The 144,179-nt window shown below is 43.1% G+C and overlaps 1 protein-coding gene across 1 annotated transcript; it reads left to right on the top strand.

The window, feature by feature from the left end:
* Window positions 1-51,130: 51,130 nt before the first annotated feature.
* SMUG1 (single-strand-selective monofunctional uracil-DNA glycosylase 1) lies at window positions 51,131-109,251 on the top strand. Its single transcript, XM_033935359.1, has 3 exons — window positions 51,131-51,478; window positions 104,247-104,557; window positions 107,003-109,251. The coding sequence occupies exons 2-3, from the start codon at window positions 104,258-104,260 to the stop codon at window positions 107,528-107,530; spliced, it is 828 nt and encodes a 275-aa protein (XP_033791250.1). The 5' UTR covers window positions 51,131-51,478; window positions 104,247-104,257; the 3' UTR covers window positions 107,531-109,251.
* Window positions 109,252-144,179: the final 34,928 nt, after the last annotated feature.

Genomic DNA, 144,179 nt, shown 5'->3' with positions numbered 1-144,179 from the left:
TTGTATCTAGTATTTGTAGTAGGATGTCATGATCTACCAGGTCAAAAGCTGTGGTGAGAACTAGTTGTATAATCAGCATTTTTCTGCCTGTGCTGAGGTGTTGTCTAGCTGTGTCCAGGAGGGATCCCAGTAGTGTCTCTGTGCTGTAACCCAGACTGTGTAGTGTGGAGTAAGTTGTGGTTTTCTAGGTAGTTGGTGAGGAGTTTAACTATGAGGCCTTCCATTAGCTTGACATAAAGTGGTATTGAGGCTATGGGTCTGTCATTGGATGGTTGATCTGTTGCTCCTTTGGAGTCTTTTAGGATCGGGGTGACAATGATTTCGCTGAGGTCTTGCAGGAAAAGCCATCTGTGAGCAAGGTTTGTATCCATTATAAGAGGAGGGCGCAGAATAAAGTACTGGAGGTTTTTAACAGGTATGGTGGGCAGTGGTTGAGGTCACAGGCTGCGTGGCTGTATTTTTTATACAGTTTGTTAAGGTCTGACCATTGTATAGTGGAGAAGTGGGACCAGGTTCTGTCTGCTTCAACTGATTCTTTTTCTGTGGGGGGCAATGTGATCTCTTCTAGGTGAGTAGGGGTTCTAGTGAAGGTAGTCCTGGCAGTTGTGATTTTGTTTTTGAAGTAATCAGCTAAAAGGGTAGCTGAGGGTGGAGGGGTGTCATTATTGGCCAGGTAGGGTTTGGTGTCTGTGAGTTCTTTTAGTAATTGGAATAGTTTTTTAGTGTCTTGGGAATCTCTGCCTATTTGGTTAGAGTAGTGTGTCTTTCTTTTTTTCTTTCAGTTTTAGTTTGTATTGTTGGTTTAGTTTTCTCCATACTGTTTTTGTGGGCTCTTGATTACTTTTTCTCCATTTTCTTTCTAGTCGTCTGCATTGTCTTTTGAATAGTAGTTCGTTGTCGAACCACTTGTCTGATCGTCTGCTGATTCTGGTTTTTGTTTGTATTGGGGCTAGCTCATCTAGGATAGCTGTACTTAGACTGCACCATTGTGAGATGAAGTCCTTGGGGTTACAATCTTGGATTATTGTGTCTGTTTTTATTCCAGAATTTTGAGGGGTCGATGTATTTATGTGAGTTGTAGGTTGTTCTTTGAGCTTTTGGTTTGTTTTTGCTTTTGACCCAGTTGATATTGAAGGAGTATGTGGTTGAATGGGCTGTTGAGTCATGAAGGCTGCGATGTCAAGTTGGTGACCTTTCTCAATTGTGGGTCTAAGATCTTATATGTTAAGGCTTCGAGGTATGATAGTAAGTTTTCTACTTGTTTGGAGGATTGGTCTTCGAGATGGAGGTTTAGGTCTCCTAGGATTAGGTTGTATGTTGCCGTTAGTAGGTTTTGGTAAATAAAATCTTCAAATTCTAGTCTTGCTTTGTTCCAGTTGCCTGGTGTTATGTAGCAGCATATCAGAAACTTTGTTCATTAAAACATGTTATAGTCATTTAAAGATACCATCGTGTTTCTCAAAATTCCTACGTGATACAGTCAGTGGGAAATTACATTTGTTTTTATTTTGAAGGGGGTTTGTTTTAAGGAAGCAAAACCTTTGGAAAAATGTGTTGCCTAGTGAAATTAGCAGGTAAGAACAAATTTTATTATTTTAGTTGTTAGCATTTTATTTCATCATGTGATATTCTGAAATTTACTGTGCATTTCATGTCTCCATTTGTTTAACTATTTCAGACAATTCATGTGGAAAATATGTGTCACCCCACACAATAATAAGATCCTCAAAAGGTCGACCAGGTTACTCAGACGCCTACGTGAAGGAAATGATCTCAGAACACCACACTAATTTCGAGGCAGTTACTACATCGATATATGCTTATATCTGTTGTTAAAAATATAGCCATATTAAATGTGAAGGATTTTGATCCATGAAAGATACCTACCACCACCATATAATCCAAAGGAGAACAATATATATTCCTTAGTGCGGTGTTCTGAGATCTTTTCCTTTACTTAGGCCTCTGAATAACCTGGTCGACCTTTTGAGGATCTATTTCAGACATCATGTGGAATTTGAAAGATATAATGATCACATCATTTCGTTTCTTCTTGATTTTTGAAGAGAAAAGACAAATCATGTCAACCCCCCCCCCCCCCACACAAATAAGCATGCCCAGGAGAGACAGGAAAAAATATTCTTTCATTTATAAACTTTGGGGTTAATGTGTATTAATAATGATATTGTGAACTATCTATGGCACATATATAAATTCAGGAAACTGGGCAGCAAATCCAGTTTGCAGTTTTATTTATTTCTATCCCGCTTTATACAAAGCGGATCACAACAAATACATAATAATAAAAATGACAATACACACACACACACCCTCTTTTACTAATGCTGCTGTTGTATATAAAACGGGATCTCATTCCATTCTCGAGGATGATACAAACAGTTGAGCAACAATCACTGGGCATTCACAATATATATATTTTTTCTATTCACTCAGTTTTGAAAGCCTGTCCATTGTCTTAGATCAGTGGTCTCAAACTTGCGGCCCGCCAGGTTATATTTTGAGGCCCTTGGTATGTTTATCATAATCACAAAAGTAAAATAAAACAGTTTCTTGATCATATATCTCTTTAGCTATAAATTGCAATATTATTATTAAGACTTCGCCAAAAGGAAAGATTTATCAACTATAAAGAGTTTTACCTCATGCAAAATTGTCATTTCTTGAATAAGACATTAACTATTTTTTTCTGAGGCTCTCCAAGAACCTACAAATCCAAAATGTGGCCCTGCAAAGGGTTTGAGTTTGAGACCACTGTCTTAGATGATTCTTCTGTATTTTTCCTGCATGTGCATGAGCCTTCAGGCTGTTAGTTATAACCTCCAGTTCCCTTTTTTTTTTCTATTTTCTTTCCTCTCGCTCTCTTTATTCTAGTTTTTTTGCTCTCAGGCTTCCCATGTGTTTTGATACCAATGGTCCAAATTTATTTTGAATTGTCTATTAGCCCTAACATAGACAGTAATGGCAAAACATGCCCACAACTAATAGGACTACGTTTGTTGAATTCCTACATCCAGCTCTATTTCTTGTTTTTACTATGCGATCTATGTGTGTGTAATAAAGTCATTTGATAGCTTGCATTTGTTCTGTCTTTCTCTGCTCAATTGCTCTACACCTGTGCAAATTGTCAAACTCATAAAGTTTTCCGAAGCAGTATCTGAAAGAGCAAATGAGAGAGACCAATGTATGGCTGTCTTTTTTTTTCTTATTTTTTTTTAAGCTTTAGGAGTTGGCAGTTTCTTTCGGTTTCTTTGATGATCCACTTGGTTGGAAACACACCTGGTATCCGGCATCATGAACCTTCATTCACAACTACTTGGGGATGTTTCCTGTTTTACATCACCTTCCAAATCACTTTAATTCAGTCATTGCAGTGACAGTACTTAGCCAGGGGGCCATGCACCAGGGCTCCTTCAAAAGTCCTGCAATCCTTGGCTGTTATCAAACTCTGGTCCCTCTGTATGGCATTGTTGAGTCTGTGCATGTATGGGGGAGGGGGGAAGATGGGGGACGTTGGGTTTCCATTAAAAATTACTTCACACAAAGATGGAGTAAGGTGGTAGAAGCAAGCCACATGGAAAGATGAATGTCACATCTGTAATACAGGAAGACAGATTACAGAGATTCAACTAGAATTGCATTAGTCAATTCAAAAATGTATGGTCCTTGTTCTGAGGCTTATCCCAGAGGATCTCAGAAGATAAACTCATTAAATCTGTAGTCTATAATATTACCAGGCTGGACTCTGTGATTCCTTAAACAAGTTTTCTTCAATATAAAACTTAAAATCAAAGAAATAAATAAACTTATAGTTCTGTTGATCTTAAGGATTTCTTCTCTCACAGAATCCACACTGTTGCTAGCATGTCCCAAAGATAGGGGAAAGCTAGAAGTGTTTATCACAAACACTCTGTGCAGGGTAATACTGTGCTCCAATGTCTCTCGTTAAGTTATATATAGATTAGCAGATTCAAAGGTAAAATATCAGAGGGATACAGTGCCTCCGCTGTAGCCATGTGCTATCTAACATGGAGTCTGCTAACAGATTACACAAGAAAGAAAGGAAGGTTCAGCCCACTGATTTGGAGCAGTGCAGCCTGGGAGCAGGAAGGCACCAGTCCACAGGCTACAGCAGTGCACTGGGAGCAGGGGGCACCAGTCCACAGGCTACAGCAGTGCACCCTCGAACCTTAAGTCAAATAACACACTCTGTCTACATATCTAAATACAGTCAATATGCTCCCATGAATGTGGGGGCAGAAAAGGCCTAATATTCAGCCTTTGTGCTGTCTAACTTTATGCACTTACCATAATTAACCAGTTAACAGACTGAATACCACTGCAAGTTAAAATGATGTTACAACCAAGCTCTGTCCATGGGCCACCCTGGCACTACTGGACAGTGGCACAAACAATATTCAGCAGTACTACCTGCTGAATATTGCTGGATGGCCAGCTCAGTGAAGTTTAATTGGGTAGAAGTCTATTTTGCCCAGTTAAACCCTTTTAAATATTGAGCCCTATATTATGTATTTATGTGGGGGAGGGGTTTAGTAGATTCACTTTCCAGGGGAATCACAGGACATTTACTTTCCAATGGACCTCTCTCCTCTTTATTCAGGGTGACCATGTGAATATGGGCGTTAAGTTTTTTTCCTGTCATGTAGGGTTTTGTTCCTACTTCTTTTAGTCTGTAAAATCATAGGCATTGGAAAGGTGTGGCTATGACCTCCCCCAAAACTGGAAGTCAGAAGAGTCAGTTATGGCTCTCCTGACTCCCCCACTTACCTCCTCCCTGGCTGCTGTAATTTTAAAATCTTTGGGCAGCCAGCGGCAGCAACAAGGTGAGCCTGCTGCTATCAGTCTGCCCTGGAAGCCTTCATTCTGCAGCATCCTGCCTACACGGGAAGAGGAAGTCATGCAGAATGAAGATTTCCGGGTCGGGCTGACGGCAGCAAGCTCACTTCATTGCTGCTGCTGGCTGCCTGAAGATTTAAAATTACAGCAGCGGGAAGGAGGTAGGTAGGGGAGTTGGGAGCTGGAGAGAGAGGTTGAGAGAGAGGTTGTGCCACAAGATTCTGCTGAGGGGGGGTGCTGGGATTAGGAATGGAGGGAAGAACATATGCTGCATGGGCGGGAGGAGGGAGGGTTGGGAAAGCAGGGAAGGACAGATGCTGCACAGGCTAGGGGGTTGGGAAGAGAGGAAAGGACAGATACTGCATGGCCTCGGTGGGGTGGGGGTTGGGAAAGCAGGGAAGGATAGATGCTGCACGGCCTGGGAGGGGGTTGGGTTGGGAAGGACAGATGCTGCATAGAGTAGGGAGTTAGGAATAAAGAGAAAGTGAGATGCTGCATGGGTGGAGTGGTGGGAACGGAGGGAAAGAGATGCTGCTAGTGAAGGAGGGAAGAGAAAAAGAGAATGTTGGACATAGGTGCATAGAGTGGAAGGGAAAGAGAGATGGTATTCATGAGGAAAGGCAGAAAGAGGGAGAAATGTTGGACATGATAGTGGTGGAGAGGAGGGAGGGATAAATGTTAAACTGGGAGGAAGGAGAGATGACTCAAAGAATGGAGAGATGTCAGATTCTGAAAAAGGGTGATGGAAGGATGGAGAGAGAGATATCAGATCACTGGAAGGGGAAGGATAGAGATATGCCAAACCAGGGAATGGAAGGGAAGGAGGGGAGAGAGATATGCTAGACTGCGGAAAGGAGAGGATAAAGATGCCAAAGTGCAGGAAGGAGAGAAGAGGGGGATGAGAAGGAGAGAGAGGTTAGACCACAGGAAGAAGGAGGGATGGAGAGAGATATGCAAGGCTGTGGGAAGGAGAGGAGAAAGATGACAGACCATAGAAGGGGGGACGGTTGAAGACAGAGATGTTAGGCCATGGGAGAGGGAGGAGATGATATACGGGGATGGAGGGGAAGGGGAGAGAGAGGAAATGGTGTACACCAGTGTTTTTCAACCTTTTTACACCTATGGACCGGCAGAAATAAAAGAATTATTCTGTGGACCGGCATCGGTCCGTGGACCAGCGGTTGAAGAACACGGGGCTAAGTCGTGGGCCAGACCCCGCCCATCTCTGCCCAATCTCCACCCGACCTAGCCCCCATAATAGTACTAATTGCACCTTGCACGTCCTGTGCTTCATCTGGAAGCCTTCCCTCTGATGTTGCAACGTCAGAGAGATGGCTTCCGGTTCAGGCGCAGGATGCCCGTAGGAGCCACTGCCCTTGGCTTTGTGCACTGAATCAGTTAGGAAGAGGGAGCTGGCTCGAAGATAACGCCGCATCGATCGCACCAAGTACCGGCGGTTGAAAAACACTGTTTTGGGCCTGATCCATGTGCTGGCCCTGTGGACCGGCAGGAAATTTATGTGGACTGGCACTGGTCCATGGACCGGTGGTTGAAGAACACTGGTGTACACTACAGCATAGAGTGTGGCAGGGAAGAGAGATAGAAGAAATGCTTCTTATAGATAGTTGAGAATAGGGAGAAGTGGGTACACATGGTTATATGGAAAGAGAAGGCAAGACATGGAAAAATAGATTTTGAGAAGAAAGAAGAAAATTGGAAGAACGTTGAATGTTAATGCCAAAGATAAACATAGAACAAAACAACAAAAGACCCCCCTCTCATCAATACTGGGCAAGTCTCTCAAATTAATGTCATCATATAACATTTAAAGACTTAAATATTTGAATGTGCTCATAAGCTCTTCAGCAAAGGCGCCACAGCAGCAGTACAACGTCGCTGGAAAGGTGCTTGGATTTTAATCATAACACATTGCATGGAGCAAGGAATCGTGCTTCTGCTTGAGTGGCAAATGTTATGGCTCTACAAAAGCTATTTAACAATAGACCACTTATCTGAAAAGGGCAGTTCACGGCTCCAACACAGTCTGTGTTTCGCTACATCAGGAAGCCGGAAGGATAAGCTTTTTATATTGATTTTATTTGCAGTGTGCAGTGTCTGAGTCCTTTGACCTACACACTTGATATTGAAAAAAGATATAGGGCAGTAAGTGAAGGAGAGAAAAACATCAAATGGTTAAGAAGGCCCTGGAAATACAGTTAGAAGCACAGACAGAAGGAAGTGCAACCAGAGACTGGGAAAAGTTTCAAGTTTTCAAGTTTTCTTTAAAATTTGATATACCGCTTAAAAAAAATGGCTGAACGGTGTACAATATAACTATTAAAAACAAGGGGATGACATTAAGACCAAAATCACCAGATAACAAAGGTAGGGAATATGATTTTATTTTTAATTTAGTGACTGAAATGTGTAAGTTTTGAGAATTTATATCTGCTGTCTATATTTTGCACTGTTCAGAAAGAAATTAATTTCTTTCTATTTCTATGGTGTTATACTACATATAGAATCTGGCATCTTAGGGTTTCGTTTGTGTATATTACATAGGCGTTAGAACAGGGGAGCCACAGGATCCATGGCTCCCCCAAAACTGCTGATAGTACTGTAACAGGGCCGATGGGGATCCTGCAGGAATAGAAACCCCTCTTGCGAGGCTGCGGTGGTATACCTAGGCATGCAACACTCTCACTGGAGCGGCATCTTGCTACAGTCATCATACCTGCTGGTCGGCTCTCTCTGCTGCTCCCTTCTCTGACATCTATTCCCCCTCTGCTTTGTGTCTACCTTAATTTTCTTGTAAATGCACGGTGCCAAACTGCCACCGGCTTCGCCGGCTTCTTTCCACTGCAGTCCGCCCTCTCTGACAACGTCCTGTTTCCGCTGGGGCTGGCCACAATGGAGAGAAGATACCGGGACCTGTGGCAGGGCAGTACTGTGCTTTTACAAGAAATTTAAGGTAGACACATGGTTGGGGGGAGGGAAGGAGTAGATGTCAGAGAAGGCATACGGCAGAGAGTCGACCAGCAGGTACATTGACTGGTAGCAAGATGCCACTTCCACCGGAGTGCCACCAAGAAATAAGACATTTCAGATTCTGGGGAGGGGTAGAAGGTAGAAAGGAAGCCATATAGGACTTGGGGAAGGGAGTTGGGGAAGGGAGAAATGTTGGACTCAAATGAGGGACGGAGGGAGAGATGCAAGACTCAGGAATGGGGTAAGGGAGGGAGGGAAAGATGTCAGATTTATGAGGGACGGTGAGTGATTGACTTGGGGACGGCAGAGGGGGTAGAGGAGGGGGCAGAGGGGGGTAGAAGGGGACAGTGAGAGATAGATTTGGAAGAGGACAGAGGGAGCAAGAGAGGAAGAAATGTAGAAGGGGTGAAAGAGAGAGGGGGAAAGGAAAAAATGGATGTGGAAGGGCAAAATGGGGAGAGGAAGAGAGGAGGGGGCATGAACTTGGGACACAGAAGGGAGGGAGGGAGAGAGGCACATTAGGTCACAGAAGGGAGGGAGGGGGAGCGACTCATTGAGACACAGAAGAAAGGGAGTGTGAACTTGAGGCAAAGGAAGGAAGGGGGGCACGAACTTGGGATACAGAATGGAGAGAAGGAATGTGTTGGGACACAGAAGGGAAAGAGGGGGCACAAACTTGGGACAAAGGCTGGAAGGAAGGAGGGAGGGGGTACAAATCTGAGACACAGAATGGAGGGAGGGAGCATGAACTTGGGACATAGGTTGGAGGGAAGGATGGAAAGAGATGCTGAGGTGGAAGAGGGAATAGAAAGGGAGAATTGTTGAGCCTGGGTGTGAGTGAGAGGGAAAGTGATTGTGTACATGTGGGAAAGGATGAAAGAGGAGAATTGTTGGGCATAGGGAGGGATAGAATTGTTGGACATGGTGGTGGGAGAGAGGAGTGAGGTAGAGAGATGAGAAGGAGAGATGTTGGATGTGGTGGAGAGGGAACCGTGGGAAAGATGGAAAGGGATGCAAGAGGAAGGAATGTTGGACATGGTGGTGGAGGGAAGAGACGATGAGATGTGGCATGGCGCTGGAGAGGGGTGATAGAAGGAAAAATGTTGGGCATGGGGCTGATGGGCAGAAGTGAAAGATGCTGCACACAGTCCGAGGGATAAGAGGGAGAAATGTTGGATGTGGCAGTAGAGGGAGTTGGAGAGATGCACCCTGGATTCTTCTCTCTCTTTCCTCACTCCCTTCGCAGCAAGAGAGGGAATGAACGAGAGAGAGTTACACATGGGGATAGAGGAGATGGGAAGAAATGCTGTGCATGGGTGGGGTGGGGTGGGGAGGGGAAAAAGTGTGCTTTGTGTTTACATTATGTATTAATAAGATTGTATTGTGTGTACAGTATATGAAAAATGAATGGAAAAATGGCTTTTACAATTAGTACTACTACGGGGCGGGGCCTGGGGCTGAGCTTGGGCAGGGTATGAGGCGGAGCTTGTGCAGGTCTGGGGCAGGGTCTAGGGCAGAGCTTCCCCCCCCAACCTCCAAAAAAAAAAAAAAAAGCATTCTGCTGCCTATGTATTAGTATGTTTAGTTTGTGATCTTGTATTTGCGTAGGAGTTATCTGTGTTCTGCTCTGTATGTGTAACCAAGGCCAGGTGTTCGGTAGGAATGAATGTTGAGAAGCATACAGTGTACTTTGTGTAATTTAATTTTGTGGTTAACCATTATGCGTTGTTAATAAAATTATATTTTGTGTCTATATGAAAAATGAATGGAAAAAAAAAATGGTGGGATGGGGTCCGGAATGGAGCTTGGACGTGGTCTGGGGCGGAGCTTTTTTTGCTCCCCCAAACAAAAAAGCGTTCCGCTGTCCAAACTGCAAAAACTACTTCGATTTGTGGCCAGATAAGGCAGTATTAGTACAATTTTCAATAAACAGTCATGGTGGACTGGATCCTAGCTCCCTAATTTCTAGGAACCACAACAAGAACTTCGATTGCAGACATTTTATCTTTCGTTGTGTGTCTAAGGCTTTGACGTCTTGCTTGGGATGCTGGATTCGTTAAGAATGTAAGGGTTCAGAAGGTGTTGGGAATCCTGGGATGTAAGAAGTGCAGGGAATGCGCCCAGGAATGTTACCTGCACGTGCTGAAACCTTACAGTGAACAAGAGGTAGCGATAAATAAAACAGCATACAGAAACATGCAAATGTCATCCAGTACATGTCAGCATACCTTCCTCCTCATTCTGTCTCTTAAATCTGATATGCGACTGGCAGTCAGCAGAGCTCGCACAATCTTGGGAGTCTTAAACTCTCTTGTTTCTACTTCTTAAACAATAGATGGCGCCCCCTACACAAGTCAGCCTCCAGTTTTCTGAGCAATGAAGAAATCTCGACTGCAAAAGATTAACCCTTCCCGTGCATGAGTTCTACCTTAGAGACAGACTCACATGTTACATTAACTGTTCTCAGTGTAATTCGCAGGGAGGAGCTGGAACCATATTCAGGTCCACATTAACTCTTTCTATACCAGAGTTAGTGTATTTATTATTAACACTTATATCTTGTCTTATACCCGAAAAGACTGCCACAAGTGGCTTGAAACACATAAAAACATGATTTAGTTTCATTGTGCCATAACATTGGCTATTGGCTAATGAAAATCGGTTATGCTCATATTAACCCTTCCCAGAGCAGAGTAGTACTTCAGGGACAAACTGAAATAACCCTTCCCAGGCCCCAGGAACAGATTGCTCACATTAACCCTTCCCCAGGCCAGATGTACAATACAGTGACAAGTTGCCAGGATAATGTTTGCCTTTTGCCAGTCTCAGAATGTTTGTATGGTTTTCTGTTTTTCTGTGTTGCTGTCTGCATTGGGTTCATGATCAGTGTGCATATGCACATGCACACAGCTTAGAACAGTGCCTCCCAAACCTGGTCCTGGAAACAATCTAGCCAGTCAAGTTTTCAGGATATCCACAATGATATGTTTTATGCATATTCATTGTGGATATACTGAAATCTTGGCTGGGTGTGTCCCAAGGACTGGGTTGAGAACCAAAGATATATACATTTGAAATTCATATTGACAGAGACCCCTATTCATTGGGAACATAGGAATCCACTTTTCAAAATAATTGGGGGGTGCCTAAGCTCCACCCCAGAACCCGCCCATCTCCTCTCTCTCTCTTTTCCCTTATTCCCAACTTTTCTTAAACAGCATTTCTTGTATCTCTCTTCCCATCCCTGTGCATCTCTTCCCTCTCTCTCCCCCTCTGGTGGTGAGACTTCTATTTCCTCTCTTTCACATAGTCTGACATCTCTCTTCCCTCATCCACCTTTGTGGTCTCGCATCTCCCCATCCTTCTCTTCCCCTTCTCACCTACCTCTCTCTCCCCTCTTTCCCTACCAGGTCTGGCATCTCTCTCCTTCCCTCTTTCTCCTCCTCCCTACCATGGTCTGGCATCTCTGTCCTCCCCTTCTCTTTCCTCCCCCTGAGGCCTGGCATCTCTTTATTGTTCTTCTCCATCCCTGTGGTCCAGCATTTCTCTAATGACTACTCCCTCTGAGATCCCCCAGCATCCCCACTGTGTTCCTCCCCTTCATGGGATACAATAAGGCAGCTACTCTTACATTCTTCAGGCCTCTGGCAGCGTGAGTGAAGTAAACACTCTGACTTCAGTGGCCTGGAAGTTTTCCCTCTGCTACTACTTCGCGCCTAAGCAGGGACAGGAAGCAATAGCAGAGGGAAAGCTTCCGGGCTGTGGAAGGCAGCTTTTTTACTTCAGTCATGTTGCTGGCGGCCCAAAGAGTGAAAGAGCAGCTGCAGCAATAGATCCTACCATTCCCAGATCCACAGTCTCTCCTTATCACAACTACCCTTTCAACCAGCATCTCTCCCTCCTTCCCCAGGGTCCCCAATCTCTCCTTTTCTCTTCCCAACTACCCTCCCATCCAGTATCTTTATACCCTCTTCCTCCACACCACCCCTTGGGTCCAACTTCTCTCCCTTTTTTCCCTCCCTCTATCCCATTGTCAACCATCTCTATCCCTCTTCTCTGTTTCCAGGCCCATTATTTCTTCCCCTTCACCTCCCCCCCCCCCCTCAGTCTGGCATATCCCTCTTTCTTTGAACCCCCTCCACTTGTGTACTTCAAGAAGGGCCTTTAGGGCAAACAGGGAGTTACCATTGGCCCCACAGTTATAGGGAGTCTGCCCTGAAAGCCAGTATGCTTCCCCCTTGTGTCCATCTTCATCCGGCATCCCCTGGACTTCTCGGCCTAAATTTAGAAGTTAATTACCATCTGCAGAGGATTGCCAGCACTGAAGCATTTCTAACAGGCAGCCCACAGCCTCTGCTGCGGTCCCACCCCTCTTCTGACATAATGCCCTGTTTTGGACTGGGACATACCGCAGCAGAGGGAAAGTACAGCAGAGGCTGCAGGCTGACTGTTAGAAATGCTTCAGCACTGGCAGTCCTCTGCAGAAGGTAATTAACTTCTAAAGTTAGACTGGGAAGGCCAGGAGGACACTGGACGAGGGTGGCAACAAGGGAGAAGCATGCCAGCTTTCAGAGGTCCATCTAAAACCATGGGGCCAAGGGCAGCTGCCCTGTTTGCCCCCTAATGCCAGCTCTGAGGTCCCGTGATGTCCCCAAAATATTGGAGGTGCTTGGGCACAAAGAGCACCTACAGAGCTGGCGTTTATGATTGGGGATGTGCATTTGTGCCTCTTTTCTCATTCATTAGAGCAGTGGTGGGCAATCATGGTTGTCGAGGGCCACAACCCAGTCAGGTTTTCAAGATTTCCACAGTGATTTTGCATGAGATTGATTTGCATACAGCAGAAGCAGTCCATACAAATTAACCTCATGCATACTCATTGTGGAAATCTTGAAAACTCGACAGGGTTGCGGCCCTTGACCATGATTGCCCACCCCTGGATAGAGGCTCCCTGTCATGTACTTTGTCAGGAGTAGCCTAATGTGTGATCCTGAGGAGCTGAGTTCGAATCCCACTACCACTCCTGTGATCTTGTGTAAGTCACTTCTCTCTCCATTGCCTTTCAGATACAACCCTCCCCCCCCTTCCCAATCTTAAATTGTTAGCCCAGAAGAAACAGAGCTAGGGCTTCCATATGGCTCCAAAAAAAGGAGGACAGATTGAAACATCCAGGTTTTACTTCCATTGCTTTCAATGGAAGTAAAACCCAAATGTCTCAATCCGTCCTCCTTTTGCTGGAGCCATATGGTAACCCTACCGAGAACGTACCTGCATATAATGTGTACAGCACTGTGTACATCTAGTAGCACTATAGAAATAATAAAAAATAGAAATCCTAATCACTGCTTTTACAAGGGGCAAGTCTAAGGAGAAAAGCCAGGTGGCCCCCTACGAGGAGGAAGAAAGCTGAGTATAATTTCCTCCCTTTTCCCTGCATCTACAAGTCCATATGCTCTGAAACATGTACATGTACCTTTTGGCCCTTGAGCAGTGGGAAACATTCAGCACATAGATTTTATCCAAATAACTGCTTAGTTACCTGGGCAGATTGCTTTGAAAATGTCCCTCCCCCCAGCTTCCATCCTCTCTGTGTCCTTTTAGACGTAACCAAAGAAATCAAAACAAATTTTTAATTCTTTCTTTCATTTAATGCAATATAACACATAAACATTTCTAGATGTAGGTCCTGGATGCACCACCTGAACAATCTCTCTCCTGATGCTTTGCCCTTGGCATCTCCACTCCTGCATGCTTTCCCACTCCTGAGAGAACAATGGCCATTGCTAGTCAGAATACAGGCTTCCCTCCTTACCATTCTAGGCTGCTCAGGGTGTGGAATACTAATTAAGCACAGCTAAGACTAGATTTTGTCGGGTAGCAATTGAGAAGGAAAAAAACAACAACCCAAAAGACCTTCCAGGATGTTCGGCTCACTCACAATAAGCTAAAGAAACATCTGGCATTCTTCTTTACCCTTCATCAACCTTCAGGGAAGAAATAAACCATGAAAAACAGCTCAAGGACCAGAAAATTTGGTTTGCACAGTGTATTTGCTTTGCAAATCACTGGTTAGCGATTATGTCCCCTCTTGAGGCATGCTTGTTCTCACCCCTTGTACTCTGCAAGCAGTGATGCAGGTGAGCTGGGACATGTTGCTTATTACCAATGGTTATTTATAGAGGCGACTGCTGCACAGAGTATTGCGTACAAGGAGAAAAAGGATGTCAAGGTCCCTACACCAAAGGGCTTACCATGAAGAATTCTATTTCTCCATTTTTATTGTCTCAAAATTACTGCGAGAAAGTGTATGAAATAACATGATTAGCTTCTAGTGCCTATGATGATACCATCAAGGCTGGAATAACATTTGGATGCTTGGATACATGGACATGATTTTTTGTGTGGCCAATGGGGAATATGAGTACTTGTAATGCAGGGATCTCAAAGTCCCTCCTTGAGGGCCGCAATCCAGTCGGGTTTTCAGGATTTCCCCAGTGAATATGCATTGAAAGCAGTGCATGCACATAGATCTCATGCATATTCATGGGGGAAATCCTGAAAACCCGACTGGATTGTGGCCCTCAAAGAGGGACTTTGAGACCCCTGATGTAATGGTAATTTTGGGATGACATTGTGCTCTGTAGCTTGAAAAACTGAGATGTGCCAGTTTTCACTAAAATCTGATCTTCATCTGATTAGTATGCCTTTGGGTGGTCTGTGTGTTTAATACCTCCCTCACCCCCATCATAGCTAGTCTATAGACCGGGGTAGGGAACTCCGGTCCTCGAGAGCTGTATTCCAGTCGGGTTTTCAGGATTTCCCCCAATGAATATGCATGCACTGCTTTCAATGCATATTCATTGGGGAAATCCTGAAAACCCGACTGGAATATGGCTCTCGAGGACCGGAGTTCCCAACCCTGTCCTGGAGGAACACCAGACCAATTGGGTTTTCAGGCTAGCCCTAATGAATATGCATGAAGCAAATTTGCATGTCTATCACTTCCATCATATGCAAATCTCTCTCATGCATATTCATTAGGGCTAGCCTGAAAACCCGAGTGGCCTGGTGTTCCTCCAGGACAGGGTTGGGAATCACTGCTATAGACTATAGCCTAGTCACCTCTACAGCAGGGCTAAGCTGAGCTGAGGCCCGTACCAGGGCTACATCAATAACCCTGCAACTGTAGACCCTGAACTTGGCCACCAGGTGTCACCCTTAAGTAATTCCTTCTACTTAGAACCGAAGACTGTGAACACTGCCTTGACAGCCGAGCCAGGGATTGGTTAGTTTGATTTGAGGATCAAACTGGAGTTCTTCCATACAGCAGTGTGCAGCACTTGCCATCTGAGCCACCGGACCACTGAACTTAAAAAAAAAATCTTTTTCATTTATATTTTATTTTCATTTTTGCCGAACAACAATCACAAGCTTCCGAGAAATTTGTCCAGTCTCACCACAGGTAGGGAGGCAGCCATATAGCAATTTATCACTATGTCAAAAGAAAGCAAGCTTGAGAAAGAGATGCAGATATAGGAAGCAGTTAGATTTGCCCACAGCCCCACACAGTACTTAAGAGCCCCAGTCAGTTTTTAACAATTGTCACCAGTTTACATGTTTCTCTGATGCATCACATTTCTTCACCAAATGTTGCCCAGGTGACTTTTAGATAGGAGAAATGGTGATAGGAGATATGGTCCATGAATCCCAAGTCCTAGGGCAGAATTCAAAACTACTTTTCGCCACTGACTTTCTGTAACCCTAGGAGGAATCATTTCAGTTCCCCGTGTGTCTGTCCTAGTGCCCGTTGTGCAAGGACTCTCTATGCAACCTCAAGCAAATCACTTAGGACAAGCAGGGCGACCATTCATCCAACAGCATCAGTGTGGAGCATCCCACAGAGCCATCTGAAAAGCTTTTCTGAGCACTCATGGAATTTTGCACAGTTCCAAATTTCCCTCCCATGTAGAATTCTGCAGTCGACTTGTAGACGTCAGTACAAGGTCCAAAATCAGCAGTACTGGCTTAGAAAGAGGCAGCAGAAGTAGGGGAAATGGTAGTACAATATGATGCCCCCTTATTTAAAAAAGAATATTTTTCTTTGCCCTCATTATATAAAATATACACTGTTTATATATTTACTTTTGATGATGATGACACTCCTGATGAAAGGAGGTCGGGGGCTGAGAAGCAGTAGTTGCTGACTCCAACAGCAGTAGTGAATGAGATAGCTTGGGACACTGGGACAGGGTCGGCAGAGAAAGAGTCAAGAACATCCTGCTGCTATATTGCGGCAATATTGGATGTAATGTGTGGGTTGGGACAGGAGCAGCAGGAAATATGATTGATTTATGTATTAGGTAGATATGACACTATGAATGCTTTTATACTGAAATTGCATTGGCTTCCAAAAACCGCCAGGATTCAATTTAAGGGGTAATAGCTTTCAAAATGTTTATGGCGAAGCACCCTCTTATATGATGGAATTGGTTTGCTTACTATTAGGCAAGAGGTCTGATTGACTGAGGGAACAAGTATTGAAAAAGGTCACCTTTACTATATTCTGGTCTTCCTCATTCTCTTACCAGGCTGCTTTCTTTTGGAACTCTTTGCCATTAGAAATGAGAAGAAATGGGAATTGTGGAGAGTTTAGAAAGATGCTTAGGATTTTTAATACAATACAATTCTTATATTCCGCATAATACCTCTGCAGCTCAGTGTAGATAACAAAAAGAGACTGGAATAACTAATATACAGCAAGTACAAATTATAAAATACCAACACTTCAGAGGACAAAGTCCTTCGCTCAATAATTTACTCTATGTTCTATCAGAATATTAATTTCCTCTCAGTAAATATGCTGTAAAAAGAGTAAACTTGACCTTGTTTCTAAAATTGAAATAATTAGACGGCTACTTCACATACTGTATAGTGGGAGATTATTCCAGGCAGTAACTGCATGATATGAAAAAGAGGATGGTAGCAATTTTTTACTCTTAATCACCTTAACAGAACTGAAGGATCATTTAACTGCATATGATTTCTTAGATCATAATTTGAAACTTTAATACATGGTAAAAGTATTTCTATTAGGTAGTGAGGAGCAATACCGTGATAGATTTTAAACACCATTATACAAAGTTTAACATGAATCCTGGCTTCCACAGACAACCAGTGCAGAAAGATCAACATAGGTCATATCTATTTGAAGAGAAAATGAATCTAGTGGCTATATTCTGGATAAGCTGAAACTTTTTCACTATGATTCAGGGGCAAAGCCCGTCCACCCAGCAGTGGTTCCTATTAGTGCTGCCCGATTCGCCAATTTGAATCTATTCACCAATTCACTTCGGTGAATTGATTCATTCTCTGAAAAAATTGGACTCATCGATTCAGTGACCCCCCCCCCCCCCACCCCGGTGAGACCTGACATACCTCCGAGGTCTCCTAAAGCAGTGGTGGTGGTGCTCTGCAAAAGCCGGGGCCTTCCCTCTGCCACGTCAATGATGATGTCATCAGTGATGTAGCAGAGAGAAGCCCTAGTGGGGTGGGGCAGGCCGTGAAGCAGCCCGGTCAGAGCACCGCTGCTTTAGGAGGTCTCGGAGATATGTCAGGTCTCACGGTGGGCTACTGCTGCACAGGTTGATGGGAGGGAGGGATGGAAAACTACTGCACAGATGGATGGGAATGATGGAAAGCTGCTACACAGGGGAATGGGAAGGAAGGGGGGAAAGCTGCTGCTCAGGGAGGGGAGGAAAGATGCTGCACATGGGGGGAGAAAGGACAGAGGAAGAATTGTTGGGATGGAGGAGAGGAAGGGCGAGATGAAACAAAGAGGTAAAAAGGGGTGAGAAGGAGAAATCCTGCATATGGTGGAGGAGATGGAGACATGCATGGAGAAGAAAGAGGGAGAAATGTTGGCAATAGGGTGGAGGGCAGAGAGAGAAGGTGCATGAAGAGAGAAAAGAAATGTTGCACATGATAATGAAGGGGAAGAAAGGAGAGATGCTGCATGGAGGGGAATAGAAAGTTTGACCCAGGGCACAAGGCAAAGAGAGAGAGACAGTGAGAAAGAAATGTTGGATATGGCAGTGGAAGGAAAGGTCCAGAGATAGAAGATGGATGGTGAGCACAGAGAAAGAAGAAAACGTCAAATGGGCAGGAGACAAACAGAAGACAAACAGAAACCAGAGCCTGGGACCAACATGATTTGAATAATAAAATGACCAGACAACAAAAGGTAGAAAAAAATAATTGTATTTTTTACTTTGTGATTACAATATGTCAGATTTGAAATGTGTATCCTGCCAGAGCTGGTGTTAGACAGCCAGCGTGAGCTAGGACCTAATAGAGAAAGGAAAAGTCTTTTTTGTTTACACCACAGCGCCGGCATTGGGTTGGAGAGGGCAAAGGGAGATAGGGTGCGTGAAGAGGCTACAAAATAAACCTGCCAGGATGTTTGCAAAAAAACACCCAATTGGGCAGGAAAAGCAAATTGAATCTAAAAATCAATTCAATTGGCTGAATCACAGCGAATCAAAAATTTTTCCCCTGAATCGGGCAGCACTAGTTCCTACATGTTGCCAGCGGCTGATCTGGATCCTTCCCTCTGACATATTTGCATTTTGTGTCAGAGGAAAGGCTTCTGGGACAGCTGCTGTGAGCCTGTAGGAACTGCTGCTTGCACCCTGAAAAGAAGCAAATGCTGCATTGGCTGGGGATGGGAGGAGGGATAGAGAAAATCTGCTGGTGGGGGTGAAGAGAGAAGACCGCCTACTTTGGGCTCAGACCCACCCATAATTGGCTGTCTGGCTACGCCACTGCCATGATTTTACGACATCCCATATAAACAGAATTACAGTAATCAAGCTTGGATAGTATTAATGCTTATAAAATCAATGCAAACTTATGAGTATCCAAGAACATACTGATTTGTCTCAATTTTAAAAAAAATACTAGGAATGAGTGTTTTATAATACTGCTAACTCACGCTTCCATCATAAGTTGACTATTAAACTGAATCCCTAGGATCTTTGCATTCAATTGAAACTGATGAAGATTATTAGCTATGTAACATTTTCAATCTAACCAGGAATGTCCTGAAGAGGCCAATAAAAGTAATTTTGTCTTTTCTCTGTTGATTTTCAGTTTATGTGATGTTATCCAGTGATCTATAAGTCTACATAATTGGTTATCTGCTTCAAAATCTGATCCTATTGCGTAAATTTGTATTAGCTGAGGGAAATTGATTTTAAGTTTAATAGCTATTAATTTAATCTTGCAAGCTCTTGAATTAATGGTTCAATTAATTTTTGATATTGTAACCCACAATGAACTTTTTTTAAAATTTTTTATTTGTGGGCTACAAGCTCTGTATAATGTAATGTAATGGTCAGCTTCTGCCGTAGCAGCCAGTTTTAGGGGAGTGAGGCTGGAATACCATAGGGGTATCCTTGGTGATAGAAATGAGAGACAGCTGCAGTTCCACAGGCAGCTCTGACATGGTAACCGTGAACCTAGATGCTAAAATCATGATACTGCAGAGCCCTTTACATTCGATTCATGAAAGAGGAGGACATGTCCATAGCATTGTTGGCTGTGGGAGCCAGAGAGACACGGTAGTGGCAGTGTGGACACATAGCAAAACAAAGCGGCAGCAATGGGGGAGTTTCCTGAGAGAAAAAAAGGGGCAGGGAGGAGAGAAAATGATAGAAAGCACGAAGGGGCTTTTTTTTTTTTTTTGGGAGGGGGGGATATAAAAATACAGGAATAAGCGCCTGGTAAGGTGATGGAAACTCAACAGAAAAAGAGGAGTGTTCCTTTTCCCAGCACAGCAAGAAGCAAAACAAAAGAAAGGCAAAGCCGATGTCACAATACAACACAAGGGATTTTATTAAAATTTCCTATGGGAAGTCCCAACTAGGATCTTGGTTTCGGCAGAACACTGCCTTCCTCAGGGGACATACCAAACTGATAACAGAATATTACAGTAGTTTCTCTATTTCAGGTAGTCTTGAAAAAGACCTTTAGGAACGTACTGAAAGAAGTACTGACAGCCAAACTTCTAAAGAAACTTTTCAAAGAACTGATGGTGTGTAGTAAAAAAAGGAACTTTCAATAAAATCCCTTGTGTTGTATTGTGACATCGCCTTTGCCTTTCTAAGGTGATGGATAAGCCTGGGGAAGGCAGAGAAAAAGCAGGGAGGTCGAGTTTTAGGTAGGAGAGCTGACAGGGTGGAAAGTGAAGAGGAACTCACGCCTAGATTGAGAGGTAAAAATGGGGGAGGGGGAGAGGTAAGAGAGAGCTCAGGAGGAGAGGAAAGATGGTGGTGGATGGGGATATTTTCAGAAAGTTTTGACAAAGTTCTTCATGAGAGACTCCTGAGAAAATTAAAAAGTCATGGGATTGGAGGCAATGTTCTATTGTGGATTAGGTAACATAGAAACACTAGTCTTATAGCCCGTTACATTAACGGGTGCTAGAATATAAGTGTGTGTCTGTCTTTATTTCTTTCTCCTTAGCTGCTTTCTGTATTTCTGTCTTTCTTTTTCCTTGGCTGTCCACCTATTCTCCCATTCCTTTTACCTTCCCTGTGTCCACCACCACCCCTTCACTGCTCCCCTTATCTAGCAGCAGCCCTTCTCCCTTTTTCTAATCTCCAGCAGCACCTCTTTCCTGTCCCCCTGTCCAGCAGTAGGCCTCCCTTCCTTTTTCTCCCCCCCGTCTCTTCCCCTGTCCATCAGCACCTCTTTCCTGCTCCCCCATCCAGCAGTAGGCCTCCCTTCCTTTTTCTCTCCCCCCGTCTCTTCCCCTGTCCAGCAGCACCCTTTACCTCACGTTTGCCCTCCGCTGACTGCGGCCTGCAGACGGCAAGAGCCACTGCGGCCGACAGCCTCCACGCAATCTGAAGCCGACAAAACCCTAAGCCGCGCACTTCTATCTGCGGGGACCTACAGTGCATGGAAAACGGGAGCACGCAGGTAAGAGTGCGCATGCGTGGCTTATGGTTTTATTATATTAGATACACACCATAACTGAGAGAAAGAAAAGAATATGTGTGGGCTCCCATTAAGTATTATTTCTTAAAAGAAAATAAGGGCACTTCGATAGAAAACAATTAAAAGATATACTTCTCCCTCGTTATTCGTGGGGGATACGGGCAGAGCCGGACCGCGAATGGCGAAAAACCGCGATTATCCGGCTCTGACCCACCCCCACCTCCCTGCTGCCTTCCCGGCCTTACCTGGTGGTCTAGAGGGCTTTTGGGGCAGGAGCAATCTTCCTACGCTCCTGCCCCATGCAGATCTCCATGAGGAAATGGCTGCTGTGAGATCCCGTAGTCTCTCGAGACTATGACGGGAACTCCCTACAGCCATTTTCTCATGGAGATCTGCACGGGGCAGGAGCGTAGGAAGATCGCTCCTGCCCCGAAAGCCCGCTAGACCACCAGGTAAGGCCGGGAAGGTGGCAGGGAGGTATAAAATATGTTTTTTTTTATTTTTCCCCTCCCCAGAAAAAAATCGCGATTATATGAAATCGCGAGTGCAGAAACCGCGAATGGGGAGGAGGAAGTGTACAAAAAATAAAAAGCAAACAGCTTTCCCACCTGCACAACAGCAGCTCTGAAGCTACAGTATAGGAATTGCTGAACATGGCTCCTGCTTTCAGGTCAATCGTCTCTTCCCCTGTCCAGCAGCACCCCTTACCTCACGTCTGCCCTCCACCAACTGCATAAGAACATAAGCAGTGCCTCCACTGGGTCAGACCAGAGGTCCATCGTGCCCAGCAGTCCGCACACGCGGTGGCCCAACAGGTCCAGGACCTGGACTGTAATCCTCTATCTATACCCCTCTATCCCCTTTTCCAGCAGGAAATTGTCCAATCCTTTCTTGAACCCCAGTACCGTACTCTGCCCTATTATGTCCTCTGGAAGCGCATTCCAGGTGTCCACCACACGCTGGGTAAAGAAGAACTTCCTAGCATTCGTTCTGAATCTGTCCCCTTTCAACTTTTCCGAGTGGCCTCTTGTTCTTTTATTATTCGAAAGTTTGAAGAATCTGTCCCTCTCTACTCTCTCTATGCCTTTCATGATCTTGTAAGTCTCTATCATATCCCCTCTAAGTCTCCTCTTCTCCAGGGAAAAGAGTCCCAGTTTTTCTAATCTCTCAGCGTATGAAAGGTTTTCTATCCCTTTTATCAGACGTGTCGCTCTTCTCTGAACCCTCTCAAGTAACGCCATATCTTTCTTAAGGTACGGCGACCAATATTGGACGCAGTACTCCAGATGAGGACGCACCATCGCCCGATACAACGACAGGATAACTTCTTTCGTTCTGATTGTAATACCCTTCTTGATTATGCCTAGCATTCTATTTGCCTTCTTAGCGGCCGCTGCGCACTGTGCCGTCAGCTTCATTGTCATGTCCACCATTACCCCCAAGTCCCTTTCTTGGGTACTCTTCTTCAGTAATATCCCTCCCATCGTATAGCTGCACCTCGGGTTTCTGCTTCCCACATGTAGTACTTTACATTTCTCAACGTTGAACTTCATCTGCCATCTCGTCGCCCATTCCCCTAGTTTGTTCAAGTCTCTTTGCAATTCTTCGCAGTCCTCTTTAGTCCGAGCTCCACTAAATAGTTTGGTGTCGTCCGCAAATTTTATTATCTCACACTTCATCCCTGTTTCTAGATCATTTATGAATATATTAAATAGCAACGGCCCATGCACCGAGCCCTGCGGGACACCACTCGTGACCCTCCTATAGTCCGAGTAGTGGCCCTTCACTCCCACCCTCTGTTTCCTATCCGCCAACCAGTTTCTGATCCATCTATGTACATCTCCCTCCACCCCATGGTTCTTCAGTTTCCAAAGTAGGCGTTCGTGGGGTACTTTGTCAAAGGCTTTTTGGAAGTCTAGATATATGATGTCTATGGGGTCACCTCTGTCCATCCGTTTGTTAATTCCTTCGAAGAAGTGCAATAAGTTAGTTAGGCACGATCTCCCCTTGCTGAAACCATGTTGACTGGTTGTCAGAAGTTTGTTTCTTTCAAAATGTTCGTCAATGTTGTCCTTTATAAGTGCTTCCACCATTTTCCCTGGAACCGAGGTCAGCCTGCAGACGCAAAGAGCCGCCGCGGCCGTCAGTCTCTGCGCCGCCTGAAGCTGACAAAACCCTAAGCCGCGCATGCACACTCCTACCTGCGGGGACCTACAGCGCATGGAAAATGGGAGCATGCAGGTAAGAGTGCGCATGCGCAGCTTAGGATTTTATTATATTAGATAGAGTATGACGGCAGAAAAGGGCTGGCAGCCCAACAAGTCTTCCCACTCAAGAACCCTCCCTCCCTTGAGAATCCATCTTTTAAGCATAACTCTGTAGCAACCCTATCTGTTTGTCCCATCGTCCCTTGAAGTTGAGCGTGGTACTGGCCTCAACTACCTGACGTGGAAGACCATTCCATCGATCAATCACCCTTTCGGTGAAGAAGTATTTCCTGGTGTCACCATGAAATCTTCCCCCCTTAAGTTTTAGCGGATGCCCTCTTATCACCGTGGGACCCTTAAGAAAAAAGATTTCTTCCTCCACTTCAATGCGGCCCATGATGTATTTGAATGTTTCTATCATTTCCCCCTATCTCTGCGCTCCTCGAGAGAATATAAGCGCAGTCTGCTCAGACGTTCTTCATATGGGAGATCTTTAAGTCCTGAGACAATCCTAGTGGCTATTCTCTGGATCGACTCCATTCTCTTCACATCCTTTTGATAATGTGGCCTCCAAAACTGGACACAGTACTCCAGGTGAGGTCTCACCATGGATCTGTATAACGGCAGTATGACTTCAGGCTTTTGGCTGATAAAGCTCCTTCTGATGCAACCCAGCATTTGTCTAGCCTTTGCTGAAGCTTTCTCCACCTGATTGGCAACTTTCATATCTTCCAGGATGATTACTCCCAAATCCCTTTCTGCAACAGTTCTTGTTAAGTTTTCACCGTTCAAGGTGTATGTTCTGCATGGATTTCCGCTTCCAAGATGCATTACCTTACATTTTTTGGCATTGAAGTTTAGTTGCCAAGTACTAGACCATTGTTCCAGTAAAAGCAGGTTCTGTTCCATAGTGTTGGGCCTGGTTGCGCTGTCAGGTTCTGTTGCCCTGCCCACAACGTTGCACATTTTTGCGTCATCGGCAAATAATGTAATTTTGCCTCGAAGTCCCTGAGTCAGATCCCTTACAAAGATATTAAATAGCATCAGGCCCAAGATCGAGCCCTGTGGCACTCCACTGGTCACTTTCGACGTTTTTGAGGGAATATCATTTACCATCACCCTTTGAAGTCTGCCGCTAAGTCAGTCTTCTACCCATGCTGTCACTGTTTCTCCTAATCCTAACATGTTCATCTTGTTCAATAACCTACGGTGTGGGACACTTTCAAAAGCTTTACTGAAGTCCAAATACACGATGTTCAGGGACTCTCCCCCATCCAGTTTTTTTGTTACCCAGTCAAAGAAGCTTATCGTAAAGCCATGCTAGTGGAGATCCCTTAATCTTTCGTCATCCAGAATTGTGTCCAATCTGTTTTATAATCAATGTTTCCATGAGTTTACTCACTATTGATGTGAGACTCACCGGTCTATAATTTTCAGCCTCTGACCTGCATCCCTTTTTGTGGAGCGGGATAATGTTGGCAGTTTTCCAGTCCAAGGGAACTTTTCCCTTGTTTAGGGAAAGATTGAAGATTGAAGAGCTTGGCTAATGGTTCTGCCAGGACACCTCTCAATTCTCAAAGTACTCTAGGGTGTAGATTATCTGGGCCCATAGCTTTGTTTACGTTTAGTTTTGATAGCTCGTGGTAGACGTTGCTCGCGGTAAATTCCATATCCCAAAATGGGTCCTCCGAGGTCCGGATCCTGGCGCTTCTCAGGTTATTGGATAGAAAACAGAGGGTATGGTCAAATTTAATCAAAAGCTTTCAACATAATTTATGAGTATTGTTAGACTCACAGCTAATGTTTAGGATCTCAAATACAAGCAGTGATTAACAATTTTTATTTTAAACTATGCCTGTTAAGTAAAGTTGAAGCCATTTTTATCCATGTCAGACTTTAGATCCCACATGCCTATCCCAAGCTCTCCTGAATTCACACACAGTCTTCATCTCCACCACATCTTCCAGGAGACCATTCCACGCATCTACCACTCTTTCTGTAAAAAAATATTTCCTTAAATTACTCCTGAGCCTATCACCTCTTAACTTCATCCTAAGTCCCTCTCATTTCAGAGCTTCCTTTCAAATGAAAGAGACTCGACTCATGCACATTTACGCCACATAGGTATTTAAACATCTCTGTCACACAAGAAAAAAGAAAAAATGTATAATAACAAAATTTAACCACAAAATATGAAGAAATGTTATTAGCCAAGTGTTGGTGACACCCACTGAAAAAACATTTACTTAAAGTGGAGAAAAAGCCTCAACCTCATTTAATATTTAGATGGCAGCCCACTGGGTTTCCAGCCGTTCAACGTATATATCATAGGCAAAAAAAAAAAATCCAGAAATATCAAAATGCAATTTTCAAAATGGGATATACTCCCACCACTGTGCACAGGAAAATAGAGAAAAAGAACAAGAAACAATGTTGAACTTATCTTCACATCATGATGTCACTCTCCCAAAACGTTGTGCTCCAACCCAGCATGCTGATCTTTTTGCTATAGCGTCCTCATCAGATTCACAGCGTTGTGGTGAAGAAAAGCTGTTCTACTTTCCAACAAGGCTCTTGTTTCACCAACGAGTGGCTGCGTCAGGGAAAATTTCCAAAAAGCTCTCACTCTCTCCAACTCCGTGCATCTCTAACATATCTCCCCTCTACCACTCCTCCATCCCTATTCGCGTTTGTCTTCTGCAGCTGTGAGCACAGAACAGAAATATTTGTTAAGCAATTCAGCCTCTTCTATATCAGCTTCTACATATTTCTCCTCTTCACCTTTGAGTCTCACAATGACACTTTTGCACTTCTTCCCATTACTGATATATCTAAAAAAATGTTGTCTCCTGTTTTAGCATGTCAGCTATTTTTTCTTCCATTTGCATCTTTGCTTTCCTGACTACTCAACCAGCCTCTTCACTTTTCAAGATATTTTTCCCTGTCTGACTCTTTCTAAGATCTTATGTAACTTTGAAAGCTAACTTCTTATTCCTTACCTTCTCAAGTTTCAAGTTTATTGTTTATTTGATTAATCGCTTACTCAAATTTCTAAGCGATGAACATATCATTAAAAATACATAAAATTAAGGGGACAACAAAACAGTAAAAACTAAACATGCATAACATGTTAAAGACTAACATTACAAACATGTATAAATGAGGAAAGGATGGGTAGAGATATACAAATTGCTAATAGAAAAGAAGACAATTATGGTAAAAACAATAGAGAGGGGATAAACAATGAACCTTAAAGAGGTTATGGAAATGAAATGAAACTCCTAGTCAAGCTTTTTAAGTATCAAATGCATCATTAAAAAGAAAGCTTTTTAGTTTGCTACTACTTTTGAGAACCAAAGCGGCCTTTTTTCCCTCTTACTTTTAACTTGCCTCACAAAAAGGCACTGCATTTCTACTCCTTCCAGATGTTCCCATCCAGACAATTCCTTCACATAATCCCCCATCTGAACAAAGTTAGTTTTTTTAAAAGTCTAGAACATTTACATTTGAATGAGCCTTGTCTATACCCTCTAATATTAAACTGTACTATGCAGTGATCATTGGATGCCAGATGATCATCCACTAATTACCCACTGTTACATCAGAAACACATTTCCCATTTGTAAGCACTAAGTCTAGTAGGACCCCATTCTGGGTGGGTTCCATTACCAAATGCTGGAACAGTTCTCCTTGTAGAGAATCCAGGATATCCCTACTTCTGGAAGACCCCACAATAGGGATACTCCAATCAACATCCAGAATGTTAAAATCACCTATTAGTAAAACTTCACCTTTTTTAGCTATGTTCTGAATGTTTACTATTAAATCTCTGTCCACTTCTTCCATCTGTGAAGGAGGCCTGTATATCACACCAATGTAAATATATGCTATTCACCATTCCCTCTTTCCAAATTGATCCACAGTGCCTCTTCCTTGCCCTACAGTTCCGGCAATTGTGTGGCTTTAATATGATCTTTAACATATATCAATACTCCCCCTCCTTTTCTTCCTACCCTGTCTTTCCTGAACAGATTAGCCTGTATAATTATATCCCAGTCATGGGTCTCTGTGAACCACATCTCCGTGATCGCCACTATATCCAACTCATCTTTTTCCATCACAGCTTCTAGATCCAGAATCTTGTCCCATCCATTTAAAGGTATTCAGTGATTTACTTACCTGAGGGCTTATACTCACCTGGGGGCTTTGATCATCCTGCCCCATCACTTCTAATTTAAAGCCCTCTTCAGTAGATTAGTCAGCCTGCTGCCGAAGACATGTCCTCTCTTCTTTGATAGATGCATACCATCCCTGCTCAGCAGCCCTTGGAAAATCATCCCATAGTCCAGGAAACCAAAATGCTCTCGATGACACCATCCACGTAGCCACACATTCATCTCCAGGATGTGAGCTTCACTGCCCTGGCCTTTACCTTTGACAGGGAGGATGGACGAGAATACCACCTGCGCAACTGACTGCTTCACCTTCTCTCCCAGAGCGACAGTCACTTTTGATACATTTGCAGGGGTACCTGGCAGTATCATTAGTGCCAGCTTAGATGAGCAGCATTGGAAAATAGTCATCAGGCTTGATGAGTCTCGGCAAGCTCTCCATAACATCTTGGATTTTGGCACCAGGCAGACATCATACCTCCCAGGACATCTTGTCTGGTCTGCAGATGGATGCTTCTGTACCCCTCAGAAAGGAATCGCCAACCACCACTACCTTACATCACCCAGTGTTCATGGATCCAGTAATTTTTGGAATTTCAAGCTTTGGTCCTTCCTCTCCCTGGGATGCTCTCATCTCCTCCACTTCCAGGGCTGCATACCGGTTCTTCAATTCAAGGGCAGGTGGAGTCACACTACCAATCTTGCAGGGTTTCGTAATCTGAGTCCAGCTGTCTTCCCTCAGCACAGACTATTCTTCCCCACTGCTAGAAATCTTTGACATCTCTCATTCTCATGGATGCTTCTCAGTCTTGCTACCTCCACTCTCAGTTCCTTTACTTCCTTTATGAGGGATTCAAGCTGAAGACAGCTTGCACATGAAACCACTCCCTCTGCTTAGGTAACATTTTCTGTCTGTACAGAGACAGAATCTGTAACCTGAGCAGCAGCTTTGGTGACACGATATTTCTCAGCCATACTGTGGTTGCAAAAGTACTTACATCTGGAAGAAAAAAGAGCAGAAAAATCCTACCAAAACATTGTCCTATTCCTGGTTGGCTGAAGAGCCTATAAATCAAAAAGCTCTACTTATTGGGCAGGAGGGGTGTGTGTGTGTGTGGGGGGGAGGGGTATATGAGAGAAGGGAAAAGCTGGGCATGGAGACATTTAGGGACATAGCCAGATGATGATGGGCTGGAGTGAGCACAAGGACAGAGACATAAAAAAGCAATGCTGGATGGGGAGAATAGAAGAACACACAAAGAAAATGCTGGACATGGAGTGGGAGTGGGTGGGTGGGAGGTATAGAAACTAGTGGCGTACCTAGCATATGTGACACCCGGGGCCCATCATTTTTTGGCACCCCCCCATCTGTACGAAAAACATGATTTTTAGTAACAAGCCACACGTCACACATGAGTACCTCTCTTCTGCAATCCCTTTCTTCCCTCATTTTCCTTTATAATTCGTTCTTACTACCCTCTCATCAATTTCCTTTTTTACTGTCTACCTACAGCTCACCACCTCTTTCCCTCACCCCTCCAGTATTTCCCTAACTCAATCCTTTTCCCCCCATCATTTGCCCTCCTTTTATTTATCCCCTCCTTCCATCCTCTGCCCTCTTCTCTCTCTCCCTTCTCTCCACTTCCATCATCTGCCCCTTCTCTCTTTCCCCCACTTCCATCATCTGCCCTCTTCTCTCTCCCCACTTCCATCATCTGCCCCTTCTCTCTCTTTCCCCCCCCACTTCCATCATCTGCCCTCTTCTCTCTCCCCTTCTCTCCACTTCCATCATCTGCCCCTTCTCTCTCTTTCCCCCCTCCTTTCATCATTGGCCCTCTTCTCTCCTCCCACTTCCATCACCTGCCCTTCTCCCCACTTCCATCATCTGCCCCTTCTCTCTCTTTCCCCCACTTCCATCATCTGTCCCCTTCTCTCAATCTCTCCATCCATCACAGGCCCACCTTTCTCCCTCACCTTTCCGATTTTGGCAACAAGATTGGCAAGGCCCCCCCCCGCAACGGCACTCAGCGGCATTGGCGCCCCCTCCCCCTCTGCGACGGCACTCAGCAGCATCGGCGTTCCCTCTGCCCCGCGACAGCACTCAAGTTCTGCCTCCTTCTCCCGGCATCAGCAGAACTTCAGATCGGCAACAGGTGCTCAGTCAAAAGCTTCCCCTGACTGAACTGCCTGGGCGGAAACAGGAAGCTGAGTCAGGGGAAGCTTTTGACTGAGCACCTGTTGCCGATTGAAGTTCTGCTGATGCCGGGAGAAGGAGGCCAAACTTGAGTGCTGTCGCAAATTACAGCTATACTCGCTCGAGGAGCGCAGAGAGAGGGGGGACATGATCGAGACGTTCAAGTATCTTACGGGCCGCATTGAGGCGGAGGAAGATATCTTCTTTTTCAAGGGTCCCACGACAAGAGGGCATCCGTTGAAAATCAGGGGCGGGAAACTACGAGGTGACACCAGGAAATTCTTTTTCACTGAAAGAGTGGTTGATCGCTGGAATAGTCTTCCACTACAGGTGATTGAGGCCAGCAGCGTGCCTGATTTTAAGGCCAAATGGGATCGGCACATGGGATCTCTTCACAGGGCAAAGGTAGCGGAGGGACATTAAGGTGGGCAGACTAGATGGGCCGTGGGTCCTTATCTGCCGTCTATTTCTATGTTTCTATGACAGGGGGGGCGCCGATGCCGCTGAGTGCCGTCGCAGCCCAGGAATTTTACGGACCTGTCCGGCTGTGCACCCCCCCTAAGGCTGCACCCGGGGTGGACCTCCCCCCCTCCCCCGCACCCACCTTGGTACGCCACTGATAGAAACACAGGGACAATGTTGGAAAATGAGGAATAGGGATAAAGAAGGACAATCCTGAAAATGGAGGTGATAAAGACACGGAGAGGTGATGTTGGACACAGGGGTGGATAGGGTCACAGAGAAGCAATAGGGACACAAAGGGGCAGTATTGAATGGAGGGAGGAATAATGACATGAGAGGAGTGAGCTTGACACAGAGGGAGGGATAAGGACATAGAGGGGTAATGTGGACATAGGGATAAGTTCACCTTGGCTTGATACTGGATAGGGAAATAGAGGGACATGGAAAGAAAATGAAGGACATAGGGTGATGGATAGGGAAAGATGCTGAACACTGGGGAGGGGTGGATGGGGACAGGAAAGATGCTGGAAAGGGTGACTAGGGATGCAGAGGAAAGATGGATGGTGGACATAGAGAAAGAAGAAATGTTAAATGGACTGGAGACCATGCAAAAACAGAAAGAAAAGCAGAAAAGAAACACTGAAACCAAAGTAAATGGAAAAGTAAAATGCTTAGGAAACGTAGAAAAAAATTATTTTATTTTGAATTTTTTAAAATTGGATATATCAGCTTTGGAAAATGCACATATCTGATATCTTGCATTCAGTTTCTATAATATACTGTAGCTTTACATGCAGAGTCTGACTTCTTGAGGTTTCCAAATCATTTTTTAATATCTCTATCATTATCAGTCTTTTATCCAGATCAGATCTTTGTCATTGATCTGTGGCCCCTTGATTCATATTTGATAGGGTATGTGTTCTCCATGTGTGACCAAGGCATGTAGTTTCTGTGTAAAGATTTGTAGCAATCCTGTTCTGTTTTCTCAATAGGTGGTATCTTGGTGGTTTGAGTTCGGTGTAATATTTACAGTGTTTGGTCAGTGGCATGTTTGTTCCTCTGAGTCCTAGGACTTAGTGCTATTATAGTATGGTAAGGTTCTGATTGTGTATGTGTAACAGGGAAAAATATATAATATATTCTGTGTGTATTTTTCTCCTGTTTCTAAAGCTATTCAGTTCTTTATCCATTGAGTAGCTGGCAGCTTTCCTTAGCTGACAGCTTGCAAGAGTACATCATTACTGCTGTGGTTTTCTTTCAGCTATCTGCAGCTCTAGTAATTATAGGCTGCACTTTTGACCCTTTGTTTTTTTCCTGTTTGAGTTTTCTGCACCTGCTTAGTGCAGGGGGGTTTCAAAGGGAATTCACAGGGATCTGCATACATTCTGGCACGAGTAGCTGTCATGCCAAGGCTTCTGGTAAGCTTTGGAATTAGATCCAATTAGAAGCCAATGTGGTTCTTGGGTTTTCTGATGAAGTGTTCCTGGTGGCAGAAGGTACACCCCCAAAGAGGATTTAAGTTCTGCTTTTGTTGCCAAGTTTGTAATTGGAGCCTCTCCTGCCACTGACCAAACATGCTGAGCAAGAGCCTCTTCTTTGCCTATGCTTGAAGCTGACACCTGAGAGAAATAAAGATTCAGCCTATCTATGCCAATTAGGTTAGACATTATAGGCACTTGCAAAGGAAGGAATCGGAGGCTAGGGCAAGTACCAAGCCCAAAACCTAGATCTAGCTTGCTATAGTGAAAAGGTGTGGGGACCCTTCTTACCCTATGGTGTCTAACTGAAAGGCAAGGAGGAATATCAGGCTAGGCAGTACTACCACCTAGGCAGCCCATATTCTGTCCCTATGGGAACCTACATCAATAGCAGAGGGGAGTAATTATTAAGAACTTTGCATGGAGATCAAGGTCAAGGTCGCTTCCACAGCGAAGGGGGTTTTTTTTTGGTAAAGAATTACATCTGTATGAATATTTTGACAACTGATATGAACTGTGCTATTTTTCTATCTGAATACCATCAGCCTACCCTGTGTAGTGAATTCTAAGTTTTATCCAAATTACCCCTCTCTTCAAGTAACTACATTGGCTCCCTATCTATTTTTGCATACAAACTCCTCTTAACGACCTACAAGTGTATTCGCTCCACAGCTCCTCAATATCTCTCTGCTCTTATCTCTCCCCACACTCCTCTCTGGGCACTCCACTCATTGAGTATGTCTCTCTTATCTGTACCCTTCTCCTCTACGGCCAATACCAGACTCCATCCTTTCAACTTTGCTGTACCATACGCCTAGAACAAGCTGCCTGACTTGGTACGTCAAGCTCCGTCTCTAGCAGCATTCAAAGCTCACTTCTGTGAAGCTGCTTTCAATTCCAAACTCCAACCCACCTGCTAAGTACCAATATGTGTCTTCTCATTCCCTCTATAACTCCTCCACCTGAGCATAAGTTATCTGTCTTGACTGGATTGTAAGCTCTTTTGAGCAGGGTCTGTCTTGTATGCTTTCGATGTACAGCACTGTATATATCTAATAGCACTATACAAAATGATAAGTAGTTGAAGTAAAACCTTTTGGAAGGAGAGGAGAAAAGAATATCCTGTGTATCTAAGTTGAAACAGTTTAAGAGAACTGCTTCTTTCATCAACTGATAGATAGTCAAGTTTAAACCTGGATTTTGTGTATCATTGTGGTGTGGTCAACATTATTGGAGTGAACAAGTGGACAGTCTGATGCAAGCTTGCAAGCTTCATAGTTGGTCCTAACCCTGGTCCTGACAAATTCTTTATTTGCCCCTTCTGCCGTCAGCCGGACAGGGTCTAGACAATTGCCTAGCCCACTATGTAAGGGGGTTTTACACGTATTTGTACAAATCTGTGCAAGGCATTTTGCAGTAGAGGGATTGTGTGCTGGCCTTACTTTTGGTGACATCAAAACTTTTACAAACTTTTACCTAGTTATAACATCAAATATGATTTTAGAACATTTAAAAGGATCTGATGTACGAGGTCTGACAATTAAGTTCGCAAACTCATCCTAGAAAAAGTGCTACATACCTCATTGCTGAATATCACTATGACCATTTCCCCTTGGGAAGCTATGCACCAACGCCAGCGCCTAGCCACCCTTCAGAACAATTTTGGACCTCTTTTTCTGGAATGCCCATCAGAGCTGTCATCGTATTACCCTTGATGTCCTGAATGTTATCAAAATGTCTTTTCAATATTTCTTTTATCTTCGGGATCAGGTGAATAGGGTGTTCCAATACAGTTATTTGTTTTCTGGCTAAAAACTCCCTCACTGATAGTACCATGTGAGCTGGTGCAGTGTCGTGATGCAAGAGCCATGAGTTGTTGGCAAAAAGTTCAGGTTATTTTCATCTAACTTTTTTATGAAGCCTTTTCAGCACTTCCAAATAGTAAACTTGGTTAACTGTTTATTCAATTGGTACAAATTCATAATGAACAATCACTCTGATATCACAAAAGGTTAGCAACAGAGTTTTGACTCTTGATTTAAACTGGTGGAACTTTTTTGGTTGTGGAGAACTGGCTGACTTCCATTGTGCACTTTGACGCTTTGTTTCAGGGTCATATTGGTACACCCATGTTTCATCACGAGTGATACTACTACTACTATCTATTCAGTCATGTCCGACCCTTGGATACTCTTTAGCCCAGTCCTTGCCATGCTTCCCTGTTTTCCACAGCTTCTTTCAATTACTTGATGTTCATTCCCATGTCATTCTTGATGGTATCCAGACAACGGGCCTTTGGTCTTACCTGCTTCCTTTTACCACTGACCATTCTGAGTAGCACCTCCTTTTCTAGTAAACTCGCCCTCATCAAATGTCCAAAATAGGTCAGTTTCTGTCTAGTAATCTTCCTTCCAGGGATAACTCTGGGTTTATATGATCAAGAACATCTTTGTAGGTGATCCTAGCTGTCCATGGGATTCGTAAAAGTCTTCTCCAGCACCACAGCTCAAAGGCATTGACGTTTCTTCTATCTGCTTTCATGAGTATCCATTGAAGGGACATGTATCAGAACCTTGGTAATTTTCCTTAGGCATATGTTGTTTAAAGCTGTAAAGCCAGGCCCTGTTTGTCTTTCCTTCTTTGAAGATAGTACAAGGACATTTATGTTTGAAAATATATGTTCTTAACTTGTTGTGAAGTGAATTCAATGTTTTTATAAGCCGTATTTGCAAACAGTTTTAGATTAGGGCTCTGCTGGTCAAGGCTTTTTCTGACCTTTTGGACTCCAGCCAGAGATAGAGGAAAATGCTGATGTGTTTAAAGTTTCATGTGACCTGTGTCCATATATGGTTTGTGTTTACGTCACATGCTGACACATGCTGACAACACTGATTCATTTAGAATGATATAAAAGATGTGAAGCTCATAATAAAATTTGGACATGTTTTGGAGATCATTTCTTGCCTCTACAATATGTCCCCGGGTGCACCTGACTTCCAAATGGCAGAGAAAGTATGGGGCAGGAATTGGGACCTAAGCCTTTTCAGTTGGGGGCTCGTCCGGGATGGGCAGATGATATCACCAATATTTTGTGAGTATTTCTGAATTTTTTCTGTTCTTTAATACTCACTGGGTAGTGGTGACCTGAACCCACCCCTTATTTTAAGTTCAAGCTTTGGGTTCTATTATGGAGTTTTTTTGGGAAAAATCTCGGGGTACTTTCGGTAAGCGCCCCTCGTGAATATAAGCAGCTGCCATTCTTTCGGGAAGAATGAAATTATTTATAGAACCCCCCTGCCCACTCTGTCATTTGTAAGGTTAAAACTTTTATAGAGTATAAGATTTTATTGTCTCTTATTACTGTTCCTCGCTTATAAGGTAAGATAAGCGAATATTTTTGCATTGTTATATTGTTTTTGTAATGAGTCATAAAGGCACTTAGGATTCTCCTAGACAAATAAGACTTGTACGGCTGTGTGTGTATGACATTCTTCCTTCAGCTCACATCTTTCTGTGTCACCAATCTTTAACACTGAGGTAGGACGTGCTGTTATGTGGAATGAATTGAAAGCGCTGTTTGAATCAGTCTAAGATCTTTCCTTCGCAGCTTGTATACAAGCAGCTTTCATTATCAGGGTCCGTGCATGAATGCTTTTGCCCCTTCCCCCAGACTTCTCAGTTTGGGCTTACACTGACCCCCTATAGTGCTTCTTTGAAGTTACTCATTCTTGTTTTTATCAAGGAGTACGGTGAGAATCATGATTCCACTGCTTGTTACTGTTGTCAAAGCTGATGGCATTCCCCGTTTCGTCCTAGATTTTAGGGCTGTTCTCTTATGTTTCTTCCTCTCCTCCATTCCACCGGCAGCCAATGTTTTTTTTTTTTCTGTCATTGTCCTAAAGAATGTTTTATTTTAGTCCCTGTTGGTGAGGCTTTTCAGCTCTTTTTTGCCTTCACCTTTACGCAACAGTATACCTGGTGTGGAATGCCCCAGGGCTATGTTGACTTCATTGTCCTTTGGGCTATTCTACAGTCATGCACTGCCCCTCATGGTCCTGTCCTTATTTTGTGCATCTTTTTGTGTTCCATAATTCAGGAGACCTGTCAGGCTGATAGTTTACACCTTTTACAATGGTTGTCTGTGTGTGGTGACAAGGTGTCATGACATAAACTGCACTGGTGTAAATCTGAAGTGAAATACCTGGGTTTTGTCCTGTCTCATGGTCAGAGGAAAATCTGCACTTTCTGCATTGCTGCTGTTCTGGGTCTGCCTCGCCCAGCTACCAAGAAAGACATGCTTACTTTTCTTGCTATGATTGGTCACTGCCGCCAATGGATCTCTGCTTGTTCCTTCTATGACCAGATTTTGAGACAGACCCTGGTTTCTGAAAATGACTGCTCTTAATCAGATGGACTCATGAAATGCGCTTTGGTTTCTAGCTCAGGTTTGGGTTCTCCTGCTTATGCCCACATGTTTTATTTCTTTGTTTGGGACTATTGTAACACCATGAAGGGAGAACATGGCGGTAAGTTACGCTCTGTTGCCTTTTTTTCTATAGTCACTCCTGTTCAAGAACGCCCTGGCTGCTTGTGCTATGGTGGTAGAGATGGTTACTCCTCTGACCCTTGGTCACCCCATTACCCTTCACACTTTTCACGATGTACAAGCCCTTCTTTTAATGGCTCCTGGTCTCACGGGTGAACAGGATTCTCTTCCCTTCTAGTCCTTTGTTACCCCCCCCCCCTCTAAATTTGATGCCTGGCGTTTGGCAGGTGCTCAAATGCCGCCCCTTTTGGACGGACTTTGGTGCAAAGAGGGGAAACTCTGGATACCAGCTGCTAGTTCTCCCTTATTCATTGCCCAATATCATGGTATTGGTTATCGTAGTGCTCGCTCGACATTTTAACTTCTTGCTAGTGATATTTTCATTCTTTGACCTTATTTGCTCCTTGTACAGATATATATAGCTCAATAATTACAGCTGGCACATTTGTGAATTGAAAACAAATTGGAAAATACAATTCCTTTCTATTGTTTTTAGCTGAAATTAGGATGTTGCTAATTTAAAATGTTTTTTTCCGGATGTATGCATAGCCATGCCCAGATCAGTTGTTGGCACAGAATTATTTCTAAATGTTTTCCAAGGGTCCTCTTTATCACTGCAGAGATAGAGACGCTCCAAAGAGACATTAGCTTTATGCCTTTTTCCAAATATGAGATGGTTATGAATTATACATTATTTGTAGTTTTGGTTTTTAGTATCAATGTGTTTATTTGCAGAGTTAAATTCAGCCCTGCACACTTGACAGATGGAGTATAGCTCCACGCTTAAAACTTTATGTTTTGTCTGTGTCATGTCTACTTGTTTTAGTTTAGTGGGTACCCCAGGATACATAACATTGGCCATTTCTAGAGTTCTTTTTCCACTTCTTACTAGTCTAACTCGCAATGTTCTTTTACTTATAGCTTTTATATTCTGAATATAGTTTAGTTAAGGGTTATATGTTTAAAGAAAAAGTTTTACTTTATACAGCGTTTATTTCGTGGTGTTTCCCTACATATGATCCATTCAGTATACATTTCTGAATACATTCAGTACAATCAGTATGGTCTCTCTGAGGTGCATAATAGTTATATGCAGCACGCAAAAACATATCTTTTTGGATTGTTCAATTAAGAACCTTAAGTAACTGAGTATTGTCTCTCTTTTGCCATAGCTATATCAAGTAAATGAATTGGTATTGTTACATGTTGCCACATTCAGTACAGGCAACATGGTTTCTCTTGTTTTCTATCTCTTATTTGGATCACATTGGAGTACAGCTGCTGAATGATATTTGAAATGCTTTTCAAGCATCTCTTTTCAAGTATCTCTTTCTGTATGCACAGACATCTGGCTGCTCTCCCTTTGAGATTCTCAAGGGATGACCTTTCCCCGCCCCATGGGTAGATTTTCCTTTGATACAGGAGGAATACGTCCAAAAGCTAATTGAAATATTAGGGCTTGTTCAAAGAAACGTGTCTTGCACTTCTCCTTTCTCTCCACAGATTCCTACCCATTTTTTCCAGCCTGGTGATTGTCCAGAAGCTTTCCAAGGATCGGAAGCAGACGGATTTCCCCTTTGGCCTTCCCACTACTGTGATCGCTGTGACCAGGCCCGCTGCACTCACTGAGGAGTTTCCTGTTTGGATCCACGCAAGTCGCTTGAAGAGGGTTAACCCTAAAACCCCAGAAGCAAGTCTTCCCTGCGCAGATTTCACCTCCTCCAGTGGAACAACATGATGATCTCATTGCAGCATTCTACCAACTTTATCATTCTCTTACTGGCAACGCTGCTGCTAGTTTTTCTCCCTGTATGGATCATTTCTAACTGGGTCTACAGGGATGATGTGTTTTGGGTCCACTACACTTTCTGCCCATACCCATCTGTAAATGACATTCCTGCTGTAAACAGCACCCCCGGCATCTCTTTGCGAACACACGTCAAGCTGGACTACTCCCTCGTAAAGGCTGTCCTTCAATTGGAATCCAGAAAGACAGATAGTATGCTACCCTTTGGTATAATTCCAGCAGTGTGCAAGTTGCCACCTTCTCCTTTGAGTATTGTGATATTGTGGACTGTTCATCAGTTGATATCCCAAGGCTGTGCCATTGGTCCTCAGAGATTCCTAAAACTAAAGACATATGTATATATATATATATATGTTACTGACTCACGTTGGGGGGATAAGTGTGCATTCTGGGGAGCGGTAGGGTGGAATATTGATACTGACTGGGCTTATAAACTAGAAAATACTCTGAAAAAAACAGTGGACCAAAATGGTAAATCACTGCTTACTTGTATGACCTTTCATAAGGTTGGAAACTGTTATAAGAAAAGTGTTCCTGCACAAATTATTAAGCTTTCTCTTACATTGACAACCCTAGACCTATTGATGAAGGTATGTACATTATGGACATGTGGTTTAAGGGTGGGTCTAGCTATCCGACCCAACAGTTTTCTTATGGGATCTATCTACCTTTTGTTGCCAGGACAGCAAAAGCTTGATATTGCCATTACCACCTATAAGGGCAATTACACATGTCATGTTTCTAATCACAGGGTAGTTTTGTAGGTAATTTACCCCCAGGTTATTGTTCTGTCTTGGCTCATAGGTATGCCCCATTGTTGCTACATCAGAATTTCAACCTAGGTGATATTTACTGGCTTTATGGAGACTTTTGGCTCCCTGTTAAGCTACCCAGCCAGTGGATAGGCCAGTGCACTTTAGCTAAGGTTACCATGCTCCTGCATATTTTTCTGAAAGGCATCCTTCCTATTCACACGGTTTTTCCTTTTATTTGTCTCGATATAAATCTGATCGCATGTATACATAGATGCTATAGGGGTCCCAAGAGGGGTCCCAGATGAATTTAAGGCCCAAGCTCAGGTTAAGGCTGGGTTTGAGTTCCTTATTCCCTTTATTACTATTAATAAGAATGTTGATCGGATTAATTAAATTTATTATAATCAGCAAATCTTTGTGAACTATTCTAGGGACGCCTTGCAAGAAGTATTACTGATCAATTAGGCTCCACTTCTCAGATGGTTAAATCGTATGGCCCTAGCTATGATTCTAGCTGAAAAATTCTTCCCAGTACTTTAAGCTGTTGTATTTTTATTCCTGACAATATAGGTCCTCCTATGGCCATTCAGAAATTAGCAGACCTCTTTGCTGAGCTCAAATGTAACTCTGATTTATTTATTGTTATAATCTCTATTATTATCTGCACTCTTGTCTTTGACTGCTCATGTACTGTTATTCGTATTACAGCTCCTAAAAAAAACCCTCCTCGAGAGACATATCTAGAGTATCACTCCCTTCCAGCTCATGCTGTGTATTTATGACGTCATTTTCATGACGTAAGAGGGGATTGAAGGGACACGTATCAAAACCTTGGTAATTTTCCTTAGGCATATGTTGTTTAAAGCTGTAAAGCCAGGCCCTGTTTGTCTTTCCTTCTTTGAAGATAGTACAAGGACATTTATGTTTGAAAAGATATGTTCTTAACTTGTTGTGAAGTGAATTCAATGTTTTTATAAGCCGTATTTGCAAACAGTTTTAGATTAGGGGCTCTGCTGGTCAAGGCTTTTTCTGACCTTTTGGACTCCAGCCAGAGATAGAGGAAAATGCTGATGTGTTTAAAGTTTCATGTGACCTGTGTCCATATATGGTTTGTGTTTACGTCACATGCTGACACATGCTGACAACACTGATTCATTTAGAATAATATAAAAGATGTGAAGCTCATAATAAAATTTGGACATGTTTTGGAGATCATTTCTTGCCTCTACAATATGTCCCCGGGTGCACCTGACTTCCAAATGGCAGAGAAAGTATGGGGCAGGAATTGGGACCTAAGCCTTTTCATCCATGTTTCGCAGTCATATGTAGCAATTGGGAACACAATGGCAATAATCAGTTTTTGATTGTGACTGAGATGCCCTTGCACTTCCATATTTGGACCATGCTCACTGTGGCTACATTGATGCTTGATCTCTGCTGTTGAACCACCACTGTGACAATGAGGGACCCAAGGAAAATGAAGCTGTCAACCACTTCTATTTCTTCATTGTTGATCTTCATGTGGACTTTCTTGTTGGCAGTAGTCATGATTTTGGTTTTCTTGATGTTCAGGTAAAGTCCCATCTTCTCGCTTTCTTCTTTCAGCTTCAGGATCAACTTCTTGAGGTCCTTACTCTCAGCCAGCAGGGTAGTATCATCTGCGTATCTCAGATTGCTGATGGTTCTTCCACCTATTTTCACCCCAGCACTCGAATCATCTAAGTCCAGCTTCCTCATGATAAATTTTGAAAAGGAGAGAGGATGGATCTTTGTCTTGTACCTGTTTTGATCTTGAACCATTCTGTATCTCCATATGTGGTTTGTACTGTAGTTTCTTGATCGTAGTAGACAGATCTGATTAACCTGATCAGGTGCACTGGCACTCCTACCTCACTCAGTGCTTCCCAAAGCTTGTCATTCTCAACACAGTCGAAAGCCTTGGTATAATCAATGAAGCACAGGTAGAGCTTCTCCTGGTACTCCCTTGCCTTTTCTATGATCCACCAAGTTTGCGATGTGATCACATGTCCCTCTGCCCTTATGGAATTCAGCTTGGGCATCAGGAAGTTCTCAATGAAGGATGATCTTTAGAAGCACCTTGCTGGTGTTGGGGATCAGGGCAATTGTTCTATAGTTGGTACAGTCCCTGACATTGCCGTTCTTCAGCAATGGGATAAAAACTGAAATTTTTAGCCATTTGGCCATATGCAGGTCCTCCAGATCTTCTGGCATAGTGCTGTCAGTGTGGCTCTTGGGACTTATTTGAACAGCTCTGCAGGGATTCCATCAATGCCATGTGCTTTGTTGTTTGGCAGCTGCCTCAACACCCAATCCACTTCTTTCCAATAGGTCTGGTTCTGCTTCCTCTTTACCCCCAAGCTCTTCAGGGTAATAAGTACTGATGCTGATATATAATTCCTCTGTGTATTCTTTCCATGTCTGCTTGATGTCCTGCTGGTAGCTAATTTCTTTTCCATCACAGTCTTTGATGGTTGATTGGCGTGCTGAGAAAGGCTTTTTCACTTGTTTCACCATGGCAAATAATTCCCTGGTGTGGCTTTTCTTATAGGCTTCTTTGAGGTTCATGCATTGAGCATTCAGGAAGTTGTTTTTGCAGAGGAAGTTTGATGTCAGTGTTAGTATGCAATCGAAGTGAGTAACAGGTTCAATCTTCTCAGGCAGGAAGGAATTGGCCCAGACGAATTGTACGCAGAGATTAAAGGCATCATCACTGAAACCGCTCAAAAGCATGTTCCATTCAAGAAGCCAGTATGTGGCAGGAACTGCATCATTGATCACCTTGACGAACACGATCTGATGAGGACCAGCCAGCATGGCTTCAGCAAAGGAAGATCTTGCTTGACAAACTTGCTGCACTTCTTCAAGGGAGTAAACAGGCAGATAGACAAGGGTGATCCAGTCGACATTGTATATCTGGATTTTCAGAAGGTATTCGACAAGGTTCCACATGAACGACTACTTTGGAAAATTGCGAGCCATGGAATCGAGGTGAAATACTCATGTGGATTAAAAACTGGCTGGCGGATAGGAAACAGAGAGTGGGGGTACATGGACAATACTCAGACTGGAGGAGTGTCACCAGTGGGGTACCGCAGGGCTCAGTGCTTGGACCCATGCTCTTCAACATATTTATAAATGATCTGGAAATTGGTACAATGAGTGAGGTGATTAAATTTGCAGACGATATGAAGTTATTCAGAGTAGTGAAGACACAGGGGGATTGCAAAGATCTGCAACATGACATAATCACGCTCCAGAAATGGGCAGTGACATGGCAAATGAGGTTCAACGTGGATAATTGTAAGGTGATGCATGTCGGTAACAAAAATCTCATACACAAATACAGGATGTCCGGGGCAGTACTTGGAGAGACCCCCCAGGAAAGAGACTTGGGAGTATTGGTCAACAAGTCGATGAAGCTGTTCCGCGTAATGTGTGGCGGTGGCAAAAAGGGCGAACAGAATACTAGGAATGATTAAGAAGGGGATCACGAACAGATCAGAGGTTATCATGCTGCTGTACCGGGCCATGGTGCGCCCTCACCTGGAGTACTGCATAGTAACATAGTAGATGACGGCAGATAAAGACCCGAATGGTCCATCCAGTCTGCCCAACCTGATTCAATTTAAATTTTTTTTTTTTTTTCCAATTTTTTTCTTCTTAGCTATTTCTGGGCAAGAATCCAAAGCTTTACCCGGTACTGTGCTTGGGTTCCAACTGCCGAAATCTCTGTTAAGACTTACTCCAGCCCATCTACACCCTCCCAGCCATTGAAGCCCTCCCCAGCCCATCCTCCACCAAACGGCCATTCACAGACACAGACCGTGCAAGTCTGCCCAGTACTGGCCTTAGTTCAATATTTAATATTATTTTCTGATTCTAGATCCTTTGTGTTCATCCCACGCTTCTGTGAACTCAGTCACAGTTTTACTCTCCACCACCTCTCTCCTTTCTCTGGAAAAGATTTTGTTCTACGTTAATACCCTTCAAGTATTTGAACGTCTGAATCATATCTCCCCTGTCTCTCCTTTCCTCTAGGGTATACATATTCAGGGCTTCCAGTCTCTCCTCATACATCTTCTGGCGCAAGTCTCCTATCATTTTCGTCGCCCTCTTCTGGACCGCCTCAAGTCTTCTTACATCTTTCGTCAGATACGGTCTCCAAAACTGAACACAATACTCCAAGTGGGGCCTTACCAATGATCTGTACAGGGGCATCAACACCTTCTTCCTTCTACTGACTACGCCTCTCTTTATACAGCCCAGCATTCTTCTGGCAGCAGCCACTGCCTTGTCACACTGATTTTTCGCCTTTAGATCTTCGGACACTATAACCCCAAGTTCCCTCTCCCCGTCCGTACATATCAGCTTCTCTCCTCCAAGCATATACGGTTCCTTCCTATTATTAATCCCCAAATGCATTACTTTGCATTTCTTTGCATTGAATTTTAGTTGACAGGCATTAGACCATTCCTCTAACTTTTGCAGATCCTTTTTCATATTTTCCACTCCCTCTTCGGTGTCTACTCTGTTACAAATCTTGGTATCATCTGCAAAAAGGCACACTTTTCCTTCTAACCCTTCAGCAATGTCACTCACAAACATATTGAACAGGATTGGCCCCAGCACCGAACCCTGAGGGACTCCACTAGTCACCTTTCCTTCCTTCGAGCGACTTCCATTAACCACCACCTTCTGGCGTCTATCCGACAGCCAGTTTCTGACCCAGTTCACCACTTTGGGTCCTAACTTCAGCCCTTCAAGTTTGTTCAACAGCCTCCTATGAGGAACTGTATCAAAGGCTTTGCTGAAATCCAAGTAAATTACATCTAGCATATGTCCTCGATCCAGCTCTCTGGTCACCCAATCAAAAAATTCAATCAGGTTCGTTTGGCATGATTTACCTTTTGTAAAGCCATGTTGCCTCAGATCCTGTAACCCATTAGATTCAAGGAAGTACACTATCCTTTCTTTCAGCAACACTTCCATTATTTTTCCAACAACTGAAGTGAGGCTCACCGGCCTGTAGTTTCCTGCTTCATCCCTGTAACCACTTTTATGAATAGGGACCACATCCGCTCTCCTCCAATCCCCAGGAATCACTCCCGTCTCCAGAGATTTGTTGAACAAGTCTTTAATAGGACTCGCCAGAACCTCTCTGAGCTCCCTTAGTATCCTTGGATGGATCCCATCTGGTCCCATCGCTTTGTCCACCTTCAGTTTTTCAAGTTGCTCATAAACACCCTCCTCCGTGAACGGTGCAGAATCTACTCCATTTTCTCGTGTAACTTTGCCAGACAATCTCGGTCCTTCTCCAGGATTTTCTTCTGTTAACACAGAACAGAAGTATTTGTTTAGCACATTTGCTTTCTCCTCATCACTCTCCACATATTGGTTCCCAGCATCTTTTAGCCTAGCAATTCCATTTTTTATCTTCCTCCTTTCACTAATATATCTGAAAAAATTTTTATCTCCCTTTTTTACATTTTTAGCCATTTGTTCTTCTGCCTGTGCCTTCGCCAAACGTATCTCTCTCTTGGCTTCTTTCAGTTTCACCCTGTAGTCCTTTCTGCTCTCCTCTTCTTGGTTTTTTTTATATTTCATGAACGCCAACTCTTTCGCCTTTATTTTCTCAGCCACTAGGTTGGAGAACCATATCGGCTTCCTTTTTCTCTTGTTTTTATTGATTTTCTTTACATAAAGGTCCGTAGCCATTTTTATCGCTCCTTTCAGCTTAGACCACTGTCTTTCCACTTCTCTTATGTCCTCCCATCCTAACAGCTCTTTCTTCAGGTACTTTCCCATTGCATTAAAGTCCGTACGTTTGAAATCTAGGATTTTAAGTATCGTGCGGCCGCTTTCCACTTTAGCCGTTATATCAAACCAAACTGTTTGATGATCGCTACTTCCCAGGTGAGCACCCACTCGAACATTAGAGATACTCTCTCCATTTGTGAGGACCAGATCCAATATCGTTTTTTCCCTTGTAGGTTCCGTCACCATTTGTCTGAGCAAAGCCTCTTGAAAGGCATCCACTATCTCCCTACTTCTTTCCGATTCCGCAGACGCAACATTCTAGTCCGCATCCGGCAGGTTGAAATCTCCCAACAGCAGAACCTCCTATGTAAATACGATGCAGTTACTATGTAAATACGATGCAGTTTTGAGACAATATATGCTATTACTAACAGTATTCAACATGCTAATTAACAGCACTGGTCGCCGTACATGAAGAAAGACACGATACTACTCGAAAGGGTCCAGAGAAGAGCGACTAAAATGGTTAAGGTGCTGGAGGAGTTGCTGTACAGTGAGAGATTAGAGAAACTAGACCTCTTCTTCCTTGAAAAGAGGGGACATGATCGAAACTTTCAAGATACTGAAGGGAATAGACTTAGTAGATAAAGACAGGTTGTTCACCCTCTCCTAGGTAAGGAGAACAAGAGGGCACTTTCTTAAGTTAAAAGGGGATTGATTCTGTACAAACATAAGGAAGTTCTTCTTCACCCACAGAGTGGTGGAAAACTGGAATGCTCTTCCGGAGTCTGTTGTAGGGGAAAACACCCTCCAGGGATTCAAGACAAAGTTAGACAAGTTCCTGCTGAACCAGAACGTACACAGGTGTGACGCTGGTCTCAGTTAGGGCACTGGTCTTTGATCTAGGGGCCGCTGCGTGAGCGGATTGCTAGGCACGATGGACCACTGGTCTAACCCAGCAGCGGCAATTCTTGTTCTTAACTGCAACCACCCTCCAAATCGCTAATAATAGGAGAAAGGCAAAGGCTAAGGGCAAGTTGAATGAGGCGAGTTGACTCAATGCTGATTTCCAAAGAGCAGCCAGGAAAGACAAGAACAACTTCCTGAATCACCAGTGATAACACGGCACAAAACATATCTTGCCTTTACAAAAGGTCTTGGCAAACTTCAACTCTCCTTTGCTTTTGTTCATCAGCGAGCTCCTTCAGGACCATTTTTGCACACACCTTTCTCATGCCAAGATTAACAGTAAAGATTTTCCTGTTTCTCTATCAATGTTTACTTGGTTACTATTCTTCTTACAGTCAGCCAATGATTATGATGCACAATTTGCCAAATTTTTACAATGTTTTTGTCAATTCTGCTCATTACTGGCCGACCTGCCCTTTCTTCATCAGAAAAATATTTAATCCATTTGTACACTGCCATTTTCTTCATGGCATTATCCCCATAAACTTGGACTAACATGTTCCCAATTTCACTTCCACTCTTGCCAAGTTTAACAAGGAATGTAATAATGTTTGTTCGTTGCTCTAATTCATGTTCCAACATCCTTGCGATGCCACACAAAAACACGCAACAATAATGAACACCACTCAAGACACTGTCACACGTCAACATGAACACAGCTGTGAGACACTGATATACCAAGGTTATGAATCCTTACAGAGTTGTTTGTACAGTGCTGTCAACGTAAGCGCAAGGAGGCAAGTTCACAAACTTAATTGTCAAACCTCGTATGTTGAGGTGGTTGTGTTTAGAACACAAGAGTTGACATACCGGGACAGACCAAAGGGAAAGACCATCAAGCCCAGTATCCTGTTTTCCACAGCGGCCAACACAGGTCACAAGTACCTGGCAAGATCCCAAGGAGTAAAATAAACATTGAATTTCCCCACATCCATCTTTTTTTTTTTTTGTTTAAATCTTTATTGATTTTCAAACTTTAATAGTGCAATACAATTGGTAAATCATAAATATTGCATAGAACGCACTAATAACTATACAATTATTACATTAAACAGTCCATCTTAATAACAGCTTATGAACTTCTCTTTTAGGAAATTATCCAAACTTTTTATCCTGTCCTCCACAGAGAGCTCAGAACGAGTTACAAGGTAACATACATAATAATTAAATGGACAAGTTACAGAAAACAAAGGTTCCTCTACCATGATATTTGTCTTATACAATGAATTCCACAGTTTAATTACTCCTTCATTAAAGAAACATTTTCTTAGGTTTGTTTTAAATCTACTTAGTAGTTTCATCACATGCCCCCTTATCCAAGTATTTTGGAAATAGTAAACAAGCAATTCACATATATTCATTCCACTCCACTCAGTATTTTATACACCTCTATAAAATCTCTCCTAAGCAGTCTCTTCTGAAGAGCCCTAGTTGCTTTAGCCTTTCCTCATAGGAAAGTCATCCCATCCCATGCCGTTCTCTTTTCTAATTCTGCTATATCTTTTTTGAGATGTGATAACCAGAACTGCACACAGTATTCGAGTTGCAGCTGCACCATGGAGCAATACAAGGGCATTATAACATTCTCATATTTGTTTTCCATTCCTTTCCTGATAATTCCAAACATTCTATTTGCTTTCTTAGCCACCGCCACGCACTGAGCTGAGAGTTTCAACATATCCTCAACAATGACCCATAGATCCTTTTCATGGGCAGTGATTCCTAAAATGCAACCCTGCATCATGTAGCTATAGTTTGGGTTCCTCTTTCCCAGATGCATCACTTTACACTTGGTTACATTAAACGTAATCTTCCATTTTGATGCCCATAAAAACATAAGATTGCCATACTGAGACAGACGGAAGGTCTATCAAGCCCAGTATCCTGTTTCCAATAGTGGCCAACCCAAGTCCCAAGTAGTAAAACAGATTTTATACTGCTTATCTTAGGAATAAGCAGTGGATTTCCCCAAGCCATCTCAATAATGGCCTATAAACTGCTCTTTTAGGAAAGTAGCCAAAGCTAAGCTGATTTCACCAGTCTCTCAAGGCCCTCCTATAATTTTTCACAATCTTCTTGTGATTTAACAACTTTGAACAACATTGTGACATCAACAAATTTAATTATCTCACTAGTTATTCCTATCTTCAGACCATTGATAAATGTTAAAAAGCAGTGGTCCCAGCCCAGAACCCTGGGAACCCATTGAGAATATTGACCATTTAACCCTACTCTCTGTTTTCTATCTTTCAACCAGTTTTTAATCCATAATAGGACATTACCTCTTGTCCTATGACTTTCAAATTTCCTCATAAGTCTTTCATGAAGTACTTTGTCAATTGCTTTTAAAAATCCAGATACACAATATTGACCGCCTCTCCTTTATCCACATGTTCATCCACCCCCTCAAAGAAATGCAGTAGATTGTTAAGGTACAATTTCCTTTGTGTCTGATAAAGTTTATAGTATGAGACTTGGCCTCTTGAGGGGTCTTTAAATACTGTTGAATGTTTTCATTGATCTTTATGTGGTTTAATGTTGGTAAATGCTTGAAATTATTGAATTTAAAACATGTAAAATTTCATCCATGATGCAGAAATACATTTTTAGGTGCATATGAAAGCATTACTTGTCGATAAGAGTAGTCCGCATCCCTTCCTCAGGACTCGGTCCCTCCACATGTCAAATTTATACCCCAAATACACTGTGAGAAAAATTTTAACTCATTTGCCTTCAGTCTCACTCACTGAGGTAGTAAATCTCACTCATTGGAATGGACTACCTTTAGCATCTTTGCACTCTAGTCAACTATCTTCCTTCTCTCTCCTCCCTCGTAAACCAATTCACTCCACTAGCCCCTCTGTTTCCCATAAATCCCGGAGCTCCTCTTTTGAGGCTGCTTTTAACTCCTACCCTCCACTAACTTATAAAGTACCCAAATCTGTTTTATCATTCCCTCTGTGAGAAATTCCCTAACTCATTTGTCTGTTTTAATTAGACTGTAAACTCTCTTGAGCAGGGACTGTCTCTTACATATTTAATGTAGTGTTGCATATGTCTAGCAAAGAAGGTTTGGATAATTTCCTAAAAGAGAAGTCCATAGGCCATTATTGAGATGACTTGGGGAAATCTACTGCTTATACTTAGGATAAGCAGCATAGAATCTGTTTTGCTATTTGGAATCTAGCTAGGTGTTTGGGACCTGGGTTGGCCACTGTTGGAAACAGGATATTGGGCTTGATGACGAGTGGAGAGCTCCATCTTCCCCAAGGCCATAAAAATTTTGACGAGCTCAATCAAAAGTCAAACAAATGATGATTTTTGCTTATGATCATAAAGGGATCATTATTACAGACAAAGCTCCATGTGGAAGTGTCACAGCAGTGTATTATCGTGATTTTTTTGCAAAAAATGCGCAGAAAAATGCACAAAACCTGACCTTAGTTGCTCTTGGCTGGGCCACTCATTCTTCATGACAACTCTTGCCCTTACATAGGGAATGTCGTCAATGGAAAAACTACACAAATACAGCTGGGAGGTGTTACCTCATGCTCTCTACAGTCCAGACATGAGTGCACTAGACTTAAACCTCTTTCCAAAGTTGAAACAATCTATGTGTGGACATCGTTTTGCATCTCTGGAAGAACTTTTTTCCGCCAGTACCCGAGCCATTCGACAACTGAACAAAAACTGTGCTTGGATGGAATAATGAAGCTTCCTGGAAGTTGGGACTCGGCCATTGCAAAGCAGGGAGACTATATTGAAGGATTGTAAACAAATGCTTGAAAAAATAAAACAAAACATGTAAATTAATGCATTATTTATGAAATGACCCTCGTATCTGACAGATAACAGTAACTTCCATAGTCCAAGTTTCTCTCCCCTCCACCTTCCTGACCACTGGACCTTATCATCATAGTAGTTCCCCCTCTCCCTGTGTATCCAGATCTACTGGCATGATATTTACTGTTGATAGCAAAGATAAAAAAGAGACAATAGTAGAAAACAAAGTAATAACAATAAAATAATGTATTCCAGGGTTCTGGTCCTCCTCAGGTCACACTTCTTGCTTGGTGGAAGGATACAACAAATTTTGCTGCTATTTATCCTCTTTCTCCAAGGATTATACCAAGTTTTCCATTCTCATGTTTTTGGGGACATCTTGGGTTAAGTTAGTTTTGGAAAATGTGTATCTTTGATAGCTTTGTAGTTTGCATAGTTCATAGGATGTTCATTTCTGTTTCTACAGTATTGCATTCAGTCTGGCTTCTTGGGGTTTCCAGTTCAGTTTCTGTCTGTCTCTTTTTTTTTTTTTTTGTTAGTTTGTGGTTACTTATTCTGTATTTTGTATATATGACTAAAGTCAGATATCCTGTTATAGTTTCTGCGCCAAATTCTTATAGTCCAGTTTGTTTTTAGATCAGCACCATCTAATGAGAGGCACTCTAAGGCTCATTGCAGTGTTTGGGTTGCTTGTTTTTCACACTCAGGATTCTCAGTTTTGTAGGGCAGGTTTGTTATATATAAATAAGTCTAATAGATGTTGGCAATGTCATCTCGAAGCAGGGACTTTAGAGCATTTATTGTTCTGTTGTCCATTTATTATGACCTTTTGGAAATCAATTTGGACCAAATTAATTGTTTATTAGACAATCCAGTGGCATTGTCATATGATACTGTGTTGTTTGGTATGGCAATGAGAGCAAAGAGTCAAATTTCTTCAAATAATAACAAATTATTACTTATAATGACCGAGGTTGCCATTCAACATATTACATACAATTGGAAAAACTGGAGTAGACTAAACTATAATTTTGGGTGGAATTCCCTATGTCATATATATAAAATGGAAAGATATATTGCAATACAGCGAGGGTGTTTTAGAAAATTTCAAGATGTGTGGGAGCCATTAACAAAATATTGCAATGATTAAATTAAATGATTCTCTTCCCTTGATTTACAGGTTCAGTTACGAGGGGGAAGGGGGGATAATTTTATTATTTTATTAATGTATATTGTACATTGTATTTGATTATATAATAGGAAGGGTTGGGGAGGGTGGGGGTTAATAGCATTTTATGTGTACTCTTGATGACTAAGTGATATATTTATGATCTATTTGTTATATTATATTGATGCACTTATTGTACATTTAAAAATGAATAAAGAATTTTTTTTAAAAAAAAGGATTCTCAGTTTTGTAGGGCAGGTTTGTTATATATAAATATGTTTTTTCAAGGATTTTGTGTTACTCCATTGAGTGTCCGGGTAGTACAGAAAGTTTTTGTCACTTAGATGATACCAAAAATTGTACACTGTATTCTGCTTTGTATTTTCAGTAGTAAGCATCTTTAATACTGCTGTGCATTAGAGAACTGTATATGTGGAGAATCTGTTTTCAGAACTGGACTTGCAGATCTATTGGCAAAAAAGATGTCAGGCAAGTTATAGGACGGGGGAGGAAAGAAAGAAAAGAGGATTTAATCACCAGTCCTTAGAGATGGACTTCAGTGGGAGGAGAAAACCATGCTTTTACAAAGCTGTGCTGCCAAAACGCCCATAGGAATAAATGGGCAGCTCGGCAGGGCACTTTTGCAAAAGGATCCGATAGAAAAGTGCTACGAAAACAAAATCCCCACTAAGAAAAAGAAGGAAAATACAAATTTGCAAAATATTGATCTCTGTTCTTTATAGGCGACAGGAAAAAAAAAGGGAACGTTAGTTTGGGTCACCGTTGTAACACAAAGAGAAAGAACCCCCCCCCCCCAAAAAAAAAAAAAAAACAACAACTTAAAAACAAACCCAGGTAGAAACGGAGGGGAGGGGAACACTTCTTGTTATCTGGGTGGAAAGCAGACTATATAAGAGCAGAACTCTAACTGGGAGAAACATACCAGAAAAATCCCTAAACGTCTGAATTGTAGGAGAAGCCCCCAGGCATAGGAAGTCTAATATTCTTACATTGAACTCGAAAGCAGGTTCCAATCTAAAACAGCAGAAGCTATTTTCTTTTCAACGCTGCTTCCGCACAGTGATCCCTCCCAGGAAGTTGCAGTTCCTCTCGCTTGACCTCTGGAAATTGTAGTTCTCTGTCGCAGGATGTCTACTATAGGCCCGAGGGCTAGTTCTCAGTAAGACTACATCTCCCAGAATCCCAATCAAGTATTGAGCCGGAGACGAGAGAGAAACTACAGTTCCCGGCACACCACAGCAGTGACCCAGAAGCGTGCTGATAAAAGACAAACAAGGTAAGAAAAGCTGTGTGGTTATATTTCGGTTTAGTTTTAGGTTTTGGAGGGTATAATTGTGAGGCTGTATGTAGTAGGGTAATAAAAGGCTTGGATGTGGACATGAAATGAAATAAAACAGAGAGCGAGAGTTTCACTAAATATGCAAAAAAACCCCAAACAAACCCCAACAACCCTGCTTGTAAAGAAAGCTAATACTGTAGTACTAATTATGCACCGGGTGCCAACTGCAGTTCACAGGTAGTGCTGGAATAATTTTTAAAGCAGTTGTACACAAAAATGATTGTTGACCTGTGTCTAATGAAAGCCTTCACCCTAAGGGGGTGCTGCAGCACTACTACTACTAATAATTATTTCTAGAGCATTACCAGATATAAGCTGCGCTGTATAGAGTCACAAGGGAGGTAGTCCCTGCTCGAATGAGCTTATAATCTAAATACCTCTGTTTCCTTACTAATAGTTCTCTCTTTAAATGATGCCACTTTATTTGAATTCTAGAAACCACTGGTCTTATCTTTAGATTAATAATTGGTCCCACTACTGTTGCCTGATGCCAGACTGTGGGAAGGAGAGGATAAAGATCCCAGACCATAGGAGGGGGAAAGGAGGAAGACAGATGTCAGACCATAAGAGAGGGAGTAGATGGTATAGGGATGGAGGGAGAGAGGACATGGTGCACAGGGATGGGATGAGAAAAGAGATGAATGAAATCCTGTTTGTTTGTTAATTTATTTGGTTTTATATCCGGTCCTCCCAGGAGAGCTCAGAATGGGTTGCAAGTTTACATACATATTAAAGTGTATTTATACGAGATGATGGCAAGACATTGTCTGACAGAGATGGCAAAACAGTTAATAAAAGCATGGTAAAACATAACATCATAGGCAAATACAGTATCTTTTTTGGATGATTTGATTCAAGTGGATCAGATTGGATTTTCTACAACTGTCTATGTGAAATCCATGGATTGTAACACTCTTGAAATATTTGAGAATGCATCCTCATCATTTGATCAATAATATTCCAACAGCCCAGTTTTTTTTAGATAGTATTGCATTTGTTCCTCTAATGATGATTGCAAGAAAAAAGCAGTAGATTTAATGAATAAATTCTTGGATAGAGATTATCCCAGACCTTTGTGAAGAAAGCGGCACTGTTTGCACCCTGAATCCTTTCCCTACTTTCTCTCTCTCTCTCTCTCTCTCTCTCTCTCTCTCTCTCTTTCCCTCCCTTCCCATCCCCACCCCCCATTTTGGTCTGGATCACTTTCTCTTACCCCTTCTCCCCCCACCCACTTGTGGGTCCAGCATCCATGTCCCTCCCTCCTTTCCTACCCCTGTGGGTCTAGCATCCATGTCCCCTCCTCTCCCCACTTGTGGGCCATGTCCACCCTCCCTGCAGCTTTGCCCCCTCTTACTCTCTGACCAAAGGACCCCCCTAATGTGGATCCGGCCTCCTTTCAGCCCCCTCCCTGTTTGGATTCGGTATCCCTTACCCACAGGCCCTCCCAAATCAGCAGCGCTAGCCAGCCGGCAAAGGCAGTGCTACAAACAGGGCCTTTCTTCTGCCATTTCAGAAATGATAAATACCATAAATAGATTGTAACCTACCCTCTCTAACTGAATTCCATATGTATTTTTCATATAGTTCTTCACTGTCAGTTTAATTTCCATCCTATAAATTCACATAGAATTTTTCTTTTTTCAACCATCTTTATTTTCTCTTCTTTATTAATTTCCAGGTACTTTAGTTAGATTGTGAGCCTTCGGGACAGTAAGGGAATTTTTTAAGTACCTTCTTACTTCTCATTTATAATCTTAATGTATATTTTCTTCAAACCGCTTAGAACCTAACGGATGTAGCGGTATATAAGAAATAAATTACATTACATTACATTACATTTAATCCTAGGGAACAGTTACTGGAGTATCAACCAAATTAACCTGTGGAAAAGATTGCATGTGCTCTCCAATATGACCATTATACTGGATCACTTATAAATAATATTAAAAAGCATTTGTATGTGCTGTGGGTGCATCAGTATTTTCAAAATATGGATTTTATTTTTTTCATACAAGTGAGCTCATAACTTGAGTGACAAATTGTGTCACTCTGAGACAATCTAAGGTTTGCGGAAGTAGAAATGGGTGGCCATATGAAATGCGGGTCCTGCTCAGTTTGCCATTTGATGTGGGAATCTGATACATTTGTGGACCTTTAATGTTATGGGTCGTGACTCTCCTAAAGGTCAGACAAATTGCTTGTCCAGTAATGTACTTTATCTTTTGTCATGCCATGTAGGATGTACTATGTGGGTCAGACATCTCAAATGTTAAAAACCAGCTGATTGCACATTGCCACTGTGTTCAAGCTCATAAACTGATGGAACCTCTGGGTGTCTCACGATATGTAATTTTAATCATGATTTTGAGAAGTTTCATTGTGTTGTGTTAGAACAGCTTCATACATCTGCTCATTGAGGTGACATAAGGCTTCGCCAACATGAACAGAGATGGATTTTTAAACTGAATACTGTGGCACCCCATGGCCATCGAATGGAAGGCATTTTTATGACAGTGTTTGAATGTTGGAGATCTTGGGGAGGCTAAGACATGGATGATAAATGTGAGATATGTGTTTGTAGTGATTGGTTTTTTTTTTTTTTTTTAGTATAGTGTGAGTGTACATCCAATCTCCTCTTGGTATAAAGTGGAGGTATTTTAGCTTGTAGCAGGTTTCCGGGTCTCACTGCGTAATGTCAGGTAGAAACTGACGTTTCAGCCACCATACTGTGGTTTTCTTCAGGGTAAACTGTGAGGTCTGCAGTTTGTCTTTGTAAATAGTGGGTTCACTGACCTGATTGGGAACAGGGCGGTCCACCAATTTGAATTTTTGCAGGAAAGTCAGTTGCTTGTAGTAGTTTTCTGGGAATTGCTGTGCTGGAGGAATTTACTTAGCCAAGATCACAAGGAATGTTCGTGGCAGAAGGAGAATTTGAACCCTTACTTCCCTAGTTCTTAGCCTACTCTAACCACGAAGTTACTCCCTCTTCCTTTTCAGTCTACTTTTCTGACATTGATGCTTCAGTTTATCACCTTAAACTCCTTCTCTTTTCCTATTTTCAAATCACCATAAATAATACCACTAACTTTCCTGTCCTCTCAAGTCTTAAACTTGATGTTCTTTTGCACCACATTCTTTCCTTCTCTGCACAAACCCACATTATAGGGATGTACATTTGTTAGCCTGACTTCAGTTTTTTTGGGTTCTTAAAAATGTTCGTGCATGTAAATCCATTGTATGTATGTTTGTATGTATGCCTACAAATTAACACATATACAATCAATTTGCACATGTTAAAAAGTTATAGCTCTGACACTCATAGAATTCCTAAGAGCATCATAGCTTTTACCACAGTGACTCATGATAAAAATCCCTAATGCAGCTTCATAAAAGGGGGCCAAAATGTTCACATTAACGATGGGAAAATTCTAAAAATATAAAAACAAACTGAAATTATTTTGGCCATACCCATCATTGCTTGTTAAGAAGTGTAGCTCCGATCTCAACAATATCTCAAATATGTACCTCTTTCTCTGTGAACATATTGTTGGAACACTTTGGACTATGAGAAACTGCTCCTCACCAATCTACCACTAATAATTTCTCTTTATTACAGTCTGTTCAAAATTCTTTGGCACATCTTACACTTACAGATATGCATCGTCATGTTATCTATACTTTCCAGGGTGTCTACCCTGTGGCAGATTTTGGTGTCGCCCACAAAGTGACACACTTTTCCTAACATCATTTCTTTAAGAACTGGCCCAAGGACCAACCCCTGTGATACATCACTAGTAGGGCCTGATTTTGGAAATGGTGTCCCGATTGTAGGCGGTGGTAGACGTCTCCTTTTAATGGACCAATTGGGACACATGTTTTAAAAAAAAAAATAAAAAATCTGTTTGGCGAAGGATGCCTACAATGTAGGCGTCTAGGCATGACTTATGTCAGAGGTGTCCATAGGCGTGCCTAGGTGCTTCTGTAGGCGTGAATCAGAAGTTTTGCAGGTGCATATGGTTGTAGGTGTCGTTTCCAAAATCAGACCCGTAATGACCTTATACTCAGTAAACATTGTTTACCTCTTCCCTTGTTGGTATTCCTCTCAATTAGTTTCTAGCACAGTCAGGTACTTTAGGGCCAAACCAAGTATAATTACTTTGTTTATGAGTCACATATGTGGAATTATGTCAAAGGACTTGCTGAAATCTAAGACACCAAATCTAATACTCTCTCTTGATCCAACTGATCCACCCAGTCAAAATAAACTAATCAGTTATATCGATAAGACCTACCTCCAGTGAAACCACAATTTCATTAATTTACTCACCACTGAGGTCAGACTTATTGGCTCCCAGCCTCTTCCTCATTTCTGCTGTTTTGGAGAAGAACTACATCCATCCATCTTCATTCCTACATGACCACTTCTAATGAAGCAAAGCCACCAGAATGTCCCTACATTTCTTCAGTGCCATCAGATTTATCCCATTGCTTTGTCTGTCTTTAGCTAGATTCTCCCAAGTACAGTCTTCTGAAATTTGTTGAAAATCTACCTCACTTTCATCCCTATTTGTGTTTGCCTTCTGCAGTCCTACTCCTGATAATTCATCTGTGAATGTGGAATGGAAATTATTTTTAAGCAATTCCATTTTATTCTTATCAGCATCTATCTATTCCTTCCCTTCACCCTGGAGCCTCACGACACCACGTTTGCACTTCCTCCTATCATTAACATATCTAAAAAGAGTTTCTTCCTACTGTTTTACTATATCAGCTATTTTTTTTTCTTCCATTTGAATCTTTGCTTTATTGACTACTTTCTGACTTTCTTTTAGATTTTCCAGATGCTGTTGCCTGTCTTCCTCTTTTTGTGATCTTTTTCTTCACCTTTTCAGTTATTTCTTGGAGAACCACAGTAACCTCATTTCACTTTTACTTATCTTTCTAATAAAAAGGTTTCTAGCCCTTAAAATATCTTCTTTCAATTTTCCACTGCTTTCCTTCTTTCTTCAGATGTTTTCATCCTGCTAAGGACTCCTTGAGGCATTTCTTCTTCATATCAAAGGTAGTTTTCCTGGTCTAAGACCTTCATTTTTCAATTAATCTTTTCTATGCATGTTCTAATATTGAACTACGACATCCAGTGATCACTAGATGCCTGATGATCACCCACTACAACATCGAAAACAGTCTCCCCATTTGTGAGCATCCCTCCCACATGGGTTTCATTACCATTTACTGGAACGTTTCAACCTATAGAGAATCCAGGATCACCCTTACTTTTAGGTGAAATTGCAGAAGGAATGTGACAGTCAACATATGCAAAATGAAGTAATAATATCAGTAGCATTCTTCCTTTCATACCAGTATTGTAAATGTGTAATGAGATAATTAAATTTGCTGATGATGCAAAGTTGTTCAAAGTTGTTAAATCGCAAGAGGCTTGTGAAAAATTACAAGAGGACCTTGTGAGATTGGGAGACAGCATCAAAATGGCAGAAGATGTTTAATGTGAGCAAGTGCAAAGTGATGCATGTGGGAAAGAGGAACCCGAACTATAGCTATGTGACGCTAGGCTCTATGTTAGGGAGTCGCTGCCTAGGAAAAGGATCTAGGTGTCATTGTTGAGGATACGTTGAACCCCTCGGCTCAGTATGTGGCAGCTGCTAAGAAAGCAAATAGAATGTTAGGAATTATCAGGAAAGGAATGGAAAACAAGATGAAAATGTTATAATGTCCTTCGGCCGCCCCTCGAATACTGTGTGCAAAACTGGTTGCCGTATCTCAAAAAAGATATAGCGGAATTAGAAAAGGTATAGATAAGGATGATGAAAATGATAAAAGGGATGGGATGACTTCCCTTTGAGGAAAGCCTAAAGCAGCTAGGGCTCTTCAGCTTGGAGAAGAGATGACTCAGGGATGAGATGGCAGAAGTCTCTAAATTACTGAGTAGAGTGGAGCGGGGAAATGTGAATTGCTTGTTTATTCTTTCTGAAAATACTAGGACTAAAGGCCATGTGATGAAACTACTGAGTAATAGATTTAAAACAAACTGGAGAAAATATTTTTTACTCAACATGTAATTAAACTCTGGAATTCATTGCCGGAGAATATGGTTAAATCAGCTTAACAGGGTTTAAAAAAAGATTTGGATAATTTCCTAAAAGAGAAGTCCATAAACCATTATTGAGATGGTTTGGGGAAAATCCACTGCTTATTCCTAGGATAAGCAGCATAAAATCTGTTTTAGTACTCGAGATCTAGCTAGGTACTTGGGACCTGGGTTGGCCACTGTTGGAAACAGGATACTGGGCTGGCAAGTCTTATGTTCAATTAAATCCTTATCTATTTCTTCTGCCTGCAAAGGAGGTCTGTAACACACCAATATACTTGAATGCAGGTACTTTTACACATGAACACTATCACCTGTTTCCAGTCAGATGTAAATGCCTGTTCAATCTAAGTGTGATTACTGGTATCTTATAAAGACACACAGGTGCAGAGATAGCCTCAAGATAGGTGTCCACTTGGCCTTCGCCTATAGGTGGCCTGTTACAAAATTGCCCTCCATTCTCTAATTCTGTAAATGACGTGCACAGTAGTTATAGAATGGTACCACTTGTGAATACAACTTAATTATATAATTGTCCCTTGATTGGTGCTTAATTGGCAATAACTGTCAATAATTGGCCCTGTTTAACACTAATTAACACTAATTTGCAGACATGCGCATGAGTTACGACCCTATTTTTTAAATGTACATGAAGCTCTAGAGTCCCCTAGGATCAGTCATGGGATCTTAAAAATATTAAAGATGCATGATCTAACAAGGTTGAGACAGAATGGGCTATTATATGTTAAAATATAGGGGTCCTTTTATCAAGGCGCGGTAGGGGTTTAACACCCTGAATACTGCGCGTTAAACCGCCTGCCACGCTAGTCGCTAACGCCTCCATTGACCAGACATTAGTTTTTTTGCTTGTCACGGGGGTTAGCGCGGCTTGATAAAAGGAGCCCATAGTTTCCATGACTACCAAGATCCCATCCAGAAATGTGAACTGTTTAGTAAAGGATCTCTGTCTTATATGGGCAGAAGTGCTCCTGTTTTCCCATTTTCTGCTTCCTTAGAACCTCCCTGTTCATCTATTACCTAAAAACGTATCTACACCTAACACTACATATGTCCACTCCTGCTTTTAAGTCTGAAATGTCTAACATTATATTTTGCTGCCTTTTTAAGATTCTGTTTGCTGTATCTCTCGACCTTTTTGTAAGACTCTATTTGCTCTTTGTAAGATTCTATATGCTGTATCCCGGACCTTTTGTAAGATTCTATATGCTTTTTTGTAAGTTTCTATATACTGTATCCCGGACTTCTACATATTGTAACTCGCTGACTGTCCAGCTCTCTTCAGTGTGAACCGCCTAGAAGTCTCACAACTATGGCGGTATAGAAGAATAAAGTTGTTATTATTATTATTATTAATAATCCCTTTTTCACCAGATCACATTCTTGACATCTCCACCGGAGACAGATCATAAAGCTGTAAATATAAAGTGTACATTACATCTGCCTTAAGATACACGCAGATGTTGCATTTGAAAACACCCTGTGTGCCAATATATTTCTGTGTTTACTATACCTCTTAATATAGAAGGGTGGACTTCTGAAAAACTGAGAACAGAGACTTTTTTGAGATGCATTCATAAACCTTTATGGGTAGTGAGAGGAAAGACTGAAAAGCCGATTCTCTAAAGTCACCGTGCATTTAACAATGGTGGTAAGCCATCATTAAATGCATGGATTTTACTGGCCGATTAGTAAAACGACTCGCCGTGCTTTCTAACAGCCTCTGATTGTACTATGCAAATGTAGTACAATGAAGTCATTAATATTAAAACTGTACTCTGGCGAGGTCACTAATATTTAAATGACCTTTTCGAGTGATTCTTAAAAAGACACACTCCTCCATTTATGAGGGGGCCGATATATACCGCAGCCTTACTTTTCTGTGAGTGCCTGAGCGCGAAAGCAGCTCTCAGATCTGCCACCAGCCCTGATTCCTTATAAATGTAGTCCAAAAATAGCCTGCTAGTGCCCCCCTTCCCGCTATTACCACTCCCTGCCGATTCCCCACACCATGCGGAAGATTGTCAGGACGGTTGCCCACTTCCTCCTGCCGCAGGCTCTTTTTGTTAATGGATGCAGCTGTTGTGTGTGCACAGCACACACACATGAGCTGTGCCTATATAAAAAAAGCTCCCCGCCCACAGCAACCCCTCCCCTCAACAGCCCCCACTACACAATCCTGGTGGTCTAGTTTGCCATCCTCCTCTGATCCCCCCGGGTATCTACCAGCAGCAAGTGTCGTCCCCCCCCCTGAGAGCCTGTCACAGCCCCCCCCCCACCATACAAGCCTAGTGGTCTAGTGGACTGTCCCCCCTCTGACTCCCTCTTACACATTTTTTAGAAGACCAGCAGGAGGAGTACTCACTTCTGCCGGCAGGCCAGCCTATTAAAAATGGCAGGCCTTCCCCTTCTTGGTGCATCCTGGGATGCACCGGGAATGGGCCTAAGGCCCTGATTGGCCCTGGCACTTAAGACCCTTCCTATGGGAGGGGCCTTAGGCGCCTGGGCCAATCAGGGCCTTAGGCCCCTTCCTGGTGCAACTTAGGATGTACTAGGAAGGGAAAGGCCCGCCATTTTGAAGAGACGGGCCTGCTTGCTGGAGGGACTGAGCACCACTTCTGCCGGTCTTATTAAAAAAGGTATTTGGGGGGTTTTTAATGGGGGGGCAGCCTACTAGATCACCAGGCTTGTGTGGTGGGGGGCTGTCATAGGGAGGGAAGCTTGCTTGGGGAGGGGCGTTATAGGTACAGCTTGTGTGTATGCTGTACACACACAACAGCTGCACCCATTAAAAAAAAGCAGCCCCTGCTCTCCCTGCTTGCTGGTTCAGGCAGGGAAAGCAGGGACTGCTTTTTTTTGACCGGCAGGCAGGCAGGAGGAGGAGCTGTGCTAGTGATTTTTCTTCTGAGCATAACTCCTCCCCCCTCCCTTTACTGGTGATTTTATGCACACATAGCATGCATATAATTTGAGTGCTATTGTACTAAGAATCGCCAGTAAAACAAAAATCGCTCCCACTAAGGTGTTGGATTTTAGAGAATCTGGTACTTATAGATCCTCTGTCAATCAAGCCGACAGCTGACCTGATGACGCTTCGGACAGCAGTATCAAGAAAAGATGCTGAATGGGCTGACTGCAGGGAGGAGGACGGGGGTCCGATGGAACTCGCGATCAGACAGCGAGGGAAACACCAGGTAACAGCAACTTGCTGGGAGAAGTCTAAGGGGAAGGGGAAAACAGGGGATTCAGGAGGACAAGATGGCACCAGGGTGCAAACAGAAGGCAATAAGGTGGAGCCACAGGGCAAAGGGGAGACACAAGGCAAGGGGGAACAAACCAAGGCCCAGGGGACGATAGCACGGGGGGGGGGCTGGTACTCCCCGGGGAAAAGCGGGGAGGTGGGGTGGAGGGGACATGGGGAGGAAGAGAGTTGCGAGGGTAAAGGCGGAGGGCACAGCAGAGGCACCGGGAGCGGGAAAACGGCCCGAGACCCAAGGGAAGGCGGCCCAGGTAAAGGCAGAGGTGGAGGACAAACACCGGGACCTACAGTGCTTATACGCAAATGCAAGAAGCCTCATGGCTAAGATGGGTGAACTGGAAGTCATGGCCAAGGGGGAGGACCTGGATATAATAGGAATTAGAGAAACCTGGTGGACAGAGGAAAATCAATGGGATGTGGCGCTGCCAGGGTACAAGCTCTACAGGAGGGACAGGACCCACAAGAAGGGGGGAGGCATAGCGCTGTATATAAAGGACTATATCTACTCGATTGGGATCGATACGGCAACAAAGGCAGAGGAGCTAGAATCGCTATGGGTCAAATTGCCGGGAAAGAAGAGTGCAGACATAAAGCTGGGGCTGTATTATCGCCCGCCTGGTGCGTCAGAAACAATAGGACAAGACTTGGAAGCAGAACTGAGACAGGAATACGAAGTGTAAGTGAGCAGGACTGGAAGTGTAACAGTGATGGGGGACTTCAACTACCCGGGGATAGACTGGAGTAACGGGACACTCCAACTCCACGAGGGAAGCAGGATTCGTAGAAGCTGTGAGGGACTGCTTCATGGAGCAACTAGTCAAGGAACCGACGCGAGGGGATGCTACTCTTGACCTCATCCTTAACGGATTAGGGGGGCCTGCAAGAGGGGTAGAAGTGGGAGGAACACTAGGCAACAGTGATCACAACGTGATCAGATTCACATTAGAAAGGGGGTCACCCATAGTGGGGAGGACCGCAACGACTGCGCTCAACTTCAGGAAAGGGAACTATGTTGCTATGAGGAAAATGGTGGGGAGGAAGCTCAGGAACGGCTATAGGATAGAGACTGTAGGGAGCGCCTGGACCCTTCTCAGGGACACACTGCAGGAAGCGCAAAAATTGTACATCCCCAGTTTCAGGAAAGGCCACAAGAACAAGCGGTCAAAAGACCCGGTTTGGATGACACCTGAAGTAAAGAGGGTAATCAGTGACAAGAAAGTGTCCTTCCGGAAATGGAAAAGGGATCCAACGGAGGAAAATCACCAGGAGCACAGGAAATGCCAAAAGGAATGCCACCGAGAGATTAGAAAAGCAAAAGGAAAATACGAGGAGGGGCTGGCCAGGGAGGCGAAAAACTTCAAGGCATTCTTCAGTTACGTAAAGGGGAAGCAACCAGTGAGAGAGGAGGTGGGGCCATTGGACGATGGGGATAGGAAGGGAGTGATTAAGGAGAATAAAGAGGTAGCTGAGAGGTTGAACACGTTCTTCTCGTCGGTCTTCACGAGCGAGGACACGTCCAATATACCGGACTCAGAGGAGCTCATGAGTGGGGAGCAGGCCAAAAGATTGGGGCATATAGAGGTAAGTCGGGAGGATGTCCTCAAGCAGATTGACAGACTGAAAAGCGGCAAATCACCGGGACCGGACGGGATCCACCCAAGGGTTCTAAAGGAACTAAGTCAGGAAATAGCGGGCGCAATCCAGCATGTTTGCAACCTATCCTTGAAAACTGGAGAGGTACCAGAGGACTGGAAACTGGCGAATGTCACACCTATCTTTAAGAAGGGATCGAGAGGTGACCCTGGGAACTACAGGCCGGTGAGCCTGACTTCAGTTATAGGGAAGATGGTGGAAGCAATGATCAAGGACAGCATTTGCGAGCACATCGAGAAAAATGGCCTACTGCAGACAAGCCAGCACGGATTCTGTAAGGGAAGGTCGTGCCTGACAAACCTTCTGTACTTCTTTGAGGGAATAAGCAGTCAGGTGGACAAAGGGGAACCCATAGACATCATTTACCTCGATTTTCAAAAGGCCTTTGACAAGGTGCCACATGAAAGGCTGCTTAGGAAGCTGTGGAACCACGGGGTGGGCGGGGATGTACACAGATGGATCAAGCACTGGCTGTCAGGTAGACTACAGAGGGTCGGAGTAAAGGGCCAATATTCTGACTGGCGGGGAGTCACGAGCGGTGTGCCGCAGGGATCGGTGCTGGGGCCGCTACTCTTCAACATATTTATCAATGACCTGGAAACGGAGGCAAAGTGTGAGGTTATAAAATTTGCAGACGATACCAAGCTCTGCGCCAGAGTTAGGACCAGGGAGGAGTGTGAGGAACTGCAAAGGGACCTCGATAAGCTGGAGGACTGGGCAAACAAATGGCAAATGCGCTTTAACGTAGATAAATGCAAGGTCATGCACATAGGGAAAAAGAACCCGTTGTTCGAGTATAAAATGGGGGGGAGATTGCTGGAAGACACCGGACTTGAGAGAGACTTGGGTGTGCTAGTGGATCCATCCATGAAACCATCCGCACAGTGTTCAGCAGCCTCGAAGAAAGCCAACAGGATGCTGGGCATCATCAAGAGGGGCATATCAACCAGGACGCGGGAAGTCATCATGCCGCTGTATCGAGCGATGGTGCGCCCACATCTGGAATACTGCGTTCAATATTGGTCGCCGCACCTCAAGAAGGACATGGCAGTTCTTGAGAGAGTCCAAAGGAGGGCAACGAAACTGGTAAGAGGGCTGGAAAACTTCCCATATGCTGAGAGGCTGGATAAACTGGGGCTCTTCTCTCTGGAAAAGAGGAGACTCAGGGGGGATATGATAGAGACCTTCAAAATACTTAGGGGCATAGAGAGGGTGGACAGGGACAGGTTCTTCAGACTAAAAGGGACGACAGGTACGAGGGGGCACTCAGAGAAACTGAAGGGAGATAGGTTCAAATCAAATGCAAGGAAGTTTTTCTTCACCCAAAGGGTCGTGGACAAATGGAATGCGGTCCCGGAGGAAGTGATCCGGTAGAGTACAGTACAGGGATTCAAACAGGGATTGGACAGATTCCTGAGGGAAAAGGGGATCGTGGGGTACTGAGGGAGGTGCTGGGGTGTTGCATAAGTATAGACAGCTCACCAGGTCGTGCAGGTGCAAGGCCGGAGGGTTAGGACATTGATGGGAAGATAGGACTTCGATGAGAAACCTAGGGGGCAAGGGGGCCCCTTCTGGTGATTAAGGCAGGTCATGACCTGTTGGGCCGCCATGGGGGCGGACTGCTGGGCGGGATGGACCTCTGGTCTGACCCGGCAGAGGCACTGCTTATGTTCTTATGTTAATCTATCTAGATAAATATGAAGGGGGTGATTGCTTCCTTTAAAAAGTATTTATATGTGGCATAATTATGATAGATTCAGAGTATTAATGTGGTATAAGCAAGGCTATGGTAACCTCTAGCAGGAGAAACCTAAAGGTGGAATTTATTTACCATATATATGCGAATATAAGTCGATCTGAATATAAGTCAAGATCCCCATTTTCCCCCTCCTCTGCCAGGCTCTACACCCAGCCCCCCTCCCTGCCAGGCTCTGCACCTTGTACCCCCTCACTCCCCATACCATCTCTCTCCCTCCTGATGCCTTGCAGGACTCCACTGGGCCTACCGCAGGACCCAGTGGTCCAGGATATGAAGGATCCCCGTCTCCCATCCCAGCTGAGTCCAACCCCTGCCCCGCACATGGCCCCGACTCCTCGGTTGCCTCACAGTGGGCGGGTCAGAAGGAATCCCTTCTGCCTCCTGTGCCTGCCGAAATTGGACATCCACTCCTCCCTTCCTCCTCCCCCACATACCTTTTGGGTCCCATGTGGCCAGCCAGTGCACGGAGCAGAAACGATCTTCTTGCAGCAGCTAATCAGCCAGCAGCCTTGAACGGAGCGGGAGAGCAGGAAAATCACTTCTGCTACATGCACCGTCTGGCTACCAGGGACCCGAAAGGAACGCAGGGGAGGTGGAATCAGCCAGCGGCCTCGAATGGAGCAGGAGGGCAGGAATATCACAACTGCCCGTGAACCGGTTGGCCACATGGGACCCGAAAGGTACACGTGGAAGTGGGAGGTAGGTGTGGATGTCCAATTTTGGCAGGCACAAGAGGCAGAAGGGATTTCTTCTGTCCTGTCCACTGCAAGGCCACTGAGGTGTCAGGAGGTACGTGGGGGAGGGGGAAGAGGGTTTTTGGATTCGGCTGGGATGGGTCTTGCGGCAGGCCCTTTGGAGGCCTGCAATAGGTTCAGTAGGGTGGGGGGCGGGTAGACGATGGCCTGAATATAAGCCAAGCCCCCCCCCATTTTGGGCCTTTTTTTGGCCCCAAAATTTTGGCTTATATTTGAGTATAAAATATATGGTATGTTTATTCCCACAATTTCTATACCATCTTTCACAAAAAGCCTAAAATTCATAAAATTAAAATATAGTAAGTAAAAATACCATATAATCAATCCGAAAGAATGAGATGTATTATAAATATATGGAACTGTAGTAATTTATGTTTTGGAATTTTGTTTTGGAGGAAAAATAAAAAAGGGCCCATGATCATTAAAGAGAAGAATAAAACCATATGCGCCGCTTCCTGCCCTTCTACATTCCTCTTTTTTTTTTCTCCCTCCCACAGAAACATAATATAACAGAAGAAAAGGACCACAAGGCTCAGCTGGTCTGTTCAGTTTCCTTTGTGGCATGATGCCATAAACCCTAGTTGAATTTTGGCTTTCATCTTACTTATTTGCTACTAGGGATCCTGTGTGCGTATCTTGGGTTATTTTGAATTCTGTTACTGTGTTTTTATTTTCTCTACTGTTTTCATTGGAAAGCTATTCTATGCTTCTGCTACCTATTTTTATGAAGAAAACTATTTTTGATGCTGAGCTTCAATCCATGGCCTCTTGTTCTAGGGAAATATTTCTCAAGCTGATCCTAGACTGCTCCCTAATAAATCTGGTCTTCAAGATATTCACAATGAATGTGCATAAAACAATATATGCAGATCCAGCTCATGCATTTTCATTGTGGATATCCTAGAAATCAGATTGGCTAGTGGGGTACTCTGGAACCAGCTTGAGAAACTGGTCTAGAACATTCTTCTTGGGTATTATCTGAATGTCTCTATCATATTCTCCCATCTGTCCTCTTCTTTAAATCACTAGTCAGGAAAACTTGATTTAAGTCATGGTTTTCTACAGGAAGACTCACTGCCACTCAGTACTGCCAAAAAAGGGATATTTGCTTTTTTTCAACTCTTTATTTCGTTATAACATATATATCAAAATAACAGTAACATGCAATAATAACAAATATATTTTTGCTCAAATATGACAATTCCTTAAGGCAGTCTTTAAGAAATGTGATGAAATGAAAACATTTCAAAACAAAGAAATATCCAACAAATCTGCAGTGAAGACGGAATACCAAAAATAAAAAGAAACTGCAGAGCGAAATGTACAAGGTACAGGAACCTTTATTAAAAGTCAATAAAATGTTATCTTCCAAAGGACGGCTCTCATATACATGGGGACTGTACCCAACATGGTCCGTGTTTCGGAGAAATGCTCCTTCCTCAGGGGTCCAAGTTGTTCTGTGTTTCAATAATATAGAACCAATGTGGAATACAACAGTGTTGTGTAAAATCCTTATAGTTCGTAAAAAGCAGGCAAAGCTCCTGTCGGACTGTCGCTCAGTTTTTATGAAGGTACATTCTTTATCTAGATAAATACATGTTAAGTTTGTTACATTATATGGTCCACTTCCAATTAGGAATGCATTGCTAGAGGTTGTGTAAGAGCAGATAGCGTAGCTGGTTTTAAGAAAGGTTTGGACAATTTCCTGGAGGAAAAGTCCATAGTCTGTTATTGAGAAAAACGTGGGGGAGCCACTGCTTGCCCTGGATCAGTAGCATGGAATGTTGCTACTCTTTGGGTTTTGGCCAGGTACTAGTGACCTGTTTTGGCCACCGTGAGACTGGGCTACTGGGCTTGATGGACCATTGGTCTGACCCAGTAAGGCTATTCTTATGTTCTAAAGTGGCTACCTAGCCATGATTCTAGCCGCCATTTATTTAGGCATTGGGCGCTTCAACACTACAATGTTTTGCTATTTCTGATGGTGTTTTTCAATTAACTTAGGCATGAGCAGGGTGCTTACCAACACTTAAGTTTATGTGCTGGTTATATAATTTCCCTGAAAGTTCCCCTTTTACAAAGCTGCTAGGCTTTGTAAAAGGGGCCGAAAGAGTGTGCATTCTGATTAATATATGTTGTTCCGTGCCAGCAATTAACTGGTCACACGTTTTCACCATATCATCTAAAGGGATTTTTTTCTTCGGTGTTCACAAGGTCTTCATCATCACTACTATCCTCAAGCTTTTCTTTATTTGACAAGGACATCGCTACAGTATACAGATCACGCATATTTGTTGCGTGTCCTTTGTTACCATCATTTTATGGGACTCCTGAAGAAGACGTGTTTTTCGAAACACGGACCATGTTGGGTCCCATATTTTGTATAAAGTGCTCTTTTTGTACGCAACAATCTGTGTATTTAAAATAAACTTTCCTGTATCTTGTTCATCTGTCTGCAGTGCCTTTCTTTGTCTTTGATTCACCGCTTTTCTTTATTTGACACCATTTCAGCAATCTCGCCATCACTGAAGGAATGCACAACTGGTGCATCTTTGCCAGTATTCATCACTTCATTAATATCAGCTGCCTCTAACATTAACGTTTTATTTATTTATTCAATTATTTAGTGCAGAACGGGTTACAAAGTGCATCCACAACATAATCGAGACAGGACAGAGATGACAAAATTTACAATATAGACATGACAATAAAACATATACACTAAGTAGCATCTGGTGAGATTAGGTGGCATGGGTGCATGTCCTTAAGGCACTGGATTTGTAAAGAGGAAGGTTTTCACGGCCTTCCTGAAACTCCAAAGTCCATCTAGTGTTCTAATAGATGGGGGGGATGGTGTGCCATAGTCAGGGTATGAAATGTGAGTAGGAGCGTTTGCGGGCTGTTTCAGTTTTGAGGGAGCGGATGGGAGGAATGGTTAGTCATTTTTCTCCTTGGGACCTCAGTGGTCGCTTTGGGAAGTAGTTTTGTAGTTTAGTTTTCATGTAGTGCGGAATCGTTTCATGGAAGGTTTTGAAAGCGAGGACCAGGGCGTTGAAGACGCATTGCTTTTGAATGGACAGCCAGTGCACGGAAGCTAACGTGATTGCGGATGCCTAGTTTTTCAGGAGACGGATTGCTGCATTTTGCACCCTTTGGAGGCAGGAGAGAGTTTTGGTAGGCAGACCCACTAGTAGTGTGTTGCAATAGTCTATGCAGGATAGTACAAAAGCATACAGTAGTTGGGCAAATTCGGGTTCTGTGAAGTATGCACATATGGATTTTAGCTGGTGGAGGTAGTAGAAGGAGGATGATACTAGTTGGATACATGATCTGTCATTGATAAGTTTGAGTCGAGAGTTACTCCTAGGCTGCGGACGTTATCCTTGGGTGTAAGGATTATTGATGGACATATTTTATGCCAAGCATTTTTTAATGCTGATTTAGTTACATCTTCCCAGGCATTGACAAGTGCATAAATACCATCCTTAAGACTGACCTCCTTGAGAAAGTCCTGTTTTCTTATGCCTCTGTTAATTGCATCAAGTATATAATTTAGAAAACTGTCTTTGTACTTGGTCTTCATGGGACATAAAATTCCTTGGCCACAAGGTTGAAGTAAAGATACGACATTGTGTGGGAGGTAAATGGCATTAACATTATTTTTTACAAAAAGTTCTTGAGGTAGATGTGGAGAGCAGTTGTCTAGAACTAGTAAAGTTTTACAGTTCTCTTCCAGTCCGGCTTCTCTACAATGAGCTCTTACTGCTGGCACAAAATAGTTATGGAACCAATCATTAAATATTTCTCTGTTTATCCATGCTTTCTTGTTAGCATAATAGTCCACAGGTAGATGACGTACATCCCTGAAACATCGTGAATGTTGGCTTTTTCCAATCACTGCCAACTTTAATTTGTGTGTGCCCGCTGCATTGGTACATACAAGAACAGTTACCATGTCTTTTGTATCCTTAAAACCAGGTGGTGCTCATTCATCAGCTGTTGTCAGTGTTTTTGTAGGAACATAGCGCCAGTAGAGAGCTGTTTCATCAACATTGTAAATTTGACCAGGATCAAGGTTTCCTTCAAATATCCTCTTAGCAAATTCATCATTGCAACTTTAAGCTGCCTCTTAATCAGCAGAAGATTTTTCACCATATATTTTGAGATATTTAACACCATGGTGCTTCTTAAATTTCTGCAGCCAACCTTCTGAATATTCACACTCACTGTCAATGTTCAGTTCTTGATGGTATTTTTTAGCTTGCTTTATTACCATCAAACCAGTCAATGGCATGCGTTCACGCCTTCTTTGCCAAACCCACTCAATCAGCACATGATCTAAATGTTAATTTTTTTGCCCTATGCAATGCTTTTCTGGTAGAGTCGCTGATAAAGGACCACATCATTGATCATCTTGACGGACACAGGCTGATGAGGACCAGTCAGCACAGTTTTAGCAAAGGCAAATCGTGTATGATGAACTTGCTGTACTTCTTTAAGGAAGTAAACAGACAGATAGACAAGGGCGTCCCGGTCGACATTGTACATCTGGATTTATAGAAGGTGTTTGACAAGGATGCTAGGAATGATAAAGAAGGGGATCACGAAGAGATCGGAAAAGGTTATTATGCTGCTGTACCGGGCCATGGTGCACCCTCACTTGAAGTACTGCGTCCAGCACTGGTCACCGTATATGAAGAAGGACACGGTACTACTCGAAAGGGTCCAGAGAAGAGCGACTAAGATGGTTAAGGGGCTGGAGGAGCTGCCGTACAGTGAAAGATTAGAGAAACTGGGCCTTTTCTCCCTCGAACAGAGGAGATTGAGAGGGAACATGATTGAAACATTCAAGGTACTGAAGGGAATAGACTTAGTAGATATGGACAGGTTGTTCACTCTCTCCAAGGTAGGGAGAATAAGAGGGCACTCTCTAAAATTGAAAGGGGATAGATTCCGTATGAACATAAGGAAGTTCTTCTTCACCCAGAGAGTGGTAGAAAACTGGAACGCTCTTCCAGAGTCTGTCATAGGGGAAAACACCCTCCAGGGATTCAAGAAAAAGTTAGACAAGTTCCTGCTGAACCAGAACATGCGCTGATAGGGCTAGTCTCGGTTATGGTGCTGGTCTTTGACCAGAGGACCGCCGCATGAGCGGACTGCTGGGCATGATGGACCACTGGTCTGACCCAGCAGCGGCAATTCTTATGTTTTTTTAAAATTTAATTTGTGTGTTTGAATGAGAAAATAAAGGATAAAAGTGAATAAGGAGTTGGAAGGGGTCATCTTTTTGAGAGAGCCTTCAACTCATAATGCTATTCCCCACTGCCCTCTGCTCGCCACTCTAACCACCAGTTTAACCATCCCTGCTAACTGTAAACCCTACCCTTGCATCCTGTTTGTCTGTCATAATTGATTAGATTGTGAGCTCATTTGAGCAGGGACTTTCTCCTTCGTGCCTCTGTACAGCACTGCGTATGTCTGGTAGCGCTCTAGAAATAATAGTAGTAGCTGGATGTTGTGACGAGATCACCAGAGGTGTGGAGTATATATATGTGAGGGAATGGGTTTCAAAATGATTAGAAGGGGTGTAAGCATGAGCGGGTGTGAGGGTATGTTTTGGGACCAGAAAGGGAATGAATGAGAGGATCAAAGGGGCGTGAAGAGAAAATGGGGGAATCTAAGGGAGTGGGACAGAGTGAGGGATCAAAGGGAGGCTGGAAAGAGAAGATGTAGGAGGAGATTCAGAGTGAGTGAGTGAAGGTGTGAGAAAGTGGCTTCGCTCTGCACGGATTGTGCATACACTTCTCCCTCCGTATTCATGGTTTCCATATCTGCGGTTTCGATTATTCGCTATATTTTGGCCGCTGACTCTGCCCCCAAAACGTCATCATTAAACTCAATAGGTTCTCATAGCAGGAACCCTGCAGTTCACCAAGTACCAATCACAAATAGATAATAATATATAATGAATTTTAAAGGAGAAGAGTCCCCAGCACTAATAGAACTCAGAGAGAGACGACCGAAACACCAGGTTTAATACGATAAACCCCCCCCCCCCCCATGCTCCAGGAAAGTAGCACAACAAAGCCTGATCCGCCAGCGCCACAAATTTTCTATCTCCGGTCCTCAAATGTAGCCCAATTTGGTGGGAAACACTCCCCACTGGCAACACTGACGTCAAGACTCGTAGGACGCTGTCCCTATAAAGGAGGCGAGCGGGGCGGAGCGGAGCAGTTGGTTTAGGAGCCGCGCGTGGTCTGTAATTGAACAGCGGCCTTTGGACTTTAGAGGGGACAAAGCTGCCTGCATCCAGAAGCGCCTTGAACAAGCTATTGGCTCCCTCAGTTTTTTTGGACACCTCCCTCACTTGTCTTTCTGATTGGCTCTTTAGGTCTTTGCTCCGCCTTATAGTGTAGTTTGCGCTGCCCGGGCGTTTCCACTCTTCTCCCTAGTTCACCGCTTCAGAGGCAGCTTTCCCTGACCAACATTCAAAAGTTAAGTTTGGAGTTTTTTGCTGGGGTTGGGGTTTCATAGCAGGTGTGCAGGTACGTTGAGTTTATTTAAGCTCCCATACCAGTTCTGTTAGCACTGGGGATTCTTATTCGCGGTGTCAATAACAATAATGATGTCACTTTCTCCCAAACTGCAAATAACATATTGAAAAGTTATTCGTGGTTTTTCCGTATTCGCACCTATAGCCGGAATGTATCCACCGCGAATACGGAGGGAGAAGTGTATAACATCTTTTTTGATGGGTAAATGAAGAATTGCACCATTTTCAGTCATCTCATCTTGAATAACCTGACTGTCGTGAATTAAGTCCTATGGATATTACTGTTACATGAGTCTTGAATTAATGACTGACACTGATTTAAGAGACTCGGAACACTATGATCCACATTTCACCTGACAATATTAATTCATAACCTTTTCCCTTGTCTTTTACCTTACAAGTCAATCTTCAGCATATACCCAGATGCCACTGAACACTTTGATAAACCTAGCATTTGATTTTACCAGTACTCCTTCAGCTAGTAGGTGAATTTTCTCTTTTCTCATTTGTACACAGCACAGCAGTGTCTCACTCCCCATCATGCTTTGCTCCCTTGGGTATTTGCACCCAAAATGCACAGCTCTGCAGGATTTGTCTGTTGCTTTACGTTTTTTTCCAGGCAGTATTCTTGCTGACAGCTATTTATGATCCCATGTAGAGTTGTTCTGGCTGGCATTTGGAAAGGGGGGCCACGTCTGTTGAAACCTGATATCCTGAAATTAATTACTAGAAAATAAAAGATGCTCTGCTGAGGACAAAGCGAGAAGAATTTCTTTAAAAAAAAATTCTCTCTCTGACTCCGTTATTGAGCCCCTTTCATTATTTTAAGCAAAAAGTTGACTTGTCTAAAGTGCAGTAAAGAATATTTTAGCCTTCATATTTGACTGGTTTTCTGTAGACAAGCAGGACTGAGTCAGGCAAACAAGTGGGTGGTGTCATTGTATGAGTACATTACTAGGATGGAGCTTCTCTCCTAGAGCTTATAGCTTACCCCACCCCCCCTTTTTACAAAACCATGCTAGTCTTTTTAGCACTGGCCATGATGGTAACAGCTCCAGGAATTCTATGAGCATCGGAGCTGTTGCCATGGCCGGCGCTAAAAACCATGCTACAGTTTTGAAAAGGGGTTTTTTTAGTATAAAGTTCTGAGCACACATGTTCCTTTCCTGTGTGCAACAGTTTCCTCATCTTCTTAATTTTAACTTTATTTTTTTTTCCACACTGCCGAATGGACACACAAGCAAAGCTGTTCTGGTTGCTTTCTCATAGGTTTTACGCCTATATCTTGTGACATTAGTTTTCCTCATTTTATTCTTTTTTTCCTCATTCATTCCAAGGACAAAAAATGTTCATTTTTACTTTTTCGGCACAACAGAGGCGTCGTGAGGATATGATGTCATTAATTCAGCTACTGACAGTGTTTCAGAATCAATTCCTTTGTTAAGAGTCTCGAAGGATGATTTCTCTATCGCATGAATAGTGCATTAAGCGCAGGTAAATGTGTGAAATGAGCAGAGCCAAAAACTGGCAAAGCAATGCTAATGGTCACGATAGCGAAATCAACCTTTGAGACTCTTAACAAAGGTATTGATTCTGAAACTGTCAGTGTCGAGTCTTTGCAGTGCTGCTACCAATAAAGTGTACTTTGAACTGTATACCCGTGGCTGAATTATTGACATCTTATCCTCACAACTCCTCCATTGTGCCAAGCTTCTGTTGTTGTTGAGGCCTTTTTGGGCTTTCTTTTCAGCATTTTTATTTTTTCATCATGTCACCAAAATCAGGGTTACTGTCCACCATCTCAAAATCCTAAATTTTGACACACATATGTTCTAAAGGGGCAATTCTATAATGGGAAACCTCTAGTTAGGATTGCTGAATGCCAATTCTATAGTTCCATCTGTGTGCCAAGATGCCATTATGGAATACCAGTATAAGTCAATATTGGTGCACCTAAAGTTAGAAGAGAGACTTTCCATATTCTTGATTCTTGTGAATACAGTTGATAGAATTGATTAACAGAAGATGCTTTTTTGTCATCAACATAACATCAGAAGATTACAAAGCATTTAAGACTATATCTTTTGAACAGGAATTCAAGGCTGTGATAAACCACTTCCATTTGGAATACAGGGATGTTCTCTAGACATTGGGTGTTAGTATTTATGAATAGCAACAATGATTATAGTACGATAATTATTTTATAAATATAAGTATATTAAAATTTCACTATTTAAAATTTTGTGAGTTTATTGTAGATTGTTATTGATACTTAACAGACTCTTTTTTTAATTTATTAATTCTTGAAATTATACCCTAATTGGTTTTTAAAGTTAGCTGCCCAAATCCATGGCAGGCGTAAATGAGTGCATCTAAGCATTCCATGCTATCTGTGTAATTGATAATATTCTATAAGTTAAACATGTAAGTTGAAGACATGCCCTTCCTATGCTCTGACCATATTATGCCCCCTTGCAGTTATGTTCTAAATTCTCTAAATGGCGCCGTTGTTGAGGGCACCTTAAAAGCAGCCGCCGATCGTGTATCAATCACGCGACGGTGATGTTTAGAGGTTCGTGCCTACCTTTGATGGCACCTAAGTGAATAGCGCCTCTGGAGGTGCCTACCGGTGCCTAACACTACTTCTGGCATTATCCACGCCTACTGCAGCATTAAGTGACGGTAGGCACCTCTGGCAACTCAATTCCAGCACATAAAAACATAAGAATTGCCGTTGCTGGGTCAGACCAGTGGTCCATCATGCCCAGCAGTCTGCTCACGCAGTGGTCCCCAGGTCAAAAACCAGTGCTCTAAATGAGTCCAGCCTCACCTGCGTACGTTCCAGTTTAGCAGGAACTTGTCCAACTTTGTCTTGAATCCCTGGAGGGTATTTTTCCCTATAATAGAATCCAGAAGCGCATTCCAGGTTTCTACCACTCTGGGTGAAGAAGAGCTTCCTTACGTTTGTACGGAATCTATCCCCTTTCAACTTTAGAGAGTACCCTCTCATTCTTCCTACCTTGGAGAGGGTGAACAATCTGCCTTTATCTGCCCTTCAGTATTTTGAATATTTCGATCATGACCCTCTCAGTCTCCTCTTTTCAAGGGAAAAGAGGCCCAGTTTCTCCAATCTCTCACTGTACGGCAACTCCTCCAGCCCCTTAACCATTTTAGTCGCTCTTTGGACCCTTTTGAGTAGTACCGTGTCCTTCATGTATTGCGACCAGTGCTGGACGCAGTACTCCAGGTGAGGATGCACCATGGTTCGGTACAGCGGCATGATAACCTTCGTCTAGCAAGCTCTTTTAAAAGAACTCTTAAATGGTGTTTCTCTCTTAACTTAGGTGCCATTTATAGAATATGGGGCTTAAGCTCTGTTTTAGAGGATAGTGCGCAGTGCACTTAACATGCTTAAGTTTTTCAATGCACCCAATTGTTAAATTGTCCTTTAAACATCTAATCTGCATGGGCTCTACCCACACTCAAGCTGAATGCAATGACTATACTGATGTATCTAGTATTGCCTCAACTATCTTCACAACCAGTATGAAGCTGAAAAGAGGCTTCTGGTTGGATGACTCTGAGCATGCGAGTAGAGCCTCATCAGCAGAAGTTTTATCTACCTCTGGTGAAGTGATTTCTAAAGTCCAGCTGCTAAGGACCACTTCCATGTTCTGTGACTCTTTTGAGGTTACCAGGCTCAAACCTCAATCTTCTTCTAAGTGTTTACACAGGCTTGGCGGGGGAGGGGGGAAGGTGTCTTCAGCATGAAGTTCCTCGGTGGACATCTTCCAATCATAAACCTGTGCCATCATTGCCAGCATAGTTTAGTGTACTAAAGCATCAGTGCCAAGATCCAGATCCTGATCACTGAATCAGAATCTTTGGAATTGATGCTGTGGTACAGTGCAAGTACAGCATGGACTGGTTCAAACTCAGTGCAAGGTCTATCGCAGGTTCAACACATGACTTTTCTGGGTCACTTGTTTTTTAGGTTTCCTCTTTACAGTTCTTGGCTGCCCATCCAGTTCTGGCGACAACAGCAGATGAAACCTCTCTCTCTCTCCTCTGTTTCATGCCCACAAAAGATGCTTACTATGTTGTTTTTTTTTTTGTTTGTTTGGTTTTTTTTTTTTAAAATATTTTATTTATAACATTTTACAATATTACCAAGCATATACATCTTGTACAGAAAAGTGAGATCAAACTACATATTAAACTATAATTCCAAAATTAATATTTGCTACAAGGAAATACCAAACTAGATGTTCTCACACTAGTCCTCAATATTATTGGATCCATTATTAAGAGCAGAACTTATATACTTCAAATTAATTAAGCAAGAAAAATCCTTGTCTAACTAAAGTGCATGGAACTAATTTCTCATAGGCGTTATTACGTTGTTATTCCTTTTTCAAGACGTTTCATTGAGAGAAAACTAATCAATTGAGATGGCTCTGTAAATATATATTTCAATGATAAATATCTAACTACACATTTACATGGATATCTCAAGAAAAAACTACCCCCTATTTGAGTCACTCCAGGTTTTAAAATTAAAAATTCTTTCCTTCTTTTTTGAGTCTCTCTGGAGACATCAGGGAAAATCTGAATATGTTGCCCCAGGAAGTCTTTAGACCTATTTTTAAAGAAAAGTTTTAATATCCAATCCTTGTCTGGAGCCAAAGCCACAGACAACAAGAGAGTAGCTGGAACCGCCAACTCTCTATCTGATTGTTCCAATATTGCTGAAATGTCCAATGACCTCTCCCGGGGTTCCTCCATGTTTTCTTCTTTGAATTGGGGCTTAGCAGGTAAGTAATACATTCTTGTAAGAGGAGGTAAGGAATTTTCAGGAATTTCCAAAATTTCCATAAAATATCTTTTCACCATTTCTCTGGGAGAAGTTGACAGGATCTTTGGAAAATTTATAAATCTCAAATTATTTATTCGACCATTATTCTCCTGCATTTCCAACTTCTTCCTGAGTAATATATTATCTTTTACCAACATATCTTGATTTTGTTTTAATAACAATAACTCCTTATTTGTATCTTGTGACTCTGTTTTAAATTGTAACATATCCTGCTTTAAAACTTTTATTTCTTCCTTTTGTTCTTTTAATTCTTTATCCAGACTTTTTATTTGAGGATTTAAGGAATTTCCCAAATTCACCACCAAGTCCCATAATGCTTCGAGTGTGACTGTAGGAGGTTTTGTAGGTGAGAAAAGTTGTAATGGTGTAGTAACTAAATGTTCTGAAATTGGCTTTACCTCAGTGACGTCTTGTATTCCCCCAACTTCTGTTGTCCCGGTCACAAGTCCTTGCAGAGAGATCATTCCTCTCTGCGTTGTCATATTCGGCGAGCTCTCCATACTAGCCTCTGTGGACAAAGAGAAACCCACCTCCTCAGGTGGATTCTGGTCCCTTGGAGAGCTTGCAGCTTGTGGCGTCGGTTGAAGGGGTGGCGTCCTAACATCGGGACTAAGAGTGACATCATGCTCAGGGGCACCCACCGCACCGCTCTCCGGCGGTGTCCCCAACGAGCTAGTACCCGACCCTTCTTGTTCCCGTTGTAGACGTCGGAGAAAATCATCAATAGTAACCACTGGGGTTAAGGATCGCCGGGAGGCTCCTCCGGTATTCCTTCCCCGTCTTTTCGGCATTGTTAAAATAAGAAAAATTCCAACGACGTCCTCACTGCAGCAGACATAGGATAAACTTCTTGGATCCAATAATAGCTTACTATGTTTAAGGGGTATTGCAAAGACCTATCTTTTTAGCTTAGCTTTCCCATCCATTACTTAATTTATGGGAGATCCTACTCCAAGGCGACTATTTGATTATTTGATTTTAATTTCTTTTGAAAATTTGATTTTAGTTTTTAATCTTTTTATCTATTATAATGATGTTCTTTTTTCTATACATTTTTGTAAACCACATTGATGTTATAGTAAAGTGTGGTCTATAAATCCTAATAAACATATTGCAGATTGTTTAATTTTGCAACTTTCTTCTTATGACGTTTCTGTTTTTCCTAAGCAAGAGTTCTCTTGTGGGATATGTTAAAATTGCAATAAAATATAAATTTTAAAACATCAAATAACTAAGAAGCTGATGAAAACAACCTTCTCTTAAGTTTCTTTCGAAAAGACTGTAAATTCAGTTCCATCTGCTGCTCAGCTATTCCACAGCAAGGGGACTAAACAGGTAATGCTGCCTTCCTTGTCGCGGTCAACCTCGTGCAATATATTGAGGGAACTGCCAAGTAATCCTGCAAAATCGTCCATGGAAGTATAATAAAATAAATACAACTGATGTAAGCCCTTGAAAATTAAAAGTCATATCCTTCAACCAAATGCAGTATTCTACGGTACTAGGAGCCAGTGTAATTCTTGGCAGTCATATTCTGCTTGACTTGTGGCCTGCATACCAAACTCTTTAGAAATCTCCTGATTAAATAATAATGAGCTGTGAAGCACAGAAGTTCATGCAAAACAACTCATGCAGTATGCAAAATGAATAACACACACAGCTTGCATTAAACCTTACAAGCTGCATTATTCATGCAACATTAATAACACTTCTAGAAGTGCTGTTAACTTTTACAAGGGCAGTTCATAAGTACGGTATATGGGGGCAGGGCTATGTGCAAAATAACAATCGCTTAACAGTGGGGCTAATTTTGGAGCTTTCCCCCAAGGAGCACTGACCTTTTGGAACCCACTGCAACCCTCTGGTATCTTTAGTAGAAATTTGTTGTGCCATTGGCATTTAGTGTGGCATCTTTGGGGGGTGGGGTGTCTAGTGTGGGGCAGAAGCAATCCCTGGTTGCTCCTGCTTTGGTGATTTCCTCTTCCAAAACGCTTTCAAAATGGTACTCTTCTGGTTCTTAGCTTTGGTCTCACCATACTACCATTAGGGCTCAGGCTGCCACGAGACCCCAGGGATATTGCAGTAAGTCTCCGAGGTGATATGCAGGGTGGGTGTGGCTCGAGGAACCAGGGGCACAAGGAAAAGGCTGGGGTGGAGGGTGGGCCCATATGTCTACTAAATAGATGGGAGACATTTTGAGAATGTTTTTAGGATTAGGAATCTGCATTTGTCTAACACTGGCAGCCTGGCCCTTCCAAAGATAGTAAGGCCAAAATAGCCCATATTTTTGTATTGCAGTGTATTCCCAACTGCAATAACTGTGGCATTCGCTAACCTGTGATGCAGAAGTTGTTGGATTAATAAATATGGTGACTTACATTTGTAGTTGAGTCAACAGAAGGCAAAGAGGCTTGCCCAATGTTTGGTAGTGGGAGAAACATGATTTAAACCCTGGTTCCTGCTTGTCAGCCTCCTGCTCTAACTAGCTGAGAGGTATTAAATTAATCCAGTTTAAAGGTATTAAGGTTGTTTCTTTATTTGTTAATCTGTAAATGTAAGAAATTAAAACATTTTGGTTTTCTTCTATCTACCCAGTGAAATTTTGAAAACCCAATAGTGAATTAATTACAGTGTTGCAAAATAGTCTACTGCATTATCCACTCCTTTTACGAAGCCGTGTTAGGCTTTTTTTTATTTCTGGCCACGGCGGTAGCTCCGACACTCGTAGAATTCCTGTGAACACTGGAGCTAATATCACTGTGGCTGGTGATAAAAAAAAAAAGCATAATGCAGCTTCGTAAAAAGAGGGTAGGTATAATTTTAATAACTCATAGATGGCTATATGGTCAGCTTGGATCTTACTTGTAGTTCTCTCCTGTTTTTGATTGGGTTGTTTTTTTTCATTATGCATTGGTCCTTGCTTCAGTGTGAAAATTAGAAAGGGGAAAGGAGATGGGGCTTGATACACTGCCTTTCCTTGGTTACAATCTAAGCAGTTTACATATTATATACAAGTACTTATTTTTGTATGTACCTGGGGCAATGAAGGTTTAAGTGATTTGACCCTGAGTCACAAGGAGGTGCAGTAGGAATCTAGAAAACTAGATTCTTAAAAAATATTGTTATAAAAGGCGTAAGAAAACCTTGTCCATGTCAGTGCATGTATGTATGTGATGATATCATCATCTGTTCCCATGGAAACCATGGCATGGAGTCGGTAGCCCATAGGCAAGGGAAACCTTTCATTCAAACTGTGGTTATTGATAGCAGTCTTCATTTATTTCATATTTTTTAAGGATTGCTTTCCTATTTTAGGTGTATTTTTTAAAAATAGAATCTCAGAAATATAATCCTGTGCATAATTTGAATATTTCAAGTTTATATACCGCACATCAAATGTCTGAGCAGTGTACAATTAAAAAGTAATGGGAACTTATAAAATCATTGGGAACAAAAGAAAAAGAACTTGGTCCAGTGGGGGTTTATCAACCAGCTGTTTTGGGGTTCTTGAGGTCTTATTTGCATATTCCCATTTTTCCGGACCACAGGAAATATTTGCAGTTCCATGTGTTGGAGCAACACTTCCAGTTCACAACTTTGCCTTTTGGGCTGGTCATGGTGCCTTGGACCTTCACCAAGGTGATGATGGTGGTTGCACCTCGCCTCTGCAGGATTGGGCATACAAGTCCATCATCAAAGCGCAGTCCAAATCTGAGGGCAGACTCACGGTTCACCGAGTAGTCAACTTGTTGCAGAAAGAGCCTGGAATACCTTGGAGTCCAGTTCAAGATAGGAGAAAACAGTATTCCTTCTGGAAGTCCGCAAGGTAAAATTTCTGCATCAGATACAGGAGTTTCAGAGCAAGCCCATTCTGACAGCCTGGTAGTACTTACGGTTTCTGGGGTTGATGGTTGCGACCTTAGACGTGGTCCCTTAGGTAAGGGTGCACTTAGGTCCGATCCAAGAGTGATTCTTTTTCTATGGTGCCCACAGAGGGATCTACTGCACCAACAGCTTCCTTGGACAGCAGAAGCCCATCGCAGTCTGGGCTGGTGGTTGAATCCTCTCTCTCTAACCAGAGCAGTTTGAGTTTTCTCGGACAATGCAATCGCTGTGGCCTATGTCAATCACCAAAGGGGCACAAAGAGTGCCCCTTATGCTTGGAAGCCCAAATGCTGTTTTGATGGGTGGAGGCCTCTCTTCTGGCATTCTCGGTGGTGCATGTCAAAGGAGTGGAAAATGTACAAGCTGATTTCCTTAGCCAGAAGACCCTGGATCCCAGGGAATGGTCACTGTCCTGGAAGGCTCTCACCTGTATAATGAAGCAGTGGGGGCATCCACAATTTAACTTGATGGCATCAGCCAACAACAAGAAGGTGGATTGTTTCTTCAGTCGAAGATATGAGACAGGAAGCGAAGGTCTGAATTCTTTGGTTCAATCCTGGCCAAAGGCAGGTCTTTATGCCTTTCCTCCATGACCCACGAAAGGCCAACATCTGTGCAGGATCGTGGCACACCAGGGAATAGTCATTCTGCTAGCGCCAGACTAGATGAGATGCCTGTGGTATGCAGACCTGGTGCATCTGCAGCCAGATTAGAGTCTCAAACCTCCCTATCATCCACGGCTTCTCAATCAGGGCCCAATTGCCCTTCAGGATCCAGAATGCTTTGATCTTACGGCATGGCTCTTGAGCATGCAATGCTAGCGTATAAAGGCTACTCAGATGGAGTGGTCTCTACCATTACTGACATGTAGGAAAAAGTCGACAGTAGCAGTATAAGTATTTCCAAACTTGGTACACTCAGAGGAACGAAGATCTGGGCTCGGCTTAGATCTCAGTGATACTCACCTTTCTAAAGGAAAGTCTCAAAAAGGGCCTAGTAGTTGGCTCCCTGAGAATTCAGATAACCTGGTTCTCCTGTTTTGGACCCAGGATCAATAGGAGCACCCTTGCTGCTCATCCTGATGTAGCCAGATTTTTAAAGGGTGCATAGTGTGATGGCCTTTTCTAATATGAAATCTTAATCTGATTTCTCCGGGCACTAGCGAGTCAGCCATGAGCCTCTGGACCAAGCTTCCTTAATGGGCCTTAATGGTAGCGATTATTTCCACCCGCAGAGTGTCGGAACTTCAGGCTTTGTCCTGCAGAGATCCTTTTCTTAGGATTATGGATTCAGGCATGACCTTGTGCACAGTCCTTTCTTTCTTGCCAAAAGTGATTTCTAGCTTCCATATCAACCAGAAAGTATGCTTGCCTGCTTACGCATCCTCAGGTTCGAGAAAGAAGGATAGGGTGTTAAAATCTTTGGATACGCGCAGACACTTTCTACGGTACCTAGAAGTTACAGATAAATTTTGATTGTTAGTTCATCTGTTTGTTCTGGCTGGAGCAGCCTGTAAAGGTTGGCCGGCATCAAAAGCAACGATTTCAAGGTGGATCCGTTTGTCCATTTCTTCCACCTATATCGGAAATGGAAAGCATCCAGTTATATCTGTGAAAGCACATTCCATGCAAGGTGTTGCTTCTTCATGGGCGGAATCATCTGCAGTTTCCCCAGAAGAGATCTGTAGAGCCGCCACTTGTTTATTGTTTATTGAGAACTTTTATACTGCTACTAATGACTGATCTACATGAGCCTCTGCACTTGGTGGTCTCTGCATAAATTCATGAAGTTTTACAGAGTAGATGTAGTGGCCCAATAGGACTCTGCATTTGGATCTTCGATTCTGGTGGCACGCTCATCTGTCCCACCCTAAGCTTCAGGGACTGCTCTGTTACATCCCACAGGTTCAGGAATGTCTAGTAGTAGAAGGAAAGATTAGGTTCTTACCTCGATAATCTTTCTAGTGGACATATACTGTATTCCTGAAGCCCGCCTGCTCTTTGCTTCAACAAGACCTGACAATTCAAACATCTTGTTTCTTTCGGTCCAGCCTTGACAAGAATAGAGGCAGTAGTTACCGCTTTATATTATCCAGGAGGTATCTATACATATCTCCCACACTCTTAGTGCAGGCTGTGCTCAAGTTGGTGACCTGTTATTTATTGCAAATGTTTGAATTTGATTATCTGTTATATGTTTGCTGATATGTTTTTATGATATGAGCAGAACAGATATGTTTCTTGGGGAGAGTCCCCGTACCCCTCCCTCTTATGTTTCCTCTCCAGGGCTGACTGTCTGTTTTGTTACGGACTGAGGAGTTGAAGGACAGCCCAGAGGTAAGGTAGGAGGAGCAAAAAAGTATGCAAAATTAAGCTTCCTACAAGAGTTCTCGCTAAGAATAGGTTGAGTACCCACAGGTTTAGGGAATAGAGTGTATGTCTACTAGAGAAAGAAGATTATTGAGGTAAGAACCTAATCTTTCCTTGCTTGAAGTACAAACTTAGATCATGGACCTTGTGGAGACAATAAACTACCTAAATGAAACTCACCTTCAGCTACAACTGAAAAAGCTGTGAGCTAAATCCAAAGTCTCTTCCTTCCTTCCTAGTTACAAAGCTTAGTAAATCTATGGCAATTCAAGCTGGTAGAAATTTGGAATAAACTCCTGATTCAGCTACAACAATTTCGAAAGAATCTAAAAAACTTGGCTGTTTACGCAATACCTCAGAGGCTCATCAATTTGAAGTGTCGTATCAATAGTATATTTTATCTTTCTAGTTCTCTTTTATAAGTTTAATATTATTATTATACAGTATATCCTGATCTAAATGCCTGGAATGCCCTCCAAGAGCAAACTAGATGCATATCTCCTTAAGAGAGGCATATAAAGATATGGTGGACTATAAATTACGCCAGGTGTACACCTGGCAGGGCCTCCGCGTGTGCGGATCGCCGGACTTGATGGACCGAAGGTCCCTGATCTGGAGATGGCAGTTCTTATGTTCTTAAGTTCTAAATACTATGTAAACTGAGTCGAGCTCCTTCGAGAGATGGACCGGTAGTATATAAACCAAAGATTAGATTAGATTATTTTTCAAGTGGTGGCTAATGTGTCACAAAAACTTCAATTTGAAAGCCAGGACCATCACTGGATAAGGTGTTAGACACCCTACAACCTGTACTACTATCCTGTCTGTACTCTCATCCCCTTCAAGCGGTCTTCCTCCCCCCTCAAGTTTTCTTAATTCCCTCTTCCCGTTACTTTCTCTGGAAGCGTGTTAGTAGTTGCCACCTTTTGAGCATCTGTTCTGTTTTCTTAGCTTTCTGTTGAGTTCGAACTGAATGGTGCTGTCTCATTGTAGCGAGACTAGGCAGGATTTTGGGGCAGTATATAGATCAAACTCACCCAAGAGCTGTGTGGTACAGATATATAAACAGAATAACTGTTATGGGGGTATGCCAGTAGCAAGTCTGAGGAAAAGATGGATGGGGATTGTGCTAGGTAAAGAGTCATGGAGCCAGGCTTATGGTCAATGGAGGCCTCTACTGGCCCCAAGCCATGCAATGAAGAACACTGCCCTAGTACCTTTTTATCTGGGACCCATTCAGAATATATCAAAAGGCTACAAGAAGATTTTCAAGACATTTTCAAAGCAGAAATTTAGACAAATGTTTGAAAAATGTCAGAAGTTCTCAGGCGAATGCCTTGTCTATAAAACAAATTATTTTGGATACAACTTTAGACACTATGGCCAGGTGGCCTAATTTAGACAATACTCTGTTATCTAAAAATGCTCTTCCTCGTTCCACTAGGCCTAGGGCCTCTGTTTTTAAAAAGGTGATGGGTTCCTGCAGAGTGGAAGTGGGGTAAGGCTAAGATGCCTACTGGTTAATTCAACATAAGGAACGTCAGGCTACATATATTGTAAAATAAAGGTTCACTTAGCTAAAAAGAAACCAAGTGGACCATGTAATGTAGTAAATGCAGAGATAGAGACCAGTGTGAGCCATCCAGTCTGCCCAGTAAAGCTATCAGGGCTTTAATTGCCATTCCATATAGGTTGCCCCTCCTGCCTATGCCTTTGTCTAGGTTGTAACTGGCACGCTATGCAGCTTACACTCTTTATATTTTTATAGAGTGCAAAAAGTCATTTAACCTTTGCTTTGAGAGGAAATGCTCTACACTTGAATTCCATCTTCTTGCCTTTTAGGGATCCGCTGTGTTTATCCCATGCATGTTTTGAATTCCATCACTGTTTTTGTCTCCCCTGGGAGAGCATTCCAGGCATTCACCACTGTTCCCATGAAAAAATTCCCTGATGTTGCTTTTTAAGTTTATCTCCTTGCAGTTTCATTTCATGTCCTCTAGTTTTACAGCTTTCCCTTCTTTATAAAAGATTAATTTGTGTATTAATACAAATGTTCAAGTACTTGAATGGTGTCATACCTCCCCTGTCACTCTTCTCCACGAGGGTATATATAATTAGATTTTACAGTCTCCTCATATATCCTTTGGTGCAGAACGTGTACCATTTTAATCTCTTATTTTATTTATTTGGATTTTGCTCACACCTTTTCATTATTTTATTTATTTAAGAGATTTCTTAACTGCCTATAACTAGGCAGTTTTAGAAAAACAAAAAACCAATCATACAAAAAAAAAATACAACACTTTATACAAACAATAAATACAACAATCCTTCATATCAGCCATTATTTATGGCACTCAACAATGCATCAATACAAGAACATTCATAACCCAGGATAGACATTTATTGAAATGCTTCTACAAATAATGTAGTTTTTAAGAGTTTCTTAAACTTCTGAAAATCTACAAGAGCTCTTAGCGGTCCATTCAACATATTCCACAGCATTACTCCTATGAAAGAGATAGCGGAAGACCTAGTGCTCTCAAAGTGCAATGCTGAGAAGCCTGTCAATAGAACTGCCCCCTCAGATTGCAATGCTCTGCTTGTGAGAGATAACATGGGATCCCTTGGTAAATGACCTTAAACACCAACACTATTGTCTTAAAAATAATACGGGATTGTACAGGCAGCCAATGAAGTTTTTTCAACCACAGTGTTATATGGTCGAATTTTCTCAGACCACAAATCAACCGTGCGGCAGCATTTTGAATCATCTGCAGGGCTTTACATTGAGATAACTGATGGTGAGGGAGGGTAAACAGTCTTTATAGATTGACTCACTATGATAACCCAAATTTCTAACCTCAGTTTATATTCGAGTCAACCTTTTTTTCCCCCCCACCCCTTTTAGGAGGGAAAGAACGGATACCTCTGTTTATATTTGAGTATATACGGTATGTCCCTATCTATGCAACTTAGGATCCTTCTGGCTTTGGCCATTGCTTTGTCACCACTTTAAGATCCTCGGACACTATCACCCTGAGGTCTCTCTCTAGATACATGCGCATCAGCCCTTTGCTTCCTATCACAAAGAACTCCTTTGGAATTCTGCACCTCAGATGCATCACTTTGTATGTCTTGAAGCTTAACTCTGCCAAACATTAGACCCATGTTTCTCATTTTTAGAAATCACATCTCATGTTGTCAGTTTCCTCCAAGTGGTCCCTTGTATTGCAAATTTTCATATCATCTGCAAACTCCTTGGCAATATTGCTCACAAAGATATTGAGCAGTATCAGTCCCAGGACTAAATCCTGAGGCACTCCACTACTCACTCAACTTTTCTTTTTTAATTGAATTCCATTTATCATCACTCTGTGTTGATCTTTTTCAGTTTACCACCTTGGGGGTTCAACCTCAGGATGCTCAGGTTTATTTTGAGTCTTCCATGAGGAATATAATCATAAAATGAAACAGGGGAAACAAAACCACAAAGTCAAAAGCACAGAACCAGAGTGGAATTGTCCCAATCAGAATGGTGCGCACCAAAGAAAGCGTCCTTCAACTCATCTGATAAATTCAAATGCCTTTATTCACCCAAAATCTCATAAATTCGTCCAATGACTCAATGACCTGACATGCACATGTTTCGGCCTAACCGGCCTGCCTCAGGAGTCTTGTGAGTCTTCAACGGGTGTATTAGAAAAACCGTATGATATATAGAGATGCACACACCTCTTCACTGATTGTCCAGCGCCACTTGCTGTAAACCGCCTTGAACTTATATGGCTTTGGCGGTATATAAGAATAAAATTATTATTATTATTAAACGCGGCTGTTAAGTTTGAAGTCGTAAAGCAGTTGCAGCATGGTCGAAGTGACACTCACTGCTTTACGACTTCAAACTTAATAGCCGCGTTTAGAGGGTGTGTGCATCTCTATATATTATACGGTTTTTCTAATACACCCGTTGAAGACTCCTGAGACAGGCCGGTTAGGCCGAAACATGTGCATGTCGGGTCATTGAGTCATTGGACGAATTTATGAGATTTTGGGTAAATAAAGGCATTTGAATTTATCAGATGAGTTGAAGGACACTATCTTTGGTGTGCACAATTCTGTTTGGGACAATTCCACTCTGGTTCTGTGGAATATAATCATAGCCATTGTTGAAATCTATGGGAGCAATATTCAAAAGACTGTTGTGCTCTTAACTTTGACTTATGCACCTAAATTGGCCTTACTGAAAATTTATCAGGGCTGAGTGTCTAAATTTCACTAAACTCCTATATTTAGAGCATAAAAAATGGGTGGTAACAGAGGTAGGGAAAAAAAGGTAGGAGTTTAGCTTTGATTTTCATCTCCAGGCTCATGCTTTAGGCTCATAAATCTAGGCAAATGATTGGCAGGCCTAAATTTAAATTTAAAAGCATAACTATTAAGATGAATTTTCAGCAGAAAAGCTTAGGCTCCTAATTTTGGATCAAAATGGGGCCCAAATTTCAGAACTAAATTTAGAAGTTCTGATTGTTTTTTTGAATATTGGGCCCTAAATAGACTACATCCAGTGCTTGCCTTCAATCTAGTTTTCTGGTCACTCAGGTGAAGAAATCAATCTGATTGGGTTGGCACAATCTATCTTTTTTTTTTTTTTTTTTAACCATTTTCAGATCTGGTAATCCATTGATTTGCAGATAGTTCACTATCTTTTTCCTTCAGTAGTGTCACCACTACTGTTTCCACCACTGACGAAAGACTTTCTGGCCTTTAGTTTCCAACTTCTTCTCTGTTATCATTTTATGGTGAGAGATCACATTATCTTTTCTCCAATCCCATGGAATCTCCTCCCTCTGCAAGGATCTATTAAACAAATCTTTTAGAGCAAAGGTGGGGAACTTTGATCCTCAAGGTCCGCAACCAGCCAGGTTTTCAGGATTCCCAAATAAATTTGCATGAGATATATTTGCATGCACTGCCTCCTTTGTAAGCAAATAGATCTTATGCATATTCATTGAGGGAAATTCTGAAAACCCGAGGACCCTCCAGAACATCTCTGAACTCTCTGTGTCCAAGGACATATGTTAGCATGCCTTCCTTTCGTGATTAAAGTGGTATTTATTCCATTCCCATCTGTACCTCTGTCAGTCACAGGTGGTCCTTCTCCAAGATTTTCAAAGGTGTACACAGAACGGAAGCATTTGTTTAGCATTTCTATATTTTTTTCAATCACTCTCTCAACATTTCATTTACAGCTCCTCTCCTCAGCATACCTGAAAAAAGTCTTGTCACATCACTTTGCGTTTTCAGCCATCTTTTCTTGTGTGTATGTTTTTTGCTATCCTGATTTCTTTCTTTGTCTTTTATAACTTTGCATAAGAACTAGGACTGCAGGAAGATTAAAAATTTTAAGCATGATTATCCGTGCTGTCCCATTAGCGATTAATCTGGTTAATTGTGGTTAATATGTAAGAGATTTTTTTAAAGAAGATACTCACAAAAATTCCTGAAATATAAGGTATGCAGTGAAATCATGACTTACCCTTTTCATAATATATAGCAAATATCTCTCTCACCCTATCCACCTCCCCAGAGCAAGCATCTCTCTCCCCTATATCCTCATCCCCTGATCAAACATCCTACTCTATCTCCCCATCCCTCCTCCCCTAAGCATATCTCTCTTTCTCCACTATCCTCATCCCCATCCCCAGAGCAAGTATCTCTCTTTAGCATCCTCCCTCCCCAGAGCAATTATCCCTCTCTCTCCCATATTTCCCCATCGCCTGATCAAGCATCCCTCTCTCTCCCCTATATCCCCATCCCCTGATCAAGCATCCCTCTCTCTCCTCCTATATCCCCTTCCCCTGATCAAGCATCCATATCTCTCTTTCCTATCTCTGATCAAGCATCCATATCTCTCTTTCCTATTCCTGATCAAGCATCTTTCTCTATTTCCTATTCCTGATCAAGCATCCATATCTCTCTTTCCTATTCCTGATCAAGCATCTTTCTCTCTTTCCTATCCGTGATCAAGCATCTCTCCTCTATATCCCCCTCCTCTGATCAAGCATCCCTCTTCATCCCATCCCCCTCTCCTGATCAAGCATCCCACTCTATCTCCCCATCCCTCCTTCCCCATGTACCGGTATATCTCTTTCTCCACTATCCCCTCCCCAGAGCAAGCATCTCTCTCTCCTCCCTATATCCCCTTCCCCTGATCAAGCATCCCTCTCTCTTCCCTATATCCCCCTTCCCTGATTAAGCATCCGTTTCTCTCTCTCCCTTAGCCCCCTTCCCCAAACATCTCTCTCTCTGCTCTAACTCCCTCCCACAAGCAAGCACCAAAGCAAGAATTTCACTCTCACATCCTTCCCCTTCTCCTCTCATAGGTCTGGCAGTTTCTCCTGCCTACCCTGGGTGTTGCAAACATGTGGTCTTCCGCGGAGATTAATGCAGGCCGACAACAGGCAGTCCTGAAGCCTTCCTTTCACCAGTCCTGCCTGGGTGGCAACAGGATGTTGCTGTCGGAGGAGGTGAAAGAAGGCTGTTTAATGTCGACTTGCTTTAATCTTTGATGAAGAGTCGGAAATTTACAGGACCATGGGAGGTAGGAGAAATCCCTGGACCCATGGAGAGTGGGAGCAGAGATTCAGTATCCCCCTCCCCAAAAAAAACAAACCAAAAAACAGAATGATGGCAGAAACCTCCAAAGAGGGCCCCGTGGGCCACCATTGACCCACAGACTTTGCATTAAGACCGGTGCCTTAGGTGCATGGCTCAAAGCCCGTGAAACCCCATTTCCAAGCCCTCTCCGGCAGCCAGTTGTCCGCCTCCCTATCACCTTGTAGGCCTTGCCCCACTGGCCAAGCCCCAATGCTCACTCATGCGCTCCCTTCCCTGGCCTTTTACCTGCCTGTATCTGCTGCGGCTCTATTCCACCATGGCAGGAGACACATGAACAGTGGCAGAGGCAGACAGGAGAGCAGGCAGACTAGCTACAAGTCTGATCTGCACCTGCACCTGCATGGTGTCGGCATCAGCGCGTCCATGCTGCCGCCTTCTCTGTCTAACCCAGAAACAGGAAGTTCAGAATTTGATGTAACTTCCTGTTTCTGGGTCAGGCAGTGCCAGTGGCAGTGCACACTAGTGCTACCCGATTCAGAGAAAAATATTTCAATTCGATTCACCCTGTCGAATCAATTTTTTTCAATTCGATTCGATTCACTGTTAATGACACAGCTTTTTAAGTTTAAACATTTTATTTAACCAAGGCAATATCATATAAAAAATTCCCAGCTTCCATCCCAAGCCCCCCAGACTCAGCAGCTCCCCTGCCGATTCCCAGCTTCCAACCCCAGCCCCCCAGACTCACCAGCCCCCCTGCCGATTCCCAGCTTCCATCCCCAGCCCCCAAGATTCACTAGCCCCCCTGCTGATTCTCAGCTTCCATCCCTAGCCCCCCTACTGATTTCAGCTTCCACCCCAGCCCCCAAGACTCACCAACCCCCCTGCTGATTCTCAGCTTCCATCCCTAGCCCCCCTGCCGATTTCAGCTTTCATCCCCAGCCCCCCTGCCGATTCTGAGCTTCCATCCCCAGCCCCCCTGCCGATTTCAGCTTCCATCCCCAGGCCCCAAGACTCACAAGCCCCCATTCCGATTCTCAGTTTCCATCCCCAGCCCCCCTGCCGATTTCAGCTTCCATCCCCAGGCCCCAAGACTCACAAGCTCCCATTCCGATTCTCAGTTTCCATCCCCAGCCCCCCTGCTTATTTCAGCTTCCATCCCCAGCCCCCCTGCCGATTTCAGCGTCCATCCCCAGGCCCCAAGATTCACCAGCCCCCATTCCGATTCATTTATTTACTGAACAGATATTAAATCGCGGGGAAGAGAGGAGAAATGCAGGGAAAGCCAGCCAAAAATAGTATTTGCTGCTGCCGAGGTCTGCTGCACGAGGTCTGCTCGCTCGCCGATTGACTCTCCCAGTACTTTGTTTCTTCCGATGTAACTTCCGGTTTCGCAAAACCGGAAGTTACATTAGATAGATAGAGTCGGGCGTCTTGCAGCTGAATCGGTGAGTCCAGTTTTTAACAAAAACGAACCGATTCGAATCGGAAGAGGAAGCTGTGGATTTGAATCGGTGAACCGATTCGAATTGTGAATCGGGCAGCACTAGTGTACACAGGTTAACACTTACTCTTCAGCCTTTTTCCAGAGCCAGTAAAACGGCAGATCAGGCATGGAAGCAGCAGGCCAGTTAATTGTGTTTTAATTGCGCAATTGATTTTTTGATCTGCATTAAAGATTTGGTGCATTAATCACATTATTAATACGCTAAATCTGCAGCCCGTTCCTTAGTCGCTTGCCTCAGCAAAGCAGAAAATCCTGTGCAGAACATAAGAATAACCATACTGGGTCACACCAATGGTCCATCTAGGTCACTATCCTGTTTCCATAGTGGCCAATCCATAGTTGCCAATCCAGGTCACAAGTACCTGGCAAAAACCCAAATATTGGCAACAAAACTCAAATAGTGGCTTTATCTGGTATTCTTTCTGCATTCCTGTGTAGTTTCTGAATGCTACTTTTTTTGCCTTTATTTTTGCAGCCACTTCCTTAGAGAAACATATTGGTTTCCAAATCCTTTTGCTTTTATTTAGTTTCTTTCAAAGCTGCTTTTTATTTTAATCTCTCATCGGGCAAGACTGCCAATACCTGTGCCTTCTTTCTCCACTGCCAATCTCTGACTGCATTTTCTACTTTGCTATATCCTTATGCCTGGAGCAGCCTTCTTCAATTAGTGCTATATACCCCCTCTCTGGCTATATTTAAGTACTGTTAACCTGGTTGCTCTGAGAGCACAGCATTTTTAATTAGAATACATTAGTTTCCTGAAGCCTCTTATTTGACTTGTCTTTGTATCTTAACTAGATTATTAACTGCATGGAGCTAGGATTGTGTCTTCCAAATATCTGTATAGTTCTATGTGACTGCAAGTAGTACTAAAAAGGAACAAATCGCAGTGTTAGTGAAAATCCCCTATTGCCTTGGCTATATCTGTCCTTGCTTACATATGAGTTCAGCAGGGATCCTCTATGTAGGTGGACTTGGCTAGCTGAGACTCTTCCTGAGGCTCCTGCTCTGGTACTAAATTTCATGCTATTCCTCCCATAGGCAATGAGTGGCCACAAATATGCCTTTGGAAGGTGTTTTTTAGACAAGCAAATAAAAGGCATGCAGGTATTTGGTGAACAGATGATTTTGTAGATAGGTTTTAAAGAGGCCATACTAGATGATGATAATGATGTAAATATTTTTGTCAGACTGGGACAGCTTTCTCCCTTGCCAGATCTCTCCATAATGCATTATTTTCGACAATTGTGTATTTTCCTTATTTGCTTTTCGGAGGCCACAAAGAATTTGCATCTAGAGCTGGGTCAAGACATTGAGCAGATGAGCACTGGCTCAGAGCACCAAGCCTCAAGGGTATCAAAAGCCCGTCTCTTTTGGTTCCCTGCAGAGACCATTCCCTGCTCCCAGCTAAAAGCGGCCCCCCGACTCCAGCAATCTGGTAGCTCTTCCTTTCTCTCAACAGTCCCTCACCCCAGGATCAGCAGCTCCTCCCACAGTCTAGCAGCGTTCGCTTTCTGTTATCTCCTCCCCCCCCCCTCTGATTCACATAAAGCTGCCTGTGCCATTCTTGAAGCTTTCTCTTTGCTGAGTCATGTCCCCTTCTGTTTCAGCGTGGCAAAAAGAAAGCTCCAGGAATGGCGGAGGCAGCGTTATGTGATCACTAATGCTGCCAGCCACCTGGAGAGAGTTGATGCAAAGGTTTAAAGGTAGAACAGGCAAGGGGGGAAGTTATAGGTTACAGAGAAGGGAACATTCCAGACCACGGGGGCTAGGAAGGGGGTTTTAGAGAGAGGGATGCTGCTGGAACACGGGCTAGGGGGGTTGAGAGAGAGGAGAGCTGTTTGATTGGGGTGAGTGAGAGTGAGAGAGGAGGAAGCTGCCAGACCACGGCGGAGGGGAGCAATGAGAGAGTAGGAAGCTGTGGATCCTAGGAAGGTGGGAGGTGATTGGTTGAGAGAGAAACCAGCTGCTAGACTTTAGATATAGGGGGAAGTTAGAGGAGGGGGTAGATATCTGACCCAGGGAAAAAAGAGAGAAGGAAAGATGTTGGACCTGGGGGAAAAAGCAGGGGAGGGAGGGAATATGGAGGAAGATATTTTGGATCTGGGGGTAGAGAAGGGAAGGATGGAGGGAAGAGAGAGGGAATGATGTTGGACCTCTGGGAAGGATGATGGAGAGAAGAAAGAAGGATGTTTGACTCGGGGCAGAGAGGAGGAATATGGAGGCAAGAGAGAGGGAAAGAGTAGAGGGGAGTGGGGGAGAGAGAGACCCAGTAGAGAAGGGCAAGATGGAGAGATGATGGAATGTGAAGAGGAGGAAATGTTGCACATGGAGCAAAGAGGGGGAGGGAGGGATGTTGGACATAGTGGCAGATGGGAGGGAGGAGGAAAGGAAGATGCTGGACCTGGGGGAATATAGGGAGGCCAAAGGGAGATATTGGACTTGGAGGGGGAGGTGAGTCAAAATATATAAAGGACAGATTATATGTGGGCATAGAGAAGTTGAGTAAAGATGTTGGACATAGAGAGGTAAATGGATAGAAGCTGGACATGGGGAAAAATGGGAAGGGAGTGCAGGCATTGGATATGGGGAGAGATCAGGAGAGTGAAAATGGTGAACACAGGGGAGATGGATATTGGGAGATATGAGATTCTAGACATCGGAGGATATAAGGAGATGGAAGAAAGATACTGAATATTTGGGGGTTTTTGGGGGGCATGGCATTTGAAGATAGAGGAGAAATGCTCAATATGAGGGAGCAAAGGGAGATGTTGAAACAGAGAAACATAGAAACATGATAGCAGATAAAGGCCAAATGGCCCATCCAGTCTGCCCAACCATAGCATGGAGCAAAGAAAACGGGACCATAGAGAGATTGGGGGAAGATGTTGGACACTGAAGAACCTATGGAGGTAGGGGTATATACTGTTTTTTTCCCATGAATGGGTCAATGCAGTTTACAAAATTAAAATCAACATAAAAGAAAGGAATACCATTAAAAAGGACAGAGCAGACCACATTCATTCCAGACTAAAAATAAAAACGCCACACTCTCCCCCTTTATCCTCTGCATCTTCAGATGACAGGTAGCCTCACTGCTCTTGCATGTAGCACATCAAAAGTACTTTCTTTTGGCCATAGGCCCTTTTATGCAGCAATATAGTAACAATATGATTTTATGTCACAGTTATGCCCACGATGAACCCCAGCAAGATAATAAAATACCTTTTAAATGTTCCTGTGGCCTCTCCTCCCATCTTATATCATCCTCCAGATTTCTCCCTCTTTCTCCTTCACCTAAGGACAGATAAATCTGTGAGTTCAGAGATTCTGAGATCTGGCTTTCCCTCGACACCTTCTTTAGAGACCCTGGAAATTCTTATGACATGAAGGGATACATAGGGAGATGGCGGGGAAATGTTAGACATAGGAAAATGGATAGGAGATGCTGAACTTTGGGAGAGATAAGGAGAGTGCACATGCTGGATATGGAGGTGGGAATTAAGAGACAGTAGGGGGGATGTTGAACTAAGGGAGAAGATAGGGATAGGGGGGAGATACTGGACATGAAGGGAATAAAAGAGATGCTTGGAGAGAGAGAGAAAGATACTGGACACAGGGAAGAGACAGCGGAAGGAAGATATTGGAAACAGGGAAGGAATGGAGAGAGAAAGACAGAGGTATTGAGCATAGGGAGAGGGGAAACACTCTTTAGAGGGAGAGAGAGCAAGAGAGGGCAGACACTAGATGGGAATAAGGATGAGGGATTTTGGACATGGAGAGGGGAAGTTACTGAAAGGAGAGAGATGGGGAATGGTAACATAGAAACTTAGAACATGACAACAGAAAAGGGCCATCGGCCCAACAAATCTGCCCACTCTAAGGACCCTCCCCCCTAAGCACTTCCTCGAAGTGAACCCACATGCTTATCCCATTTTTTCTTAAAATCGAGCACGTTGCTTGCCTCAATTACCTGAAGTGGAAGATCATTCCAACGATCTTCTACCCATCCTTTCGGTGAAGAAATACTTGCTAGTGTCGCTATGAAATCTCCCACCCCTGATTTTCAATGGATGCCCTCTTATTTCCGTAAGTCCTGTAAGGAAAAAGATATCTTCTTCTACCTCAATACGGTCAGTAACATATTTGAACGTCTCTATCATGTCTCCCCTCTCTCTGCGTTCCTCAAAAGAGTATAGCTGCAACTTACCTAGACATTCCTCATAAGGGAGATCCTTGAGTCCTGAGACCATCCTGGTGGCCATTCGCTGAACTGACTCCATTCTCAGCTTATCCTTTTGATAATGTGGCCTCCAAAATTGAACACAATATTCCAGATGAGGTCTCACCATGGACCTGTACAATGGCATTACAACTTCGGGCTTTCGGCTGACAAAACTTTTTCGGATGCAACCCAGCATTTGCCTAGCCTTGGATGAAGCTTTCTCTACTTGATTGATAGGTAGGATGCGGGAGAGAACTGAAAAGCTATAGGTGAATGCAGTAAAAAAAAAAAAAAAAAGGGAGATTTAAGAGGAGAAGGTGGAGTAAAATCTTAAAGGATAGAGAGAGAAAATTAAATGGAAGCAAGTGAAAGGTAAAGATCAGTGTCTAAAATGGATGTAGGAGAGAATGTGAAGAAGACAGGAGGAGAGAGAAGAGATATCAGATAGACTGGAGACCCTGGAAATAGAATTAAGAAAAGAAAAAAGGAAAGGAGAAACCATATGACAAAAGTAGAAAAAAAAATTCAATTTACTGATTTGAGTATTTTGATTTTTGGGAACTTACATCTGCTAACATTAAAGTTTGCACAGTGCAAGGGCTAAAGCAGCTAGGTCTCTTCAGCTTGGAGAAGAGACAGCTCAGGGGAGATATGATAGAGTTCTGTAAAATAATGAGTGGAGTGAATGTGAATCACTTGTTCACTATTTCCAAAAATACTATATTTTTAATTTTTTAATTTAGTTTTTTCTATACTGTTTTCCCAAGGGAGCCCAGAACGGTTTACACGAGTTTATTCAGGTACTCAAGCATTTTTCCCTGTCTGTCCTGGTGGGCTCACATAAGAACATAAGAATTGCCATCTCCGGATCAGACCCTGGGTCCATCAAGTCTGGTGATCCGCACATGCGGAGGCCCCGCCAGGTGTACCCTGGCATAGTTTTAGTCTTCATATCACTGTATGCTTCTCAAGGGAGATGTGCATCTAATTTACCCTTAAATCCTAGAACGGTGGATTCTGCAATTACTTCCTCTGGGAGAGCATTCCAGGTGTCCATCACTCGCTGCGTGAAACAGAACTTCCTGATATTCGTCCTGGACCTGTCCCCCCTCAGCTTCAGTCTATCTAATGTACCTGGGGCAATGGAGGGATTAAGTGACTTGCCCAAGGTCACAAGGAGCAGTGTGGGTTTTGAACCCACAACCCCAGGGTGCTGAGGCTGTAGCTTTAACCACTTCGCCACACTCTCCCACACTCTAGGAGGCATTCAATGAAGCTACTAAGTAATAGATTTAAAACAAACTAAAGAAAATATAGCTTCACACAGCGTGTAATTAATCTCTGGAATTCATTGCCAGAGAATGTGGTGAAATCAATTAGTAGGGTTTAAAAAAGGCTTGGATAATTCCCTAAAAGTTTCAAGTTTCAAGTTTATTCAATCTTTTGATGGATCGCCTATTACAATTTCTAAGCGATGTACATAATATAATAAAAAGAAATAAGAAACTTAACATAATAGTTATATTAACATAACATAAAAACAATTAAAACTTACTTGAGGGGTAAGGGAAAAGTAAAAGTTACAATTTCGGGTTTCGTAAGAATAAAGGGAAAGAACAAAAGGTAGGGTAAAAGAGGTAGCACAAGGTAGCACGAGCACACTTCTTAAGCATTAATACCAAAACGTAAGAAATTTAAATGAACTGTTAAAAATCGAAAGCATCTTTAAATAAATATGTTTTTAAAAGTTTTTTAAATGTTGTAATATTTTGTTCTATTCTAATAAATTGAGGGAGTTTATTCCACCTTTGTGGACCAGCAACAGTAAATATATCTGCTCTTCTAGTACCTATAATTTTTAGAGATGGAACAGCTAATAAACATTGATCAGTAGAGCGAAGAGATCGCTGTGTTTTGTATGGGATTAGAGATTTGGAGATGAATTGCGGCTCATTGGATGTTAGAGTTTTGAAAATTAGGAGCATTAGTTTAAAAAAGATCCTATGATTTACTGCCGCAGTAGATTGGTTTAAATAAATCATCAGCTGACCTGATGGGGGAGGTGTCCGGCACGCCCGCCGCTGTGCGGCGGCAGGAGAAGCTGTAAGACTACAATATAAGTAAAACAGTAGGTAAGTAAAAACAGGATAAGACAATATCAAAATAAAATTTTAAAACGCTGGTAAAATAAGATAACAGGAGTGTCTTGTGCCAGGAAGCTTGTGCAGTGGTAAAGTGAAGAAAAGAGAAGTCGATAGGCCATTATTGAGACGGCTTGGGAAAATCCACTGCTTATTCGTAGGATAAGCAGCAAAAAAATCTGTTTTACTACTTGGGATCTATCTAAGTACAGTGGTACCTCGGTTTTGCAAGACGAGCAAAACATTTGTAAAATCGGTGCCTCGGAAACCGAGCATGGCTTGATTTAAGAGCGCCCCCCGCAATCCGGCACCCTCCCTCCCGCGATCTGGCATCCCCCCCCCCCGATGCGATCTGGCACCCCCCCTCACGCGATTGGGCACCCCCACCACCACCACGATCCGGCACCCCCCGATGCGATTGGGCACCCTTCCACGATCCGGCACCCCCCCCCCCCCCCGAAGCTTCGTACCCTCATCTGGGCACCGGCATGTCCTGTGCTTGGTGCCGGTGCCCGAAGATCTGCCTCCTCTTCTGCTAGGCCTTGAGCATCTGAGCATGCTCAAGGCCTGCGAGTTCACGTTCAGAACCAGACTGGGATCAAGGGATGACCTAAGTAAATGCAGGGTATATATGGAATGGTCAGAGAAATGTCCTGTTGTAGTAGATAAGGTGAAAGCCGATCAAGGCTTTAATGTCTTATGCATTCAACTGGATTTATCAATTTATTTATTTTTTTACACTATCCACCATGATGTACTTTCTGGAATGTTAGAACTTGTGTAGTTCTTAAATGGTTCTCCTCTTACTTATTTGATTAGCAGCAGAGTGTGCTATGGGCATGCCCCAGGGATCTTTACTTCCCCCTATGTTATTCAATTTGTTTTTGGCACCAATAGCTGCTATCTTAAGCAAATTGGATAGTGAATTTCATACTTTTGCTGATGACATCCAAATTACAATTTATGCTAAGGATGATCAGTGTTCAGTAATTAAGAAATTGAATGAGAGTTTAGATGAGACAGCGGCTTGGCTTGCTCAGCATGACCTAGCGCTGTAAGCAACTAGTCTGTTGCAAAGTGGCTATCATGCTATTCAGATCCTTTATTGGTGAAGCTAGTAGCGATTGGTACAGAACTAAAAGTATATGACACATCAGGAAGACTGATAATCAACTGAGCCTTAATGCTCAGATATGCGCAATTGTGCATTTTTGCTTTTCTAAATTAAGATTAATATGCTTATTAAAGGTAATATCTTTCTACTGCCAACTTAACTAAGGTTGTATTTGCTACTGTCACCAGCAGACTTATTGTAATTTGTTATGTTGAGGCTTGTCAAAAACTAAAACTTAGAAGGCTTCAATTTATTCAAAATATGGAGGATAAGTTTTCATCAATGAGCATATTCCTCCCCTGATTCCACATCAGTCGCACTGCAAATTCGTTAAGGCTAAATCCTCCAAACTCCTCCCTCTTTCTCCTTCATCTAAGGACAGATAAATCTGTGAGTTCAGAGATTCTGAGCTCTGGCTTTCCCTTGACACCTGCTCTAGAGACCCTGGAAATTTCAATTATCCTTCTCCTGGAAGCGTAGGGAGGACGAACGGCACTTTTCAGGCATTTGAACATTAATTAATATGAAATCACAATTGTTCCTGCGACAGAATTACATGCAGCAGCCAGACTCACGGCAGATGAGCCAGGCTGATTAATACTGCAGCAGGGCAAGGACTAAAGGATTTAATGATGATTAGCCGCTTGCTGCAAAAGTGTTAATCTTAGACCCGGCCACTTCCAGCACAGTGCCGCCAGGGAGCTACCAGTTTACAGACAGCAGAACACGAGTAGCTGCATCTTAAGCCACAGATTCCTTGGGAAACAGTGACCAGAGCCTTTGCTGTTTGGAGAGCTGTCAAGTGTGTTAACAGTGTGATCCAGATCTCTGGAGACACAATCAGTCTTCATTCTCTCTTTGCCTCTATCCATGAGTTCTTATGCTGTGTTTGACTTTGTACGAAATAATCCCTGGCTGGGTGTTTGTGCCATACAGAGAGGGCATGGCATCAGATTTTTGAGAGGGATCTTTCTGAGCAAGTCTACAAATACAATCCTGCTAGATTGATCCCTCATCTTGCACCCTAGATGACAAAACCTTCAACTATCCACTTAGGGATTGATTCACTAAGGCCAGCGATCGTCGCTAAACCTGTTTTCACAGGTTTAGTGACATTGCTGCTAACCAACCCTATTTACTAAACGGCCCACTGCGTGTTTTTCCCTTTGATTGCCCATTTTCCAATCCAGCCATGCAAATTAGTAAAATCCCATGCAAAATGGCCAAGCGATTGATTCACTTACATTGCTTAGCTATTTAGCATCGGGTTTTACCGATCCTAAAACCTGATAGAAACATAGAAATAGACGGCAGATAAGGGCCCACGGCCCATCTAGTCTGCCCACCTTAATGTCCCTCCCCTACCTTTGCCCTGTGAAGAGATCCCATGTGCCGATCCCATTTGGCCTTAAAATCAGGCAAGCTGCTGGCCTCAATCACCTGTAGTGGAAGACTATTCCAGCGATCAACCACTCTTTCAGTGAAAAAGAATTTCCTGGTGTCACCTCGTAGTTTCCCGCCCCTGATTTTCAACGGATGCCCTCTTGTTGTCGTGGGACCCTTGAAAAAGAAGATATCTTCCTCCGCCTCGATGCGGCCCGTAAGATACTTGAACGTCTCGATCATGTCCCCCCTCTCTCTGTGCTCCTCGAGCGAGTATAGCTGTAATTTGTCAAGCCGTTTTTCGTATGGTAGATCCTTGAGTCCCGAGACCATCTGGGTGGCCATTCTTTGCACCGACTCCAGTCTCAGCACATCCTTGCGATAATGCGGCCTCCAGAATTGCACACAGTATTCCAGGTGGGGCCTCACCATGGATCTATACAATGGCATAATGACTTCCGCCTTACGACTGACGAAACCCCTTCGTATGCAGCCCATGATTGCTGCCTGTTTTTTCTTTTCCCCACTCCCTCCTGCTAGGAAAGACCTCCCCCTACCTTCCATCCCCCGTAAAGAAAAAAGCTTCCCTCCTGCCATCTTTTTGGGGTTCGGGGGGGACGGTGGCTCAGGGGTGCTAGCACGGGACAGATGGCGTGTTTAAGTTGCACAGAACATCTATTCCATTTTTTAAAAAAGCAGAAGCCCTGACAGTAGTGACAGGAAGCTGCTTCCCCTGTCACTACTGTTAGGGTTCTGCGCATGTGGCAATCGCTTACTGAGTGATTGAGTCGGTGGGTTTGCATGCAAATGATTTGCATGCAAACTTGATAGTGATTCAATCGCTGTTGGAAAATTGGCCAGAGAATCGGCCAACAGTGATTGAGTCGCTATCTTTAGTGAATCTAGCCCTTAGTTCATAGTTCTAGGAGGTTCTCCCTAGAGATGAACTGGGTGTGCAGCACTGTGTTTCAGCTCCTGCAGTTGGCTTTTGATTTCAGTACTAATTGAATTAATTTGTTTTGTTAGTGAATGAAACTGTGAAGGAGTCTAAGGGCCAAAACTACGGTAAATTCACCGAAGCCCACAGGAATTGAATGAGCTTCGGTGTGTTTACCACGACAGCATCGCAACTGTGGCTTTTTAAAAGTGGCCCTAAATCTGGAATGTTAGAAAAGCTGGAGTTTATAAGTAATCCCACAAATGGCCACTAGGGGGTCATTGGAGAAGATTTTGAAGCCAGAGCCAAAGGAGTAGGAGCAACTGGGGATCATTCCTGATCCCACTAAACATGAGAAAGACCAGGAATAGGATCAGGAGCAAATGTGGGGAGTAGTCTTCTGGGGAAGCCATTGGGAGGGAAGTTGTTTATGCTGGGGGGAGAGAGGGTTGGGTAGTAGGGGTTCTTCATAGGAGAGGGATCGGATGTCTTAGTTAGATTGTGAGCCTTTGGGACAGTAAGGGAATTTCTAAGTACCTATTTTACTTATAATTTTAATGCACCCTATTGTCTATTTTTCTGTAAACCGCTTAGAATCCTAACGGAGTTTAGCGGTATATAAGAAATAAATTACATTACATTAAGGGGCAGTTGGTGGGGAGGGATGCTGCTTCCTGAGGCATAGGGAGAGCACATAGCCCATAGAAAGATAACCAGAGGGAGAACTAGAGAGTCTGTTAATCAGCTCTGAAACATGATGATTTTGACCCAGAGAACAAAGTTACAAATAAGGGGAAACTAGGAAAGGCCCAGATACTGATCTATTCATTCTGCAACTTTGAGTGGAGGCCTTTAAGTTCCCTGTAGCGTTATAACTTGACTTGAGGCAATTCTGTTTGTACATCCTTCCCTCCAGCCTCCCGTCCTCTCCTCAGTCTGAGTGAGGAAGCAGCAGCCCAATGGTGTTTGATGCCCTAGGCCACATGTGTCGAACGCAAGGCCCGCAGGCTGAATCCAGCCCACAGTAACTGTGCGCCTGACACTACCACCTTCCTGCCGCTGAAATTTAAAATCTTTGGGCAGCCGACGCAAAATCAGCCTCCCGCCATAGTTCTGCCCCAGAAGTATTCTTTCTGCAATGTCCTGCCTACCCTGAAGGGAGGCTGGCTTCGCATCGGATGCCTGAAGATTTTAAATTTCAGCGGTTGGGAGGTGGTAGGGGGGAGTCGGGAACTAGGGACAGGTCGTACCATAGGATCCAGCTGAGAGGGGAGGGCTGGGTTTAGGAATGAGGGAAGGACATGCTGCACGGGCTGGGAGGGGGTTGGGTAGGACTGAGGCTGCACAGGTTGGGGGTTAAGAAAGGAGGAAGAGAGAGATGCTGCCAGTGGGTGAGGGAAGAGAAAAAGAAAATTCTTGAAAAAAGTTGTGTGGAGTGGGAAGGAAAGAGAGATGGTATACATGGGGAAAAGCAGAGAATTGTTGGACATGATAGTGGTGGAGAGGAGGGTGGAAAAAATGTTACACTGGGAGGGAGGAGAGATGCCAAACTGCAGGAAGAAGAGGAGAGAGATGCTAGATCACGGAAAGGAGAGGAGAGATGTTAGACCACAGGAAAAGGGAGACCATGGGAAGAGGAGCTTGGGCGGGGTCTGGGGGTGGAGCTTTCAGATCCCCCTCAAACAAAGCATTCTGCTGTCTATGCCTAGAATGATTATTTGAATAAAGTTGGGATTAAGTGTGGTAGCATCTATGAGGTGAAAATAACCAGGTGAATTGCTGGAATGGTGTCGCAGGGTAAGGAAGGATCTATACTTCTACAAAGACTAAGTATCTTAATAAGCCTGTGTGTTAGATTTTGGCCCCTTATGTGATTGAGTTTGATACCCCTGCCCTAGGCAAACCTTCAGTTGTGCACCTCACCACCCAGGGGCAGCTCAAAGCCCCTATCACTTCTCCTCTCCACGTAGTTCATCTCCCATTCCTCTTTTTATGCCTCCCCAGATTGCCAGCATCTCCTCATCCTTTCTAACTTTGCCCCTCCCCCTTCTCAGCTGGCCATTATTCCCCCCTTCTATGCTGACTCCAGACTTTAAAAAGAGAAAAAATATGTTGAAAAGGTATTTTTCTTTTATTGACATACTCTATTATTGCTTTTCAAGTGTTTGACTTGCATTATAACGTTGAAAATGCATAAATAAAAAAATTAATAAAGCTGGGTGGGCCCTTTATAAACAGGCTCTGTATGTCCTGCCTTTCTCCAACAGGGTGTGTGCAGCACTCTGTCTTCTCTGAGCTGGGGTGTGCGGCATCAGCAAGCATGTCGGGGGAAGGCTTTTGCAAATCCCAGAGTAGTGCTGCTGTCTCCAAATTCTACTACCCTAATCACGTCTAGTCTGCCTATTGGCAGAGCTGGGCCTGGTGATAGGACTGCAACACTCTTCCTGGCTTTTCATCTACTGCAAGCACATGCTTGCATTTTAATGGTTTTTCTACCCCCAGGGGTCTTGGTACCCTAGGCATTTGCCCCTCTCGCCTGCTAATCACGACCCTGCTTCCATGTGTTGAAATGGTAAGCTCTCTGTGCAGTCCCAAAGCTCTGTGTGAATTGCTGGTTCGTTTTAAGGTGAAAGCAGAATGAAATGAGACCAAAGACTAATTAAGCGTCAAAGTGTAGGAGTGAGCATTCCTGTCTGCTTGCTGGAAATTTACATATGAGGGTGAATCCCAGGGACCTGTGCTGGGCGGATAGCAATTTCAGTAAATTTGAAAGAAAGTATAATTACTTTCGATCCATTATAGCCATCGCCTGAGTTCAGACTGTAATTTGTTGGGTCTGAGGCCCCCTTGGCCCTGCCTGTGATCATCAGTAATTAATGCGGAGTCTGGGCTGTTTGCTCTGTGCTACCTTTCGCCTCTTATTCACTGTAAATATTTGTACTTGAGCAGAGGTAGCGCTAATTACACTAATGATATAAAGCAGCAGGCTATAAAAAAACACATTCCTAGGCGGAATAATAGATTTGATGGTTTCCTGGTAGTTTAGGGAGGGACATAAAGTAAGTGAGATGGGCAGGAAAGAAAAGATGTCCTCTCTGCTTTTAAGAGCACCCCTGGGAGACATACCTTTGAGGTGCAATAAATCGTGATTGTTACAGTACATTCTGCTGATAACATTTTCAGCTACATGGTGCACTGTTTTCATAAAGTGTTTATACTCTTCTGAGCACAGAACTATGAGAGTACCAGCTGCTTGAGTGGCAACGGGTGCTGCAGGGCAGGATTGGGATGCATTGGCAGAGCAGTGTATGGATCTCAGTGCAGAAAGAGCAAGAGGAATTGCAGAGCAAGATTGAGGTACTGTATACTGCCAGGGGCAGAGCTGAGTGTGGATCCTGATACTGGAATAGAAGGGATTGTTTCAGGGCAGGATTGAGGCGCTTTACCCAGGCTTCATCATTTGTGTGTGGTTGTTGAAGTGAGAGTGTCCTGCATTCGTGTGAAGTCCTTTATAAGCACATTTAAATGCTTTTATTTTCAGGTGATGTCAGAATGATGGAAGGGCTGGGAGATCCCTCTGGCTCTCTTCACTTGATCCCGGGCACTCCCTTTGATAAGATAAATGCCATTCTGGAGGGAGACGGTGTAGCAGAGCGCTTTCTGAAGGTGGAGTTGGAGCTGAACGTCAGACTGAAGGCACTTTCCTTCCAGGAGCCAATCTGCTATGTCTATAACCCCCTGGAATACGCGTGGGATCCCCACCAGTATTACGTGAAGCGGTACTGCCAGTGGGCCAAGGATGTGCTCTTCCTGGGGATGAATCCAGGGCCTTTCGGAATGGCTCAAACTGGGGTAATGAATAATATATCTTATTTTCAGAGAATTTTCTAACTTCATGTGAATCAGGCCTTCGGTCTCTACCAAGCTCAGTTTTGGATACAAACCCTTCCTCAGGCACCTCAAATGCAATAGAAGAGCCACAATCTAGTTCAGTTTCCACAGGGAGAACGAACAATTAAGTAAGCTGTACTATAGCACACTTATTATTGGTTTGATCTGAGGTTCTATTGCTATAGGTCCAGCACCTCTTCATCATCCCTTTTCCTGCCGGCAGGTTGCTGACACAAGTAGCACCAAATACAGGCTGTTTCTGGGCCGTCCCAGCTCACAGGAAGTGGGTGGGATGTGGTACAGGAAAGGCCCTGTTGGGCCAGACCCAGAAACAGCCTTTATTTGGTGCTGCTTGTGCCGGTGACCTGTCATGCATGTTTGCATACCGATGGGAGAAGAGGTGCTGTTGGACCTGCGGGAGACAGGAATGAAGCAGTGCTGGAATCGTTTATAGTGGTAATGGAACGGATGTCAGGGTTCAAAGGATGAGGAAGAGGGATCACGTGTTGGATGGAAGTGGGGAGGGCAGAAGGGAATATGCTAGAAGGGAGTGGGGAGGGTAAAAGGGCACATTGGATGGAAGTGGAGAGGAGAGAGAGGGCATATGCTGGAAGTGGGGAGGAGAGAGAGGGCAGACTGATGGAAGTGGGGAGGAGAGAAAGGGGCAAATGCATAATGGAAATAGGAAAGAGAGGCACACGCTGGATGGAAGTGTGGAAGAGAGAGGGGGCAGACACTAGATGGAAGCATGGAGAAGACAGACACTAGATGAAAGAGGAGTAGAGAAGGTATAAGCTGGATGGGGGGAAGAGGATAGAGTTAGAGAATGGGGCTGAAAGAGGCAGCAAGCTGTAGATGGACCCAATAAAAAAAGGTAAATTGAGGATTGGAAAGTAAGAAAAAAACTAAATCTGAACAGAGGCAGAAAATTGAAGAAAACTGAAAGGAATTTGAAGAGAAAAAACTGACAAATGGGCAGGAAATCCTGGCAACAGAACCACCAACAGAACTGAAAAAGTAAATAGCCAGACAACAAAGGTAGAAAAAAGGAATTTTATTTTTAGTTTAAGACAAAGTAGTGTGGTAACCATGTTAATAAATATTAATAAATAAAAATAGACAATTAGGTGCTCTCCTTATTGGATTAATTTTAATACATTTTTGACTAACTTTAGAGACCAAAACCTCCTTCCTCAGGTCAGGACAGGGTACCATAATAGCAGTATACTGTCCTAACCTGAGTAAGAAGGTTTTGGTTTCTGAAAGCTAATTGAAAAATATATTTAGTCCAATAAAATGATATCATTTTCCATTTTTTTATTTGCATTTGTTGATTTGTAATGTAGTGGTTGGAATATGCCAGTTTTTAGCAATCTACGGAAAAAAATTTTGCTCACTTAAACTTGGTCCTTGGAGAGAACATTGGCATAGGGATACCAGAGCACAGTGGCGTAAAAAGGGAGGTTGGTACCCGGCATCGCTGCAACATGCACCCCCTACTCTTTCCTACTGCTTGAGCACCCCTCGCTCCTGCATACCTCTTGAAATGTTCACTGGCATGAGCAGCCATCTTCTACCTGCTGCTTGTGCTAGCCTCAGTTCCCTTCTGAAGTCACGTCCTGGTCCCATGACCAGGAAGTGACATTAGAAGGGAGCCAAGGTCAGCACAAGCAGCAAGTAGAAGATGCTGCTCATGCTGGTGAACATTTTAAAGAGGAATTTGGGAGGGGTAGAGAAGAGCCGGCGCCCCTCATGAAGATGGCACCCAGAACGGTTTTGCCACCTCCTTATTATACCACTGCCAGAGCACTGTTGTGTCTGCAAATTGTTGTCTGGTCAGGCTGTACTACAGAATATGGTGAACTGGAAACCACAGTGAAGAGGACAACAAATGACGATCAAAAGAGCTTTATACAGCCCAATAAAACTCAAAAGCTTTATTTAATCCAATAAGACTTGACATAGGCCTATGTTTCGGCTGAATGGCCTTCACCAGGAGTCTAAAATATCCTAGAACAAAAAGTCAATCAGAATTGGTTTCTACAAAAAGATGGAACACTCAAACTCGATCATTCTTGTCAACATAATTAACCGGCAATGCTCACAGCAGCATGGATACAAACCATTCGCTCTGCTGTTCTAAGATATTTCAGACTCCTGATGAAGGCCATTCATCTGAAATATAGGCCTGGAGTCTTATTGGATTAAATAAAGCTCTTGAGTCTTATTGGACTGTATTGTATAAAGCTCCTGTGAATTTCATTTATCATCTTTACTGTGGCTTCTTGTTCTGCTGCTGGCTTTGAAGATTGGTTCTTCTCTTTTTTCTTCTTGTGTACGCCGAATTGAAATGTGCAGCATCACTTAGTTCCTTTAATGGGTTTCTTCTCTTTGCCTTCCGTGTAGGTGCCCTTTGGTGAAGTAAAACATGTCAAAGAATGGTTACAAGTTCAGGGACAGGTTTTGAAGCCTGATCTTGAGCACCCCAAGAGGCCAGTTCTGGGGCTGGACTGCCCCCAGAGCGAGGTGAGTGGGGCCCGATTCTGGGGCTTCTTCAAGTCACTCTGTGGAGATCCAGACACTTTCTTCCGTAGCTGCTTTGTCCACAACCTCTGCCCACTCGTCTTCATGACCCACTCGGGGAGGAACCTGACTCCTGGTGACTTGCCTGCAGCACAGCGAGAGCATCTACTCAAGCTCTGTGATGATGCCTTGTGCCAAGTTGTAGAGGTTCTGGGTGCACGAACAGTGATTGGGGTTGGGAAATTTGCCGAGCAGCGGGCAAGGCGAGCTTTGGCAGCAGCTGGTATGGAAGTCAGTGTGAAGGGAGTGATGCATCCCTCACCTCGAAACCCACAGGCAAATAAAGGCTGGGACAGCATCATGCTTACCCAGCTGCAAGAACTACAAGTTCTACCACTCTTGAAGAGCTGAAGTCATGCTGCCGGTTTTCCAGGAGAAGCCCCTTGAGATTCTGGAAAGAGATTAATTTCAATACACTACAGATGCCTTCTCAACCACTGAATAACTTTACAGAACCACTGAATAACTTTACAGAACTCTTGGCTAAAATATAGAAGCTAAGAACTCTTTCTTTCAGAATATTCACTTGAATTTCTTTAGATTTGAACAAAATAATTGTTAAACTATGCTTTCTAATAGCTAGAGGAGAGGTGGTTTGCAGGTTCTCTGTCCCTCTTGCTGCAGGTAAAACATGCCAGCCCTACCTGTCCAGAGCTTGAAGCACTGCACCCATACTGCCAAAAAATCGGTAAAATACGGCAGAAAAGCAACAAGCCATAGGAAAGGGAGGGCAAAAACAAGGAAAATGTTAGATATTAATCTACAAATTATGTATTTGCGCTTTGTTGTGCACGCAAATCGGTGCACACGTCAGATTGACCCGTACAACTTAATTGATCAATTGGCCTAATCATTGCTGATAATTGGCAATTAATACCTCATAATTTATGCTAATTGGCCCTAATTAAAAGTTATACGCAGAGGGCGCGATTCTATAAAAAGTGTCCGCCAGTTGCAGTGTGCAAATATGAAAAGGGACCATGGCCAGGGGTGGATCATGGGCTTTCTTAAAAGTTATGCGCATTGGTTTAGAATGCACCCAACTAATGCACAGCTTTGGCGTAGGCATTTAGGCCTGCTTTTAGCTGGCCTAAGTTATGCGATGCACACAGGCACTAAGGGCTCCTTTTACTAAGCTGCGCTAGCATTTTTAGCGCACGCTATCTCCACGCTACACAAAAAATACTAACGCCAGCAGTATGGAGGTGTTAGCGTGTAGCGCACATTAAGCGCGTGCTAAAACCGCTAACGCAGCTTAGTAAAAGGAGCCCTAAGTGTGATTTTATAAAACGTGTGCACACCTTGTAGAATCGTACTAAGCACCATTCTAGTCTGTGGCAAGTCTTTTGGGCAATATATATAGAATCATCAAAAGAAATTGTACAATGTAATACTCGACAGTGAGCCTTCTCAGGAGTCGCCCTCAAGCTCTGGAATTTACTCCCAGAGGGGCTACATCAAATTCCAGACTTCCTCTACTTCACAAAGCAGGTAAAAAAAAAAAAGACTAGCTCTTCACCCAAGCCTTTAATACATAGGGTGATTAACTAAACACTCATTCTACACTGGAACTAGCTTGCTACACATACCAACTAAATCAGTTCCTTATGTAATAATTAGCCTTCCATCTGATTATCCCAACACACACTGTTCCCCATCTTGTCCCCATCTAATATCTGCATTTGGCCCCTCGGCTAAAGGATAAACTGTATTATAGAAAAGCATTGGCGTCATATCTATGTTATTTGAATGTTCTGTTTTGTTCACCCAATTATAAGTATTATGTCTCCCTTTTAGTATGTATTATATCTTTCTCATTTGAATTCCGGTGCTATTAGTAAGTATATTTTTGAAACTGTTTCAGGGTAGCCCTATTATGTTTCAATTTACTTATTTTGACTATACCTCATTTGTTGCATTTATGTTGGTCTTTTTACTACTGTTATGCTGTTCGGATAATTGTAAGTTTTATTTGAATTATACGTGCTGTAAACCACCTTGAATGAACCTCTTCATAATGGTGCTTAATAAATCCCAATAAATAAATCAGGCCCTAAGGGGGTAATTTTATAGTTTTTGGTATACTGGTATTTGTTATAAAGTATTGTTCGGCCTTGTACGTAATTATCTAGTAGATTCGTTTACATTTGTAAATTCAAAGCACTCTCGATGCACACATGCTGTGTTTACCTTTTTCCTTCAGTCAAAAGTTGTCAGTATAAAAAACATTGTCTTCTCTAATATCGACTGCTTGCGCATACCAGTATTATAGGAGACAATTGAAAACATATCTGTATACAAGATTTTTAGGAAATTAATGTATTACATTCAACTGTATATGTGCAATTTTTTATTCTGTTTTGTAAACCGCATAGAACTTAATGGTATTTCGGTATAGAAATAAATTTTTATGTTATGTTATGGTATTTTAATTGTGTGCACAAGTGATCTCTTATAAAATACCAAGCAGTGTAAAAGTGTGCACTTTTACTGTGAGTGTGCACTTGGATGGCATTTAGTGGAGTGTACATGTGTACACATAGGGCTCCTTTTACAAAGCCGCGGTAGCGGCTTTTAATCACACGCTAACCCCCGTGCTAGCCAAAAAACTACCGCTTGCTCAAGAGGAGGCAGTAGTGGCTTTGTAAAAGGAGCCCATAAATTTTAAAATTCTGTAATTTATATGTATTCTGGTGCCATCTAAAAGTGTGCATTGACACCAGCCCTAGTGCTTATATACATAATTGCACCTTATATCAAGGTGCATTTTCGGCCTCTTACTCTAGCACTACTTTTCCTTCTAAAATAGTTTGAAATAGGCATGCTTTTGCCTCCTTAAACTAGGCACCCAATTATAAAACTACTTTCTATGAGGTTAATTTTATAACTAGATGCCTGGATTAATATGGCAGCAAAGTATTTTACAAAGGCATATAGATACCTATATGTCTTTATAAAATATGAGGGATCTTCAAAAAATTTTCATACTTTTTTTAAAACACTAATTATTAAATATCTCCAAAAGCAAATTACATCGCTTTTCCACATAATCACCCTGTTGTGTCTGACTGACTAGTGGCATGATATGCTACGACACACCCTCTTACCATGTGTCCCGTCCCAACCATTTCCTGCAAAAATATGAAAGTGCAGAAACTTTTTGAAGAACCCTTGTACTATCACAAATCCTGCAGAAACTGTACTTAGAATGAAGGCACAGTTGTCACATCTGCACAAGAGCAGCTGTAAATATGATTGCATGCTTTACAAGTGAATAATTTATAAAATATGCATGAAAATTGCAACTCCACCCTAATTCTTCCCCTCAGCATGCTTGGAAATTAGTACGACGAGTGAAGTGATTAAATTTGCGGACGATACGAAGTTATTCACAGTAGTGAAGACGCAGGGGGATTGCGAAGATCTGCAACGTGACATAATCAAGCTTGAGAAATGGGCATCAACATGGCAGATGAGGTTCAATGTGGATAAGTGTAAAGTGATGCATGTCGGTAATAAAAATCTCATGCACGAATATAGGATGTCCGGGGCAGTACTTGGAGAGACCTCCCAGGAAAGAGACTTGGGAGTTCTGATCGACAAGTTGATGAAGCTGTCTGCGCAATGTGCAGCGGCGGTGAAAAGGGCAAATAGAATGTTAGGAATGATAAAGAAGGGGATCATGAACAGATCGGAGAAAGTTATCATGCAGCTGTACCGGGCCATGATGCGCTCTCACCTGGAGTACTGCGTATAGCACTGGTCGCCGTACATGAAGAAGGACATGGTACTACTTGAAAGGGTCCAGAGAGAGCAACTAAAATGGTTAAGGGGCTGGAGGAGTTGCTGTACAGTGAGAGATTGAATAAACTGGGCCTCTTCTCCCTTGAAAAGAGGAGACAGAGGGGACATGATTGAAACATTCAAAATACTGAAGGGAATAGACTTAGCAGATAAAGACAGATTGTTCACCCTCTCCAAGGTAGGGAGAACGAGAAGGCACTCTCTAAAGTTGAAAGGGGATAGATTCTGTACAAACGTAAGGAAGTTCTTCTTAACCCAGAGAGGTAAAAAACTGAAACGCTCTTCCGGAGTCTGTTATAGGGGAAAACACCCTCCAGGGATTCAATACAAAGTTGCTAAACTGGAACATATGCAGGTGAGGCTGGACTCATTTAGAGCACTAGTCTTTGACCTGGGGGCTGCCGCGTGAGTGGACTGCTGGGCATGATGGACCACTGGTCTGACCCAGCAGCGGCAATTCTTATGTTCTTATGTTATATACCAGTTTGCACCATGCTCGTTTGTGAGCTGCATAGGTCCATTAAGTCCACTCGAAGCTTTCATCTATTCGTTTATCCGGCATTAAACTCTTGTCATTATAAGAGATTTTTGGATAGAACACTTGCATTTCAAGCAGGCAAAATGAATGCCTAGTTATGTGCAATTATTCCACATGCTCGGTCTTATTACTCTTTCAGAAAACTGGTGAAGACCTATATGATAAAATTTGTCACATGGTATCTTTTTGTTCCCCATTGCTTGTATTTCCTTAACGTGTATTTTCACTGATTGTTCAGTCTTTTTTTTTTGTGAACCGCCTAGAACTGTGTGGTGTGGCAGTATACAAGAATAAAGTTATTATTACTATTTCACACATGAAAATTATTTTTAAAATTACCGTCTTAAGGCAAAGTAGATTCTGAAGTAACTGAAAATGGCAATCTGCTTTTACTCCTACCTTTAGTGTGACAGGCAGATTTTGTAGAAACACTACTATACAAATGTATTTTTTAGCAGGGTTTTAGAGTAAGCTAATACAGGCCCAAGGGCATAAAGTCAAGAAAGAGAACCAAGAGTAAGCTAATATAGGCCCAGGGACTGTGAGTGTCCTTGAATCCCGTGGACCTGGGATTGTAGACACAGTTTTGCTTTCTTGAGAAGTTTCATGAGAGGGGTAAGAGGAAGCTAGAGTATAAAGCTCCTTTGTGGGTCGGTTATTGTTTTTGTCTTTAGAGAGGATGATTTTATAAAGCATGTGGAAAATAGCTATTATAAAATGGCGTAGGAATATATGCACGCTAAAAGTAAATGCCCCCCCAAAATAGTATCTACTTTTACATAATCTCTGTGTAGGTGTTTCCAGGGGCACAGTTACTATGTATTTGTGTATTTTAGTATTTAAGTATGTTTATTGATTTCAATATTATATCAAGTATAACTTGTACAGGAAGCAAATTTAACCAAAACATTCTACAATCATATAAATCCATACTTAGCAAATGTTAAGCAGTTTACAAGAAAAAGTATTAAGGTAAAATTAGCTCAAGGCCTCTTTGGAACCAAGAATTTAATTGTGAGAAAACATGAAAGAAAAAAACAAAAAAAAATTAATGCTATTCCTATAGATCGAGAAGGAGTTACTATTTCTTTCCGAGCTCAAGCTTAAATTTTCTCCTTGTTCAGATGGGACATTGCCAGAAAATTAGTCAAATGTTGGGGCTCAAAGTATACATAATTTTAGCGCACATACAAAATTACCGCACGCTATAGCGCATGGTAGCCAAAAATCTACCGCCTCCTAAAAAGTGCTATTGTGTGCGTTAAGGCCCTAGCACACCTTTGTAAAAGGAGCCCTTTATCTCGATATGTTAGAAATTTTTTCTTCTGACTTGGGTCCATTTAGATTTTTTCCCCAAGATAAGAGACCTGTTTCAGCCTTAAAATCAAGTCTATATCCTGGTGAAAAACAAGAGACACTATTAACGTTGCTCGCCCCTTTAATTCTATATCCGACGAGGGTTTTTATTATTATTTACTGTAATGTTTTTCAGTGTAAGATTGTAATTCGTTACTTGTTTGTCTTTTATCTCTTTGGATGTTTTATTGTAATCCACATAAAATTGCAGCATATTTTCCCTATGCTCTGATTCTCTTTCTGTTCTTATTCTCCTCTCTTTCTTTCAATTTGAACTCAAGATTGTCTGCTCTGTTTTCTCTTATATGTATAAAGTTCTCATTATTATTATTTAATATAATTCAGAATGTAAACCGCTGAGGTCGGTATTTGATATACAGTAAAACCTTGGTTTGCGAGCATAATTCTTTCCAGAAGCATGCTTGTAATCCAAAGCACTCGTATAACAAAGCAAATTTCCCCATAGGAAATAATGGAAACTCAGGCGATTCATTCCACAACCCAAAACCTTTAATACAAAATACTATACGTACTTGTATTGCAATACCTCGCTCATTTAGAACAGTCACTACACTGCAGTGTCGGAGAGAGAAGAACCATCGGCTCAGTTGTGATGGTGTGACGCGTGTGTACTCGTTTTGCAAGTCTTTGCTTGTTTAGAACAGTCACTACACTCTTGAAGTGTCAGAGAGAGAAGAACCATGGGCTCAGTTGTGATATGTGTATACTGTATTTGATACCACACGCTACACTCAACCCATGCATAATACCAAGCTACCCTCAGCAAATGATCTAGCACAACATTTCGACTCAAAATTCAAAAACCTAAGAAATAACTACACGACAATTGTTGCATACGAACATCAATCAATTGATATACAAAGAAATGAAATACCAGCGGACATGACCTGGAGTTCCTTCCACTATTTAGAATGGAATAACTACATCAAGTTATATAATAAATACTCTAAATCATACTGTGTCCTGGACTCATGTCCCCCAGGAATTATGAAAGCAGCTCCATTAGACTTTAAACTATCCCTATTGAATTATCTAACCTAAAAAATGGAAAATTCCTCACTAATTATGGTCATATTATAATAACCCCAATCCCCCCAAAATTGTAAAGAATCATCAACATCAGTAACCAACTATAGACCAGTAGCATCTATTCCATTTATGGTAAAAATCATGGAAGGATTGGTACACACCCAACTAATGGAATATCTTGACCAGTTCTCTCTTCTGCATGAAACTCAATCTGGTTTTAAGCCTCTGTTTAGCACTGAGACAGTAATTGCGGCTATCCTGGATAATTTGCGTTACCTGTTTAGTAAGGGCCTCAACGCCCTAATCATGCAATTTGACATGAGCTCTGCCTTTGACTTGGTGGACCATGGAAAACTATTACAATGCCTAGACGCAATTGGAATCAGAGGAGAGGTACTGAACTGGTTTTGAGGTTTCCTCATATCACGCACCTACCAAGTCCGTTTTAATCACGATCTCTCTGACACATGGAGCAATCCATCTGGCGTGCCACAGGGATCACCACTATCCCCTTTGCTCTTTAATGTTTACTTGTCCTCATTGGGTACGCAATTGTTCCATCTGGGGATAAAACTAGCTATACTGACGACTTCACGATAATTATCCCATTCACTAACTCTGTCTCAGAAGTCACCCCCAAAGTAACAGAAGTAATAAATTGAATGGAGCAATGGATGACTGAATTCAGACTAAAACTAAATTCAGAGAAAACGAAATTTTTCATAGCATTGCCACACCCACTTGACAATAAAGCATCAATGTGCATCAATAACCTTAGTTATCCCATTCAACCCACCATGAAGGTATTGGGAGTAAAACTGGACCAGAGCCTGACCATGAAAGACCAGGTAGACTGCTTGATTAGAAAAATCTTTCTCACCCTCTGGAAGCCCATCAGAGCTTACTTCGATGTCTCATTATTTCGAATTCTGGTACAATCCCTTATACTGAGTCAACTCGATTATTGTAACATTGCCTACTTGGCACTCCCCCAGAAGAATATGCGGCGATTGCAACTGGTACAAAATGCAGCGGTTAGACTTCTTTGTGGACTGAAGAAGTTTGATCATGTAACATCTTCCTATCGACTTCTGCACTGGCTGCCGATGGAGGCATATGTGAAATTCAAGTTTGGTTGTTTTTGCTTCAAGGTACTTTATGGCTTAGCCCCTAAATATATAACAAACCTTTTCACTTTCACAACCAACAAACATAAGCGAAGCTCACACCCGAACTTTGTTTCTCCACCGATTAGAGGTTGTAAATTTAAAAGTCATCACCAACATCTTTTCTCACATCAAGCAGCACTATGGGGTAAAGATCTAGAACAATTACTCGTGTCTACTACTTATAGGGAATTCAGGAAACGCCTAAAAACACATCTGTTCCTGAAATACTTAGGAAACCAACCTATACAATCTTAGTCCTCAACAAACGATCTCTAGAACTGTTAATCACTAAGTCTGTACTTTGTTTATTCCACTCAGTCAGTAAGTCTGTACTTTATTCCACTCAATCTGTAACATCTTTAATCATTGTAAACCTCATAGAACTTCACGGTCCTTCGGTATATAAATTGTTATTATTATTATTATGTACTTGTATTGCAAGACATTGCTTGTATATCAAGTTAAAATTTAATAAAATGTTTTGCTTGTCTTGCAAAACACTTGCAAACCAAGTTACTTGCAATCCAAGGTTTTACTGTAATTTAGAACAGTGTTCTTCAACTGCCAGTCCATGGACCGGTGCCGGTTCGCAGAAATTTCCTGCCAGTCCGCAGGGCCAGCATGTGCATCGGGCCTGAAACAGTGTTCTTCAACTGCCGGTCCACAGTGTGATCGATGTGGCATTATCTTTGAGCCGGCTCCCTCTTCCTCACTGCTGCAGTGCACAAAGCCGCGGGCAGAGGCTCCTAAGCTCGTCGCAACATCAGAGGGAAGGCTTTCAGATGAGATGCGGGATGCGTGAGGAACCACTGCCTGCCACTTTGTGCACTGTGTCAGTGAGGAAGAGGGAGCCGGACCTAAGGTAATGCGGGGGGCAGTATAAAATGGTCAGGCAGGAGCAGGCCCAAAATTAAGGCACAATATGGAGGGAGGGAGACAACAAAGGTAGGGGGAATGATTTTATTTTTAAATTTAGTGATTGAATTGTGTCAGTTTTGAGAATTTACATCTGCTGTCTGTATTTTGCACTGTTCAGGAAGAAATGCATTTGTTTCTATTTCTCTGGGGGTTGTACTGCATGCAGAGTCTTGAATCTTAGGGTTTTGTTTGTATATATTAGTACTTTTAGTTTTTGGTCCCATATTTGCATAGGGGTTATCTGCTTTCTGGTAGGAATGAATGTTGAGAAGCATATGTACAGTGTGCTTTCTGTAGTTTAATTTTGTGGTTAACCATCATGTATTGTTAATAAGATTATATTGTGTGTATATATGAAAAATGATTGGAAAAAATAGTGTTACAATTAGTGCTATTATGGGGGCGGGGTCTGAGGTGGAGATGGGCGAGGTCTGACCTACGACTTAGCCCAGTGTTCTTCAACCGCCGGTCTGGACCGGTGGTGGTTCACAAAATAATTCTTTTATTTCCGCCAGTCCATAGGTGTAAAAAGGTTGAAGAACACTGGTTTAGCATGTAAACCGCTGAGGTCTGTAATATGGTGATGCGGTATAACAAATGATGATAAATATAAACATATACATTTTTAAAATAAATAAATACTCTGAAGCTGCCCCTGCTAAGGTTTTAAAGAGCAAAACAACAATTAAAAAATAATTTGGGCATGAATTTGGCAACCAGTGACGTTCAAACAACAAAGGAGAAGCTTTATCATGTCTCTTAGCTCAAAAGGTAAGTTTAGTGGCTGCATTTTGCAACACTCGTAATATAAAAAATTGAATCTGGAAAAGTGTCTGTACTAAAGGCTCCTTTTACTAAGCTGCGATAGCGGTTTTAGCGCACGCTTAACGTGTGCAGAATTGCCGCGTGCACTAGACGCTAATGCTAGCATTGAGCTGGCATTAGTTCTAGCCGCGTAGTGCGGGTTTAGCGTGCGCTAAAAACGCTATCGCAGCTTAGTAAAAGGAGCCCTAACAGTTTGAAAAATAGGATTGTAGCTGTCACAACTGATACAGCTTGAAAAAAAAAAGGCTACTTTCTAGCCACAGGCTTTTCCTAGAGATGAAGCCATTATCCCTGAAGACTTTGATGTGAGACAGAATGAGATACTGACATAAGGACTACCATTTTTTTTGCATAAGACATATACTGTATATGTTTTTGTGTGCTGATATCTCATAGATTAATTCAGAAAGACATTTACCTTTAGTAATAGACAGGAGTAAATGTAATAGTCCAGGAATGATGTTAGAGCATTGCTAATGGATTTTACCTCACCTATTTAGCCTCTCTTAATGTACCTTGCTTTTGACGCCTGTAGCACAGAGAAGGGCTAAACTCTGCAGTCCCTGAGGTCTTTTCCCCACTTCCACCCCCCTAATGCAGAATGCATTAAAGGCTTTGCCAGAAGAGATGTTCATTCTTTTGCAACCCCCTCCTTTTATTTCTAAAAAAGAAAGCACCATCTTTAATGGTTACTGTATCTCCCCCGTCCCTTATCCCCAGCTCTAGAGTCTGCTTTGGAGCGGCAGGGTAGGCTCCCAGCCCAAGTGTTGAGCATGTTTTTTTCTTAATAATATTTTGGAAGCTGTAATGCGTTAGCTATCTGGATGCTAAGTGCTGTTGCGCTCCTGTTTCTGTAGCTGTAAGTGCTGTCGGGGGCTTTGATGGATTACCCTATGCATGGTGGACAAATGCAGTCCCCAGCACCCAGCTAACTTAATTCGCTGAATTATGAGGTGCTGCTGTGCCGTCTGGCTGGGTGAGTGAATTTACCACCATGCCGCTGTGGCTGGACTCTGTGCCCCACCCCTCAGGAACCTCTGCTCCTCCTGGGAGCAGAGTGGGTTCGGAAAATCTCTACCGCTGGTGCTGATGTGCGGTTCAGTCTTCAACTTGTACTGTTACCTCTGCGTTACAGACCCAGTCAGGACACATTACCCTTCGACTGTGAGAGACAGCAGGACACCAGAATTGCAGAGTAGGGATATGCATTGTTTTCTTTTGTTCAAGCGTGTTCAAGCTATTTCTTAACAGGAGAAACAAGAGAGAGGAAAAAAAAGAAAAACTAACAAAATCAAATTTCTTCCCAGCACACCCCTAATATATAGAGTCTGCTGCTGCAGGTGAGAAGATAAATTCCACAGAGGGAAACATTGTCAGCATTAGAAATCATCTGTACATTATCTGTAAGTTGAATGTGTTTTTCTTGACTTGTTATATGTTCTTATACCTGTGCATTGCACTGTTAATATTTAAAAATTAATAAAGATTTATAAAAAAATAAAAAAAAGAAATCATCTGTACATGGAGCTTGTGACAGTTCCTATAATAAAGGTATATTGTATGTTAGTTCAAAGTTGATCAGATGCTAATATCCCACTTATACGTATATTCAGCATTTTCATCTTTTGCTCATACTGTACTGACTTTGGGTGGAGGGTGTTGATCTTCGAAAGCTGGTCAAAACTGTATGAATGAAGTCATTCCATTATAAAGGTTCTTATATTCTGCTTGTGTATTGTATTTGTATTTATTAATGTCCTGGTGTAATTTGCTAATTTCTTAATCAGACCAGGACAGCATTCCCCCTCTTTATGTTTTCTGGCCCCTTTACTTTCCTCAGAAGGTTTATTATAGAGAACATAAGCACTACCTCTGCTGGGTCAGACCAGAGGTCCATCACGCCCAGCAGTCCGATCACGCGGCGGCCCATCAGGTCCAGGACCTGTATAGTAATCCTCTATCTATACCCTTCTATCCCCTTTTCCTTCAGGAAATTATCTAATCCCTTCTTGAACCCCAAAACCATACTCTGTCCTATCACACCCTCTGGAAGCGCATTCCAGGTGTCCACCACCTTTTGGGTGAAGAACTTCCTAGCATTGGTTCTGAATCTGTCTCCTTTTAATTTTTCCAAATGCCCTCTTGTTCTTGTAGTTTTTGAAAGTTTGAAGACTCTGTCCTTCTCCACTTTCTCTATGCCCTTCATGATCTTGTACGTCTCTATCATGTCCCCTCTAAGTCTCCGCTTTTCCAGGGAAAAGAGCCCCAGTTTCTCTAATCTTTCAGCATATGAAAGGTTTTCCATACCTTTTATCAATCGCTTCGCTCTTTTCTGAACCCTCTCGAGTATCGCCATATCCTTCTTAAGGTACGGCGACCAATACTGGACGCAGTACTCCAGATGCGGGCGCACCATCGCCCGATACAGCGGCAGGCCTTTCTTGATTATACCTAGCATTCTATTTGCCTTCTTAGAGGTCGCTGCGCACTATGCCAACGGCTTCATTGTCTTGTCCACTATTACCACCAGGTCCTTTTCTTGGGTACTTTCACCCATTACCAGCCCTCCCATCGTATAGCTATACTTCAGGTTTCTGTTTCCTACATGCAAGACTTTACATTTCTCTACATTAAACTTAAGAAGGGGATCACGAGTAGATCGGAGGACGTCATAATGCCACTTTACAGAGCAATGGTCAGACCACACTTAGAATACTGTGTCCAACACTGGTTACCATACCTTAAGAAGGATATAACTCTACTGGAGAGGGTGCAGAGGCGAGCCACGAAACTAGTCAAAGGTATGGAGAATTTGAACTACAAAGAACGCCTCAGAAAACTGGGACTGTTCACCCTCGAAAAGAGAAGACTGCGAGGAGATTTGTTAGAGACTTTTAAAATATTAAAAGGATTTGATAAAATTGACCAGGAAACAGCATTACTGACATTTTCAGATGTGACACGGACAAGAGGTCATAGCCTGAAACTGAGTGGCAGCAGGTTCAGGACAAATGTCGGGAAGTTCTGTTTCACACAACGAGTGGTGGGTGCTTGGAATGCTCTCCCAGAGGAGGTTGTGGCAGAGACTACTGTTCTGGGTTTCAAGCACAAGTTGGATTCATACCTTCTTGCAAATCACATCGGGGGATACGGGAAATCTGGGTCTCCAATAAGGAGCACCTAACTGGGCCTTCGCGTGTGCGGATCGCCGGACTAGATGGACCTAGGTCTGATCCGGCGAAGGCGTTTCTTATGTTCTTATGTAATCTGCCATTTATTCGCCTCTCTCCCAGTTTGTTCAGGTCCCTTTGTAAATCTTCACAGTCCTCTTTAGTCCTAACCCCACTAAAAAGTTTTGTGTCATCTGCAAATTTTATAACCTCGCACTTCATCCCTGTTTCTAGGTCATTAATAAATACATTGAACAGCAGTGGTACAAGTACCGACCCCTGCGGAACACCACTTGTGACCCTTCTCCAGTCTGAGTAGTGGCCCTTCACTCCTACCCTTTGCCAGCCAATTTTTGATCCATCTATGTACATTTCCTTCCACCCCATGGTTTTTCAGTTTCCAATGGTCGCACCCAGAAGTGATGTCAGTGGGACCCGACGTGGTCTGGAGTTGTTACTTGTGGCGGGAAGGGAAGGAGAGATGCTTGTGCTGCAGGGGGAGGAGTGGGAAGAGGCGGGGGGGGGGGGGCAGAGAGGAGGAAGGGTGCCACTACTACCCACTTGGAACATGAAAGGGTGAACTAGCGAATAATATAAAGAAAGATGAATATTTGATACACAGAAGCCATAATAATAGTATATGTACATAGATGGTATAAATAGATAAGATATACAGTCAAACCTCGGTTTGTGAGTAACGCGGTATGCAAGTGTTTTACAAGACGAGCAAAACACTGAAGCAAATCGTGCCTCGCAAACCGAGCGTTGACTCGATTTGTTAGCCTCACCGAGATCCGGCATCGCCCCCCCAAGAACTGGCATCACCTGCCCAAACCCTTACCCCGATCTGGCACCGGCATGCATGCTCAAGGCCTTCTGGCTCCTACTCTTCCTGAGAATCTCGCACCGGCACATCCTCTGGGTTGGTGCTACATGCCAGTGCCAGATCGGGGTAAGGGTTTGGGCAGGCGATGCCAGTTCTCGGGGGGGAGGGGGGATGCCGGTTCTCAGGGGTGGGGTGGAAGTGCGTCAGTGGCCTCGGGGGGTCTTTTTGGGATGTGGTGAGATAGAAGCAAGCAATGGCAATGCCCTCGTGGGGGGGGGGGGAGAACCAATCAAGCGAGTTTCCCTTACTTCCTATGGGGAAACTCGCTTTGATATACGAGCACTTTGGTTTACAAGCATGCTTCTGTATATATATTTAACTCATGTATTGTAACACCTTTCCTGAAGCTCATGCAAACCACTCTGAATTGACTCGCCAGTCAGTCGTGGTATAGAAGCTTCCAATAAACAAACAATAGCACCCTTTTAACCAAAATGCAGGAAGTTATGAGCCTAATCAGCAACTAACTTAACGGTTTACAGTCATAAATTTGCGGGACAAACGGTACTCGGTATAGAATTAAGGGGTGTGTCACTGCAGTAAATGATGTTACAAGGCTGCAAAGAGTGTAATCTTGCTTGGCCAGAATTATAACTCCATAAAGGCCTAGCTAGTTTAAAATCTGGCAAAAATAGAGCTCCCTGTGCTGGCTTTCTAGGTGGGTCAGCCAAAGGGAAGGAAAGAGCACAGATCAAATGCTGTTAGCAGAGTTCATTGATTCAGCATGCCTGGATGACAGACACACTGTTTCTTCTAACAGGCACTTATTAGGCCAACTAGATGAAAGGACTAAAGACAGCATTATTTGCTTCACCATCGAAAGCAATTTGAGACAGTCACTTAAGTTTTTGGAAAGTCTCTTACAATTAAAGGGACATATGTTGTGCTGGAAGACAGAAGGATTAGGGATAGGAGGGTAAGATTAATGATCAATAAAGTGCTGAATTGAGTCAAGCGGATTTGCTGTTTTATATTTGAGGAAAGGGAACTTTTCACAAACTTCAGAGGTGCAAGAATGCATCGCATGAACACTTGTTCCTATTAAATTCAGGCTATTAAAAGATGAACTTCTGTGTCACGCTATTGGTAAAGGAGAGATATCGGGTGAGTTGGCTGCTACGTGAAGCTGTCCCTTTATAGCAGTGTTCTTCAGTACAAGGCCCCGGGACCAGGGGTGGCCCTCATCATTCCAGTTTTTTTTCTGCTACTGTTTGCCTCTCTAATCAAGCTCATGAAAGAGAAAAGTGGATGGGAGGAAAAGCTGCGTGCCTGAAGGGCAAGGCATTTCTCAGTAAATGACTGCATTTGGAAACACACCTCCTTGAGGTGCTATTGTTTGAAGGTGGAATTAGTGGGGTAGATTTTATTGACACACCAGTCAGCAGTGTGGCAGCCTCGCATGGGAATATATTTGGCAGCTCTCCTTTAGCTCATTTGGATTCACAGTGGCTCCAACTTAAAAAAATTAGTGAACACCACCACTGCTCTATAGGGTATTTTTTGGAGAGTGGTGGTATAGATGCAGTGGCGTAGCAATGGTGAAAGGCCCCCCGGGGTGGTGGCACCCCTCCTCCACCCTTGTCTCAGCCCCTTCCCTGACAACCCTGCCATGTACGTTACTCTCCTTCCTTTCCTCCATATCTCTAGTTCACCATGGTGACCAACAACTTCAACGTGCTCCTAGTGACCGTGTCCTCTCCCTCTGATGTCACTTCCTATGTGTCAAACATTAAAGTACCAACAGAAAAAGGTCTCAAGAAATTTTTATAAACAATTCAGGCTAGCAGACCTCAGAAGTGCCTTGCTGTATGTCTATTTTTCTTTAGAGCACATACAGGTCAATAATGGCACCCATGGTCGTCATAGGCCTTTATATCATTTTTTATTTTTTAACTTTTAGAACAATTTTTAACTTATCAGCAAATAACTTATCTTTTATCTACGCGGGTGGGGGTGGGCACTCCGACATAGACTATGTTTCGCCCCGAATGGGCTGTATCAAGGACAATCCCCCTTATCTCCAGCGACTCATGCTTCCCGCTAGATTTCTATAGCGGGAAGCATGAGTCGCTGGAGATAAGGGGGATTGTCCTTGATACAGCCCATTCGGGGCGAAACATAGTCTATGTCGGAGTGCCCACCCCCACCCGCGTAGATAAAAGATAAGTTATTTGCTGATAAGTTAAAAATTGTTCTAAAAGTTAAAAAATAAAAAATGATATAAAGGCCTATGACGACCATGGGTGCCATTATTGACCTGTATGTGCTCTAAAGAAAAATAGACATACAGCAAGGCACTTCTGAGGTCTGCTAGCCTGAATTGTTTATAAAAATTTCTTGAGACCTTTTTCTGTTGGTACTTTAATGTTTGATATCTAAGAAGGTCTAAAATATTCGAGTCTGGTACAGTGACTTCCTATGTGTGACATCCAGAAGTGATGTCAGCGGGAGCCGACGCAGTCTCGAGGAGCACGTTGAAGTTGTTACTCAAGGCTGTGAATGACTAGAGGTACAAGGGAATGGGGGATGCGCGTGCAGGTGGGGGGAGGCAGAGAAGAGGAGGGGTGCCAGCAACCCCACCATGATGGCGCCTGAGGCAGTCTGGCCCCCCCTTTCTATACCACTGTACAGATGCAAATTTCTGGAAAAAGTAAAAATGATTAAAAAGCACTTCCAAGTCCAGTTCCTCTGTCCATTCTTTCTTCCTATTGTAATACCATAGACCAGTGTCTCGCAAACTTTGTCTAGCCGTGGCACACTAAACGTAGTGGCCGCAGCTCAAGGCATCTGGAAGTGCATGGATGTCAATGCGATAATGTCACACACATGCGTGACATCGTGTCGACATCCACGCATGCGCAAAGGCCCTCTGGATGGGCCCTGAGCCATCAGTGGGGTGTGTGTGCAAGCAGCAAAGACGCATGGAGAAGAGGAGAAGCACTGGTGCCGGCTGCTTGCCTACAGGATGTGCCTCTCGCTGCAAGAGGCGCTTCTCGTGGCACACCTGAAATCTCAGGAGGCACAGTTTGCGAGACAATGCCATAAGACTCTATTTAAAACTTGCATTTCCAGCACTATGTCCTCTGTACTTTCAGTTTTTCTTTTAGTCTCCTCCACTTCCACTGGGAGCTGTTATATGCACCCAGCACCTGTTTTGTGACAAAATGCTTCCTTCCATTTTGCCCGAGACTCCTTCCTCCTCCCTCCTCCCAGCCCCATCTCACCACTGGTCCTTGCAGTATTTCATCAGAGTTAACACCTGATGCCACATTTACCCAGGAAGTGTTTGGCATTCTTCAACCCTGTGCTGTAAATCTTGGATGGACACAACACGGCTTCAGGCCAAACCACCCAGGCTGATCAAAACAACACAATGTGTACTGCGGAAACTAACAAAGAAATAACTGAAAGGGGTTAAAAGAAACTGAGCCCTAGAGGGACCTGCCCACAGAGCCCAAACTTCTTATTTTTACAAAATAAACTTTTAGAGAAGGGGGAAATGCTTTAGAACTGCAAGTTACAGCCTCTGTCCTTCATCACCAAGACTCCTTTCTTCTAAAGTTACAGTAGACTATCTATCACCAAGACTCCTTTCTTCTAAAGTTACAGTAGACTATTGGCCTTTGAGCCACATGAAAGACGTGGTTTGGGGGGGAGGGAGCATCTCACCAAATAGAAAAAAGATGAGATAATACTAAATATCTTCCCTAAGGAAACCCCTCAGGTGCAGGGGGGCCACAGCTATCACTTGCATTTGAAAAGAGCTGGCCTAGGATTCTGCCCTTTTCTTCTGGGTTTCAGATTTTCTTTCATCAGTCAGTGTTCAGTCAGCTCCAAATCTCTTTGTAACAGTTGTCTGCCTCTTAACAGTTACAGTAGGAAAACAAGAATGCACATGAGGCCTTTGTGCTAAGGCTACTCTGTGTAGTAAGCTATTTGCAGAGCTGAAGTATCACTGACCCAGCTGGACTTTCACTTGCCCTAGCTGGGACTTTATGAAAGATAATACTTTTCCATTAATGTATCAGATCAATAAAGCTGAAGCAGCACTCCTGCTCCCGGGGATGGCTAAGATAACTACTCTTCTCATGATGGAATCATAGCAGCAGCCGCCAGGACTATCTCCAGCAAGGTCCTGGAGGGGAATTGTAATTCGGAACACTGAAAGCTCAACTATGGATCAGTCTGGAATTATATAGGGCTCACGAGGAGCAAAAATACCAGAGGAGAGACCAGCAAAATGTACAGGTTGTCACTCGACAGCAAAATGGAGAATACAGCGAGTAAAATGCTAGATAAGATTCCAATCAAATACTGAAAGTACAATAGCTATTTCCCACACCTTGTATATATACTGAGGTCCATATTCGAAACACAGCTGATCAGGCATGTTGTCCTTTTTTTTTGTGTACTGCCACAGATTGAAGTAAGGCCAGGTTTCTCAAAAACTTGCGTTAAAAAGTGATGGTCTGCCAACTCAGCCGTTTTGATACTGAAACTAAAAACCTGAGACATTCTAAAAATCGTGCATGGCAGTGAAGATTTTGCTAAATTTGCATGTACCCATTGCTGCTGATAGCAATGGGCACATGCACAGAAAAACGCTGTCAACACCGTAAAAACAAAACAGAACACAACAGTGGGAGAGATGCCCACACTCTCCTGCTGCCCTAAAATCCCAGCCACGACCCCCTCCCCCCACAGCAGGAGAGATGCCTACTCTCTCCTGCTGTACTTAACCCTGCTCAGACCCAACTGCGACCCCCCTTCCCTAAAATCCCAGCCATGACCACCCACTGCAGCAGGAGAGATGCCCACTCTCCTGCACTAAACGCTGCCCTGACCATGACTCCCCACAGCAGGATAGACGCCCACTCTCTCCTGCTGCATTAAACTACCCGCTAGGACTCGACCCAACCACTCCCCCACTTAATAATGACCCCCCTCCTCCTTACCTCAAAAGATGAGCTGGAGGGACGTGGACACCCTCCTCCCAGCTGCTGCTACATCGTCTAAAATGTGAATTCCCCTCCCCAGTGCATCTTGGGATGCACCGGGGAGGGGCCTGAGGCTCTGATTGGCCCAGGTTGTTTGAGGCCCCTACTATGGGCGGGGATATGGTTGGGGGATATGGTTGCCTCCAAGATGGACCAGGTAGGGGAATTCCCATTTTAGATGATGCAACAGCAACTGAAAGGAGGGTGTCTATATCCCTCCGGATCATCTGTTGAGGTAAGGGGGAGGGGTCACTACTAAGTGGGGGAGCGGTCGGGTTGGATCACAGCAGGGTTTAGTGCAGCAGGAGAGAGAGTGGGCATCTCTCCTGCTGCAGTGGATGGTTGCGGCTGGGATTTTAGGGAAGGAGTTTTGTGATGCGACGGAGAGAATGGGCATCTCTCCCATTGCATCACAACACAGGGCTTTCTAGCAGTCTCTGACACTGACTGGCACCCCAGGACCAGTTGCTTTTTTTTTTTTTTTGTAACTAAAAGCCAATGCCGCTTTTTGAAAATGGCTAGGCAGGTTTTAAGAATCCACCGGAGGGCTCAATTTCAATGTTGAAGAGCCCATTTGCATGTTAGTGTCGGAGACTGCTAGAACCCTCACTAAAGACAGAGATAATCCCTTTTGATAATCTGCTGCTAAACTGTGTACAGGCTACACTGCCGAAAAACAGTTTAGCAACGGCGTTAAACTTTTGAAAATTTTGCCCTTGTAGTCACAGTTCCATTTATTTGAATAACCATTTAAAGCAAACCCATCAAAGCGGTGAAGAGATTATGGCCTGATTTTTGGTAAAACAAAATTTGATCTTGTTTTCCCCCCACCCCCTTTTAAGAACTCTTCATTGGCTATCATTGGCATCAAAGATCAAAATTTAAATGTATTTGTCACATTTTCAATTAATGGTCAATCTGCTGAAGCACTAGTACCATTATGAATTTTATTAGACAGAATAAGGGTAGATCTTTTAAAGTCAACATGCTGTCATATCCTACATTTAAGAGTTTAAGTACCAGTCAAAGGATTTTCTTTCCAGGGCTTTTCTTTTTGATTTTATATCTCACTGGAACAATCTTCCTCCTTATCTAAGAGGCTGTAATTCCTATTTGGATTTAAAAAAAAGTAAAACCTTTGTTATTTGAAACCTCATTAGCTCATTCCTTTTTTTAAATAAATCTTTATTAGTTTCAAAAATAAACATAAAGTGCAATAGAACATATGAACAAATGATACAATAATCATTAGCTCATTCTTAAAGGAAAGCTGTTGTATTGTCTATAATAATAAAATGCTAAGCGCGCATGCACACTCTTACCACCCTGATCTGTAGGTCTGTGGTCGGCAGGAGTGCGCATGCTCGCTTACAATGGATCTCTCTCTCGCAGACCCCAAGGTGATGTGCGGGCTTGCCGGCTCCGGATGCCTTACACTTGACAGACAAAGTTTATTTTTAAGTTCAAAGCCACCGCCGCAGCTCCTCTCTCGAGCCACACCTGCATCAGAGAAGGCTTCCGATGCAGGTGGGGATCGAGAGAGGAGCCGCGACGACGACTTTGAACTAAAAAATAAACTTTGCAGAACAACTAAGGGAGCCGTTCCAAAAGCGTCGCACCCCTCCTTGACGCACCCGAACCCCCGTTGATCCTCCCATTGCGGTCTGACCCTCCCATCCCTTCCCGCCATCTGACTGGCTCACTTAGTCCCTTGCAGCCCCTCCCCCCCTTCCCGTGGTCCCAACAAACCTGCTGACTCCAGCAGCATCCACAGCACTCTACACACGCTGCTTTGGGGCCTTCTACTGCCCTGATTTGCTCTGCCGCGTCTCTGATGATGTCATCAGGGACGTGCCAGAGTACATCCTCAGCAGCAACAGACCCAGATCTCCAGTTAAAGAAGGGGATGAGTTTTTCACTGGTTCTACCAGAGCATAATCAGTATAAAAGTGCCTATCCTAGAAGGCCTTCCAGTCAAGAAGCTAACTTTTTTCCAAGCAAGGTGGCCCCTTGTAATCTTAGAGCTGTGGGTTCTTCAAATAGTCTGCAAATTACACCTCGGTTCCTGTCAATTTCCTCCCAATTGCCCACCCAGAGCCTCAACACTAAGCTCTCTGCACTAAATAGTGCTCACAGAGGAACTCTTCTCCCTTCTACACAGGGTTACTGAAGGGACACGTATCATGAACCTTGATAATTTTCCTTAGGCATTTGTTGTTTAAAGTTGTAAGAAAACCAGGCCCTGTTTGTCTTTCCTTCTTTGACATGTATGTTTGAACAGAGATGTTGTGAAGTGAATTCAATTGTTTTGTTAAGCCGTATTTACAGACAGATTTAGATTAGAAGCTCTGCTGGTTAAGGCTTTTTCTGACCCTCTGTGGACTTCAGTCTCTAGATAGAAAAATGCTGATGTCTTTAAAGTTTCATGTGACCTGTGTCCATATATGGTTTGTGTTTACGTCACATGCTGACAACACTGATTCGTGTAGAATGATATAAAAAGAATGTGAAGCTGATATTAAAGCGGACATGTTTTGGAAGATGATTTCTGGTCTTTAAGATATGTCCCCAGGTACCTGACTTCCAAATGACAGAGACAGGGAATCCCAGACACATGACCCTGCCTCGTTCCGCCTCCAGCCTGTCCTGTTCTGCCCCTAGCCTTGCTCCCACAAAGCCTCCTCTCTTCTTCCAGGCAAGCTCCAGCCATGTCTAGAGGGCCAGGAGCATGCATATCTGTATGACTGAGTGAATGGATTTGAAAGGGATGCATATTACTAGGATGGGATGTCGGTGTGACATTTTTAGGAATGTCTACAAGTATGAAGATGGGGTCAATGTATCCGTGTGATGGGCTTGAGAGTGTAATCTCTGTCTACCTCTTCCCTCTACTTTTCCCTTCTGCTTTCATCCTCCTACTCTCCCTTTCCTCTTTACTCTCCATTCTATCTCCTTTCAATCTCTTGCCTTCACCCTTCAAGCAATGACTCACAGCTTCCCTTTCCACCCTCCCCCCAGGCAGGAGGAAGAAAAGCAGGATTGCCCATCAGGAATCCAGATAATGGCACCCTATGTTGCGGGGGAGGGGTAGCCCATGGATCTGAAAGTTAATTTTCAGGGTGCATAGGCCTAGAGGATTCCATAGGGTTCCTAATACCCTTGCACTTAGGGTTACCAGACATCTGGGAAATCCCGGACATTGCCTGGATGGATTTTTAAAAATGGGGGGTCTGTCCAGGTTTAGCTGGCTCTCCTAAATCCCCCAACCTACCTCCTCCCCAGGCCCAGCTACTGTAATTGAATTGTCAGGTTGCTGGCAGCAGCAATGAAGTAAGCCAGCTACTGCCGGCCTGCCCTGGAAGCCACCTCTCTGCAGCAACTTCTTGTTCCTACTTAGGAGGGACTTGCAGAAAGGCTGCTCCTGGGGCAGGCCGGTGGTAGCAGGCTTACCTCATTGCTGCTGCTGGATGCCCAAAGATTGAATAACAGTGGCCGAGCCCAGGGAGGAGGTAGGTTGGGGGGGGGGAGTCAGGAGCTAGAGAGGTCATTAGGTGAAGCAGTGTTGGAGGAGGGGGGCTGAAGAAACAGCATTGAGGGAAGGAGAGAGCTGGAGAAAAGGCATGGAGTAGGGTAGTGCTGGATGGGAGCAGGAGAGGAGTTGGAAAGAGAGACAGGGGCACCCACAGGTGGGGGGGGGATGAGTTTGAAAAAGAAATAAAGAAAGAAGCACTCATAGGAGAGGGGGGTTGGAAGGAGAGAGAGAGAATCACTCATGGAGGAGGAGGGTTAGAGGAAGAGGAGGGATATATATATATAGAGAGAGAAGCACTAAAAGGGTACAGAGGATGGGTGAAGTGCGGACAGGGCTGTGGGTGAAATGTGGGCAGGGTTATAGGTTGAGTGTGGGTGGGGTCATGTGTCCTCTTTTTTTTATTTCACAAATATGGTAACCCTAAACTTGCACTGCCCCTAGTGCAGGGGTGTCAAAGTCCCTCCTTGAGGGCCGTAATCCAGTCGGGTTTTCAGGATTTCCCCAATGAATATGCATGAGATATATTTGCATGCACTGCTTTCATGCTATGCTAGTAGATCTCGTGCATATTCATTGGAGAAATCCTGAAAACCCGACTGGATTGCGGCCCTCGAGGAGGGACTTTGACACCCCTGCCCTAGTGGAACACAGATCTTTTCAGTTTAGATGTGCCTTTTTGCAGACTTTCCTTGCTGCCTAAGAAAAAGGTTCTTCTCATGTGAATTGTACTTAGATGTTTTTGATTAGCATTTTAGTGACTCTTGGCTTCCAAGACAGGCATTGGGCCTGAATCCTTCCAAGTTCCAATTAAGTAACATTTAAATGCATATAACTATCCAGTCAACATCTGAGGATAATGAAAGCTGGAAAGCTTCTGGAACAGAGTCCCACACCAAGCCCGATTATGCTCCATCAGCTCTTTCTGTGGGCCTTTTTATTGCACTCCACTTCCTTTTTATTGGTCCTGTTTTGTCTTTTTTTTTTTTTTTGTAATCTTTAAGATTACTCCAGCATTATAGCTTTGGGCTAATTAATTTTTTAAACGTTGGCATATGATGGATTGAAAACCAAGACCCTGATTTTGATGCTTTTTCTCTGTTTGCCTGTACATGCACTTTTTTTTGTCTTGTATAGTTGAAATATGTTGTCATTTTTAATTTGCCTTTGTGAAAGAGGGTTTCAGTCTGGGAGCTAGGAGAATATTTTCTATGGGGTGGCTTTGTCCAAGGATTTGGGGACAATGGTGTTAGCTGGTACATTTGTTTACAGAAGGTCTTTGGCTAAAATACATTTTACCAGTTCTTAGGTGGCGATCTCAGCTGCTGCAGAGTTGCTACAGTTGTTTTATATCATGAATCGTCTTCTATCATGAGTCTCACCTCCCCCATCATTGTGATGATAATGGTCTGTTAATCACATCAGTCTTATTTGTAGATTTCATTGGCTGTACCCTCTTAAATATCTAGATAATTGCCCTAGCCAGCCCTATCAGTGGATTTTCAGCTGCCTTGGCACTATCCCGGGAGAGCTAGGATGAAGCAAAGGTGTTTCCGTGAGCTTTATGGAGTCCAGCAATATTCAGTGCACTACCTGTGTAATTATCTGGATTAATTTTTGCTGTCCTAAAGTTAACAGAGCACAAAGGGGCCCTTCCACCCTATCTTTCAGTAGAGATGAACAGGCAAAAATTTACAGTTTTGTTTAGTTTCCTATGTTGAGTGTGTCGGTTTTTTTTTTTTCCATTTTGTTTATAATTGTGTTTAGGGCACAATTGGACAAGAACAATAGTGAAACACAAATGCAAGGCTGAACTTAACAGACCCTCTAGAGCAGCGGTCTCAAACACGCGGCCCAGGGCCGCATGTGGCTCTCCAGGCTTTATTTGCGGCCCGCGGTCTGGACATGATCAACAGCATTTCTCTTCCCCTTTCCCTTCCTTTTGGAGCAGCAGCGTGTGTGGCCGGCTCGTTCTGTTCAAAGCCGCGGGTTGGTGGCTCGTCGTGCTATCCACTCCTGCATCAGAAGCCTCTCTGACGTCACAACATCAGAGAGGCTTCAGATGCAGGCGCGGATCTCGCAAGGAGCCGCCACCCGCGGCTTTGAACGGAACGAGCCGGCCAGACACGCTGCTGCTCTACAAGGAAGAGAACGGAAGGGAAGGGGAAAGAGAAATGCTTCTGCTACATAGGAAAGGGGGACCCTAGGGAAATGATTCTGCTGCTGCTGTACAGGGAGAGGGAGGGAAAGGGGAAGAGAAATGCCTCTGCTGCACAGGAAAGGGGGAAGGGAAATGCTGCTTCTGTTGCTGCTGCACCCAATTGGGGAAAGAGAGGGAAGGAAGGAGAAGGGAGAGGAGAGGAACAAGAGAAGAAGCCAAGTTCATGGGAGGGAGGAAAGGAAAGGAGATATCAGACCATGGAGGGGGAGGGAGAGATGCCAGGGCATGGGGGAAGGGAAGGAGACAGATGCCAGACCAGGGGAAAGGAAGGAAGGAGGGAGGGAGAGAAAGGAAGGAAAGAGATGCCAGACCATGGAAATAGGACGGAAGAAGAGAGAGAGGAAGGGAAGGGAAGGGAAGACATGGAAACGTAGATTTTGAAAAGAAAGCAGAAAAATTGAACATTAAGTTAATGCCAAAGATGGATGCAAGGCAGAAAGTGAAGATGGAGAGAAAAACAGTCAAAGGACAAGAAGGCCCTGGAAACATAGTTGAAAGCACAGAAAAATAAAGTCACCAGACAACAAAGGTAGGGAAAATGATTTTATTTTCAATATAGTAATTGAAATGTGCCAGTTTTGAGAAAGAAAAGATATTAAACTTTAAATGTGAGGGCTGCAGAAAAAATCTTTCCTTTTAACTTTTAAAGGAAAGTTTTATAAACTATAAAGAGTTTTACCTCATGCAAAACTGTCATCTCTTTAATAAGACATTAACTATTTTTTCTGCGGCCCTCCAAGTACCTACAAATCCAAAATGTGGCCCCACAAAGGGTTTGAGTTTGAGATCACTGCTCTAGAGACAGAATAACTCTTCTTGGAAGGTGACTGACTGACTGCTAGCCAGAAAGTCATAGATCCAAGAGTGACTTGTGCATGATAGCTAAGAACAATGAGTCTGGAAAAAAAATAGTTACGCACATAAAAAAAACTGTCATTTTGGGGATTTTACCTGTCCTTTTAGGCTCATGTAGGATATGATGGGGTGGGGATAGGTGGAACTTGGCAGGCCTGAGGGTGGGTCTAAGGGAAAATGGAAAATCTGGTAACCTTACATGTGAGTACCGGCAGTTGTTTCTTCTCTGGTGACTGCTTCTCCTTTAATGGCCTCTTTTCCTCTTTCTAGAGTAGGAATGCAATCTGGTTCATCATCATGGTCAGTTACATCCTCTGCTGCCATGCCTGGAAGATGAATACAGATTTGCCTTCTCCTGTACCTGGAAGATCTTGAACTACTTTGGGAATGGTGTCTGCAACTGCTGTTAGCTCACTGAGAAGAGGCTTGACTCCGATGGTGCTTTGGCGAAGTTTGATGAGGACTTCTCAGTTTGGAACCGCGGTGGGCGTGGCTGTCATTGGTAACTCCTGTTGCTGCTGTCAGTGCTTGGAGGAGAGCTGGAGGCAGGTCAGGCAGGGTAGCCAAGAGTGTAGCATCAAAGGCCAAGTGGGATTGGGTTGTCAGGTGGTTCCACAGCACTTAGCTCTCCCATACATGGACCTCCATCTTCAAGGTCATCATGTTTCAGGTCTGCACTTGGGTTTGGAACCGCTGTGGGAGAGGGTAGTCCTGGCTGCATGGCTGTTGTGGGTGACAAAGCTGTCTGTTTCTTTGCCTGTTGAGCAAACAGGAAGTGGTAAGAAGAATTTTACCTCAGAAATAGCATAGAAGTACAATGGAAAGAAGCAAATGAGATTCTAGGCTTTCCTATACATAGCCTACTCTTACATCACACGTTTTGGATCTCGTCACGAGATTTTATATCTAAGATGGACATTAGGATATAGACTTTACTCATAGTATATGACTTTTATGATTGTTACAATACAGTAACTATTTGGTTGAATATCCAACATCTATTGTACTTCTTTGCCTGGTGAAGCATGCCTGCTCAAGGGCCCTGCTATCTGGGAGAGAATGCCTGTTCACAGCCCAGTCTTCACCCAGGCTCTGGAGGAAGAACTTGGTTATACTAAGGCCACTGGAGAAGCTCTTGGCAGTGGAAAGCCAGCTATTACTTCAGGCCAGTATGAATGTGGATCCAGGCAGGGCAAATGGCTGAGGTGAGTGCATGCTGGGTCTGCTGTTCACTTTTGGGGCTGCAAGTATTTGTGAGCTTCCATCACCATGGAGTACAGGCAATGCTCCTTTAGCTATTTTAGAAGTACATGAGCCTTCCCTTCTGAAATTTCTCCGCAGCTCCTTACAGATGTGCCAAGGTTCCTTCGCTGCAATTCTGTCTAAAGTTCAGGTGTCTTGCCGAAGCTCAGCCTCAAGCTTTCCAGAATCTGAAGAGGAGTTTGCACCAGTGGAACAGGGGCTTTCTGCAACATGGAGTTTGCTGTCCCAGATCTACAGACCTGCAGGAAAAAATATTGGGTGTATTCGGGCACCCACAGCCCCCATAGAGCTGGCCCTTATGGTGATGGATTTTCTGTGCTGGGACCTTTTATTTGATGTTCACTGCATTGCCCCCTAAGGTGCCTCACTGCTTTTCTGGGATGTCTGTGTGGCCAATCTAATAAAAATGCTGGCCCTTCCTTCATCCCAATGGCTTATTCTATATGTTCCGATATCAAGCAGCCTATGCACAAGCTGCCCTTTGGCGTTCGTCTCAACACAGGTTTTAGTTTGTTTTGCGGTTCTATTTGATCCCTTTTCAACCTAGGACCCCTGAAGAAGGTTTGAATCGTGGGGGGGGGGATTGAATCAGGCACTGGAGGGAGGGAAGGAGGTAGGCAGGCAGGCTGGCTTCGGGGGAGGGACAAAGGCAAGGACATAGGAAGGAGGCACTGGGGGCACTATGGACATGGGAAGGAGGCACTGGGTGCACTAAGGACACAGGACAGAGGCACTGGGAGCACTATGGACATGGGAAGGAGGCACTGGGGGCACTATGGACATGGGAAGGAGGCATTGGGGGCACTAGGGACGTGGGAAGGAGGCACTGGGGGCACAAAGGACACAGGACAGGCACTGGGGGCACTATGGACAAGGGAAGGAGGCACTGAGGGTACTAGGGACATGGGAAGGAGGCACTGGGGGCACTAAGGACACAGGACAGGCACTGGGGGCACTAAGGACACAGGACAGGCACTGGGGCACTAGGGACATGGAAAGGAGGCACTGGGGGCACTAAGGACACAGGACAGAGACACTGGGGGCACTAAGGACACAGGACAGAGGCACTGGGGGGCACTATGGACATGGGAAGGAGACACTGGGGGCACTAAGGACATAGGAAGGAGGCACCGGGGACACTAAGGACATAGGAAGGAAGGATGGAGGGAATAGAAAGGGACAATTGTTGGGCCTGAGTGCAGAAGGAAATGAAAGAAAGGATACAGTCAGAAGGAAACGCAATCAGAGACTCATGAAATCACCAGAAAGGAAAGGGAAGAAAAATTATTTTATTTTCAATTTAGTGATCAAAATGTGTCAGTTTTGAGAATTTATATCTGCTGTCTATATTTTGCACTATATTTGTCTATTTTTCTATAGTTACTGAGGTGACATTGCATATTTTAAAGTTATTTGCCTTGACATCTTTGAAACCCCCCAAATATAAATGATAATTAACATTTTCTCTGCGTATAGTGTGCTTTGTAGTTTTTTTAATTTTAAGAGTACCATTATGAATTAATATGAAGATATTATGTGTACATGAAAAATGAATGAAAGAAATTGGGGGTGGGATTGGGGGCGGGACTAGGGCAGGGTTGGGCAGGGCTAGGGTGGGATTGGGGCGGGGCTAGGGCGGGATTGGGGGCGGGGCTAGGGCGGGATTGGGGGCAGGACTGACAATTAATAGATGTCCCCTTTTGATGAAAAAAATAAATGGTCACGTTAAGCACAGCAGTATTAGAATCCAGAGGAAGGCACTTTTCAGTGTAGAGTATATTTTTCTGCTATGTATGTACAATATATGAATAAATTACATTGTGATACTACATGATTCAGAGTGGTGGCATCTACTATCTCTACTTTCTTTTTTAGACTTCTTTTGATGTGTTGTACTTTGTCAAAACCTTTTGAAAATCCAGATGCATAATATCAACTGGCTGATCTTTATCCACATGTTTATTTTTTCTTTATTGACTTTTATACCGCAACAACCATTAAGTTCTATGCGGTTTACAACTTTAAAAAAACAGACATAACCAGGATATACAGTAATAATACAATTTCAAATTCATGGCAAAGCACGCACAATAAACATAGCAAACAAGTAGCAGATTGATGAGGCAAATATTCCCTTGACTAAATCCATGTTGGCTTTGTCTCATTAATCCATGCTTATGTATATGCTCTGTGATTTTGTTCACAGGACCAGGAAGTTATGTCAGAGGGGAAAACCTAAGCTGGTGTGAGCAGTGGGTAGAGTCACTACATCAGGGGTGTCCAATGTCGGTCCTCGAGGGCCGCAATCCAGTCGGGTTTTCAGGATTTCCCCAATGAATATGCATGACATCTATTTGCATACAATGAAAGCAGTGCATGCAAATAGACCTCATGTATATTCATTGGGGAAATCCTGAAAATCCGACTGGACTGCGGCCCTTGAGGACCGACATTGGACACCCCTGCACTACATGCTGCTGGTGATCATTTCAATTTCTTAAGTGCTCCAGTTTTCAGTTATTGCCATAATAGTGTTTTCAAAGATAAGAAAAAGAAATCCCTAAAGAGTATATACCACAGAAAAATACTATAATATCAGAGCAATGTACTCAAATTGCAAAATTAGAAATATTGTACATATTTATTAATTTAAAATTTGCAAAAATATCACAAAATTTTCATAGAATTCTATATGCAGCTATATGCAGCAGGAGCAACCATTTTTACATATGTCAATGTCTAAAACATCAACAGAGGCAACTTGGCATCTATGTGACATCTATGTGTTGTCAATTAGAGCAGTGGTTCCCAACCCTGTCCTGGTGGCCCACCAGGCCAATCGGGTTTTCAGGATAGCCCTAATGAATATGCATGGAGAAGATTTGCATGCCTGTTACTTCCATTATATGCAAATCTCTCTCATGCATATTTATTAGGGCAAGCTTGAAAACACGATTGGCCTGGTGCTCCTCCAGGACAGGGTTGGGAACCAATGAATTAGAGCACAGTCGTGTAAGTGCTGACGCTTAAATGTGTATGTCTTTTATTTTTGAAACATAGACATCTAAATGCTGATAATTAAGTCCAGAGGCCACAATCTCTCTGCACAATCATTTTTGAATTGGAGGGGGGGGGGGGAAACCCACTGGAGGATTTAAAGGTTACCTCTTCAATCCTTCCTGTCTATCAATGGCCAAAAAGCAGGCATGTTTACAAAAATCTATATACCAGGAGCAGTTGTGCATCCTGATGTTGATCTCTGAAATGAAAAATACACATGTAGGGTCCGATATTCACCTAGCGGTGGTCAGTGTTTTGCTGATCACTGCCATTGTTATCCTTGGAAATTCAATGCCAGACCGTGTCTGGGCTCCAGCATTGAATTTCTGGGTATATGGGGCCAGCAACAACATAGCTGGTTAAGTGTGATATTTAGCGCTTAACTGGCTATAGTGAACTTCCTACTGACTTTTTATGTGGTCCTATTTATGCAGTTAATTTTAAGTGCTGAATATTAGCACTTAATTAGCCAAATGCTGACTCCAACCCTGGAATACCCCCTAAACAGTTGATCTTGCATTGGGCACTAACCAGTTACATGCCACTGAATACACCCAGTTAGCCCTAGACAGGCAATTTAATTTATTTGAATTTTTAGCCCATCCTCCCAAAGGAGCTCAGAATGGGTTACAATTCAGGTACTCAAGCATTTTCCCTATCTGTCCCAGCAGGCTCACAATCTATCTAATGTACCTGGGGCAGTGAAGGATTAGTGACTTGCCCAAGGTCAGAAGGAGCAGAGTGGGGTTTGAACCCACAACCTCAGGGTGCTGAGGCTGTAGCTCTAACCACTATGCCACACTCTCAACACACTCTCCTGGTTGTTTAAATCATTTAAACCAGGGATCTCAAAGTCCCACCTTGAGGGCCGCAATCCAGTCGGGTTTTCAGGATTTCCCCAATGAATAGGCATTGAAAGCAGTGCATGCATATAGATCTCTTGCATATTCATTGGGGAAATCCTGAAAACCCGACTAGATTGCGGTCCTCAAGGAAGGACTTTGAGACCCCTGATTTAAACTATTGGTTCCACCCTTGTTGCACCAAATCACATCCTTTTTTCGTATGTATATACCCCACTCCCCTTTCTATAACCCACCTGCGCCTCTTAAATTCAATCAATGAAGAAATGTAGGTTAGAGAATGACACGGTGAAAAAATTGGTCCCCGTCCCTGTCTCACCATCCTCTGCACCGCCCCGTCACTGTCATTCCCTTCACCGCCCCGTCACCGCCACTGCCACCCCATTCACCGCCCCGTCACCGCCACTGCAACCCCATTCACCGCCCCGTCACCGTCACCGCTGCATACATAAAAGCCTCAAACGGGTACGATTTTATATACTTTTCTAATATCTCCCCTATGTATCTGCCATTGCCCCCCCCTGTGTCCATATACCATCCCCATGGCATGTCCCCTTTTTGTCTCTGTCCCTATGCCCCATGCACATAATTTCCCCTCTTTCTGTTACCTTCCTGTGTCCAGATTTCCCCTATCTTCCTCTTCCATACCAGTGTGTCTCTTCTTTTCAACCCCATCTAGCTTTTTTCCCTCTTTCTTCCCCCCCCCCCCCTGCTTCTAGCATCTGGCTCACCTGCCTGTCCTTCCCTTTCTTTCCTGCTGTGGGTTTTTCTTTCCGTTTTCATCACCTTGGCCCAGAATCCTTTTCCCTTTCACTCCCTCCTTACAGTCTGAGCCGGGAACACGGGTGATCGCACGGTCCTCGCAGCCCCCACCCGCCTGCCCAATCGATCCTAGTGTTTAGCCAGCTCTCTCCCTTCTCCTCACCTTATTTAGCAGGCTTTCTTTTTCAGCGACCTGCACGCTTTCCCAAAGAGCCGCACACGCGCGGCTGCTCAGTGTTCAATCTTCTGCTCTGCTGCAACTTCCTGTTTCCGGTTGCGTCAGAGCAGAAGATCGAAACTGAGCAGCAGCGGCTCTTTGATAGCATGCGGGTCGCCGAAAAAGAAAATCTACAAACTAAGGTGAGGAGAAGGGAGAGAGCTGGCTAAACACTAGAGTCGATTGGGCAGGCGGGTGTGAGCTGCGGGGACCGCGCGATCCTTCATGCCTCACTGCGGGAACAAGACCCATTCACCGCCCCGCGGGCGGTGAATGGCCTTGTCCCCGTCGCCGCAGCGACTGCTAGTTTTCTTCCCCGTTTTCGGCGGTGACCCGCGGCTAAAATGCGGTGGCCGCGGGTAAACCGCCACCGTGTCATTCTCTAATGTAGGTTTCCTACATCCTTGTATACCATTTTCCATGAAAGCTCCAGTAGATACTCAATTTTAATTTCAATTACTGAACTGTCATTCTCTCAAGCAGAAAACATCATCAATATATGATCTAATATTTGCTAAACATTTAGATTTCCTTTGTCTGACTGAGACATGGTTTTGTTTTGGAGAAGAGGCTTATCTATTCTGATGGCTTGTCGCTTAATTATTTGGTAGTCTTCTTCTCCCACTGTAACAAACGTGGAGGAGGAGTGACCTTGATTTTTCCTACAGTCTTAAAAATTAAAGAATTACCTAATTCAGACTTTCCACATCATGAATTACTGTATATAGAAGTTTAATTTGGTACTTCCTTTTATATTTTCAGTTGAAAGCAGAGGAATGGGAACAAGTTTATCAAACTTTAGCAGATGCAGCGATTAAATTCCCTAATATTTTAATCTTAGGGGATTTTAATACTCGCATGGACTCCTTAAATCATTCTCGTGCTACTCACTTCTCCAGTTTTATTTTTGATTTAGGTTTGCATCAGCATGTACTGTACATTGACCAAAACATTCAGCAGGGCCTACTCTGGATTTGCTCATCACACATAAAACGTCCGATGTCACTCTGTCTCCTTTTAGGACCACTCCATTTTCTTGGACTGACCATTTCTGTCAATTTTTTTTCCGTCAATATTAGTGTTCCCCTCTATTGAATGCTTAATACATCTCCAGTCTCTGGTAACTATTATACTGCTTATTTTATATTTCATTGCTATAACTCTTAAACGTAATGTAAACTTCTTTGTAAGTGGCCTTGAACCTAGATAGGCATAAAGCAGAGCAACCCAGAAATCGAACATTAGATTAGATATTTCCTCCCCAACTGAGGCAATTAAAGAGTGGACAATACATGTACATCATATTGACTTAGCCACTTTACCTTCTGTATGCGATTCATTCTATGACAATTTTCAGGCATTTCCCACCCAGGAAAACTGGGGACTTCCCTCCTCTTCAGATTCACCGAGCTCTGGAACAACCTTACCTCCCCTCTTCGAAACCTGAGTGCTCTCCAACCCTTCCGTAAACATCTGAAAACCTGGCTTTTCTCTAAAATTTAACCACTCCCTCCTCATCTGACATCCTAGCTCTCTAACACTCTTCTTTCCTCCGATCTTCATCTAACCCTTTCCCTGGAGTTCCTTTCTCATTACAATCCCTGTAAACCGTGCCGAGCTCTATGACCATGGAGATGGCGCGGTATACAAACCTAAGGTTTAGTTTAGTTTAGGCTCTGTCTTTAGATGAACAAGTTATTTCTTCGAACTCTACTCTGAGTTCAGCCTTAGATATAAACATTTTTATTGATGATAGCAAAACTTCCCAAAAAATCAGGAAAACACAGACGAGAACAAATACAATAAAGCAACGACCACAATGTAGAAAAGGAACCACCAGCCACTTTTTTTAAAAAAATACAGAAAAAGCCTCTAACCCCGTCCCCTCCCCTCTCCCTCCAACATTCAAAGACCTGAAAACCAGAACCAAACATACTAGGGACCTGGATTCTGTTGGTCCCTGGCCAATACCTTTCCAAAAGTACCCCCCTCCCCATGTTGAATTGAGTTCAGCCTTAAACTCCATTGCTCGGCTTCTTTAAGGACATCCCTAAAAGCTTACCTATTTGCTTTAATTATTAGTCTATTTGCGTTCCGCAATGAGCGCTAGAGTGAGAGATGGGGGTAGGGAGAGGGAGACAGTACATAGTTATGTCCTCTTACTTGAGTGCAAGGTGTGCTTTCCAGTTGAATTTTATGGCACTCTCTTTTCTTCCTTTCCTATTTATATATTATTTTATTTTAATGTAAACTGCTTTGTCTTTGTTAATGAAATAAATTGTATATAAAATTAATAAATGATAATCATGGCGCCGATTGTGTGTGTTAATTTATAGAATATTAGTACTTATGCAGGTAAGTGTACACTTCTGTGCCTAAGTGCTGGCTGACTCAGCACTATTCTAAACATGACACATGCAATTTGCTTAGCGTATAAATGCATGGGGTTGTTCAAAAGGGTGAAGCATGGATGGAACTAGATGAAATAAGATTTACTTGCGCTACTTACAAGATACTGTAAATTATCACATACAGATTTTCTGTATTATTGTCACATACAGATGCGCCTGCTTACACCTGCTATTGACACAGCATAAATGGGCGTGATGAATTCTAGACATTTTACACTACTATTTTATAACTGAATCTTGGTGCTCATATTCAGTTATAAAATTAGTAATCATCGCACTGCATTTAGGGGCCTAAAGTTTGGTGCCCAGATACAGGCTATAGCATTCCTCCTGCCTAACCCTCCAGCATAGTTGTAAATCTCAGCTTTTTACAATTGGGGATTCAACATTTATTCGATATACACGTGTAAATGCTGGTATTTATATGTGTGTATCGTGAATAGGACTTCTAAAATAAGAGTCACAACCTATCAATAAAAACATAAGAATAGCCATACTGGGTCAGGCCAATGGTTCATCTAGCCCTGTATCCTGTTTCCAACAGTGGCCAATTCAAGTACCTGGCAGAAACCCAAATAGTAATATATCAAATATAGAATAGTCAGACACAGGCTCTCAAGCTAACATCTTACCCTTATCAAAAGGTTGGCATAGGAAAAAAGGAGGGGAATAAGATGATCATAAAAAATATATAAATATATATCTCATATTTCCATCATAATACATGGAACATTGTTTCTTTCAAGAAATTTTTAAGTACCTGTATTTATCAAAATCTTTGACATACTACACTTTGATTTTTTTAAATTTCTCATTAAACATTAAATATGCTATGGGGGATGAGCATGTCATAAATTTTAAGAACTCAGATCATAGGACCTCCTATGATCTAGATATCATTTCAGGTCCGCATCCTGTGCTCTGTTTTTTAATCATACATGCTCACTCCACCCTCCCTATCTTTAAATCAAAAGTGTGTGCTCATCCCCCATAGCATATTTAATGTTTAATGAGAATTTTTAGAAAATCAAAGTGTAGTATGTTAAAGATTTTGATAAATACTTAAAAATTTCTTGAAAGGAACAACTTCCGCGTATTATGATGGAAATATGAGATATATATTTATATATTTTTTATGATCATCTTATTACTCTCCTTTTTTCCTATAGAAACCCAAATAGTAGCAACATTCCATGCTACCGATCCCAGGGCAAGCAGTGGCTTCCTCCATGTTTGTCTCAATAGCAGACTATCGACTTTTCTCAAAAACAAGGTAGTTACATATAGGTAAGCAAAAGTTTACTATCTTGTTTGTCAAAAGATTGTTCATTGCCAATATAGACTCTGTCTATTTAACATGCCATCAAACTGCCCACCGAGTGTATCCTGGTTAAATCTTAGGGACCTTGTTCAGACAAATAGCACAAATGATTTATTTCTCTTTTGAGCACACGCTGGGTGGAACTCTGTGTTAGCATGAAAGCTATTTTTTTTTTAACTGTATCATTTTCTTGTTTCATGGACCATGGTGCCACAAGCATACAGCTGAGCAGTCGGCACAAAGAGCTGGAGTGGGTTGCGCATCTTAAAAGTGAATCAGATATAAAGGTGCATAATTATTCTAGCTCCTGGGTACCTGAGAAATGGACAGGGAAAGGGGAGAGCCTGGAGATTTATCAGTTGCAGAGAGGCATCTGCAAGGATCATTGAGCTAATTAATAATCCAGTGCTATGAAAAATGCCGATCATTAGTGAGTTATGAGGGTTTGACTGTAAACAGGTTTTTCATAGCTGGAGAGAGAGAAGTAAATATTACAAATCGTGTCAGCTCAGCACTGGATGAGGTAACCTGGCAACCACTGCTGGCCTGGCAGAGTGAGCTTCGAACTAGCTGAACATGGACTGGACTGCTCCTGCTCCCCTGGCAGAAGAAGCTGGTCCTAGCAGAGTAAGCCAGCAGTGTCTGAGTCTGCTTTGGTACTGCTGGCCTGATGGATTAAGTGGGCACTGCAGGAGGCTGGTCTCAGAAAGCAATTTTCTGCCTTCACAGCTGTTATTGTACTCTGGCAGGGCTAAAATTGGATTCTGGGTATTTGTAATTTCAATAAGCTTATTTGCATTTCTAGCTATTGTCCATGCGGTTTTCTCTCTTGCACCTGTGCCCTAAACAGGGAAGCTAAGCACAGGCCATGACCTACTGCAGCAGGAGGAGCATCACTATGGAAATAGGGCAGCCATTTTTGTTTCCTTGTACAAAGTAGGTTATGGAGAGCTTTTTTTTCTACCTTTTGCAATAACATTAGAGTATTGCCTTCAGCAATCCTATGTGTATTATGATTAAATACGATTTCATCTATTCTGGTGAATAGCACATTTAAAGAGGATCTCTGACAGGGTTGCCAACTAGATACAGATTCACCTGACAGGGTTGATCTACTCTTGGATTTACCTCATTGCATGCAGGGACTTGTAGTTCTGATCCTCCCATTGCAGTTCCTACAAAAAAAGCAAGACTACAAGCATGTAATGGAGTAGACCCAGACTGGATCAACCTTGTTAGGTGAATCTGGATGCAGTTGTCAATCTTAATCTCCGATGATCAAAATACAAAAGCGCCTTCTTCGTTCTGAAGAGAGAATACTATCATGGAAACTACGAGAGCAATTTCATAAATGGGCACCACGTGTTAGGCGCCCTGATGATGCATGCTGAGTTCCAATTCTATAATGACAGTTGTATACAATACATAATGCAGGCATAAACCTGCATTTGTGCGCACAAAATGAGGCATACTTGTGCCAAATCAATGGCAGGCGTAAATAGCGCACCTAAATGCTACATGTCACATGCATAAATTACAATATTCCATAAGCTTCATATGTAAATAGAGGTGGGAGGAGAACACCCATGTCCTGCCCACCTGTATGCTCATAAAGTTACCTGATAATGCGCTTAGGCCTGGATTATGTAAATGACGCCTACATTGGCCAGTGCCTTCAAAAACGGCACCAGTCACATGTCAATCATACAAAGGCACCGTTAACAGAATTATGGCTACTGAAAAGCATAGGTCGTGCTTAGTGTTTTTTTGTTAGTGCACATTGTG

The sequence above is a fragment of the Geotrypetes seraphini genome, chromosome 3 (genome assembly GCF_902459505.1).
Source record: "Geotrypetes seraphini chromosome 3, aGeoSer1.1, whole genome shotgun sequence".
NCBI lineage: Eukaryota > Metazoa > Chordata > Amphibia > Gymnophiona > Dermophiidae > Geotrypetes > Geotrypetes seraphini.
The sequence above is the reverse complement of the archived record's forward strand: the minus strand, read 5'-3'. Positions and strand labels throughout refer to the sequence as shown.

Bases quoted from the DNA above. Each gene is read 5' to 3' on its own strand.
- SMUG1 (XM_033935359.1), top strand. From the start codon at position 104,258: ATGATGGAAGGGCTGGGAGATCCCTCTGGCTCTCTTCACTTGATCCCG. The intron at 104,558-107,002 runs GTAATGAATAAT...CCTTCCGTGTAG, and splicing joins TCGGAATGGCTCAAACTGGG to GTGCCCTTTGGTGAAGTAAA.